This window comes from Elephas maximus, chromosome 3 (genome assembly GCF_024166365.1).
Source record: "Elephas maximus indicus isolate mEleMax1 chromosome 3, mEleMax1 primary haplotype, whole genome shotgun sequence".
In the NCBI taxonomy this organism is placed as follows: domain Eukaryota; kingdom Metazoa; phylum Chordata; class Mammalia; order Proboscidea; family Elephantidae; genus Elephas; species Elephas maximus.
The window spans coordinates 200,453,823-200,575,718 of NC_064821.1; the positions used below are offsets into that span (position 1 = coordinate 200,453,823).

General features: G+C 52.3%; 3 protein-coding genes and 40 non-coding genes across 46 annotated transcripts; 26 read left to right on the top strand and 17 right to left on the bottom strand.

Annotated features, from left to right (window-relative positions):
* Window positions 1-1,290: 1,290 nt before the first annotated feature.
* Window positions 1,291-1,373, bottom strand: TRNAL-CAG (transfer RNA leucine (anticodon CAG)). The gene has a single exon. It is a non-coding gene; the product is annotated as a tRNA-Leu (tRNA).
* A 580-nt stretch (window positions 1,374-1,953) lies between these two features.
* On the top strand, window positions 1,954-2,025 carry TRNAD-GUC (transfer RNA aspartic acid (anticodon GUC)). Its single transcript has one exon. It is a non-coding gene; the product is annotated as a tRNA-Asp (tRNA).
* A 795-nt stretch (window positions 2,026-2,820) lies between these two features.
* On the top strand, window positions 2,821-2,892 carry TRNAG-UCC (transfer RNA glycine (anticodon UCC)). The gene has a single exon. It is a non-coding gene; the product is annotated as a tRNA-Gly (tRNA).
* A 266-nt stretch (window positions 2,893-3,158) lies between these two features.
* On the top strand, window positions 3,159-3,230 carry TRNAE-CUC (transfer RNA glutamic acid (anticodon CUC)). Its single transcript has one exon. It is a non-coding gene; the product is annotated as a tRNA-Glu (tRNA).
* Window positions 3,231-6,330: 3,100 nt separating this feature from the next.
* Window positions 6,331-6,401, bottom strand: TRNAG-GCC (transfer RNA glycine (anticodon GCC)). Its single transcript has one exon. It is a non-coding gene; the product is annotated as a tRNA-Gly (tRNA).
* A 1,805-nt stretch (window positions 6,402-8,206) lies between these two features.
* On the bottom strand, window positions 8,207-8,289 carry TRNAL-CAG (transfer RNA leucine (anticodon CAG)). Its single transcript has one exon. It is a non-coding gene; the product is annotated as a tRNA-Leu (tRNA).
* A 584-nt stretch (window positions 8,290-8,873) lies between these two features.
* Window positions 8,874-8,945, top strand: TRNAD-GUC (transfer RNA aspartic acid (anticodon GUC)). Its single transcript has one exon. It is a non-coding gene; the product is annotated as a tRNA-Asp (tRNA).
* Window positions 8,946-9,741: 796 nt separating this feature from the next.
* On the top strand, window positions 9,742-9,813 carry TRNAG-UCC (transfer RNA glycine (anticodon UCC)). Its single transcript has one exon. It is a non-coding gene; the product is annotated as a tRNA-Gly (tRNA).
* A 266-nt stretch (window positions 9,814-10,079) lies between these two features.
* TRNAE-CUC (transfer RNA glutamic acid (anticodon CUC)) lies at window positions 10,080-10,151 on the top strand. Its single transcript has one exon. It is a non-coding gene; the product is annotated as a tRNA-Glu (tRNA).
* A 3,127-nt stretch (window positions 10,152-13,278) lies between these two features.
* TRNAG-GCC (transfer RNA glycine (anticodon GCC)) lies at window positions 13,279-13,349 on the bottom strand. Its single transcript has one exon. It is a non-coding gene; the product is annotated as a tRNA-Gly (tRNA).
* Window positions 13,350-15,173: 1,824 nt separating this feature from the next.
* TRNAL-CAG (transfer RNA leucine (anticodon CAG)) lies at window positions 15,174-15,256 on the bottom strand. Its single transcript has one exon. It is a non-coding gene; the product is annotated as a tRNA-Leu (tRNA).
* Window positions 15,257-15,828: 572 nt separating this feature from the next.
* On the top strand, window positions 15,829-15,900 carry TRNAD-GUC (transfer RNA aspartic acid (anticodon GUC)). The gene has a single exon. It is a non-coding gene; the product is annotated as a tRNA-Asp (tRNA).
* An 802-nt stretch (window positions 15,901-16,702) lies between these two features.
* On the top strand, window positions 16,703-16,774 carry TRNAG-UCC (transfer RNA glycine (anticodon UCC)). The gene has a single exon. It is a non-coding gene; the product is annotated as a tRNA-Gly (tRNA).
* Window positions 16,775-17,040: 266 nt separating this feature from the next.
* Window positions 17,041-17,112, top strand: TRNAE-CUC (transfer RNA glutamic acid (anticodon CUC)). The gene has a single exon. It is a non-coding gene; the product is annotated as a tRNA-Glu (tRNA).
* A 3,134-nt stretch (window positions 17,113-20,246) lies between these two features.
* TRNAG-GCC (transfer RNA glycine (anticodon GCC)) lies at window positions 20,247-20,317 on the bottom strand. The gene has a single exon. It is a non-coding gene; the product is annotated as a tRNA-Gly (tRNA).
* A 1,872-nt stretch (window positions 20,318-22,189) lies between these two features.
* On the bottom strand, window positions 22,190-22,272 carry TRNAL-CAG (transfer RNA leucine (anticodon CAG)). Its single transcript has one exon. It is a non-coding gene; the product is annotated as a tRNA-Leu (tRNA).
* Window positions 22,273-22,852: 580 nt separating this feature from the next.
* TRNAD-GUC (transfer RNA aspartic acid (anticodon GUC)) lies at window positions 22,853-22,924 on the top strand. Its single transcript has one exon. It is a non-coding gene; the product is annotated as a tRNA-Asp (tRNA).
* Window positions 22,925-23,726: 802 nt separating this feature from the next.
* On the top strand, window positions 23,727-23,798 carry TRNAG-UCC (transfer RNA glycine (anticodon UCC)). The gene has a single exon. It is a non-coding gene; the product is annotated as a tRNA-Gly (tRNA).
* A 266-nt stretch (window positions 23,799-24,064) lies between these two features.
* On the top strand, window positions 24,065-24,136 carry TRNAE-CUC (transfer RNA glutamic acid (anticodon CUC)). Its single transcript has one exon. It is a non-coding gene; the product is annotated as a tRNA-Glu (tRNA).
* A 3,134-nt stretch (window positions 24,137-27,270) lies between these two features.
* TRNAG-GCC (transfer RNA glycine (anticodon GCC)) lies at window positions 27,271-27,341 on the bottom strand. Its single transcript has one exon. It is a non-coding gene; the product is annotated as a tRNA-Gly (tRNA).
* A 1,884-nt stretch (window positions 27,342-29,225) lies between these two features.
* On the bottom strand, window positions 29,226-29,308 carry TRNAL-CAG (transfer RNA leucine (anticodon CAG)). The gene has a single exon. It is a non-coding gene; the product is annotated as a tRNA-Leu (tRNA).
* Window positions 29,309-29,888: 580 nt separating this feature from the next.
* Window positions 29,889-29,960, top strand: TRNAD-GUC (transfer RNA aspartic acid (anticodon GUC)). The gene has a single exon. It is a non-coding gene; the product is annotated as a tRNA-Asp (tRNA).
* An 802-nt stretch (window positions 29,961-30,762) lies between these two features.
* Window positions 30,763-30,834, top strand: TRNAG-UCC (transfer RNA glycine (anticodon UCC)). The gene has a single exon. It is a non-coding gene; the product is annotated as a tRNA-Gly (tRNA).
* Window positions 30,835-31,100: 266 nt separating this feature from the next.
* TRNAE-CUC (transfer RNA glutamic acid (anticodon CUC)) lies at window positions 31,101-31,172 on the top strand. Its single transcript has one exon. It is a non-coding gene; the product is annotated as a tRNA-Glu (tRNA).
* Window positions 31,173-34,307: 3,135 nt separating this feature from the next.
* TRNAG-GCC (transfer RNA glycine (anticodon GCC)) lies at window positions 34,308-34,378 on the bottom strand. Its single transcript has one exon. It is a non-coding gene; the product is annotated as a tRNA-Gly (tRNA).
* Window positions 34,379-36,208: 1,830 nt separating this feature from the next.
* On the bottom strand, window positions 36,209-36,291 carry TRNAL-CAG (transfer RNA leucine (anticodon CAG)). The gene has a single exon. It is a non-coding gene; the product is annotated as a tRNA-Leu (tRNA).
* Window positions 36,292-36,871: 580 nt separating this feature from the next.
* Window positions 36,872-36,943, top strand: TRNAD-GUC (transfer RNA aspartic acid (anticodon GUC)). Its single transcript has one exon. It is a non-coding gene; the product is annotated as a tRNA-Asp (tRNA).
* An 802-nt stretch (window positions 36,944-37,745) lies between these two features.
* TRNAG-UCC (transfer RNA glycine (anticodon UCC)) lies at window positions 37,746-37,817 on the top strand. The gene has a single exon. It is a non-coding gene; the product is annotated as a tRNA-Gly (tRNA).
* A 266-nt stretch (window positions 37,818-38,083) lies between these two features.
* On the top strand, window positions 38,084-38,155 carry TRNAE-CUC (transfer RNA glutamic acid (anticodon CUC)). The gene has a single exon. It is a non-coding gene; the product is annotated as a tRNA-Glu (tRNA).
* A 3,122-nt stretch (window positions 38,156-41,277) lies between these two features.
* On the bottom strand, window positions 41,278-41,348 carry TRNAG-GCC (transfer RNA glycine (anticodon GCC)). Its single transcript has one exon. It is a non-coding gene; the product is annotated as a tRNA-Gly (tRNA).
* A 1,794-nt stretch (window positions 41,349-43,142) lies between these two features.
* TRNAL-CAG (transfer RNA leucine (anticodon CAG)) lies at window positions 43,143-43,225 on the bottom strand. The gene has a single exon. It is a non-coding gene; the product is annotated as a tRNA-Leu (tRNA).
* Window positions 43,226-43,813: 588 nt separating this feature from the next.
* Window positions 43,814-43,885, top strand: TRNAD-GUC (transfer RNA aspartic acid (anticodon GUC)). The gene has a single exon. It is a non-coding gene; the product is annotated as a tRNA-Asp (tRNA).
* Window positions 43,886-44,686: 801 nt separating this feature from the next.
* Window positions 44,687-44,758, top strand: TRNAG-UCC (transfer RNA glycine (anticodon UCC)). Its single transcript has one exon. It is a non-coding gene; the product is annotated as a tRNA-Gly (tRNA).
* Window positions 44,759-45,024: 266 nt separating this feature from the next.
* TRNAE-CUC (transfer RNA glutamic acid (anticodon CUC)) lies at window positions 45,025-45,096 on the top strand. Its single transcript has one exon. It is a non-coding gene; the product is annotated as a tRNA-Glu (tRNA).
* A 3,133-nt stretch (window positions 45,097-48,229) lies between these two features.
* On the bottom strand, window positions 48,230-48,300 carry TRNAG-GCC (transfer RNA glycine (anticodon GCC)). The gene has a single exon. It is a non-coding gene; the product is annotated as a tRNA-Gly (tRNA).
* Window positions 48,301-56,153: 7,853 nt separating this feature from the next.
* On the top strand, window positions 56,154-88,158 carry LOC126073884 (low affinity immunoglobulin gamma Fc region receptor II-a-like). Of its 4 annotated transcripts, XM_049881070.1 has the most exons (6): window positions 56,154-56,289; window positions 56,721-56,741; window positions 57,064-57,321; window positions 60,657-60,911; window positions 61,827-61,940; window positions 62,111-62,197. In XM_049881070.1, the coding sequence occupies exons 1-5, from the start codon at window positions 56,205-56,207 to the stop codon at window positions 61,910-61,912; spliced, it is 705 nt and encodes a 234-aa protein (XP_049737027.1). In that variant the 5' UTR covers window positions 56,154-56,204; the 3' UTR covers window positions 61,913-61,940; window positions 62,111-62,197. The 4 variants fall into 4 exon arrangements, with proteins under 4 accessions (XP_049737027.1, XP_049737028.1, XP_049737024.1 ...); XM_049881071.1 differs by lacking the exons at window positions 61,827-61,940; window positions 62,111-62,197 and adding an exon at window positions 88,077-88,158; XM_049881067.1 differs by lacking the exon at window positions 61,827-61,940 and having other exon boundaries at window positions 62,111-63,786.
* TRNAG-GCC (transfer RNA glycine (anticodon GCC)) lies at window positions 65,497-65,567 on the bottom strand. The gene has a single exon. It is a non-coding gene; the product is annotated as a tRNA-Gly (tRNA).
* On the top strand, window positions 66,511-68,861 carry HSPA6 (heat shock protein family A (Hsp70) member 6). Its single transcript, XM_049881062.1, has one exon. It carries the CDS (start codon window positions 66,661-66,663, stop codon window positions 68,590-68,592), a length of 1,932 nt encoding a protein of 643 aa, XP_049737019.1. The 5' UTR covers window positions 66,511-66,660; the 3' UTR covers window positions 68,593-68,861.
* Window positions 78,506-78,588, bottom strand: TRNAL-CAG (transfer RNA leucine (anticodon CAG)). The gene has a single exon. It is a non-coding gene; the product is annotated as a tRNA-Leu (tRNA).
* TRNAG-UCC (transfer RNA glycine (anticodon UCC)) lies at window positions 79,269-79,340 on the top strand. Its single transcript has one exon. It is a non-coding gene; the product is annotated as a tRNA-Gly (tRNA).
* On the top strand, window positions 80,203-80,274 carry TRNAD-GUC (transfer RNA aspartic acid (anticodon GUC)). Its single transcript has one exon. It is a non-coding gene; the product is annotated as a tRNA-Asp (tRNA).
* A 5,870-nt stretch (window positions 88,159-94,028) lies between the features above and the next one.
* TRNAN-GUU (transfer RNA asparagine (anticodon GUU)) lies at window positions 94,029-94,102 on the top strand. The gene has a single exon. It is a non-coding gene; the product is annotated as a tRNA-Asn (tRNA).
* A 3,588-nt stretch (window positions 94,103-97,690) lies between these two features.
* LOC126073885 (low affinity immunoglobulin gamma Fc region receptor III-A-like) lies at window positions 97,691-106,423 on the bottom strand. The gene is made up of 5 exons (XM_049881072.1): window positions 106,337-106,423; window positions 105,264-105,284; window positions 104,448-104,702; window positions 100,931-101,185; window positions 97,691-98,409 (listed from the first exon to the last, which is right to left on the bottom strand). The coding sequence occupies exons 1-5, from the start codon at window positions 106,374-106,376 to the stop codon at window positions 98,231-98,233; spliced, it is 750 nt and encodes a 249-aa protein (XP_049737029.1). The 5' UTR covers window positions 106,377-106,423; the 3' UTR covers window positions 97,691-98,230.
* Between the last annotated feature and the right edge of the window lie 15,473 nt (window positions 106,424-121,896).

Here is a 121,896-nt window from a genome sequence, read left to right on the forward strand (position 1 = left end):
TGGCGGCTGCCTGCCAGCGGCGGGACGTCGGACAAAGTGGCCACAGCGGTCTGAGCCTGCCTTCCGCCCTCCGTCCTCCGGCCAGCCGCACTCCTTAGGATGCTGTGCTGGAGGGGGTGGGTTGTGGAGCGGGAGCCGGCCGACCCATCGAAAGAGCTCTTCGGCAGCAGAGAGGTCGTTGGCGCAGTGGGTCTGCTCCCAGGCAGCGGCTACCCGCGTGGAACTGGGATGTGGCACGCCCGAGGTGGACCGGGCCCTGTGCCCGGCTCTGGCTTCTCCTCGCCAGCCGGTGGTGGGGCTGAAAATGCAGCGGCATGGCCGGTGTGGGGAGGCAAGGTCCCCAAACTCAACAAGCGCGGAGACCACGGGCTGAAGAGAGGGCGCAGCGGGTGTTAGCGGGAAGGGGATTCGGGGCGGGAGAGAGGAATGGGCAGGAGGCTGGTGTGGAAAGGCCGGGATGATGGCCAAGGTTTTGGGTGGTGTGGTGCTGCTTGCAGCAGCGCAGGGCAAAAGCGAGTTGCTGCTGTTCAGCGGGCAGAAGGTGGAGGACCACCGGGGAGGGCTTTCCGCACGGGCCAGATGGAGCCCACAGACACACGCAGGCAAACGGGGCTAAAGACCAGGGGCGGATTAACCAGGAAGGCCGGTGAGCAGCGGCTTGCGTTGAGCCAGGGTCGCGCGCACGGGCGGGCTCCACTGTATTCGCTCCCTACTCTGTGGTGAGCGGTTTCACGTGGGCTTCACCACATCCTTGCTGCGGTGGGAGAGCGGTGAGATCGTGAGCTGCAGATTGGTGGGAAGCCTAACAATTGGACCCGTGTGCCTACCTTGCTTGTTGGGTAATCGGGGCCTGACAAAGACAGAGAGAGAGGGAGAGGGAGAGGGAGAGGGAGAGGGAGAGGGAGAGGGAGAGGTGAAAGACAGAGGGAAGAGGGAAAGGGCGAGGGCAGAGAGAGGACGGGGTAAGAGAGAGGAGGTAGCTGTGATGGGAAGTCGAGAAACCGCGCGGATGCGGGGGCAGGCAGGTAGGAGGGGTGAGTTTCATGGTGGGCAGTTGGGCTGGGGCTGGCCGGAAAGGCAGTTACCAGAGGGGTTCAAGGCGCTGGAGCATCCTAGCTGTCAGGGATGTGCCTGACAAGTTAGGGTGTCGGAGCGGGGTGGGGCCACGGGCTGGAGGCTGGAGAGGCAGAAGGATTGCACGGCCCGAGCGTGGACAGTCGCCCAGTAAAGGGCAGAGACGCGTGTGGTGAAGGCTGGGGACAGTAGGTGGCTGTTGCCAAAAGGTTGTCTTGTCAGGAGTGGGATTCGAACCCACGCCTCCAGGGGAGACTGCGACCTGAACGCAGCGCCTTAGACCGCTCGGCCATCCTGACGGCGGCTGTGGGCGCGTCGCCGCTGGCCCGGCTGCGACGCCGCGCCAACGCCGGTGCCCTGGGCCGGTCGGCGCGCCTCCTGGACGGCCTTGCGGCTGCGCGACCGACGGACGGACGGACGGACGGACGGACGGACGGACGGCGCGCGCGAAGGCTCGGAGCCGAGCGCCACCAAGGCCGGCCGACCCGGCGAGGTGCCCGGCCAACTCCCCCACGCACCGTCCCCCGGGCCCCGCCAGCCGCTGCCCCGGCCTCCGTCCTCACGTCAGCTCTCGCGCCCACCAATGCCTCCTCCTCCTCGCAGACGTTTTCTGCCCGCTCGATCCCCTTTCTTTCTCCCGGCGCTTTCGCCGCCGTGGAGGGAAGCGGCCGCCGCGCACGCGGAGCTTCGGTATCCCCCGGGCCCGGCCCGGGTGCCAGGCTGCGTGGACGGCGAGGATGGAGGTGGGCGGGGCGCGCTCTGTCGCCGAGCATGCAGCGAGCAGGGGGCAGGAAGAGGCGTCGGCGTCGGCGTCGGAGTCGGCGTGGTGTGCAGCGGCGGCGGCGGGAGAGCGTTCTGCACCCCGGACGGCCACCGCCGTCCTCGTTAGTATAGTGGTGAGTATCCCCGCCTGTCACGCGGGAGACCGGGGTTCGATTCCCCGACGGGGAGGCAGACGCCCTTTTTGGCCTCTGCCGCCACGCACCCGGCGCCCGCTCTCAGACCCAGTGGCCGGCGCAATGCCCTGCCCTGCCCTGCCCCGCCCTGCCCTGCCCTCCGCGCTCCACCTGGGCCCTTGGCGTCATCCTCTGCGGGGCACAGCCCACCCTCCGCCCACCTTCCCTTCCAATCCTCCTGGCCAAGGCGCCTGGTCGCCCGCCAGCCACAGCAGCCTTCTCGGGTCCCGGCAGCGCTTGAGGAGCGGCCCGTCCCCAGCGGATGGGTGTCTTCCGCCCCCCGGCTCAGGGTCGCCGACCGCCGCCCAGCGACTCCGGCTCCCAGGTGCCAGGTGGAGAGCGGCCTGTCGGAGATGTGCACCGTCTCGGTGCCGGCTGTGGCCTAGCCGAGCGTCGCCGAGCGGCCGCGACGTGGCGGAGAATGGAAGGGGCTTGGCGAGCCGGAGGTGTGGAGCAGGCGTGCCCCGGGGGCAGGCCGCAGCCGGGAGCTCAGGGCCGGGGGTGGGGGGCCGCGCGCCCTGGAGCGCCCCGCTGCGGGCGGGAGGCCGGAGGAAGCGAGCGGGAGAGCGCCCCCCAGCGGCGGGGCGGAGGAGGGCGGGGCGGGGGCGTGTGGAGAGCGGCGGGGCTCGGCTGGCGCCGGGCGGCGGCTGGTGGTGCTGTGAGGGCCCGGAGCCGCGGACGGGTGAGCCAGGCGTCGAGAAGGGTCTGCGCCCGGCGGCGGGCGGCGGCGGCGGCGGCAGCACGCTGGTGCGAGTTCCGCGCGGCATCTTGGGCTCGTCTGGGCCGTGCGGCGTTGGTGGTATAGTGGTGAGCATAGCTGCCTTCCAAGCAGTTGACCCGGGTTCGATTCCCGGCCAACGCAGTGGGCTGACTTTTTGCCAGAGGCCCAGCCCAGGGCCGTCTTGCCAGGTATGGCTGACGGAGTCGGCACTTGGCTCGGTGTGTATGTGTGGGAGAAGGAAGGAGGCGCCCAGCGTTTTGGGGGTGCTGCGAGCAAGAGAAAAGGGCGCGGAGTGCGAGGGGAGGCCGGGCCGGGCGACTGGAGGCCGGAGCAAGGTCCACGGCTGGGGCCGAGGGGTGCGGAGGCGCTGAGTGCAGGTGGCGCAGGCAGGACGGGTGGCCCGACGCTCCCTGGTGGTCTAGTGGTTAGGATTCGGCGCTCTCACCGCCGCGGCCCGGGTTCGATTCCCGGTCAGGGAAGCCGTTCTTCTTCCTCTCTGCCCACAAACAACTTGCCGCGCACCTCCCTCCACACCTGCCTTTTAGCCAACGCTTGCAGGCCCAGCACACCGCCTGGCCCGCTGCCGCCACCAATGCCATCCGATCCTTTTCGACCCGCTCGCCCACCACAGGCCTACTTGCTCGTCCGCCCTGGCGCTGGCGCTGGCGCAGGCGCTCGCGTTCTCTGGCATCTGTCAGCCCCAAAGCCCACAGGCCAGGACAGCCTCTGGCCGGCGGTGGCCAGGAGCGGAGCCCGCGTCCTCGCTGCTGCCAGCGCGCGCCCTGGCGCGTGCTTGCATTTGGCTCAGCTACCAGGCCAGACCTGGGCTGGGGGAGCCAAGCTTGTGAAGGCCCAGACCCTGAGCAGGGCGACGGCGGCCGGGAGACAGAAGAACGTGAAAGGGGAATCTGGGAATGCCCGGCCAGCTGGGGGGTCCGGGTGGGGTCGGAGGGGGGGATGAGAGTAAGGGGGAGAGAGGAATGTGAGACCGGGGGCCGTCGGGGAAATGGACATGCCCAACGGCTGAGGGGCGGTGGCAGCAGGTAGCCTTCCCCGACTCTCTAACACGACGGTATTAGCAAGGCGCCAACAGATCTCAGCGTGGACAGAAATTGACGGAGAACACCCCTACTCCCGCCCCCCGGATTGTACGACCCATGCATTTTATCCCACTCCTGCCTTACCACATATCTATCCCGGTGTCCATCCCTCCTTCCACCCCGAGCGTCCCTCTTGTTAACTCATCGATGATGCCGCGCCTGGTAGATGGCAGACGGCAGTCATCCGCGTCTTGCAAGGCCTGCGGACAGAGAGGGTCTAATATTTGCTTCAAGACTCTTTTTCTTAGAAATCAAGTTTGCACGCAAGGAAACGCACAAGCCTCACGCCAGACAGTCGTTCCTTGGGTATCTTCGTGGTTCTCTTCCCACTCACCTCCCCTTCCCTCTCTCTCTGTCTTTAATTGTGGTGAAAGTATACTTAAGACAGAATATACCATTTTCACCATTTCTGAGTGCAGAATTCAGTGGCTTTAAGGACGTTCGCCGTCTTTTCTAACCGCCACGAATATCCATTTCCACTTTTTTTTTTTTTTTTAGTCATTCCCAAACCAACCCTGTCCCCACATAATGAGGGCCTCCTGTTTCCCCTTCCCGGCTACCCCGGGAAACGTCTATTCTCCTTTGTTGGTCTGGGAAGTTACCTGTTATACAGACGCGACGAAAGTAAAATCATACAACGTTTGTTGTTTTGGGTCTGGTTTACTTGACTCGGCGAATGTCTTCAAGGTTCATGCCTGTTGCGGCATGAGCATAACTTCATCCCTTGGGGTGGCCGTTCACGGGATTTGAAGAAAGAGATGGCTTTTGAAAAGGGCGATGGGGTGGATTCTGACTCCTGGCGACCCCATGTGTCTGAGAGTAGAACTGCACTCCGCGGGCTTCTCAGCGGCTTGGAATGTCAGGGCAGTAGAAGGCCAGGCATGGAAAGGCATAGCCTTGTGAGCAGGAACCCGTGTGATCATAGAGAAGCTTACTGTCACCCCAGGCACTTCCTTCCTGTCCCTGTTTTGTGAGTTGTGGATAGATGACCGCAGTGGAGGAAGCTGGCTGGTTGTTCGGGTGGCACGACACAAAGGACAGGGAAAGGTGAGGGAAACCCAAAAGAGGGGACAGACGTGTCCTGAGTGCTGGCAGGTGGAAGAAGGAGTCCAGATGTCAGAGTGTCCAAGCCGCCCTAGGGCAGGAGGGCGCGTAGCGAGTGCGGCCGCCCAGTCAGGTGCCGGCGCTGCAGAGGCTTGGGGGCTTCGGAGCATTATGCCAGGCCAGTGTGGAGATGAGGGTGGGGACAAGGGAGGGGCGGGAGCGACCCTGGGGATGCCGGGGGTGGCCAGCCCGGTGGATGTGCGTCATCAGGGCAAGGCAAGGTGTTCGTGTGATAGAGGTCTGTGGTGGCGGGTCAGGCGGAGGCTGGAAGGACCACTAGATGGCTAGCTGGGGGGCGGGGGGGGGGGGAGTGTTGGGAGGGTGGGCTTAGGTCCCACCCAGATCCAAGGGCACGTCATGAGACTGGACCCGGCCAGACAAGGTTGCCCGCGGTGCTGTGCCTGAAGTCAGTCAACCTAAAGAGTGGGAGGTTGATTGGGGGCAAGGGTGCTGTCGAGAGAGAGCCAGCGTGAGACAGGGACCGGGAGACAGAGAGGGAGACAGAGATAGAGACAGAGACGGACAGACAGAAGAGGGCGCGAGAAACAGACAGACACACAGAGAGACACGCAGAGAGAGATTAGAAGAGAAGGGAAGAGAGAAAAACGTCTGGAAAAGGCCGTGAGGTCTTAGGGCGCGCGACTGGCCCAGAGGCTTAAACGTCCCTTTGTCAGGACACGGGAGTGCGTTAGGTGCGCGTTTGGGGCACCGTGGGGTGCGGTGGGGTGGGACGGGGGACTCAGTGGAGATTGAAAGAGGCCCGAGCAACAGAGGCCTCCAGTGACCTTTGGCCAAAAGTTTGGATCGTGGTAAGGGGGAGGCGGGCAAGGAAGGGGCGTGTTTACCACTGTGTTGTGGAGGAGTGGGCTAAAGTGACTGCACTGACAGGACTTTCATTTTCTCGTGCGCGATGATGACCAGGACACGGTAGGGGAGCGTAATGCGTTGCTTTTCCGAGTATGGATCCGGCCGTGCGACTTCCTTGGTAATGGTCCAGCAAGGATGGTGTCATTTTGGGAGCGTGGCCAGGAAGGGTGGTGAGATGGGAAGAGGCATGTTGCACGGTGGTCCTCTGTGAAGTGAAACGTGTGGCTAAGGTTTCGTCAGGGTGATGAAGAGAAAAGGGTGGCTGCCCGGGAGAAGTGTTGGGGTAGAGGCCACTGGAGGTCGGCGCCGGAGCGCGGTGTGCTTTCGGCCCCAGGGTGTGGGAGAGGCGCAGGGCACTGGCACACTGCTGGGCCGCAGGTGGGAGCGGAGCCCCAGGGCTCTGGGAGAGTTGCCCCGAGTGTAGTAGGAGAGCCAGAGCAGAGCAGAGCAAGCACTGAGCAGTCGGCGGCGTGAATTGGGGCAGAGCGACCAAAAGGGGACAGGGGACTGCATGGGCCGGGAATCGAACCCGGGCCTCCCGCGTGGCAGGCGAGAATTCTACCACTGAACCACCCATGCGCTGCCGGCGTCCGGGCGGCTGGCTCCAGCCTGTGCCCCTGCCCTGTCTTCGCTGGCCCGCCGCTGGGCTCAGGACGCTGCTCACTACCTGGCCGGGGCGTCTGTCTCTCTGCTCCCCTAGAGCTAGGCAGGCGGCGGCGGCCAGCCTGGGGCCGGCGGCCTGGTGCGGGTGGGCGGGACGGGCGGGCAAGGGAAGGGGTCTGGGCGACCGACGTGGAAGAGAGGCAGGTGCCAGGCGTGTCGAGGGTCCTGGACGGAGGCGGAGGGAGAGAGGTAGTCCCTGCCCATCCCGTGGCTGGGAGGAAGCCTAGAGCCCGAAGGAGCCTGGTCGGCCAGCACCAATCCCAGCCAGGCCAGGTGGCCTGTGGCGCGCAGAGGTGCTCACAGCTGTCCCGGCGGCGACCCCCGGCATGCACCCCCAGGACCCCCTTGGGCGGCCAGTTTTCTCGCCCGTGCTTGGGGGTGTGGGCACAGGAAGTCCGGGAGCAAGGGAGCGGGACGCCTGCATCCTCCTGTGGCGGCTGCCTGCCAGCGGCGGGACGTCGGACAAAGTGGCCACAGCGGTCTGAGCCTGCCTTCCGCCCTCCGTCCTCCGGCCAGCCGCACTCCTTAGGATGCTGTGCTGGAGGGGGTGGGTTGTGGAGCGGGAGCCGGCCGACCCATCGAAAGAGCTCTTCGGCAGCAGAGAGGTCGTTGGCGCAGTGGGTCTGCTCCCAGGCAGCGGCTACCCGCGTGGAACTGGGATGTGGCACGCCCGAGGTGGACCGGGCCCTGTGCCCGGCTCTGGCTTCTCCTCGCCAGCCGGTGGTGGGGCTGAAAATGCAGCGGCATGGCCGGTGTGGGGAGGCAAGGTCCCCAAACTCAACAAGCGCGGAGACCACGGGCTGAAGAGAGGGCGCAGCGGGTGTTAGCGGGAAGGGGATTCGGGGCGGGAGAGAGGAATGGGCAGGAGGCTGGTGTGGAAAGGCCGGGATGATGGCCAAGGTTTTGGGTGGTGTGGTGCTGCTTGCAGCAGCGCAGGGCAAAAGCGAGTTGCTGCTGTTCAGCGGGCAGAAGGTGGAGGACCACCGGGGAGGGCTTTCCGCACGGGCCAGATGGAGCCCACAGACACACGCAGGCAAACGGGGCTAAAGACCAGGGGCGGATTAACCAGGAAGGCCGGTGAGCAGCGGCTTGCGTTGAGCCAGGGTCGCGCGCACGGGCGGGCTCCACTGTATTCGCTCCCTACTCTGTGGTGAGCGGTTTCACGTGGGCTTCACCACATCCTTGCTGCGGTGGGAGAGCGGTGAGATCGTGAGCTGCAGATTGGTGGGAAGCCTAACAATTGGACCCGTGTGCCTACCTTGCTTGTTGGGTAATCGGGGCCTGACAAAGACAGAGAGAGAGGGAGAGGGAGAGGGAGAGGGAGAGGGAGAGGGAGAGGGAGAGGTGAAAGACAGAGGGAAGAGGGAAAGGGCGAGGGCAGAGAGAGGACGGGGTAAGAGAGAGGAGGTAGCTGTGATGGGAAGTCGAGAAACCGCGCGGATGCGGGGGCAGGCAGGTAGGAGGGGTGAGTTTCATGGTGGGCAGTTGGGCTGGGGCTGGCCGGAAAGGCAGTTACCAGAGGGGTTCAAGGCGCTGGAGCATCCTAGCTGTCAGGGATGTGCCTGACAAGTTAGGGTGTCGGAGCGGGGTGGGGCCACGGGCTGGAGGCTGGAGAGGCAGAAGGATTGCACGGCCCGAGCGTGGACAGTCGCCCAGTAAAGGGCAGAGACGCGTGTGGTGAAGGCTGGGGACAGTAGGTGGCTGTTGCCAAAAGGTTGTCTTGTCAGGAGTGGGATTCGAACCCACGCCTCCAGGGGAGACTGCGACCTGAACGCAGCGCCTTAGACCGCTCGGCCATCCTGACGGCGGCTGTGGGCGCGTCGCCGCTGGCCCGGCTGCGACGCCGCGCCAACGCCGGTGCCCTGGGCCGGTCGGCGCGCCTCCTGGACGGCCTTGCGGCTGCGCGACCGACGGACGGACGGACGGACGGACGGACGGACGGACGGACGGCGCGCGCGAAGGCTCGGAGCCGAGCGCCACCAAGGCCGGCCGACCCGGCGAGGTGCCCGGCCAACTCCCCCACGCACCGTCCCCCGGGCCCCGCCAGCCGCTGCCCCGGCCTCCGTCCTCACGTCAGCTCTCGCGCCCACCAATGCCTCCTCCTCCTCGCAGACGTTTTCTGCCCGCTCGATCCCCTTTCTTTCTCCCGGCGCTTTCGCCGCCGTGGAGGGAAGCGGCCGCCGCGCACGCGGAGCTTCGGTATCCCCCGGGCCCGGCCCGGGTGCCAGGCTGCGTGGACGGCGAGGATGGAGGTGGGCGGGGCGCGCTCTGTCGCCGAGCATGCAGCGAGCAGGGGGCAGGAAGAGGCGTCGGCGTCGGCGTCGGAGTCGGCGTGGTGTGCAGCGGCGGCGGCGGGAGAGCGTTCTGCACCCCGGACGGCCACCGCCGTCCTCGTTAGTATAGTGGTGAGTATCCCCGCCTGTCACGCGGGAGACCGGGGTTCGATTCCCCGACGGGGAGGCAGACGCCCTTTTTGGCCTCTGCCGCCACGCACCCGGCGCCCGCTCTCAGACCCAGTGGCCGGCGCAATGCCCTGCCCTGCCCTGCCCCGCCCTGCCCTGCCCTCCGCGCTCCACCTGGGCCCTTGGCGTCATCCTCTGCGGGGCACAGCCCACCCTCCGCCCACCTTCCCTTCCAATCCTCCTGGCCAAGGCGCCTGGTCGCCCGCCAGCCACAGCAGCCTTCTCGGGTCCCGGCAGCGCTTGATGAGCGGCCCGTCCCCAGCGGATGGGTGTCTTCCGCCCCCCGGCTCAGGGTCGCCGACCGCCGCCCAGCGACTCCGGCTCCCAGGTGCCAGGTGGAGAGCGGCCTGTCGGAGATGTGCACCGTCTCGGTGCCGGCTGTGGCCTAGCCGAGCGTCGCCGAGCGGCCGCGACGTGGCGGAGAATGGAAGGGGCTTGGCGAGCCGGAGGTGTGGAGCAGGCGTGCCCCGGGGGGCAGGCCGCAGCCGGGAGCTCAGGGCCGGGGGTGGGGGGCCGCGCGCCCTGGAGCGCCCCGCTGCGGGCGGGAGGCCGGAGGAAGCGAGCGGGAGAGCGCCCCCCAGCGGCGGGGCGGAGGAGGGCGGGGCGGGGGCGTGTGGAGAGCGGCGGGGCTCGGCTGGCGCCGGGCGGCGGCTGGTGGTGCTGTGAGGGCCCGGAGCCGCGGACGGGTGAGCCAGGCGTCGAGAAGGGTCTGCGCCCGGCGGCGGGCGGCGGCGGCGGCGGCAGCACGCTGGTGCGAGTTCCGCGCGGCATCTTGGGCTCGTCCGGGCCGTGCGGCGTTGGTGGTATAGTGGTGAGCATAGCTGCCTTCCAAGCAGTTGACCCGGGTTCGATTCCCGGCCAACGCAGTGGGCTGACTTTTTGCCAGAGGCCCAGCCCAGGGCCGTCTTGCCAGGTATGGCTGACGGAGTCGGCACTTGGCTCGGTGTGTATGTGTGGGAGAAGGAAGGAGGCGCCCAGCGTTTTGGGGGTGCTGCGAGCAAGAGAAAAGGGCGCGGAGTGCGAGGGGAGGCCGGGCCGGGCGACTGGAGGCCGGAGCAAGGTCCACGGCTGGGGCCGAGGGGTGCGGAGGCGCTGAGTGCAGGTGGCGCAGGCAGGACGGGTGGCCCGACGCTCCCTGGTGGTCTAGTGGTTAGGATTCGGCGCTCTCACCGCCGCGGCCCGGGTTCGATTCCCGGTCAGGGAAGCCGTTCTTCTTCCTCTCTGCCCACAAACAACTTGCCGCGCACCTCCCTCCACACCTGCCTTTTAGCCAACGCTTGCAGGCCCAGCACACCGCCTGGCCCGCTGCCGCCACCAATGCCATCCGATCCTTTTCGACCCGCTCGCCCACCACAGGCCTACTTGCTCGTCCGCCCTGGCGCTGGCGCTGGCGCTGGCGCTGGCGCTGGCGCCGGCGCTGGCGCTCGCGTTCTCTGGCATCTGTCAGCCCCAAAGCCCACAGGCCAGGACAGCCTCTGGCCGGCGGTGGCCAGGAGCGGAGCCCGCGTCCTCGCTGCTGCCAGCGCGCGCCCTGGCGCGTGCTTGCATTTGGCTCAGCTACCAGGCCAGACCTGGGCTGGGGGAGCCAAGCTTGTGAAGGCCCAGACCCTGAGCAGGGCGACGGCGGCCGGGAGACAGAAGAACGTGAAAGGGGAATCTGGGAATGCCCGGCCAGCTGGGGGGTCCGGGTGGGGTCGGAGGGGGGGGATGAGAGTAAGGGGGAGAGAGGAATGTGAGACCGGGGGCCGTCGGGGAAATGGACATGCCCAACGGCTGAGGGGCGGTGGCAGCAGGTAGCCTTCCCCGACTCTCTAACACGACGGTATTAGCAAGGCGCCAACAGATCTCAGCGTGGACAGAAATTGACGGAGAACACCCCTACTCCCGCCCCCCGGATTGTACGACCCATGCATTTTATCCCACTCCTGCCTTACCACATATCTATCCCGGTGTCCATCCCTCCTTCCACCCCGAGCGTCCCTCTTGTTAACTCATCGATGATGCCGCGCCTGGTAGATGGCAGACGGCAGTCATCCGCGTCTTGCAAGGCCTGCGGACAGAGAGGGTCTAATATTTGCTTCAAGACTCTTTTTCTTAGAAATCAAGTTTGCACGCAAGGAAACGCACAAGCCTCACGCCAGACAGTCGTTCCTTGGGTATCTTCGTGGTTCTCTTCCCACTCACCTCCCCTTCCCTCTCTCTCTGTCTTTAATTGTGGTGAAAGTATACTTAAGACAGAATATACCATTTTCACCATTTCTGAGTGCAGAATTCAGTGGCTTTAAGGACGTTCGCCGTCTTTTCTAACCGCCACGAATATCCATTTCCACTTTTTTTTTTTTTTTTTTTAGTCATTCCCAAACCAACCCTGTCCCCACATAATGAGGGCCTCCTGTTTCCCCTTCCCGGCTACCCCGGGAAACGTCTATTCTCCTTTGTTGGTCTGGGAAGTTACCTGTTATACAGACGCGACGAAAGTAAAATCATACAACGTTTGTTGTTTTGGGTCTGGTTTACCTGACTCGGCGAATGTCTTCAAGGTTCATGCCTGTTGCGGCATGAGCATAACTTCATCCCTTGGGGTGGCCGTTGACGGGATTTGAAGAAAGAGATGGCTTTTGAAAAGGGCGATGGGGTGGATTCTGACTCCTGGCGACCCCATGTGTCTGAGAGTAGAACTGCACTCCGCGGGCTTCTCAGCGGCTTGGAATGTCAGGGCAGTAGAAGGCCAGGCATGGAAAGGCATAGCCTTGTGAGCAGGAACCCGTGTGATCATAGAGAAGCTTACTGTCACCCCAGGCACTTCCTTCCTGCCCCTGTTTTGTGAGTTGTGGATAGATGACCGCAGTGGAGGAAGCTGGCTGGTTGTTCGGGTGGCACGACACCAAGGACAGGGAAAGGTGAGGGAAACCCAAAAGAGGGGACAGACGTGTCCTGAGTGCTGGCAGGTGGGAGAAGGAGTCCAGATGTCAGAGTGTCCAAGCCGCCCTAGGGCAGGAGGGGGCGTAGCGAGTGCGGCCGCCCAGTCAGGTGCCGGCGCTGCAGAGGCTTGGGGGCTTCGGAGCATTATGCCAGGCCAGTGTGGAGATGAGGGTGGGGACATGGGAGGGGCGGGAGCGACCCTGGGGATGCCGGGGGTGGCCAGCCCGGTGGATGTGCGTCATCAGGGCAAGGCAAGGTGTTCGTGTGATAGAGGTCTGTGGTGGCGGGTCAGGCGGAGGCTGGAAGGACCACTAGATGGCTAGCTGGGGGGCGGGGGTGGGGGGAGTGTTGGGAGGGTGGGCTTAGGTCCCACCCAGATCCAAGGGCACGTCATGAGACTGGACCCGGCCAGACAAGGTTGCCCGCGGTGCTGTGCCTGAAGTCACTCAACCTAAAGAGTGGGAGGTTGATTGGGGGCAAGGGTGCTGTCGAGAGAGAGCCAGCGTGAGACAGGGACCGGGAGACAGAGAGGGAGACAGAGATAGAGACAGAGACGGACAGACAGAAGAGGGAGCGAGAAACAGACAGACACACAGAGAGACACGCAGAGAGAGATTAGAAGAGAAGGGAAGAGAGAAAAACGTCTGGAAAAGGCGTGAGGTCTTAGGGCGCGCGACTGGCCCAGAGGCTTAAACGTCCCTTTGTCAGGACACGGGAGTGCGTTAGGTGCGCGTTTGGGGCACCGTGGGGTGCGGTGGGGTGGGACGGGGGACTCAGTGGAGATTGAAAGAGGCCCGAGCAACAGAGGCCTCCAGTGACCTTTGGCCAAAAGTTTGGATCGTGGTAAGGGGGAGGCGGGCAAGGAAGGGGCGTGTTTACCACTGTGTTGTGGAGGAGTGGGCTAAAGTGACTGTACTGACATGACTTTCATTTTCTCGTGCGCGATGATGACCAGGACATGGTAGGGGAGCGTAATGCGTTGCTTTTCCGAGTATGGATCCGGCCGTGCGACTTCCTTGGTAATGGTCCAGCAAGGATGGTGTCATTTTGGGAGCGTGGCCAGGAAGGGTGGTGAGATGGGAAGAGGCATGTTGCACGGTGGTCCTCTGTGAAGTGAAACGTGTGGCTAAGGTTTCGTCAGGGTGATGAAGAGAAAAGGGTGGCTGCCCGGGAGAAGTGTTGGGGTAGAGGCCACTGGAGGTCGGCGCCGGAGCGCGGTGTGCTTTCGGCCCCAGGGTGTGGGAGAGGCGCAGGGCACTGGCACACTGCTGGGCCGCAGGTGGGAGCGGAGCCCCAGGGCTCTGGGAGAGTTGCCCCGAGTGTAGTAGGAGAGCCAGAGCAGAGCAGAGCAAGCACTGAGCAGTCGGCGGTGTGAATTGGGGCAGAGCGACCAAAAGGGGACAGGGGACTGCATGGGCCGGGAATCGAACCCGGGCCTCCCGCGTGGCAGGCGAGAATTCTACCACTGAACCACCCATGCGCTGCCGGCGTCCGGGCGGCTGGCTCCAGCCTGTGCCCCTGCCCTGTCTTCGCTGGCCCGCCGCTGGGCTCAGGACGCTGCTCACTACCTGGCCGGGGCGTCTGTCTCTCTGCTCCCCTAGAGCTAGGCAGGCGGCGGCGGCCAGCCTGGGGCCGGCGGCCTGGTGCGGGTGGGCGGGACGGGCGGGCAAGGGAGGGGGTCTGGGCGACCGACGTGGAAGAGAGGCAGGTGCCAGGCGTGTGGAGGGTCCTGGACGGAGGCGGAGGGAGAGAGGTAGTCCCTGCCCATCCCGTGGCTGGGAGGAAGCCTAGAGCCCGAAGGAGCCTGGTCGGCCAGCGCCAATCCCAGCCAGGCCAGGTGGCCTGTGGCGCGCAGAGGTGCTCACAGCTGTCCCGGCGGCGACCCCCGGCATGCACCCCCAGGACCCCCTTGGGCGGCCAGTTTTCTCACCCGTGCTTGGGGGTGTGGGCACAGGAAGTCCGGGAGCAAGGGAGCGGGACGCCTGCATCCTCCTGTGGCGGCTGCCTGCCAGCGGCGGGACGTCGGACAAAGTGGCCACAGCGGTCTGAGCCTGCCTTCCGCCCTCCGTCCTCCGGCCAGCCGCACTCCTTAGGATGCTGTGCTGGAGGGGGTGGGTTGTGGAGCGGGAGCCGGCCGACCCATCGAAAGAGCTCTTCGGCAGCAGAGAGGTCGTTGGCGCGGTGGGTCTGCTCCCAGGCAGCGGCTACCCGCGTGGAACTGGGATGTGGCACGCCCGAGGTGGACCGGGCCCTGTGCCCGGCTCTGGCTTCTCCTCGCCAGCCGGTGGTGGGGCTGAAAATGCAGCGGCATGGCCGGTGTGGGGAGGCAAGGTCCCCAAACTCAACAAGCGCGGAGACCACGGGCTGAAGAGAGGGCGCAGCGGGTGTTAGCGGGAAGGGGATTCGGGGCGGGAGAGAGGAATGGGCAGGAGGCTGGTGTGGAAAGGCCGGGATGATGGCCAAGGTTTTGGGTGGTGTGGTGCTGCTTGCAGCAGCGCAGGGCAAAAGCGAGTTGCTGCTGTTCAGCGGGCAGAAGGTGGAGGACCACCGGGGAGGGCTTTCCGCACGGGCCAGATGGAGCCCACAGACACACGCAGGCAAACGGGGCTAAAGACCAGGGGCGGATTAACCAGGAAGGCCGGTGAGCAGCGGCTTGCGTTGAGCCAGGGTCGCGCGCACGGGCGGGCTCCACTGTATTCGCTCCCTACTCTGTGGTGAGCGGTTTCACGTGGGCTTCACCACATCCTTGCTGCGGTGGGAGAGCGGTGAGATCGTGAGCTGCAGATTGGTGGGAAGCCTAACAATTGGACCCGTGTGCCTACCTTGCTTGTCGGGTAATCGGGGCCTGACAAAGACAGAGAGAGAGGGAGAGGGAGAGGGAGAGGGAGAGGGAGAGGGAGAGGGAGAGGGAGAGGGAGAGGGAGAGGTGAAAGACAGAGGGAAGAGGGAAAGGGCGAGGGCAGAGAGAGGACAGGGGTAAGAGAGAGGAGGTAGCTGTGATGGGAAGTCGAGAAACCGCGCGGATGCGGGGGCAGGCAGGTAGGAGGGGTGCGTTTCATGGTGGGCAGTTGGGCTGGGGCTGGCCGGAAAGGCAGTTACTAGAGGGGTTCAAGGCGCTGGAGCATCCTAGCTGTCAGGGATGTGCCTGACAAGTTAGGGTGTCGGAGCGGGGTGGGGCCACGGGCTGGAGGCTGGAGAGGCAGAAGGATTGCACGGCCCGAGCGTGGACAGTCGCCCAGTAAAGGGCAGAGACGCGTGTGGTGAAGGCTGGGGACAGTAGGTGGCTGTTGCCAAAAGGTTGTCTTGTCAGGAGTGGGATTCGAACCCACGCCTCCAGGGGAGACTGCGACCTGAACGCAGCGCCTTAGACCGCTCGGCCATCCTGACGGCGGCTGTGGGCGCGTCGCCGCTGGCCCGGCTGCGACGCCGCGCCAACGCCGGTGCCCTGGGCCGGTCGGCGCGCCTCCTGGACGGCCTTGCGGCTGCGCGACCGACGGACGGACGGACGGACGGACGGACGGCGCGCGCGAAGGCTCGGAGCCGAGCGCCACCAAGGCCGGCCGACCCGGCGAGGTGCCCGGCCAACTCCCCCACGCACCGTCCCCCGCGCCCCGCCAGCCGCTGCCCCGGCCTCCGTCCTCACGTCAGCTCTCGCGCCCACCAATGCCTCCTCCTCCTCGCAGACGTTTTCTGCCCGCTCGATCCCCTTTCTTTCTCCCGGCGCTTTCGCCGCCGTGGAGGGAAGCGGCCGCCGCGCACGCGGAGCTTCGGTATCCCCCGGGCCCGGCCCGGGTGCCAGGCTGCGTGGACGGCGAGGATGGAGGTGGGCGGGGCGCGCTCTGTCGCCGAGCATGCAGCGAGCAGGGGGCAGGAAGAGGCGTCGGCGTCGGCGTCGGAGTCGGCGTGGTGTGCAGCGGCGGCGGCGGGAGAACGTTCTGCACCCCGGACGGCCACCGCCGTCCTCGTTAGTATAGTGGTGAGTATCCCCGCCTGTCACGCGGGAGACCGGGGTTCGATTCCCCGACGGGGAGGCAGACGCCCTTTTTGGCCTCTGCCGCCACGCACCCGGCGCCCGCTCTCAGACCCAGTGGCCGGCGCAATGCCCTGCCCTGCCCTGCCCCGCCCTGCCCTGCCCTCCGCGCTCCACCTGGGCCCTTGGCGTCATCCTCTGCGGGGCACAGCCCACCCTCCGCCCACCTTCCCTTCCAATCCTCCTGGCCAAGGCGCCTGGTCGCCCGCCAGCCACAGCAGCCTTCTCGGGTCCCGGCAGCGCTTGATGAGCGGCCCGTCCCCAGCGGATGGGTGTCTTCCGCCCCCCGGCTCAGGGTCGCCGACCGCCGCCCAGCGACTCCGGCTCCCAGGTGCCAGGTGGAGAGCGGCCTGTCGGAGATGTGCACCGTCTCGGTGCCGGCTGTGGCCTAGCCGAGCGTCGCCGAGCGGCCGCGACGTGGCGGAGAATGGAAGGGGCTTGGCGAGCCGGAGGTGTGGAGCAGGCGTGCCCCGGGGGGCAGGCCGCAGCCGGGAGCTCAGGGCCGGGGGTGGGGGGCCGCGCGCCCTGGAGCGCCCCGCTGCGGGCGGGAGGCCGGAGGAAGCGAGCGGGAGAGCGCCCCCCAGCGGCGGGGCGGAGGAGGGCGGGGCGGGGGCGTGTGGAGAGCGGCGGGGCTCGGCTGGCGCCGGGCGGCGGCTGGTGGTGCTGTGAGGGCCCGGAGCCGCGGACGGGTGAGCCAGGCGTCGAGAAGGGTCTGCGCCCGGCGGCGGGCGGGGGCGGCGGCGGCGGCGGCAGCACGCTGGTGCGAGTTCCGCGCGGCATCTTGGGCTCGTCCGGGCCGTGCGGCGTTGGTGGTATAGTGGTGAGCATAGCTGCCTTCCAAGCAGTTGACCCGGGTTCGATTCCCGGCCAACGCAGTGGGCTGACTTTTTGCCAGAGGCCCAGCCCAGGGCCGTCTTGCCAGGTATGGCTGACGGAGTCGGCACTTGGCTCGGTGTGTATGTGTGGGAGAAGGAAGGAGGCGCCCAGCGTTTTGGGGGTGCTGCGAGCAAGAGAAAAGGGCGCGGAGTGCGAGGGGAGGCCGGGCCGGGCGACTGGAGGCCGGAGCAAGGTCCACGGCTGGGGCCGAGGGGTGCGGAGGCGCTGAGTGCAGGTGGCGCAGGCAGGACGGGTGGCCCGACGCTCCCTGGTGGTCTAGTGGTTAGGATTCGGCGCTCTCACCGCCGCGGCCCGGGTTCGATTCCCGGTCAGGGAAGCCGTTCTTCTTCCTCTCTGCCCACAAACAACTTGCCGCGCACCACCCTCCACACCTGCCTTTTAGCCAACGCTTGCAGGCCCAGCACACCGCCTGGCCCGCTGCCGCCACCAATGCCATCCGATCCTTTTCGACCCGCTCGCCCACCACAGGCCTACTTGCTCGTCCGCCCTGGCGCTGGCGCTGGCGCTGGCGCTGGCGCTGGCGCTGGCGCCGGCGCTGGCGCTCGCGTTCTCTGGCATCTGTCAGCCCCAAAGCCCACAGGCCAGGACAGCCTCTGGCCGGCGGTGGCCAGGAGCGGAGCCCGCGTCCTCGCTGCTGCCAGCGCGCGCCCTGGCGCGTGCTTGCATTTGGCTCAGCTACCAGGCCAGACCTGGGCTGGGGGAGCCAAGCTTGTGAAGGCCCAGACCCTGAGCAGGGCGACGGCGGCCGGGAGACAGAAGAACGTGAAAGGGGAATCTGGGAATGCCCGGCCAGCTGGGGGGTCCGGGTGGGGTCGGAGGGGGGGGATGAGAGTAAGGGGGAGAGAGGAATGTGAGACCGGGGGCCGTCGGGGAAATGGACATGCCCAACGGCTGAGGGGCGGTGGCAGCAGGTAGCCTTCCCCGACTCTCTAACACGACGGTATTAGCAAGGCGCCAACAGATCTCAGCGTGGACAGAAATTGACGGAGAACACCCCTACTCCCGCCCCCCGGATTGTACGACCCATGCATTTTATCCCACTCCTGCCTTACCACATATCTATCCCGGTGTCCATCCCTCCTTCCACCCCGAGCGTCCCTCTTGTTAACTCATCGATGATGCCGCGCCTGGTAGATGGCAGACGGCAGTCATCCGCGTCTTGCAAGGCCTGCGGACAGAGAGGGTCTAATATTTGCTTCAAGACTCTTTTTCTTAGAAATCAAGTTTGCACGCAAGGAAACGCACAAGCCTCACGCCAGACAGTCGTTCCTTGGGTATCTTCGTGGTTCTCTTCCCACTCACCTCCCCTTCCCTCTCTCTCTGTCTTTAATTGTGGTGAAAGTATACTTAAGACAGAATATACCATTTTCACCATTTCTGAGTGCAGAATTCAGTGGCTTTAAGGACGTTCGCCGTCTTTTCTAACCGCCACGAATATCCATTTCCACTTTTTTTTTTTTTTTTTTTAGTCATTCCCAAACCAACCCTGTCCCCACATAATGAGGGCCTCCTGTTTCCCCTTCCCGGCTACCCCGGGAAACGTCTATTCTCCTTTGTTGGTCTGGGAAGTTACCTGTTATACAGACGCGACGAAAGTAAAATCATACAACGTTTGTTGTTTTGGGTCTGGTTTACCTGACTCGGCGAATGTCTTCAAGGTTCATGCCTGTTGCGGCATGAGCATAACTTCATCCCTTGGGGTGGCCGTTGACGGGATTTGAAGAAAGAGATGGCTTTTGAAAAGGGCGATGGGGTGGATTCTGACTCCTGGCGACCCCATGTGTCTGAGAGTAGAACTGCACTCCGCGGGCTTCTCAGCGGCTTGGAATGTCAGGGCAGTAGAAGGCCAGGCATGGAAAGGCATAGCCTTGTGAGCAGGAACCCGTGTGATCATAGAGAAGCTTACTGTCACCCCAGGCACTTCCTTCCTGCCCCTGTTTTGTGAGTTGTGGATAGATGACCGCAGTGGAGGAAGCTGGCTGGTTGTTCGGGTGGCACGACACAAAGGACAGGGAAAGGTGAGGGAAACCCAAAAGAGGGGACAGACGTGTCCTGAGTGCTGGCAGGTGGGAGAAGGAGTCCAGATGTCAGAGTGTCCAAGCCGCCCTAGGGCAGGAGGGGGCGTAGCGAGTGCGGCCGCCCAGTCAGGTGCCGGCGCTGCAGAGGCTTGGGGGCTTCGGAGCATTATGCCAGGCCAGTGTGGAGATGAGGGTGGGGACATGGGAGGGGCGGGAGCGACCCTGGGGATGCCGGGGGTGGCCAGCCCGGTGGATGTGCGTCATCAGGGCAAGGCAAGGTGTTCGTGTGATAGAGGTCTGTGGTGGCGGGTCAGGCGGAGGCTGGAAGGACCACTAGATGGCTAGCTGGGGGGCGGGGGTGGGGGGAGTGTTGGGAGGGTGGGCTTAGGTCCCACCCAGATCCAAGGGCACGTCATGAGACTGGACCCGGCCAGACAAGGTTGCCCGCGGTGCTGTGCCTGAAGTCACTCAACCTAAAGAGTGGGAGGTTGATTGGGGGCAAGGGTGCTGTCGAGAGAGAGCCAGCGTGAGACAGGGACCGGGAGACAGAGAGGGAGACAGAGATAGAGACAGAGACGGACAGACAGAAGAGGGAGCGAGAAACAGACAGACACACAGAGAGACACGCAGAGAGAGATTAGAAGAGAAGGGAAGAGAGAAAAACGTCTGGAAAAGGCCGTGAGGTCTTAGGGCGCGCGACTGGCCCAGAGGCTTAAACGTCCCTTTGTCAGGACACGGGAGTGCGTTAGGTGCGCGTTTGGGGCACCGTGGGGTGCGGTGGGGTGGGACGGGGGACTCAGTGGAGATTGAAAGAGGCCCGAGCAACAGAGGCCTCCAGTGACCTTTGGCCAAAAGTTTGGATCGTGGTAAGGGGGAGGCGGGCAAGGAAGGGGCGTGTTTACCACTGTGTTGTGGAGGAGTGGGCTAAAGTGACTGTACTGACATGACTTTCATTTTCTCGTGCGCGATGATGACCAGGACATGGTAGGGGAGCGTAATGCGTTGCTTTTCCGAGTATGGATCCGGCCGTGCGACTTCCTTGGTAATGGTCCAGCAAGGATGGTGTCATTTTGGGAGCGTGGCCAGGAAGGGTGGTGAGATGGGAAGAGGCATGTTGCACGGTGGTCCTCTGTGAAGTGAAACGTGTGGCTAAGGTTTCGTCAGGGTGATGAAGAGAAAAGGGTGGCTGCCCGGGAGAAGTGTTGGGGTAGAGGCCACTGGAGGTCGGCGCCGGAGCGCGGTGTGCTTTCGGCCCCAGGGTGTGGGAGAGGCGCAGGGCACTGGCACACTGCTGGGCCGCAGGTGGGAGCGGAGCCCCAGGGCTCTGGGAGAGTTGCCCCGAGTGTAGTAGGAGAGCCAGAGCAGAGCAGAGCAAGCACTGAGCAGTCGGCGGTGTGAATTGGGGCAGAGCGACCAAAAGGGGACAGGGGACTGCATGGGCCGGGAATCGAACCCGGGCCTCCCGCGTGGCAGGCGAGAATTCTACCACTGAACCACCCATGCGCTGCCGGCGTCCGGGCGGCTGGCTCCAGCCTGTGCCCCTGCCCTGTCTTCGCTGGCCCGCCGCTGGGCTCAGGACGCTGCTCACTACCTGGCCGGGGCGTCTGTCTCTCTGCTCCCCTAGAGCTAGGCAGGCGGCGGCGGCCAGCCTGGGGCCGGCGGCCTGGTGCGGGTGCGCGGGACGGGCGGGCAAGGGAGGGGGTCTGGGCGACCGACGTGGAAGAGAGGCAGGTGCCAGGCGTGTGGAGGGTCCTGGACGGAGGCGGAGGGAGAGAGGTAGTCCCTGCCCATCCCGTGGCTGGGAGGAAGCCTAGAGCCCGAAGGAGCCTGGTCGGCCAGCGCCAATCCCAGCCAGGCCAGGTGGCCTGTGGCGCGCAGAGGTGCTCACAGCTGTCCCGGCGGCGACCCCCGGCATGCACCCCCAGGACCCCCTTGGGCGGCCAGTTTTCTCACCCGTGCTTGGGGGTGTGGGCACAGGAAGTCCGGGAGCAAGGGAGCGGGACGCCTGCATCCTCCTGTGGCGGCTGCCTGCCAGCGGCGGGACGTCGGACAAAGTGGCCACAGCGGTCTGAGCCTGCCTTCCGCCCTCCGTCCTCCGGCCAGCCGCACTCCTTAGGATGCTGTGCTGGAGGGGGTGGGTTGTGGAGCGGGAGCCGGCCCACCCATCGAAAGAGCTCTTCGGCAGCAGAGAGGTCGTTGGCGCGGTGGGTCTGCTCCCAGGCAGCGGCTACCCGCGTGGAACTGGGATGTGGCACGCCCGAGGTGGACCGGGCCCTGTGCCCGGCTCTGGCTTCTCCTCGCCAGCCGGTGGTGGGGCTGAAAATGCAGCGGCATGGCCGGTGTGGGGAGGCAAGGTCCCCAAACTCAACAAGCGCGGAGACCACGGGCTGAAGAGAGGGCGCAGCGGGTGTTAGTGGGAAGGGGATTCGGGGCGGGAGAGAGGAATGGGCAGGAGGCTGGTGTGGAAAGGGCGGGATGATGGCCAAGGTTTTGGGTGGTGTGGTGCTGCTTGCAGCAGCGCAGGGCAAAAGCGAGTTGCTGCTGTTCAGCGGGCAGAAGGTGGAGGACCACCGGGGAGGGCTTTCCGCACGGGCCAGATGGAGCCCACAGACACACGGAGGCAAACGGGGCTAAAGACCAGGGGCGGATTAACCAGGAAGGCCGGTGAGCAGCGGCTTGCGTTGAGCCAGGGTCGCGCGCACGGGCGGGCTCCACTGTATTCGCTCCCTACTCTGTGGTGAGCGGTTTCACGTGGGCTTCACCACATCCTTGCTGCGGTGGGAGAGCGGTGAGATCGTGAGCTGCAGATTGGTGGGAAGCCTAACAATTGGACCCGTGTGCCTACCTTGCTTGTCGGGTAATCGGGGCCTGACAAAGACAGAGAGAGAGGGAGAGGGAGAGGGAGAGGGAGAGGGAGAGGGAGAGGGAGAGGGAGAGGGAGAGGGAGAGGGAGAGGGAGAGGGAGAGGGAGAGGGAGAGGGAGAGGGAGAGGGAGAGGTGAAAGACAGAGGGAAGAGGGAAAGGGCGAGGGCAGAGAGAGGACAGGGGTAAGAGAGAGGAGGTAGCTGTGATGGGAAGTCGAGAAACCGCGCGGATGCGGGGGCAGGCAGGTAGGAGGGGTGCGTTTCATGGTGGGCAGTTGGGCTGGGGCTGGCCGGAAAGGCAGTTACTAGAGGGGTTCAAGGCGCTGGAGCATCCTAGCTGTCAGGGATGTGCCTGACAAGTTAGGGTGTCGGAGCGGGGTGGGGCCACGGGCTGGAGGCTGGAGAGGCAGAAGGATTGCACGGCCCGAGCGTGGACAGTCGCCCAGTAAAGGGCAGAGACGCGTGTGGTGAAGGCTGGGGACAGTAGGTGGCTGTTGCCAAAAGGTTGTCTTGTCAGGAGTGGGATTCGAACCCACGCCTCCAGGGGAGACTGCGACCTGAACGCAGCGCCTTAGACCGCTCGGCCATCCTGACGGCGGCTGTGGGCGCGTCGCCGCTGGCCCGGCTGCGACGCCGCGCCAACGCCGGTGCCCTGGGCCGGTCGGCGCGCCTCCTGGACGGCCTTGCGGCTGCGCGACCGACGGACGGACGGACGGACGGACGGACGGACGGACGGCGCGCGCGAAGGCTCGGAGCCGAGCGCCACCAAGGCCGGCCGACCCGGCGAGGTGCCCGGCCAACTCCCCCACGCACCGTCCCCCGGGCCCCGCCAGCCGCTGCCCCGGCCTCCGTCCTCACGTCAGCTCTCGCGCCCACCAATGCCTCCTCCTCCTCGCAGACGTTTTCTGCCCGCTCGATCCCCTTTCTTTCTCCCGGCGCTTTCGCCGCCGTGGAGGGAAGCGGCCGCCGCGCACGCGGAGCTTCGGTATCCCCCGGGCCCGGCCCGGGTGCCAGGCTGCGTGGACGGCGAGGATGGAGGTGGGCGGGGCGCGCTCTGTCGCCGAGCATGCAGCGAGCAGGGGGCAGGAAGAGGCGTCGGCGTCGGCGTCGGAGTCGGCGTGGTGTGCAGCGGCGGCGGCGGGAGAGCGTTCTGCACCCCGGACGGCCACCGCCGTCCTCGTTAGTATAGTGGTGAGTATCCCCGCCTGTCACGCGGGAGACCGGGGTTCGATTCCCCGACGGGGAGGCAGACGCCCTTTTTGGCCTCTGCCGCCACGCACCCGGCGCCCGCTCTCAGACCCAGTGGCCGGCGCAATGCCCTGCCCTGCCCTGCCCCGCCCTGCCCTGCCCTCCGCGCTCCACCTGGGCCCTTGGCGTCATCCTCTGCGGGGCACAGCCCACCCTCCGCCCACCTTCCCTTCCAATCCTCCTGGCCAAGGCGCCTGGTCGCCCGCCAGCCACAGCAGCCTTCTCGGGTCCCGGCAGCGCTTGATGAGCGGCCCGTCCCCAGCGGATGGGTGTCTTCCGCCCCCCGGCTCAGGGTCGCCGACCGCCGCCCAGCGACTCCGGCTCCCAGGTGCCAGGTGGAGAGCGGCCTGTCGGAGATGTGCACCGTCTCGGTGCCGGCTGTGGCCTAGCCGAGCGTCGCCGAGCGGCCGCGACGTGGCGGAGAATGGAAGGGGCTTGGCGAGCCGGAGGTGTGGAGCAGGCGTGCCCCGGGGGGCAGGCCGCAGCCGGGAGCTCAGGGCCGGGGGTGGGGGGCCGCGCGCCCTGGAGCGCCCCGCTGCGGGCGGGAGGCCGGAGGAAGCGAGCGGGAGAGCGCCCCCCAGCGGCGGGGCGGAGGAGGGCGGGGCGGGGGCGTGTGGAGAGCGGCGGGGCTCGGCTGGCGCCGGGCGGCGGCTGGTGGTGCTGTGAGGGCCCGGAGCCGCGGACGGGTGAGCCAGGCGTCGAGAAGGGTCTGCGCCCGGCGGCGGGCGGGGGCGGCGGCGGCGGCGGCAGCACGCTGGTGCGAGTTCCGCGCGGCATCTTGGGCTCGTCCGGGCCGTGCGGCGTTGGTGGTATAGTGGTGAGCATAGCTGCCTTCCAAGCAGTTGACCCGGGTTCGATTCCCGGCCAACGCAGTGGGCTGACTTTTTGCCAGAGGCCCAGCCCAGGGCCGTCTTGCCAGGTATGGCTGACGGAGTCGGCACTTGGCTCGGTGTGTATGTGTGGGAGAAGGAAGGAGGCGCCCAGCGTTTTGGGGGTGCTGCGAGCAAGAGAAAAGGGCGCGGAGTGCGAGGGGAGGCCGGGCCGGGCGACTGGAGGCCGGAGCAAGGTCCACGGCTGGGGCCGAGGGGTGCGGAGGCGCTGAGTGCAGGTGGCGCAGGCAGGACGGGTGGCCCGACGCTCCCTGGTGGTCTAGTGGTTAGGATTCGGCGCTCTCACCGCCGCGGCCCGGGTTCGATTCCCGGTCAGGGAAGCCGTTCTTCTTCCTCTCTGCCCACAAACAACTTGCCGCGCACCACCCTCCACACCTGCCTTTTAGCCAACGCTTGCAGGCCCAGCACACCGCCTGGCCCGCTGCCGCCACCAATGCCATCCGATCCTTTTCGACCCGCTCGCCCACCACAGGCCTACTTGCTCGTCCGCCCTGGCGCTGGCGCTGGCGCTGGCGCTGGCGCTGGCGCTGGCGCCGGCGCTGGCGCTCGCGTTCTCTGGCATCTGTCAGCCCCAAAGCCCACAGGCCAGGACAGCCTCTGGCCGGCGGTGGCCAGGAGCGGAGCCCGCGTCCTCGCTGCTGCCAGCGCGCGCCCTGGCGCGTGCTTGCATTTGGCTCAGCTACCAGGCCAGACCTGGGCTGGGGGAGCCAAGCTTGTGAAGGCCCAGACCCTGAGCAGGGCGACGGCGGCCGGGAGACAGAAGAACGTGAAAGGGGAATCTGGGAATGCCCGGCCAGCTGGGGGGTCCGGGTGGGGTCGGAGGGGGGGGATGAGAGTAAGGGGGAGAGAGGAATGTGAGACCGGGGGCCGTCGGGGAAATGGACATGCCCAACGGCTGAGGGGCGGTGGCAGCAGGTAGCCTTCCCCGACTCTCTAACACGACGGTATTAGCAAGGCGCCAACAGATCTCAGCGTGGACAGAAATTGACGGAGAACACCCCTACTCCCGCCCCCCGGATTGTACGACCCATGCATTTTATCCCACTCCTGCCTTACCACATATCTATCCCGGTGTCCATCCCTCCTTCCACCCCGAGCGTCCCTCTTGTTAACTCATCGATGATGCCGCGCCTGGTAGATGGCAGACGGCAGTCATCCGCGTCTTGCAAGGCCTGCGGACAGAGAGGGTCTAATATTTGCTTCAAGACTCTTTTTCTTAGAAATCAAGTTTGCACGCAAGGAAACGCACAAGCCTCACGCCAGACAGTCGTTCCTTGGGTATCTTCGTGGTTCTCTTCCCACTCACCTCCCCTTCCCTCTCTCTCTGTCTTTAATTGTGGTGAAAGTATACTTAAGACAGAATATACCATTTTCACCATTTCTGAGTGCAGAATTCAGTGGCTTTAAGGACGTTCGCCGTCTTTTCTAACCGCCACGAATATCCATTTCCACTTTTTTTTTTTTTTTTTTTAGTCATTCCCAAACCAACCCTGTCCCCACATAATGAGGGCCTCCTGTTTCCCCTTCCCGGCTACCCCGGGAAACGTCTATTCTCCTTTGTTGGTCTGGGAAGTTACCTGTTATACAGACGCGACGAAAGTAAAATCATACAACGTTTGTTGTTTTGGGTCTGGTTTACCTGACTCGGCGAATGTCTTCAAGGTTCATGCCTGTTGCGGCATGAGCATAACTTCATCCCTTGGGGTGGCCGTTGACGGGATTTGAAGAAAGAGATGGCTTTTGAAAAGGGCGATGGGGTGGATTCTGACTCCTGGCGACCCCATGTGTCTGAGAGTAGAACTGCACTCCGCGGGCTTCTCAGCGGCTTGGAATGTCAGGGCAGTAGAAGGCCAGGCATGGAAAGGCATAGCCTTGTGAGCAGGAACCCGTGTGATCATAGAGAAGCTTACTGTCACCCCAGGCACTTCCTTCCTGCCCCTGTTTTGTGAGTTGTGGATAGATGACCGCAGTGGAGGAAGCTGGCTGGTTGTTCGGGTGGCACGACACAAAGGACAGGGAAAGGTGAGGGAAACCCAAAAGAGGGGACAGACGTGTCCTGAGTGCTGGCAGGTGGGAGAAGGAGTCCAGATGTCAGAGTGTCCAAGCCGCCCTAGGGCAGGAGGGGGCGTAGCGAGTGCGGCCGCCCAGTCAGGTGCCGGCGCTGCAGAGGCTTGGGGGCTTCGGAGCATTATGCCAGGCCAGTGTGGAGATGAGGGTGGGGACATGGGAGGGGCGGGAGCGACCCTGGGGATGCCGGGGGTGGCCAGCCCGGTGGATGTGCGTCATCAGGGCAAGGCAAGGTGTTCGTGTGATAGAGGTCTGTGGTGGCGGGTCAGGCGGAGGCTGGAAGGACCACTAGATGGCTAGCTGGGGGGCGGGGGTGGGGGGAGTGTTGGGAGGGTGGGCTTAGGTCCCACCCAGATCCAAGGGCACGTCATGAGACTGGACCCGGCCAGACAAGGTTGCCCGCGGTGCTGTGCCTGAAGTCACTCAACCTAAAGAGTGGGAGGTTGATTGGGGGCAAGGGTGCTGTCGAGAGAGAGCCAGCGTGAGACAGGGACCGGGAGACAGAGAGGGAGACAGAGATAGAGACAGAGACGGACAGACAGAAGAGGGAGCGAGAAACAGACAGACACACAGAGAGACACGCAGAGAGAGATTAGAAGAGAAGGGAAGAGAGAAAAACGTCTGGAAAAGGCCGTGAGGTCTTAGGGCGCGCGACTGGCCCAGAGGCTTAAACGTCCCTTTGTCAGGACACGGGAGTGCGTTAGGTGCGCGTTTGGGGCACCGTGGGGTGCGGTGGGGTGGGACGGGGGACTCAGTGGAGATTGAAAGAGGCCCGAGCAACAGAGGCCTCCAGTGACCTTTGGCCAAAAGTTTGGATCGTGGTAAGGGGGAGGCGGGCAAGGAAGGGGCGTGTTTACCACTGTGTTGTGGAGGAGTGGGCTAAAGTGACTGTACTGACATGACTTTCATTTTCTCGTGCGCGATGATGACCAGGACATGGTAGGGGAGCGTAATGCGTTGCTTTTCCGAGTATGGATCCGGCCGTGCGACTTCCTTGGTAATGGTCCAGCAAGGATGGTGTCATTTTGGGAGCGTGGCCAGGAAGGGTGGTGAGATGGGAAGAGGCATGTTGCACGGTGGTCCTCTGTGAAGTGAAACGTGTGGCTAAGGTTTCGTCAGGGTGATGAAGAGAAAAGGGTGGCTGCCCGGGAGAAGTGTTGGGGTAGAGGCCACTGGAGGTCGGCGCCGGAGCGCGGTGTGCTTTCGGCCCCAGGGTGTGGGAGAGGCGCAGGGCACTGGCACACTGCTGGGCCGCAGGTGGGAGCGGAGCCCCAGGGCTCTGGGAGAGTTGCCCCGAGTGTAGTAGGAGAGCCAGAGCAGAGCAGAGCAAGCACTGAGCAGTCGGCGGTGTGAATTGGGGCAGAGCGACCAAAAGGGGACAGGGGACTGCATGGGCCGGGAATCGAACCCGGGCCTCCCGCGTGGCAGGCGAGAATTCTACCACTGAACCACCCATGCGCTGCCGGCGTCCGGGCGGCTGGCTCCAGCCTGTGCCCCTGCCCTGTCTTCGCTGGCCCGCCGCTGGGCTCAGGACGCTGCTCACTACCTGGCCGGGGCGTCTGTCTCTCTGCTCCCCTAGAGCTAGGCAGGCGGCGGCGGCCAGCCTGGGGCCGGCGGCCTGGTGCGGGTGCGCGGGACGGGCGGGCAAGGGAGGGGGTCTGGGCGACCGACGTGGAAGAGAGGCAGGTGCCAGGCGTGTGGAGGGTCCTGGACGGAGGCGGAGGGAGAGAGGTAGTCCCTGCCCATCCCGTGGCTGGGAGGAAGCCTAGAGCCCGAAGGAGCCTGGTCGGCCAGCGCCAATCCCAGCCAGGCCAGGTGGCCTGTGGCGCGCAGAGGTGCTCACAGCTGTCCCGGCGGCGACCCCCGGCATGCACCCCCAGGACCCCCTTGGGCGGCCAGTTTTCTCGCCCGTGCTTGGGGGTGTGGGCACAGGAAGTCCGGGAGCAAGGGAGCGGGACGCCTGCATCCTCCTGTGGCGGCTGCCTGCCAGCGGCGGGACGTCGGACAAAGTGGCCACAGCGGTCTGAGCCTGCCTTCCGCCCTCCGTCCTCCGGCCAGCCGCACTCCTTAGGATGCTGTGCTGGAGGGGGTGGGTTGTGGAGCGGGAGCCGGCCCACCCATCGAAAGAGCTCTTCGGCAGCAGAGAGGTCGTTGGCGCGGTGGGTCTGCTCCCAGGCAGCGGCTACCCGCGTGGAACTGGGATGTGGCACGCCCGAGGTGGACCGGGCCCTGTGCCCGGCTCTGGCTTCTCCTCGCCAGCCGGTGGTGGGGCTGAAAATGCAGCGGCATGGCCGGTGTGGGGAGGCAAGGTCCCCAAACTCAACAAGCGCGGAGACCACGGGCTGAAGAGAGGGCGCAGCGGGTGTTAGTGGGAAGGGGATTCGGGGCGGGAGAGAGGAATGGGCAGGAGGCTGGTGTGGAAAGGGCGGGATGATGGCCAAGGTTTTGGGTGGTGTGGTGCTGCTTGCAGCAGCGCAGGGCAAAAGCGAGTTGCTGCTGTTCAGCGGGCAGAAGGTGGAGGACCACCGGGGAGGGCTTTCCGCACGGGCCAGATGGAGCCCACAGACACACGGAGGCAAACGGGGCTAAAGACCAGGGGCGGATTAACCAGGAAGGCCGGTGAGCAGCGGCTTGCGTTGAGCCAGGGTCGCGCGCACGGGCGGGCTCCACTGTATTCGCTCCCTACTCTGTGGTGAGCGGTTTCACGTGGGCTTCACCACATCCTTGCTGCGGTGGGAGAGCGGTGAGATCGTGAGCTGCAGATTGGTGGGAAGCCTAACAATTGGACCCGTGTGCCTACCTTGCTTGTCGGGTAATCGGGGCCTGACAAAGACAGAGAGAGAGGGAGAGGGAGAGGGAGAGGGAGAGGGAGAGGGAGAGGGAGAGGGAGAGGGAGAGGGAGAGGGAGAGGGAGAGGGAGAGGGAGAGGGAGAGGGAGAGGGAGAGGGAGAGGGAGAGGGAGAGGTGAAAGACAGAGGGAAGAGGGAAAGGGCGAGGGCAGAGAGAGGACAGGGGTAAGAGAGAGGAGGTAGCTGTGATGGGAAGTCGAGAAACCGCGCGGATGCGGGGGCAGGCAGGTAGGAGGGGTGCGTTTCATGGTGGGCAGTTGGGCTGGGGCTGGCCGGAAAGGCAGTTACTAGAGGGGTTCAAGGCGCTGGAGCATCCTAGCTGTCAGGGATGTGCCTGACAAGTTAGGGTGTCGGAGCGGGGTGGGGCCACGGGCTGGAGGCTGGAGAGGCAGAAGGATTGCACGGCCCGAGCGTGGACAGTCGCCCAGTAAAGGGCAGAGACGCGTGTGGTGAAGGCTGGGGACAGTAGGTGGCTGTTGCCAAAAGGTTGTCTTGTCAGGAGTGGGATTCGAACCCACGCCTCCAGGGGAGACTGCGACCTGAACGCAGCGCCTTAGACCGCTCGGCCATCCTGACGGCGGCTGTGGGCGCGTCGCCGCTGGCCCGGCTGCGACGCCGCGCCAACGCCGGTGCCCTGGGCCGGTCGGCGCGCCTCCTGGACGGCCTTGCGGCTGCGCGACCGACGGACGGACGGACGGACGGACGGACGGACGGACGGCGCGCGCGAAGGCTCGGAGCCGAGCGCCACCAAGGCCGGCCGACCCGGCGAGGTGCCCGGCCAACTCCCCCACGCACCGTCCCCCGGGCCCCGCCAGCCGCTGCCCCGGCCTCCGTCCTCACGTCAGCTCTCGCGCCCACCAATGCCTCCTCCTCCTCGCAGACGTTTTCTGCCCGCTCGATCCCCTTTCTTTCTCCCGGCGCTTTCGCCGCCGTGGAGGGAAGCGGCCGCCGCGCACGCGGAGCTTCGGTATCCCCCGGGCCCGGCCCGGGTGCCAGGCTGCGTGGACGGCGAGGATGGAGGTGGGCGGGGCGCGCTCTGTCGCCGAGCATGCAGCGAGCAGGGGGCAGGAAGAGGCGTCGGCGTCGGCGTCGGAGTCGGCGTGGTGTGCAGCGGCGGCGGCGGGAGAGCGTTCTGCACCCCGGACGGCCACCGCCGTCCTCGTTAGTATAGTGGTGAGTATCCCCGCCTGTCACGCGGGAGACCGGGGTTCGATTCCCCGACGGGGAGGCAGACGCCCTTTTTGGCCTCTGCCGCCACGCACCCGGCGCCCGCTCTCAGACCCAGTGGCCGGCGCAATGCCCTGCCCTGCCCTGCCCCGCCCTGCCCTGCCCTCCGCGCTCCACCTGGGCCCTTGGCGTCATCCTCTGCGGGGCACAGCCCACCCTCCGCCCACCTTCCCTTCCAATCCTCCTGGCCAAGGCGCCTGGTCGCCCGCCAGCCACAGCAGCCTTCTCGGGTCCCGGCAGCGCTTGATGAGCGGCCCGTCCCCAGCGGATGGGTGTCTTCCGCCCCCCGGCTCAGGGTCGCCGACCGCCGCCCAGCGACTCCGGCTCCCAGGTGCCAGGTGGAGAGCGGCCTGTCGGAGATGTGCACCGTCTCGGTGCCGGCTGTGGCCTAGCCGAGCGTCGCCGAGCGGCCGCGACGTGGCGGAGAATGGAAGGGGCTTGGCGAGCCGGAGGTGTGGAGCAGGCGTGCCCCGGGGGGCAGGCCGCAGCCGGGAGCTCAGGGCCGGGGGTGGGGGGCCGCGCGCCCTGGAGCGCCCCGCTGCGGGCGGGAGGCCGGAGGAAGCGAGCGGGAGAGCGCCCCCCAGCGGCGGGGCGGAGGAGGGCGGGGCGGGGGCGTGTGGAGAGCGGCGGGGCTCGGCTGGCGCCGGGCGGCGGCTGGTGGTGCTGTGAGGGCCCGGAGCCGCGGACGGGTGAGCCAGGCGTCGAGAAGGGTCTGCGCCCGGCGGCGGGCGGGGGCGGCGGCGGCGGCGGCAGCACGCTGGTGCGAGTTCCGCGCGGCATCTTGGGCTCGTCCGGGCCGTGCGGCGTTGGTGGTATAGTGGTGAGCATAGCTGCCTTCCAAGCAGTTGACCCGGGTTCGATTCCCGGCCAACGCAGTGGGCTGACTTTTTGCCAGAGGCCCAGCCCAGGGCCGTCTTGCCAGGTATGGCTGACGGAGTCGGCACTTGGCTCGGTGTGTATGTGTGGGAGAAGGAAGGAGGCGCCCAGCGTTTTGGGGGTGCTGCGAGCAAGAGAAAAGGGCGCGGAGTGCGAGGGGAGGCCGGGCCGGGCGACTGGAGGCCGGAGCAAGGTCCACGGCTGGGGCCGAGGGGTGCGGAGGCGCTGAGTGCAGGTGGCGCAGGCAGGACGGGTGGCCCGACGCTCCCTGGTGGTCTAGTGGTTAGGATTCGGCGCTCTCACCGCCGCGGCCCGGGTTCGATTCCCGGTCAGGGAAGCCGTTCTTCTTCCTCTCTGCCCACAAACAACTTGCCGCGCACCACCCTCCACACCTGCCTTTTAGCCAACGCTTGCAGGCCCAGCACACCGCCTGGCCCGCTGCCGCCACCAATGCCATCCGATCCTTTTCGACCCGCTCGCCCACCACAGGCCTACTTGCTCGTCCGCCCTGGCGCTGGCGCTGGCGCTGGCGCTGGCGCTGGCGCTGGCGCCGGCGCTGGCGCTCGCGTTCTCTGGCATCTGTCAGCCCCAAAGCCCACAGGCCAGGACAGCCTCTGGCCGGCGGTGGCCAGGAGCGGAGCCCGCGTCCTCGCTGCTGCCAGCGCGCGCCCTGGCGCGTGCTTGCATTTGGCTCAGCTACCAGGCCAGACCTGGGCTGGGGGAGCCAAGCTTGTGAAGGCCCAGACCCTGAGCAGGGCGACGGCGGCCGGGAGACAGAAGAACGTGAAAGGGGAATCTGGGAATGCCCGGCCAGCTGGGGGGTCCGGGTGGGGTCGGAGGGGGGGGATGAGAGTAAGGGGGAGAGAGGAATGTGAGACCGGGGGCCGTCGGGGAAATGGACATGCCCAACGGCTGAGGGGCGGTGGCAGCAGGTAGCCTTCCCCGACTCTCTAACACGACGGTATTAGCAAGGCGCCAACAGATCTCAGCGTGGACAGAAATTGACGGAGAACACCCCTACTCCCGCCCCCCGGATTGTACGACCCATGCATTTTATCCCACTCCTGCCTTACCACATATCTATCCCGGTGTCCATCCCTCCTTCCACCCCGAGCGTCCCTCTTGTTAACTCATCGATGATGCCGCGCCTGGTAGATGGCAGACGGCAGTCATCCGCGTCTTGCAAGGCCTGCGGACAGAGAGGGTCTAATATTTGCTTCAAGACTCTTTTTCTTAGAAATCAAGTTTGCACGCAAGGAAACGCACAAGCCTCACGCCAGACAGTCGTTCCTTGGGTATCTTCGTGGTTCTCTTCCCACTCACCTCCCCTTCCCTCTCTCTCTGTCTTTAATTGTGGTGAAAGTATACTTAAGACAGAATATACCATTTTCACCATTTCTGAGTGCAGAATTCAGTGGCTTTAAGGACGTTCGCCGTCTTTTCTAACCGCCACGAATATCCATTTCCACTTTTTTTTTTTTTTTTTTTTTAGTCATTCCCAAACCAACCCTGTCCCCACATAATGAGGGCCTCCTGTTTCCCCTTCCCGGCTACCCCGGGAAACGTCTATTCTCCTTTGTTGGTCTGGGAAGTTACCTGTTATACAGACGCGACGAAAGTAAAATCATACAACGTTTGTTGTTTTGGGTCTGGTTTACTTGACTCGGCGAATGTCTTCAAGGTTCATGCCTGTTGCGGCATGAGCATAACTTCATCCCTTGGGGTGGCCGTTGACGGGATTTGAAGAAAGAGATGGCTTTTGAAAAGGGCGATGGGGTGGATTCTGACTCCTGGCGACCCCATGTGTCTGAGAGTAGAACTGCACTCCGCGGGCTTCTCAGCGGCTTGGAATGTCAGGGCAGTAGAAGGCCAGGCATGGAAAGGCATAGCCTTGTGAGCAGGAACCCGTGTGATCATAGAGAAGCTTACTGTCACCCCAGGCACTTCCTTCCTGCCCCTGTTTTGTGAGTTGTGGATAGATGACCGCAGTGGAGGAAGCTGGCTGGTTGTTCGGGTGGCACGACACAAAGGACAGGGAAAGGTGAGGGAAACCCAAAAGAGGGGACAGACGTGTCCTGAGTGCTGGCAGGTGGGAGAAGGAGTCCAGATGTCAGAGTGTCCAAGCCGCCCTAGGGCAGGAGGGGGCGTAGCGAGTGCGGCCGCCCAGTCAGGTGCCGGCGCTGCAGAGGCTTGGGGGCTTCGGAGCATTATGCCAGGCCAGTGTGGAGATGAGGGTGGGGACATGGGAGGGGCGGGAGCGACCCTGGGGATGCCGGGGGTGGCCAGCCCGGTGGATGTGCGTCATCAGGGCAAGGCAAGGTGTTCGTGTGATAGAGGTCTGTGGTGGCGGGTCAGGCGGAGGCTGGAAGGACCACTAGATGGCTAGCTGGGGGGCGGGGGTGGGGGGAGTGTTGGGAGGGTGGGCTTAGGTCCCACCCAGATCCAAGGGCACGTCATGAGACTGGACCCGGCCAGACAAGGTTGCCCGCGGTGCTGTGCCTGAAGTCACTCAACCTAAAGAGTGGGAGGTTGATTGGGGGCAAGGGTGCTGTCGAGAGAGAGCCAGCGTGAGACAGGGACCGGGAGACAGAGAGGGAGACAGAGATAGAGACAGAGACGGACAGACAGAAGAGGGAGCGAGAAACAGACAGACACACAGAGAGACACTCAGAGAGAGATTAGAAGAGAAGGGAAGAGAGAAAAACGTCTGGAAAAGGCGTGAGGTCTTAGGGCGCGCGACTGGCCCAGAGGCTTAAACGTCCCTTTGTCAGGACACGGGAGTGCGTTAGGTGCGCGTTTGGGGCACCGTGGGGTGCGGTGGGGTGGGACGGGGGACTCAGTGGAGATTGAAAGAGGCCCGAGCAACAGAGGCCTCCAGTGACCTTTGGCCAAAAGTTTGGATCGTGGTAAGGGGGAGGCGGGCAAGGAAGGGGCGTGTTTACCACTGTGTTGTGGAGGAGTGGGCTAAAGTGACTGTACTGACATGACTTTCATTTTCTCGTGCGCGATGATGACCAGGACATGGTAGGGGAGCGTAATGCGTTGCTTTTCCGAGTATGGATCCGGCCGTGCGACTTCCTTGGTAATGGTCCAGCAAGGATGGTGTCATTTTGGGAGCGTGGCCAGGAAGGGTGGTGAGATGGGAAGAGGCATGTTGCACGGTGGTCCTCTGTGAAGTGAAACGTGTGGCTAAGGTTTCGTCAGGGTGATGAAGAGAAAAGGGTGGCTGCCCGGGAGAAGTGTTGGGGTAGAGGCCACTGGAGGTCGGCGCCGGAGCGCGGTGTGCTTTCGGCCCCAGGGTGTGGGAGAGGCGCAGGGCACTGGCACACTGCTGGGCCGCAGGTGGGAGCGGAGCCCCAGGGCTCTGGGAGAGTTGCCCCGAGTGTAGTAGGAGAGCCAGAGCAGAGCAGAGCAAGCACTGAGCAGTCGGCGGTGTGAATTGGGGCAGAGCGACCAAAAGGGGACAGGGGACTGCATGGGCCGGGAATCGAACCCGGGCCTCCCGCGTGGCAGGCGAGAATTCTACCACTGAACCACCCATGCGCTGCCGGCGTCCGGGCGGCTGGCTCCAGCCTGTGCCCCTGCCCTGTCTTCGCTGGCCCGCCGCTGGGCTCAGGACGCTGCTCACTACCTGGCCGGGGCGTCTGTCTCTCTGCTCCCCTAGAGCTAGGCAGGCGGCGGCGGCCAGCCTGGGGCCGGCGGCCTGGTGCGGGTGGGCGGGACGGGCGGGCAAGGGAGGGGGTCTGGGCGACCGACGTGGAAGAGAGGCAGGTGCCAGGCGTGTGGAGGGTCCTGGACGGAGGCGGAGGGAGAGAGGTAGTCCCTGCCCATCCCGTGGCTGGGAGGAAGCCTAGAGCCCGAAGGAGCCTGGTCGGCCAGCGCCAATCCCAGCCAGGCCAGGTGGCCTGTGGCGCGCAGAGGTGCTCACAGCTGTCCCGGCGGCGACCCCCGGCATGCACCCCCAGGACCCCCTTGGGCGGCCAGTTTTCTCACCCGTGCTTGGGGGTGTGGGCACAGGAAGTCCGGGAGCAAGGGAGCGGGACGCCTGCATCCTCCTGTGGCGGCTGCCTGCCAGCGGCGGGACGTCGGACAAAGTGGCCACAGCGGTCTGAGCCTGCCTTCCGCCCTCCGTCCTCCGGCCAGCCGCACTCCTTAGGATGCTGTGCTGGAGGGGGTGGGTTGTGGAGCGGGAGCCGGCCGACCCATCGAAAGAGCTCTTCGGCAGCAGAGAGGTCGTTGGCGCGGTGGGTCTGCTCCCAGGCAGCGGCTACCCGCGTGGAACTGGGATGTGGCACGCCCGAGGTGGACCGGGCCCTGTGCCCGGCTCTGGCTTCTCCTCGCCAGCCGGTGGTGGGGCTGAAAATGCAGCGGCATGGCCGGTGTGGGGAGGCAAGGTCCCCAAACTCAACAAGCGCGGAGACCACGGGCTGAAGAGAGGGCGCAGCGGGTGTTAGCGGGAAGGGGATTCGGGGCGGGAGAGAGGAATGGGCAGGAGGCTGGTGTGGAAAGGGCGGGATGATGGCCAAGGTTTTGGGTGGTGTGGTGCTGCTTGCAGCAGCGCAGGGCAAAAGCGAGTTGCTGCTGTTCAGCGGGCAGAAGGTGGAGGACCACCGGGGAGGGCTTTCCGCACGGGCCAGATGGAGCCCACAGACACACGCAGGCAAACGGGGCTAAAGACCAGGGGCGGATTAACCAGGAAGGCCGGTGAGCAGCGGCTTGCGTTGAGCCAGGGTCGCGCGCACGGGCGGGCTCCACTGTATTCGCTCCCTACTCTGTGGTGAGCGGTTTCACGTGGGCTTCACCACATCCTTGCTGCGGTGGGAGAGCGGTGAGATCGTGAGCTGCAGATTGGTGGGAAGCCTAACAATTGGACCCGTGTGCCTACCTTGCTTGTCGGGTAATCGGGGCCTGACAAAGACAGAGAGAGAGGGAGAGGGAGAGGGAGAGGGAGAGGGAGAGGGAGAGGGAGAGGGAGAGGGAGAGGGAGAGGGAGAGGTGAAAGACAGAGGGAAGAGGGAAAGGGCGAGGGCAGAGAGAGGACAGGGGTAAGAGAGAGGAGGTAGCTGTGATGGGAAGTCGAGAAACCGCGCGGATGCGGGGGCAGGCAGGTAGGAGGGGTGCGTTTCATGGTGGGCAGTTGGGCTGGGGCTGGCCGGAAAGGCAGTTACTAGAGGGGTTCAAGGCGCTGGAGCATCCTAGCTGTCAGGGATGTGCCTGACAAGTTAGGGTGTCGGAGCGGGGTGGGGCCACGGGCTGGAGGCTGGAGAGGCAGAAGGATTGCACGGCCCGAGCGTGGACAGTCGCCCAGTAAAGGGCAGAGACGCGTGTGGTGAAGGCTGGGGACAGTAGGTGGCTGTTGCCAAAAGGTTGTCTTGTCAGGAGTGGGATTCGAACCCACGCCTCCAGGGGAGACTGCGACCTGAACGCAGCGCCTTAGACCGCTCGGCCATCCTGACGGCGGCTGTGGGCGCGTCGCCGCTGGCCCGGCTGCGACGCCGCGCCAACGCCGGTGCCCTGGGCCGGTCGGCGCGCCTCCTGGACGGCCTTGCGGCTGCGCGACCGACGGACGGACGGACGGACGGACGGACGGACGGACGGCGCGCGCGAAGGCTCGGAGCCGAGCGCCACCAAGGCCGGCCGACCCGGCGAGGTGCCCGGCCAACTCCCCCACGCACCGTCCCCCGGGCCCCGCCAGCCGCTGCCCCGGCCTCCGTCCTCACGTCAGCTCTCGCGCCCACCAATGCCTCCTCCTCCTCGCAGACGTTTTCTGCCCGCTCGATCCCCTTTCTTTCTCCCGGCGCTTTCGCCGCCGTGGAGGGAAGCGGCCGCCGCGCACGCGGAGCTTCGGTATCCCCCGGGCCCGGCCCGGGTGCCAGGCTGCGTGGACGGCGAGGATGGAGGTGGGCGGGGCGCGCTCTGTCGCCGAGCATGCAGCGAGCAGGGGGCAGGAAGAGGCGTCGGCGTCGGCGTCGGAGTCGGCGTGGTGTGCAGCGGCGGCGGCGGGAGAACGTTCTGCACCCCGGACGGCCACCGCCGTCCTCGTTAGTATAGTGGTGAGTATCCCCGCCTGTCACGCGGGAGACCGGGGTTCGATTCCCCGACGGGGAGGCAGACGCCCTTTTTGGCCTCTGCCGCCACGCACCCGGCGCCCGCTCTCAGACCCAGTGGCCGGCGCAATGCCCTGCCCTGCCCTGCCCCGCCCTGCCCTGCCCTCCGCGCTCCACCTGGGCCCTTGGCGTCATCCTCTGCGGGGCACAGCCCACCCTCCGCCCACCTTCCCTTCCAATCCTCCTGGCCAAGGCGCCTGGTCGCCCGCCAGCCACAGCAGCCTTCTCGGGTCCCGGCAGCGCTTGATGAGCGGCCCGTCCCCAGCGGATGGGTGTCTTCCGCCCCCCGGCTCAGGGTCGCCGACCGCCGCCCAGCGACTCCGGCTCCCAGGTGCCAGGTGGAGAGCGGCCTGTCGGAGATGTGCACCGTCTCGGTGCCGGCTGTGGCCTAGCCGAGCGTCGCCGAGCGGCCGCGACGTGGCGGAGAATGGAAGGGGCTTGGCGAGCCGGAGGTGTGGAGCAGGCGTGCCCCGGGGGGCAGGCCGCAGCCGGGAGCTCAGGGCCGGGGGTGGGGGGCCGCGCGCCCTGGAGCGCCCCGCTGCGGGCGGGAGGCCGGAGGAAGCGAGCGGGAGAGCGCCCCCCAGCGGCGGGGCGGAGGAGGGCGGGGCGGGGGCGTGTGGAGAGCGGCGGGGCTCGGCTGGCGCCGGGCGGCGGCTGGTGGTGCTGTGAGGGCCCGGAGCCGCGGACGGGTGAGCCAGGCGTCGAGAAGGGTCTGCGCCCGGCGGCGGGCGGGGGCGGCGGCGGCGGCGGCAGCACGCTGGTGCGAGTTCCGCGCGGCATCTTGGGCTCGTCCGGGCCGTGCGGCGTTGGTGGTATAGTGGTGAGCATAGCTGCCTTCCAAGCAGTTGACCCGGGTTCGATTCCCGGCCAACGCAGTGGGCTGACTTTTTGCCAGAGGCCCAGCCCAGGGCCGTCTTGCCAGGTATGGCTGACGGAGTCGGCACTTGGCTCGGTGTGTATGTGTGGGAGAAGGAAGGAGGCGCCCAGCGTTTTGGGGGTGCTGCGAGCAAGAGAAAAGGGCGCGGAGTGCGAGGGGAGGCCGGGCCGGGCGACTGGAGGCCGGAGCAAGGTCCACGGCTGGGGCCGAGGGGTGCGGAGGCGCTGAGTGCAGGTGGCGCAGGCAGGACGGGTGGCCCGACGCTCCCTGGTGGTCTAGTGGTTAGGATTCGGCGCTCTCACCGCCGCGGCCCGGGTTCGATTCCCGGTCAGGGAAGCCGTTCTTCTTCCTCTCTGCCCACAAACAACTTGCCGCGCACCACCCTCCACACCTGCCTTTTAGCCAACGCTTGCAGGCCCAGCACACCGCCTGGCCCGCTGCCGCCACCAATGCCATCCGATCCTTTTCGACCCGCTCGCCCACCACAGGCCTACTTGCTCGTCCGCCCTGGCGCTGGCGCTGGCGCTGGCGCTGGCGCCGGCGCTGGCGCTCGCGTTCTCTGGCATCTGTCAGCCCCAAAGCCCACAGGCCAGGACAGCCTCTGGCCGGCGGTGGCCAGGAGCGGAGCCCGCGTCCTCGCTGCTGCCAGCGCGCGCCCTGGCGCGTGCTTGCATTTGGCTCAGCTACCAGGCCAGACCTGGGCTGGGGGAGCCAAGCTTGTGAAGGCCCAGACCCTGAGCAGGGCGACGGCGGCCGGGAGACAGAAGAACGTGAAAGGGGAATCTGGGAATGCCCGGCCAGCTGGGGGGTCCGGGTGGGGTCGGAGGGGGGGGATGAGAGTAAGGGGGAGAGAGGAATGTGAGACCGGGGGCCGTCGGGGAAATGGACATGCCCAACGGCTGAGGGGCGGTGGCAGCAGGTAGCCTTCCCCGACTCTCTAACACGACGGTATTAGCAAGGCGCCAACAGATCTCAGCGTGGACAGAAATTGACGGAGAACACCCCTACTCCCGCCCCCCGGATTGTACGACCCATGCATTTTATCCCACTCCTGCCTTACCACATATCTATCCCGGTGTCCATCCCTCCTTCCACCCCGAGCGTCCCTCTTGTTAACTCATCGATGATGCCGCGCCTGGTAGATGGCAGACGGCAGTCATCCGCGTCTTGCAAGGCCTGCGGACAGAGAGGGTCTAATATTTGCTTCAAGACTCTTTTTCTTAGAAATCAAGTTTGCACGCAAGGAAACGCACAAGCCTCACGCCAGACAGTCGTTCCTTGGGTATCTTCGTGGTTCTCTTCCCACTCACCTCCCCTTCCCTCTCTCTCTGTCTTTAATTGTGGTGAAAGTATACTTAAGACAGAATATACCATTTTCACCATTTCTGAGTGCAGAATTCAGTGGCTTTAAGGACGTTCGCCGTCTTTTCTAACCGCCACGAATATCCATTTCCACTTTTTTTTTTTTTTTTTTTAGTCATTCCCAAACCAACCCTGTCCCCACATAATGAGGGCCTCCTGTTTCCCCTTCCCGGCTACCCCGGGAAACGTCTATTCTCCTTTGTTGGTCTGGGAAGTTACCTGTTATACAGACGCGACGAAAGTAAAATCATACAACGTTTGTTGTTTTGGGTCTGGTTTACCTGACTCGGCGAATGTCTTCAAGGTTCATGCCTGTTGCGGCATGAGCATAACTTCATCCCTTGGGGTGGCCGTTCACGGGATTTGAAGAAAGAGATGGCTTTTGAAAAGGGCGATGGGGTGGATTCTGACTCCTGGCGACCCCATGTGTCTGAGAGTAGAACTGCACTCCGCGGGCTTCTCAGCGGCTTGGAATGTCAGGGCAGTAGAAGGCCAGGCATGGAAAGGCATAGCCTTGTGAGCAGGAACCCGTGTGATCATAGAGAAGCTTACTGTCACCCCAGGCACTTCCTTCCTGCCCCTGTTTTGTGAGTTGTGGATAGATGACCGCAGTGGAGGAAGCTGGCTGGTTGTTCGGGTGGCACGACACAAAGGACAGGGAAAGGTGAGGGAAACCCAAAAGAGGGGACAGACGTGTCCTGAGTGCTGGCAGGTGGGAGAAGGAGTCCAGATGTCAGAGTGTCCAAGCCGCCCTAGGGCAGGAGGGGGCGTAGCGAGTGCGGCCGCCCAGTCAGGTGCCGGCGCTGCAGAGGCTTGGGGGCTTCGGAGCATTATGCCAGGCCAGTGTGGAGATGAGGGTGGGGACATGGGAGGGGCGGGAGCGACCCTGGGGATGCCGGGGGTGGCCAGCCCGGTGGATGTGCGTCATCAGGGCAAGGCAAGGTGTTCGTGTGATAGAGGTCTGTGGTGGCGGGTCAGGCGGAGGCTGGAAGGACCACTAGATGGCTAGCTGGGGGGCGGGGGTGGGGGGAGTGTTGGGAGGGTGGGCTTAGGTCCCACCCAGATCCAAGGGCACGTCATGAGACTGGACCCGGCCAGACAAGGTTGCCCGCGGTGCTGTGCCTGAAGTCACTCAACCTAAAGAGTGGGAGGTTGATTGGGGGCAAGGGTGCTGTCGAGAGAGAGCCAGCGTGAGACAGGGACCGGGAGACAGAGAGGGAGACAGAGATAGAGACAGAGACGGACAGAAAGAAGAGGGAGCGAGAAACAGACAGACACACAGAGAGACACGCAGAGAGAGATTAGAAGAGAAGGGAAGAGAGAAAAACGTCTGGAAAAGGCCGTGAGGTCTTAGGGCGCGCGACTGGCCCAGAGGCTTAAACGTCCCTTTGTCAGGACACGGGAGTGCGTTAGGTGCGCGTTTGGGGCACCGTGGGGTGCGGTGGGGTGGGACGGGGGACTCAGTGGAGATTGAAAGAGGCCCGAGCAACAGAGGCCTCCAGTGACCTTTGGCCAAAAGTTTGGATCGTGGTAAGGGGGAGGCGGGCAAGGAAGGGGCGTGTTTACCACTGTGTTGTGGAGGAGTGGGCTAAAGTGACTGTACTGACATGACTTTCATTTTCTCGTGCGCGATGATGACCAGGACACGGTAGGGGAGCGTAATGCGTTGCTTTTCCGAGTATGGATCCGGCCGTGCGACTTCCTTGGTAATGGTCCAGCAAGGATGGTGTCATTTTGGGAGCGTGGCCAGGAAGGGTGGTGAGATGGGAAGAGGCATGTTGCACGGTGGTCCTCTGTGAAGTGAAACGTGTGGCTAAGGTTTCGTCAGGGTGATGAAGAGAAAAGGGTGGCTGCCCGGGAGAAGTGTTGGGGTAGAGGCCACTGGAGGTCGGCGCCGGAGCGCGGTGTGCTTTCGGCCCCAGGGTGTGGGAGAGGCGCAGGGCACTGGCACACTGCTGGGCCGCAGGTGGGAGCGGAGCCCCAGGGCTCTGGGAGAGTTGCCCCGAGTGTAGTAGGAGAGCCAGAGCAGAGCAGAGCAAGCACTGAGCAGTCGGCGGTGTGAATTGGGGCAGAGCGACCAAAAGGGGACAGGGGACTGCATGGGCCGGGAATCGAACCCGGGCCTCCCGCGTGGCAGGCGAGAATTCTACCACTGAACCACCCATGCGCTGCCGGCGTCCGGGCGGCTGGCTCCAGCCTGTGCCCCTGCCCTGTCTTCGCTGGCCCGCCGCTGGGCTCAGGACGCTGCTCACTACCTGGCCGGGGCGTCTGTCTCTCTGCTCCCCTAGAGCTAGGCAGGCGGCGGCGGCCAGCCTGGGGCCGGCGGCCTGGTGCGGGTGGGCGGGACGGGCGGGCAAGGGAGGGGGTCTGGGCGACCGACGTGGAAGAGAGGCAGGTGCCAGGCGTGTCGAGGGTCCTGGACGGAGGCGGAGGGAGAGAGGTAGTCCCTGCCCATCCCGTGGCTGGGAGGAAGCCTAGAGCCCGAAGGAGCCTGGTCGGCCAGCGCCAATCCCAGCCAGGCCAGGTGGCCTGTGGCGCGCAGAGGTGCTCACAGCTGTCCCGGCGGCGACCCCCGGCATGCACCCCCAGGACCCCCTTGGGCGGCCAGTTTTCTCGCCCGTGCTTGGGGGTGTGGGCACAGGAAGTCCGGGAGCAAGGGAGCGGGACGCCTGCATCCTCCTGTGGCGGCTGCCTGCCAGCGGCGGGACGTCGGACAAAGTGGCCACAGCGGTCTGAGCCTGCCTTCCGCCCTCCGTCCTCCGGCCAGCCGCACTCCTTAGGATGCTGTGCTGGAGGGGGTGGGTTGTGGAGCGGGAGCCGGCCCACCCATCGAAAGAGCTCTTCGGCAGCAGAGAGGTCGTTGGCGCGGTGGGTCTGCTCCCAGGCAGCGGCTACCCGCGTGGAACTGGGATGTGGCACGCCCGAGGTGGACCGGGCCCTGTGCCCGGCTCTGGCTTCTCCTCGCCAGCCGGTGGTGGGGCTGAAAATGCAGCGGCATGGCCGGTGTGGGGAGGCAAGGTCCCCAAACTCAACAAGCGCGGAGACCACGGGCTGAAGAGAGGGCGCAGCGGGTGTTAGTGGGAAGGGGATTCGGGGCGGGAGAGAGGAATGGGCAGGAGGCTGGTGTGGAAAGGGCGGGATGATGGCCAAGGTTTTGGGTGGTGTGGTGCTGCTTGCAGCAGCGCAGGGCAAAAGCGAGTTGCTGCTGTTCAGCGGGCAGAAGGTGGAGGACCACCGGGGAGGGCTTTCCACACGGGCCAGATGGAGCCCACAGACACACGGAGGCAAACGGGGCTAAAGACCAGGGGCGGATTAACCAGGAAGGCCGGTGAGCAGCGGCTTGCGTTGAGCCAGGGTCGCGCGCACGGGCGGGCTCCACTGTATTCGCTCCCTACTCTGTGGTGAGCGGTTTCACGTGGGCTTCACCACATCCTTGCTGCGGTGGGAGAGCGGTGAGATCGTGAGCTGCAGATTGGTGGGAAGCCTAACAATTGGACCCGTGTGCCTACCTTGCTTGTCGGGTAATCGGGGCCTGACAAAGACAGAGAGAGAGGGAGAGGGAGAGGGAGAGGGAGAGGGAGAGGTGAAAGACAGAGGGAAGAGGGAAAGGGCGAGGGCAGAGAGAGGACAGGGGTAAGAGAGAGGAGGTAGCTGTGATGGGAAGTCGAGAAACCGCGCGGATGCGGGGGCAGGCAGGTAGGAGGGGTGCGTTTCATGGTGGGCAGTTGGGCTGGGGCTGGCCGGAAAGGCAGTTACTAGAGGGGTTCAAGGCGCTGGAGCATCCTAGCTGTCAGGGATGTGCCTGACAAGTTAGGGTGTCGGAGCGGGGTGGGGCCACGGGCTGGAGGCTGGAGAGGCAGAAGGATTGCACGGCCCGAGCGTGGACAGTCGCCCAGTAAAGGGCAGAGACGCGTGTGGTGAAGGCTGGGGACAGTAGGTGGCTGTTGCCAAAAGGTTGTCTTGTCAGGAGTGGGATTCGAACCCACGCCTCCAGGGGACTCTGCGACCTGAACGCAGCGCCTTAGACCGCTCGGCCATCCTGACGGCGGCTGTGGGCGCGTCGCCGCTGGCCCGGCTGCGACGCCGCGCCAACGCCGGTGCCCTGGGCCGGTCGGCGCGCCTCCTGGACGGCCTTGCGGCTGCGCGACCGACGGACGGACGGACGGACGGACGGACGGACGGACGGACGGACGGCGCGCGCGAAGGCTCGGAGCCGAGCGCCACCAAGGCCGGCCGACCCGGCGAGGTGCCCGGCCAACTCCCCCACGCACCGTCCCCCGGGCCCCGCCAGCCGCTGCCCCGGCCTCCGTCCTCACGTCAGCTCTCGCGCCCACCAATGCCTCCTCCTCCTCGCAGACGTTTTCTGCCCGCTCGATCCCCTTTCTTTCTCCCGGCGCTTTCGCCGCCGTGGAGGGAAGCGGCCGCCGCGCACGCGGAGCTTCGGTATCCCCCGGGCCCGGCCCGGGTGCCAGGCTGCGTGGACGGCGAGGATGGAGGTGGGCGGGGCGCGCTCTGTCGCCGAGCATGCAGCGAGCAGGGGGCAGGAAGAGGCGTCGGCGTCGGCGTCGGAGTCGGCGTGGTGTGCAGCGGCGGCGGCGGGAGAACGTTCTGCACCCCGGACGGCCACCGCCGTCCTCGTTAGTATAGTGGTGAGTATCCCCGCCTGTCACGCGGGAGACCGGGGTTTGATTCCCCGACGGGGAGGCAGACGCCCTTTTTGGCCTCTGCCGCCACGCACCCGGCGCCCGCTCTCAGACCCAGTGGCCGGCGCAATGCCCTGCCCTGCCCTGCCCCGCCCTGCCCTGCCCTCCGCGCTCCACCTGGGCCCTTGGCGTCATCCTCTGCGGGGCACAGCCCACCCTCCGCCCACCTTCCCTTCCAATCCTCCTGGCCAAGGCGCCTGGTCGCCCGCCAGCCACAGCAGCCTTCTCGGGTCCCGGCAGCGCTTGAGGAGCGGCCCGTCCCCAGCGGATGGGTGTCTTCCGCCCCCCGGCTCAGGGTCGCCGACCGCCGCCCAGCGACTCCGGCTCCCAGGTGCCAGGTGGAGAGCGGCCTGTCGGAGATGTGCACCGTCTCGGTGCCGGCTGTGGCCTAGCCGAGCGTCGCCGAGCGGCCGCGACGTGGCGGAGAATGGAAGGGGCTTGGCGAGCCGGAGGTGTGGAGCAGGCGTGCCCCGGGGGCAGGCCGCAGCCGGGAGCTCAGGGCCGGGGGTGGGGGGCCGCGCGCCCTGGAGCGCCCCGCTGCGGGCGGGAGGCCGGAGGAAGCGAGCGGGAGAGCGCCCCCCAGCGGCGGGGCGGAGGAGGGCGGGGCGGGGGCGTGTGGAGAGCGGCGGGGCTCGGCTGGCGCCGGGCGGCGGCTGGTGGTGCTGTGAGGGCCCGGAGCCGCGGACGGGTGAGCCAGGCGTCGAGAAGGGTCTGCGCCCGGCGGCGGGCGGGGGCGGCGGCGGCGGCGGCAGCACGCTGGTGCGAGTTCCGCGCGGCATCTTGGGCTCGTCCGGGCCGTGCGGCGTTGGTGGTATAGTGGTGAGCATAGCTGCCTTCCAAGCAGTTGACCCGGGTTCGATTCCCGGCCAACGCAGTGGGCTGACTTTTTGCCAGAGGCCCAGCCCAGGGCCGTCTTGCCAGGTATGGCTGACGGAGTCGGCACTTGGCTCGGTGTGTATGTGTGGGAGAAGGAAGGAGGCGCCCAGCGTTTTGGGGGTGCTGCGAGCAAGAGAAAAGGGCGCGGAGTGCGAGGGGAGGCCGGGCCGGGCGACTGGAGGCCGGAGCAAGGTCCACGGCTGGGGCCGAGGGGTGCGGAGGCGCTGAGTGCAGGTGGCGCAGGCAGGACGGGTGGCCCGACGCTCCCTGGTGGTCTAGTGGTTAGGATTCGGCGCTCTCACCGCCGCGGCCCGGGTTCGATTCCCGGTCAGGGAAGCCGTTCTTCTTCCTCTCTGCCCACAAACAACTTGCCGCGCACCACCCTCCACACCTGCCTTTTAGCCAACGCTTGCAGGCCCAGCACACCGCCTGGCCCGCTGCCGCCACCAATGCCATCCGATCCTTTTCGACCCGCTCGCCCACCACAGGCCTACTTGCTCGTCCGCCCTGGCGCTGGCGCTGGCGTAGCCGCTCGCGTTCTCTGGCATCTGTCAGCCCCAAAGCCCACAGGCCAGGACAGCCTCTGGCCGGCGGTGGCCAGGAGCGGAGCCCGCGTCCTCGCTGCTGCCAGCGCGCGCCCTGGCGCGTGCTTGCATTTGGCTCAGCTACCAGGCCAGACCTGGGCTGGGGGAGCCAAGCTTGTGAAGGCCCAGACCCTGAGCAGGGCGACGGCGGCCGGGAGACAGAAGAACGTGAAAGGGGAATCTGGGAATGCCCGGCCAGCTGGGGGGTCCGGGTGGGGTCGGAGGGGGGGGATGAGAGTAAGGGGGAGAGAGGAATGTGAGACCGGGGGCCGTCGGGGAAATGGACATGCCCAACGGCTGAGGGGCGGTGGCAGCAGGTAGCCTTCCCCGACTCTCTAACACGACGGTATTAGCAAGGCGCCAACAGATCTCAGCGTGGACAGAAATTGACGGAGAACACCCCTACTCCCGCCCCCCGGATTGTACGACCCATGCATTTTATCCCACTCCTGCCTTACCACATATCTATCCCGGTGTCCATCCCTCCTTCCACCCCGAGCGTCCCTCTTGTTAACTCATCGATGATGCCGCGCCTGGTAGATGGCAGACGGCAGTCATCCGCGTCTTGCAAGGCCTGCGGACAGAGAGGGTCTAATATTTGCTTCAAGACTCTTTTTCTTAGAAATCAAGTTTGCACGCAAGGAAACGCACAAGCCTCACGCCAGACAGTCGTTCCTTGGGTATCTTCGTGGTTCTCTTCCCACTCACCTCCCCTTCCCTCTCTCTCTGTCTTTAATTGTGGTGAAAGTATACTTAAGACAGAATATACCATTTTCACCATTTCTGAGTGCAGAATTCAGTGGCTTTAAGGACGTTCGCCGTCTTTTCTAACCGCCACGAATATCCATTTCCACTTTTTTTTTTTTTTTTTTTTTTAGTCATTCCCAAACCAACCCTGTCCCCACATAATGAGGGCCTCCTGTTTCCCCTTCCCGGCTACCCCGGGAAACGTCTATTCTCCTTTGTTGGTCTGGGAAGTTACCTGTTATACAGACGCGACGAAAGTAAAATCATACAACGTTTGTTGTTTTGGGTCTGGTTTACTTGACTCGGCGAATGTCTTCAAGGTTCATGCCTGTTGCGGCATGAGCATAACTTCATCCCTTGGGGTGGCCGTTCACGGGATTTGAAGAAAGAGATGGCTTTTGAAAAGGGCGATGGGGTGGATTCTGACTCCTGGCGACCCCATGTGTCTGAGAGTAGAACTGCACTCCGCGGGCTTCTCAGCGGCTTGGAATGTCAGGGCAGTAGAAGGCCAGGCATGGAAAGGCATAGCCTTGTGAGCAGGAACCCGTGTGATCATAGAGAAGCTTACTGTCACCCCAGGCACTTCCTTCCTGCCCCTGTTTTGTGAGTTGTGGATAGATGACCGCAGTGGAGGAAGCTGGCTGGTTGTTCGGGTGGCACGACACCAAGGACAGGGAAAGGTGAGGGAAACCCAAAAGAGGGGACAGACGTGTCCTGAGTGCTGGCAGGTGGGAGAAGGAGTCCAGATGTCAGAGTGTCCAAGCCGCCCTAGGGCAGGAGGGGGCGTAGCGAGTGCGGCCGCCCAGTCAGGTGCCGGCGCTGCAGAGGCTTGGGGGCTTCGGAGCATTATGCCAGGCCAGTGTGGAGATGAGGGTGGGGACATGGGAGGGGCGGGAGCGACCCTGGGGATGCCGGGGGTGGCCAGCCCGGTGGATGTGCGTCATCAGGGCAAGGCAAGGCGTTCGTGTGATAGAGGTCTGTGGTGGCGGGTCAGGCGGAGGCTGGAAGGACCACTAGATGGCTAGCTGGGGGGCGGGGGTGGGGGGAGTGTTGGGAGGGTGGGCTTAGGTCCCACCCAGATCCAAGGGCACGTCATGAGACTGGACCCGGCCAGACAAGGTTGCCCGCGGTGCTGTGCCTGAAGTCACTCAACCTAAAGAGTGGGAGGTTGATTGGGGGCAAGGGTGCTGTCGAGAGAGAGCCAGCGTGAGACAGGGACCGGGAGACAGAGAGGGAGACAGAGATAGAGACAGAGACGGACAGACAGAAGAGGGAGCGAGAAACAGACAGACACACAGAGAGACACGCAGAGAGAGATTAGAAGAGAAGGGAAGAGAGAAAAACGTCTGGAAAAGGCCGTGAGGTCTTAGGGCGCGCGACTGGCCCAGAGGCTTAAACGTCCCTTTGTCAGGACACGGGAGTGCGTTAGGTGCGCGTTTGGGGCACCGTGGGGTGCGGTGGGGTGGGACGGGGGACTCAGTGGAGATTGAAAGAGGCCCGAGCAACAGAGGCCTCCAGTGACCTTTGGCCAAAAGTTTGGATCGTGGTAAGGGGGAGGCGGGCAAGGAAGGGGCGTGTTTACCACTGTGTTGTGGAGGAGTGGGCTAAAGTGACTGTACTGACATGACTTTCATTTTCTCGTGCGCGATGATGACCAGGACACGGTAGGGGAGCGTAATGCGTTGCTTTTCCGAGTATGGATCCGGCCGTGCGACTTCCTTGGTAATGGTCCAGCAAGGATGGTGTCATTTTGGGAGCGTGGCCAGGAAGGGTGGTGAGATGGGAAGAGGCATGGAGTCCCCGCAGCCAAAGCCCGCGTGTTGCACGGTGGTCCTCTGTGAAGTGAAACGTGTGGCTAAGGTTTCGTCAGGGTGATGAAGAGAAAAGGGTGGCTGCCCGGGAGAAGTGTTGGGGTAGAGGCCACTGGAGGTCGGCGCCGGAGCGCGGTGTGCTTTCGGCCCCAGGGTGTGGGAGAGGCGCAGGGCACTGGCACACTGCTGGGCCGCAGGTGGGAGCGGAGCCCCAGGGCTCTGGGAGAGTTGCCCCGAGTGTAGTAGGAGAGCCAGAGCAGAGCAGAGCAAGCACTGAGCAGTCGGCGGTGTGAATTGGGGCAGAGCGACCAAAAGGGGACAGGGGACTGCATGGGCCGGGAATCGAACCCGGGTCTCCCGCGTGGCAGGCGAGAATTCTACCACTGAACCACCCATGCGCTGCCGGCGTCCGGGCGGCTGGCTCCAGCCTGTGCCCCTGCCCTGTCTTCGCTGGCCCGCCGCTGGGCTCAGGACGCTGCTCACTACCTGGCCGGGGCGTCTGTCTCTCTGCTCCCCTAGAGCTAGGCAGGCGGCGGCGGCCAGCCTGGGGCCGGCGGCCTGGTGCGGGTGGGCGGGACGGGCGGGCAAGGAAAGGGGTCTGGGCGACCGACGTGGAAGAGAGGCAGGTGCCAGGCGTGTCGAGGGTCCTGGACGGAGGCGGAGGGAGAGAGGTAGTCCCTGCCCATCCCGTGGCTGGGAGGAAGCCTAGAGCCGGAAGGAGCCTGGTCGGCCAGCGCCAATCCCAGCCAGGCCAGGTGGCCTGTGGCGCGCAGAGGTGCTCACAGCTGTCCCGGCGGCGACCCCCGGCATGCACCCCCAGGACCCCCTTGGGCGGCCAGTTTTCTCGCCCGTGCTTGGGGGTGTGGGCACAGGAAGTCCGGGAGCAAGGGAGCGGGACGCCTGCATCCTCCTGTGGCGGCTGCCTGCCAGCGGCGGGACGTCGGACAAAGTGGCCACAGCGGTCTGAGCCTGCCTTCCGCCCTCCGTCCTCCGGCCAGCCGCACTCCTTAGGATGCTGTGCTGGAGGGGGTGGGTTGTGGAGCGGGAGCCGGCCGACCCATCGAAAGAGCTCTTCGGCAGCAGAGAGGTCGTTGGCGCGGTGGGTCTGCTCCCAGGCAGCGGCTACCCGCGTGGAACTGGGATGTGGCACGCCCGAGGTGGACCGGGCCCTGTGCCCGGCTCTGGCTTCTCCTCGCCAGCCGGTGGTGGGGCTGAAAATGCAGCGGCATGGCCGGTGTGGGGAGGCAAGGTCCCCAAACTCAACAAGCGCGGAGACCACGGGCTGAAGAGAGGGCGCAGCGGGTGTTAGTGGGAAGGGGATTCGGGGCGGGAGAGAGGAATGGGCAGGAGGCTGGTGTGGAAAGGGCGGGATGATGGCCAAGGTTTTGGGTGGTGTGGTGCTGCTTGCAGCAGCGCAGGGCAAAAGCGAGTTGCTGTTCAGCGGGCAGAAGGTGGAGGACCACCGGGGAGGGCTTTCCACACGGGCCAGATGGAGCCCATAGACACACGCAGGCAAACGGGGCTAAAGACCAGGGGCGGATTAACCAGGAAGGCCGGTGAGCAGCGGCTTGCGTTGAGCCAGGGTCGCGCGCACGGGCGGGCTTCACTGTATTCGCTTCCTACTCTGTGGTGAGCAATTTCACGCGAGCTTCACCACATCCTTGCTGCGGTGGGGGAGCGGTGAGATCGTGCGCTGCAGATTGGTGGGAAGGATAGCAATTGGGCCCCTGCATCCCTTGCTTGTTGGGTAATCGCGGCCTGACAAAGCCGGAGGAAGAAGGAGAGGGGTAGGGAGAGGAAGAGGGAAAGGGCAGGGGTGGAGGGAGGACAGGGGTGAGAGAAAGGAGATATCTGTGATGTGAAGTCTAGAAATCATGGGAATGCGGGGGCAGGCAGGTAGGAGGGGTGCGTTTCATGGTGGGCAGTTGGGCTGGGGTGGGGCTGGCTAAGAAGGCAGTTACCAGAGTCTTGTCAGCAGTGGGATTCGAACCCACGGCTCCAGGGGAGACTGAGACCTGAACAGAGCGAGTTAGACCACTGGACCATTCCGATGGCGGGTGTGGGCGTGTCTCCGCTCCCCGGCTTGTGACGCCACGCGGCTGTGACGCCACGTGAACACCGGTGCCCTCGGCCGCTTCGCGAGCCTCAGGAAGGGCCGTGCTGAGCGAAGGCACGGAGCCGAGCGCGAGCAAGGCCAGAGGACCCGGCGGGGTGCCCGGCCAACTCCCCCACGCACTGTCCCCCAGCCCCCACCAGCCGCTGCTCCGGTCTCAGTCCTCTGGTGATCTCTCGCGCCCACCAATGCCTCCTCCTCGTCGTAGAGGTTTTTGCCCGCTGACTCCTACTTGCTCCTCTGCCCTCTGGTATTTCCTACGAGGTCCCGCTGGGCGCTCGTGTTCTCTGTCTGCCGGAAGCCCCGGGAGCCAGGACAGCCTCTGGTGTGCGATGGCCAGGAGCGGACCTGAGGTCCTCGTTGCGGCCACGCCTGCGCTTGCGTGTCCTGGCATTTTGGCCAGCTGCAAGGGCAAAGCTCGGCTGGGGGAGTCAAGCTGGTGATCGCCGAGACCCTTACCAGGGCTGCAGCTTTGAGACTGAGCAATGTTAGAAAGGAATTTTGGAATGCCCAACTGGCTGGGAGGCGGGGGAGGTCAAGGTGGGCTGATGGTTGTCAATGCGGAGGGGGAGGCACAGAAGGTGGGAGGAGAAATGTGAGACAGCAGCCGGCTGGGAAAGTGCACATGCCCAACGGGTATGCTGTGGTTGCTAAATCGCACTCCTGCCCTCACCACAGAAGCAGGCTATATGGAGGCTTCAGGTCAAAACTGTGTGACTATTGTAAACCACTTCCCTATCCTTTATATTGTTTTAACTTCGGGGTAATTCCGCAGGTAAAAGTCATAAACAGGTTCTAAGAAAAACCAGCACCAGACCACCAGACATGCGCTGATAAATCAGGAAACTCTTGTCAAGGAATCAAAAGACTCAAGTCAAGAAAGGAAAAAATCACCGGACTTAACGTCATCTCTGGCAAGCCGGACCTATCTTAGAAGTGAAGGGTCCGTCAGCCGCTTCCGTGCAGATTCCTAGCCCGTTCCATAGTGAATAATCAGCTAAAATCCTGAATACGTATAACTTCTTGCTTGTGCTTACTATGACGACCTCCTAAAACCTGACTTCCGCCTAGTTTCGGGGAGCTGCCTTGGCGACTCAAGTCCGGAAAAGCTCCTTTACCTGGCCAGCTAAATAAACGCTTACACTTTGCCTTAACAGCCGTGTCCGTTTCTCTGTTCAGACAGGCTGTGCAGAGCGGAGACCTGCACCTGATCCGGTCTTAGTCGTGTTGGCCTGTTACAGCGGAGTCCCAGCGGCGGAGGGCAGTGGCAGCACATACCCTTCCTCGACTGCCTAACACGACGGTATTACCAAGGCGCCAGCTGATCTCGGCGTGGACAGAAATTGACCGAGAACACCCCTACTCCCGCCCCCCGGATTGTACGACTCATGTATTGTATCCCACTCCTGCCTTACCGCATACCTATCCAGGTGTCCGTCCCTCCTTCCACCCGAGCGTCCCTCTTGTTAACTCATCGGTGATGCCGCGCCTGGTAGATGGCAGAGGGCAGTCATCCGCCTCTTGCAAGGCCTGCGGGCAGAGAGAGTCTAATATTTGCTTCAAGACTCTTTTTCTTAGAAATCAAGTTTGCACGCAAGGAAACGCACAAGCCTCACGCCAGACAGTCGTTCCTTGGGTATCTTACTGGTTCTCTTCCCACTCATCTCCCTCTTCTCTCTGTCTCTGTCTTTAATTGTGGTGAAAATGTATCTCAGACAGAATATATCATTTTCACCATTTCTGAGTGCAAAATTCAGCGTTATGTACTTTCACAATGTTTTCTAACCATCACCAATGTAGGTTTCCACTTTTTTTTTTTTTTCAGTCATTCCCAAACAAATTCTGTTCCTGCTTAATAATGGCCTCCTGTTTCTCCTTCCCTGCTACCCTGGGAAACCTCTACTCTCCTTCGTTGGTCTAGGAAATTGCCTATTGTATAGATGTGATGAAAGTAAAATCATGCAACGTTTGTTGTTTTGGGTCTGGTTTATTTCCCTTGGCAAATATCTTCAGGGTTCATCCATGTTGTAGCATGTATCAGAACTTCATCTGTTTGTATGGCCATTCACTGGATTTGGAGAAAGAGATTTTTTTTAAAGGTGATGGAGTGGATTCTGACTCTTGGGGACCCCATGTATTTAAGCTCCTGCTGAGGAAACAACTCCAATACCTTCTTGATGAGATTTTGACCAGGAATTCTCTTAAACTTAAATATATTTGAATAGAATCAACACTTCTGTAAAAATCTAAAGGTAAAGAACTTTTGGTAACAGTCATAAAAACTACCTTTTATTGAACACGTATTATATATCAGACATTGTCCATAAGGTACTGCATTATCTTGTCTAGTTCTTATTATCTCCACCTTACAGATGAGGAAACTGAGGCTTACAGAGTTTGAGTACATTGTCCACGATCCCATAGTCTGACTTCTAACTGCTGTGACCGTTATGCTGTACTGCTTAACCCAGTCATACCATCTGGTGACCTGCGCTGTCACATAACATTGGAAATTACATTATGGCTTTCTTACCAAATTTATTTTTAACTCTGGACATTGTGTGTGTGTGTGTGTGCATTTGGGGGGTGGGGTGTGGAGGACATGGAGGAAAGCCCTGGCTATGGCTTATTTAGAGACTTTCTTGAGTTGAGTGTCTCCCGCTAACTATGCTACTTTTGTTGTTTTTTAAATATTGTTTCTTACAGATTGCAGATTTAGAGGGGTTCTTTCTTTCTTTTTTTTTAATTGTGATTGAGGTGAAAATTTGCACAGCCAATTAGTTTCTCATCGAACAACTCATACACATATATTTTCATGACATTGGTTGCCAACGCTTTGACATGTCAGCACTCTCCCCTTCTTGACTTCGGGTTCCCCATTTCCATGAGTCCAACTTTCCTGTTCCCTCCTGCCCTCTAGTCCCTGCCTCTGGGCTGGTATGCCCATTTAGTCTTGTATATATGGTTGAACTGTGTGGGTTATTGTTTGTTTTATAGGCCTGTCCAATCTTTGGCTGAAGGGTGAACCTCAGGAGTGACTTTAGTACTGAGTTAAAAGGTAGTGCAGTGGCCATACTCTCGGGGTTTCTCCAGTCTCTGTCAGACCAGTAAGTCTGGTCTTTTTCTGTGAATTTGAATTTTGTTCTACATTTTTCTCCTGCTCTGTCTGGGATCCCTGTCAGAGCAGTCGGTGGTGGTAGCCGGGTACCATCTAGCTGTGCGGGTTCAGTCTTGTAGATGCTGTGGTAGTCGTGGTGCGTTAGTTGGCCTAACCTTTCCCTTGTGTCTTTTTTTTAAGATTGTACTTTAGATGAAAGTTTAGAGCTCAAGTTAAGCTCTCATACACAATTTTATTCACATATTGTCATGTGACACTAACTGCAATCTCTACAATGTGACAGCACACTCCCCCTTTCCACCCTGTCCCTTCCTGCCTTCTTATTCTGCCTCCTTGATAGGAGCCACCTATTTGAGCTCTTGTTTCTGCTTGAACTAAGAAGCACACTCTTCAGAAGTTTATTTTATGTTTTGTACTCCAGTCTAATCTTTGTCTGAAGAGTGGTCTTTGGGAATGGATTTAGTTCTGGGTTGCCAGAGCATCTGAGGGCCACAGTTTCAGGGTCTCCTCCAGTCTCAGTCAGACCGTTAAGTCTGGTGTTTTTATGTAAATTTGAGTTCTGTTCCACACTTTTATCCCACTCTGTCAGGGACTTTCTGTTATGTTCCCTGTCAGGGCGGTCATTAGTGGTAGCCAGGCACCATGTAGTTCTTCTGGTCTCAGGCTGATGGCATCTCTGGTTTATGCAGCCCTTTTGTCTCTTGGGCTAATATTTTCCTTGTGTCTTTGGTGTTCCTCATTCTGCTTTGCTCCAAGTGGGTTAGGACCAATAGATGTATCTTAGATGGCCGCTCGTCAGCTTTTAAGACCCCAGACATCACTCACCAAAGTGGGATGCAGAACATTTTCTTAATAAACTTTGTTATGCCAGTTGACCTAGATGTCCCCTGAAACCATGGTCGGGGAGTTATTTCTTTATCTTGTCTGGTTGAAACTCATTTGGCAGTTTCTGTATGCAAGAATACTGGCCAGAGAGACAGCTCGCCGAGTGTCAACGGAAGAGCACTGAACTGAGAACTCAAGACATGGGCTTCCTGCCTAGCTCTGCTTCGTGGTGTTTTTTCCCACGAGTTTTTTCACCAGTACCACCAGGGGCAGATTACCCAATAGGTAAGGTAAGCATGGTGCTTACCTTGCTGACCAGATCATCTGTAGTGAACAATTTCACATTTTTTCTCCACATGAAAGATTCTGCTTCTAGGTGTGGCTGGCATCTATCTTTCTCCCAACCCCACAGCACCTTCCTACAGAATCAAAGCCTCTTTTCAAATTTACAATCCCTGACAGGGATGGATTACGCAGTAAGCAAGGTAAACACAGGCTTACTTGTGTTTATTTACTAATCTGTAGCCACCGATTTCACATAAGTTTCACCACATCTGAAGCACACGTGAAATCGGTCACTACAGATTAGTAAGTAAGCACAAATAAGTTTGTGCTTACCTTACTTTTTTTTTTTTTTTACCTTACTGGGTAATCTACCCCTGAATACAACAATAATCCCTGCCTCTCTCCTAGGGTTTTCACAAGGGCAAAATGAAATGGTACACGATCGACAGGTTTCTCTATAAAGCAGACTGTAAAAATGGTGATGTGGCAGCATCAGACCTCCTCTAACTTCACAACAGGAAAGGAGAATCAAGATCAGTAGTCTAAGGCTGATTTCTCTGAGGTGGAGGTCAGACATCACTCCTCTCTCCAACCTTATTAGCAATTCTGACACCAGCTGTCCCTCCCATGGCACTCTCTACATCTTTGCTGGGCTTGATAATTCATTGCAATGGCCACACACACACACACAAAACACAGAACTCACAGACAATACTCACAATTATGGTGTTTATTAGGGAAGTAACAGTACAGTACAATTCAGAATCAGAAATGACTCAGCAAGACTAAAGGGGTGGGCCAGCCCTGGGGCAGGGACTGCAAGGCAGGAGGAAACAGGAAAGGTGGTAATAGGAAACCCAGGGTTGAGAAAGGAGGGTGTTGACACGTCCTGGTGTGGTTGACCAGTCATACAGCAATGTGTGTACCAACTGTTTCATGAGAAACTAGTTTGTTCTGTAAACCTTCATCTAAAGTACAATAAAAAGAAAGAAAGAGGACAAAAAAAGAAAAAAAGAAATGACCCAGGATACAGTTCTTCCATCAGGACAGCCTCTTCTCAGCCGTATCTGCAGGCAGGCCCCTCTCTGGCCCTCACCCCTCATTCCTCATCCTGGCTTAGGCAAGTGTTACAGAACTCTTTAGCTCTGCCACTAAGTGCCCCAAGGCACCGCACTCCTCCAGTAAGCCTTGGCCCGAAGACACTCCACCCTCTAGCTCTATGGGTCAGCGAGCCCAGCTCCGCCACGTGCTCAGAGGCACCTTACTCTGCCGGCAACCCTCCTGCCCAAAGGCACTCAGCTTTATCTCTCCATGGGCCGGGAAGCCCACTGCACCATCTCCTGGCTGTCTCCTGGTTCTGCTGCCTCTGCTGCCACAGTTACTCTGCTGCTGCTTCTCGCCATCTCTGGTGTTACAGTTCTCTTTCTGTCTTCTGGGTTAGGAGGTTCTCAGCGCAGGGTACCCAGGTCCAAAGGACACGCTCCATTTGTACCTCTTTTTCTTGGTGGCAGCGAGCCCTTCCCCCACTTTCACCTCTGAGATGGCTCATTTTAAGCCGAGTGGGGTGGCAAAACTGACCAATCCCCTCATTAGGTTCCATACACCTTGTTTGCGTGGTCCCATCTCCACAAATGTACCGTGTACCTTATTTGCATTATTAGCAAGCTATCTAATCCCCTCGGTGGCCACAAGTACCTCATCTGCATAGTCCCACTCAGTAATTTGGTGGTAGGTAGAGGAGCATGGAGAGATAGGCCATACAAAAAGAATCCATTGCACCACACAGATTCAACTTCCAGTTTCACTTATGACTGAGAGGTTAGCAGAAATAGAATGTGGTGACTGCGAAAACTTACGTAAGAATCTGGTGACTGAGAAAACCTACATAAGAGGATGTACAGTTCCCTCCTCATTTCTCCGTTCATCTTCTAAACCCCAGTGGACTCTGGCCCAGCTCTGGGATGACTTTTGAGACCCAGGTGTTTCAGGATTTGCATCCTGGCAACTTGTGCCTGCTTCAGCCACTGACAGCTTTGCTGCTGCTGGGTGAGTGAGGTCATTCTTTAACAGGCAATTTCAACCACTCCTACAGCCCTGACTCCAGGGACCAGTGTGGTGAGGAGCAGGCACTGGAAGCTGGGAACAGATTGAGAGAGGAGAGAGGACCCTGAGTTCTTACTGCTCCACTGGTTCCTAAAGTCAGAATTCAGAGATACTTCCTGAGTCCCTAGGAAGCCATTCTGCACAAAATATTCATGGTAATTTGTAGCCATGTGAAGAGACTGGGAGAAGTTAACGAGGATGTGAGAAATGAGTGCTGGTATAAGAGATCAGCTGGGAACAGGGTCTTGAGATGGGTCCTGTGGAAAGAAGGAAGCTAAGATCACATCTCCCTGGTCCTCCTCCACACACACAACTAAGTGTGCTCTCATTGTCTTCTTCTGTTCTACATTAACCCTCTCTCTTCTCTTTTACAGCTTCTGCAGATACACGAGCCGGTAAATTTACTCTTTGCTTTCTTGGATTGATGGTGTTATTCCCTCACAATGTGATGCTGTATTTACTATGTAGGAAAATGTCTGTTCTACCAAGAATCAGGTTCAGGTTCAGCATGGGCTGTTCCCTCATTTCAGTGTGCCCTGAGATTTGAATCTTGATGAGATTGCCACTGGATTCACCAAAGACCTGATGATCCAAGGGAATAATCTTTACTTGGGTCTATAGCAGTTCACTCTGGCCCTTGATCTCCTCTAGGAGCTACTTGGGAATCCACGGTGCCCCTAAACTTATTCACACTGTTTTCTGCCCTCTGCTCCTCAGAAGATCTCCCGAAGGCAGTGGTAAACCTTGAGCCCCCATGGATCAATGTGCTCCAAGACGACTATGTGACTCTGAAGTGCCATGGGGCCCACACCCCTGCAATAAGTGCCACCCAGTGGTTCCACAGAGGAAGCCCCATCCCAGCTCAGGTCCAGCCCAGCTACGGCTTTAAGGCCACTATCAACGACAGCGGGGAGTACAGATGCCAGACAGGCCAGACCAGCCTCAGCGACCCTGTGCAGCTGGACGTGGTTCCCGGTCAGTAGAGGGGAACCTGGGGAGGGTCTGGGAGGATAAGGAGAGATGCAATCTGCTTACATTGCAGAGGTTTCCAGAAAAGGGGGTGGAGGAGCCTGTTTACTGGGAACCAGTGCTGTGAGTTGTTGGAAGCAGTGTTGGGAAGTTGGAGTTGTTGGAAGCATGTGTGGTGGGGTGGAAATATCTATGAAGTTCCTCAGAATATGTTAGTTATTTTTGCTTCAGTGCTCATTGACCATGAAGGTTACAAGGCCACAGATAGGCAGCTGAGTGTGAGAGACACAATAAATCCTCACTCCATAAAAAAATACTGCAGTATGATAAAGCGGAGGGGTTGGAGGCAAACAGACCTGCAAAGGCCCTGTGCTGGCAGTGTGATTGACATATGTGAGAAGCAAATAGGAGGCCATCTGACCGGAGTACAGGAGGCTGCAGGGAGGAAGCCCATCTGGCAACAGGAGCTCAGAGGTGGGAGGAGGGGGAGAAGATTATGTAGAGGCTTGTAGGCTGTTGCCACGATTTTGACTTTTCTTCCTGAATGGGATGAAAATTCATTAGACGGTTTTAATTAAAGAAATTACATGATCTGACTTAGGTTTCTATAAATATCTCACAGTGTACAGCTTAATAGACTCTGCAGAGAAAACCAGCTGCCTTCCAGGTGATTCTGACTCATGTTGGCCCCATGCATGTCAGAGTAGAACTGTGCCCTGTAGGGTTTCCAGTGGCTGATTTTTTGAATGTAGCTCACCAGGACTTTCCTCTCAGATGTCTCTGGGTGGACTCAAACCTTCAACCTTTCATTTAGCAGCTGAGCCCGTTAACCGTTTGTGCCACCCAGGAGTCCAAGTGAAAAATCAGCCATTGGGAACCCTACAGAGCATACTCCTACTCCAACAGACATGGTCACCATGAGTCAACTCAATAGCAACTGTTTAACTGGTAGAGAAAATACACTAGACACTATATCTCTCTCCCCACTCCTGTCAGTGTTTGAAAATATGAGTGCATTTATACTGTACTTTATTCCAACTCTACCTTGGTGAATAAACCCTGAAGATGGTCACATGTGAGCACCCAGTGTCTTTAATTCCCCTGTTTAATACCCGGCAAAAATGGCATGGTGGAGGCATCTGCCCTCCTCTAACTTCACAAGGGGGAAGGAGAGTCCAAGGCTGATTCCTATGAGACAGAGGCCAGACCCTCCAACCTTTTTACCAATTCTGACACCAACAGTCCCTCCCTCAGCACTCTCTACTTCTCTGCTGGGTTCCATAATTTGTTGTAATGGCTACACTGAACTCACAGACCATGCTCACAGCTATGGGGTTCGTTAGAGAAGTAACAGATTATAATTCAGGTTCAGGAAAGCTCAGGACACAGTTCTTTGATCAAGACAGCCTCTCCTCAGCCACACCCCCAGGCAAGTCTCTCTCTGACCCTGGCCCCTCTGCCCAGCCTCTGCCCTGCTCAGGCAAGTGTTATAAAGCTCTTTTAGCTCTGCCAATAAGTGCCCAGACACACCGCACTCCTCCAGTAAACGCTGGCCTGAAGGTGCTCAGCCCTAGCCTTGTGGGTTGGCAAACCTAGCTCCACCAAGCGCTTGGAGGCACCCTACTCTGACAGCCAGCCTCCTGACTGAAGGTGCTCGACTTCCTTGCTCCATGGACTGGAAGTTTACAGCACCATCTCCTGCTGGTCTCTTACCGGTCTCCTGTCAGTCTCCTGGTTCTGCTACCTCTGCTTCTTGCCATCTCTGGTATTATAGCTCTCTCTGTTTCCTGGGTTGAGGAGGTTCTCAGTGCAGGGATCCTGGATCCAAAGGATGCACTCTGCTCCTGCCTCTTCTTCTTGGTGGTCACAGGGTCCCCTCTGTCCACCTCTGGGATGGCTCGTTTTAAGCCTAGCAGGGTGGTGAAACTGACCAATCCACTTGTTAGGGTTCCATATACCTTCTTTGCATTGTCCCATCCCCAAAAGGGTACCATGCACCTTATTTACATTATTAGTAGGCTATCCAATTCCCTTGGTAGGCCATAAGCACCTCATTTGCATAGTCCCACCCAGTCATTTGGTGAGAGTTACAAAGACCATGGCTAGAAGGGCCATATTAAGTCATTCACTGCACTGCATGCCAGGAGCATGATTTTTGTGGTCTTTAAAGACTCCTGTACCAGAGAGATGCTGGCAGTGGAATCACTTTCTGTTGATGGTACTCTGTTGAAAAGGGAATAAATGTTGCCTCAACCTCAGAGACCTGCCCAATATACATCATCTCTTCTCTGCTCACATTGCCTCCCCCAAAACAGCTGATGCTACTTCTAGGTTTTCCTGAGAAAGCGTAAAAATATAGATAATAAAAATTTAGATCTGAAGATTTCTTAGAAAGAAACCACCTAGTTCCATCCCTCCATTGTATAAGAAATTAAGCCTATGAGACCCAAAACCCCCAAGTTAATGGCAGAGCCAAAATTAGAATTCTGATTCCTGTTTTATGCTCTCTCAACAATACCTTGCCTTTCATATACAGAATACTGTTTCCTTAAGTAAGTGAGTTTTCATTTAAGATATAATAAATTCTATTTCTTTTTTGTGGTAAATAGAGCAATTTAATTTTTTTCTCTGCTAAGTTTACAGACTTGATCTCCGAGGTGGCTGAGTTTTGCAATCTAATTACTCTGCCACCGTTGAGATTAGGGGTGGATGGGCAGCAAGGAGGGGAGAGCGATTTCAAATTTAAAAGCTTTATTTAATGCTCCTGTTGTCCAGAGTCACAATTGAACACTGAATTCAAAAGGTCATATATTTTCATTCCTTATATGGATGTAGAAAAATTCCATTCAGGGTGAGGTCTTCTTAAGGCTCTACTTCACAGCTAACAAAATTAATGGCTGCCCATCCTCACTTCCCAAATGTCCTTCGAAAGTTACCATTACTTTAGTAATCACCAGACCACAAATGCTGTCTCTGCAATAAACTGAAGGTTTCACGTCCTGTTCTGTAACCTCTAAGTTACGGAAATGTGGTTATTTCCCTACGACAGCATAACATTTTTAATTCCTCAAAATTGCTACACACACAGCTCCCCCCCCCCACCCCCCAGTCCCTGCTGTTCGTCTTTGGAACTTCTGAAAATGTTTAGGCTTCAGAGGTCTCAGAGACATAAGACCGTATTTTGCCTGTAAGACAATGCTCACATCTGCCATGAAGCATCTTCAGTTACCTCTGCCTGACAGCCTTTCAAGTTCTGTGAGTAACGTAGTCCTGAACATGAGGCAGTGAGGGCCTTGGAATCCAGTCTTGGAATTTTTTCTTCCCATGTCTGTGTCTTTCAGACTGGCTCCTGCTCCAGACCCGTCAGCTGGTGTTTCAGGAAGGGGAGCCCATCATGCTGAGGTGCCACAGCTGGAAGAACAGGCCCCAGTCTGATATCACGTTCTTCCAGAATGGAAAATCCAAGATATTTTTCAATAAAAATACCACCTTCTCCATTCCACGAGCAAACCACAGTCACAGTGGAGATTATCACTGCACAGCAATGATAGGGGACAAGCCGAAGACATCAAGGCCTGTGACCATCACTGTCCAAGGTGAGACCCAGGGACTGTATGCATGGGGGATGGACATCTCTGTTTAAGGAGCTTCAGGCCTTGGAATGATGGGTAGGAAGGAGATTTCAGATCTTTTTCAAACTTCGGTACCTGTGTTCTCCTGAGTGGGCCTCTTTGACATCAGTGGGAACCCTGAAAGTCCTAGCTTGACCTGATTGCTATGTGGATACACAGCTCTGTTCCAGCTCATTCCCCAGAAACTATAGAAATGGGTGTCATTCACTTGGAATTTTAACTCTCACAGGATAGAAGCCACCTTTTCCTCCTCACAAACACATATACCAGATATGGTCACCCTCCCCCCTTTTCACCTCATTCAAACCATTCCACTTTGTCACATGTCCCTCTATCTTCTAGGATTCTGAGGCTCGTACCTTTCTATTGACCCTCTCAGCCTAGACACAGACTTTAGCTCAGGGAAGCCGTGTTGGCATGAGAATCTCTTCCCACCTACAAAGAACCAGGTCTGTGCCTGTCCTTGAGAAAATGTGCATTGTGGAATCCTCATCATGTCTTTTCAGGGGGCATCACAAGCTTGTGCCAGACTAGTGTTGGTCAGTGACCACCACCTTGTCCTAGGTTCCGAGGAGATTAGGTGAAGATGTGTTGATGTGGTCAGTGGATTGCCTAGTTCAATGTCTTCCAAAGGCTGTTCCCCAGGCACATTGCTCCCTGAGAGGGTTTTCAGGATAAAAGGTCCTCTGGTCAAATTAACGGGAAACATGCCGCATACTCTGTTCCTTTCCCTATAGATTCACAATGTACGTGAAAGGCTTCAAGAAACCCTGTTGTGAAAAAAGAAAACTTAAAAAAATTTTTTTTATTGTGCTTTAGGTGAAAGTTTATCAAAAGAAAACTTTTAAACTATATTCACACATAATTTTCCAAACTTAGGTGGCCACAGAACCTTTTTCCTCTGTAACTTCTATCAATGTCTCTCAGAAGAGATGTGTCCAAGGTCAGCCTTTGGAATATGCTGATCCAGTGCTTTATCTGGGAAGGCAGAAGGTGAGGGAATCCTCTGAAGACTTCCTGGCCTACCTGTCTGCTTTGGGCATTGACCTCAGCCCCTGGTTTAGGTGATTTTACCAAGATTCCCTACTGGGGACCTCACTGTTTATTCCAAATTTCCACCTTAATGCCTCTCATTTTTCTTATCCCTCTGCCTCTCCTACTAGGTTCTGGAATTCCACTCCTCTCACCATTCTTTCTACACTGGTACCAAATCATTTTCTTCCTGGCGATAGGACTGCTGTTTACAGTGGACATGGGTCTGTATCTCTTTTTGCATAGAAACCTTCAAAAGTTATTGGATGACGGGACTAACAGCAATGTCAGATGGAGCAAGGGCCCTCAGTACAAATGATCCTTCATCCTATGGAGTGATAGTAGTGGCAGCAACTCTTCAGGCCATACCTTTCCTTCTTTCATAGCCCCTCCAGACAACAACCTTGGCTAAGGAGCCTCCACCCATCCCTTAGCCTTCAGGAAAAGGAAGGGCCTGTGATCTCCAGAGCTAAGTCCCAGCAGGCCCCACTCTTAGCCCCGAGTGCTGAAGGTCACAGTCTGCCCAGCTCTATAAGGACTCACATCAAGTGTATTTTCACTGACTCTGGACAGAGGCTCCTCCAATACACAAAACCTCAGTAAATTCTGCTTCAAAATATATCCAGCAATCTGACCACTTCTCAATTCTCTACCACTACTACCTTGGTCCAAGACACCATCATCTCTCACCTGCATTACTGTAATATCCTCCTAACCAATCTCCCTGCACTCACCCTTGCCACCCTATTCTCATTCTCATCACAACAGCCAGAGTGTTCTTTTTAAAATGTGTGCTATGTCTGTCATGTCTTTGCTCAAAACAATGTAATAGCTTCCCATTTCACTTAACGCTAAAGCCTTTGTAATATTTACAAAGCGCAGCAACATCTTGTTCCTCACTGCCTCCCTGAGCTCATCTCCTACTGCTCTTCTTTGCTCACTCTTGCTCTTCCTTGAACGCACCAAGGATACTTCTGCCCAGGGCCTATGTCCTTTCCTGTTTCTGGGATGTTCCTTCTCACAGATATCCATGAGGCTTGCGGCATCACGTCCATTAGGTCTTCACTCAGATGTCACCTTATTAGTGAGGCCTCCTTGACCATCAATATAATTCCATTTCCCCCATGCTCCTAATTCTCTTTTGCTCTATTTTTCTCCAGTGTACTTATCACCAACGGATGTAGTCTATGTTTACTTGTTTAGTTGTTTGTTCTCTGACTCATCCCCTGCCATTAGAATATGAGCTCCATGAGAGCTAGGCCTTTGTTTTATTCACCATGATATACTCAGAGCCTAAGTCAGTGTCTGGCAAATGAAAAAGTGCTCGATAAATACTTGTGGAATGGGTAGATTCTTAGCATTTGAAATCAGACACTTTTAAAGCTGGAAATTCCTTAGAAACCATGTAGTTCAATCTTTTCATTTTAAAACTGAGGAAGCTGTGGCCCAAATAGGTGAAATGACTTTCTCAAGGACATACAGGTAATTGGTGTCACAAATCTCTAAATATACAGTTTGGGATCGTATTATACATTTTGTTCTACAACTTGTTTTTTCTTTTTTTTTTTTTAACTCAATATTGGATCATGAGCATCCCTCCACTTCACAATGTCTAAGTGATTAATGTCTGCTCTATTTTTTAAAGGTTCTCAAACCCAGTTATTAAACATAAACAGATATGTTTAAGTGTATGTATAAAATTTACCCTGTGTATGTATAAAATTTACCCTCTATATGTAAGCTCCTCTATGCTTAAACCTCTCTGAGTAGATAGAAATAAAGTCATGAACGGCTCATTGGAAGCATACCTGTATGACGTGGTTAACATCCATGCACAGAGGTGCCTGCTTTAGGGCTACACTTGAGACTCTTGGGAGAGACTGAATGGGGTTTGGAGGCAGCTGAGAGCTGGGAGAGAGGGTTAGGAGAGCCAGGATGGGTACATACCCCTCCAGGTCTCCAGGACCGCAGGTCTGACTACCTTTATCCTTCTGAGGTGAAGGCCTTTCTCTGGCAGGCCCCTGGCTAAAATCTCCCTGACACCATGTTCTCCTAAAACAAAAATAAATCTAAATCCATTGCTATCAACTCCAACTCAGCAGAACTGCCCTACAGGGTTTCCAAGGAACAGCTGCTGGCAGATTCAAACTGCCAGTCTTCTAGTTAACAGCCAAGCTCTTAACCACTGTGCCACCAGGACTCCCTGTTCTCCCAGGCATGTGGCTTCAGCCCTAACCGCCTCCGAACGGCCTTAGAACAAGCTGGGGGAAGCTGGAACTTTCTCCCCATTTCTCAAGTTTCTGCGACTCCGAGTCAGAGGCGGGTGAGGCCTGCGTACCTCTCGGCTGGGGGAGAAGGCGCGGGAAGGCTCGCGGCGGCCCGGGCCACAGGAGGCGGGTCTCCAGCAACAACACAGCAGAAAGGAGTTTGAAGTTGACAGCTTCTCTCTCTCGGAGTTATAAAATATGTCCCTTCTCTTTTGAGGATGGTTTTATTTTTCACACTTCCTTTTTTTCCTAGACCAATCACCTTCACAGCAGAGTTGATCTCTCTAGCAGCAAACTCGGCCAACTGATTCTCACCAATACACTGGGAGAGGGTTGACCAGGATACCTTGTCCAGAGGCCCAATTGATCCCTGCATTTTGACTCCCTCCGCCTGTCCTAAAGCACCTCCCGCCCCAAGCTTCCCAATGGGTTCGAACCAGAGAAAGGGATTTTCATTTCTCTTTTTTAAAATTAGCACTTTCCTTTGAACCAGGCAAGTAACATATTAAGTAAAAATCAACTTTAAGTCCTCTAAAGTAAAATATTAGAATATACTACGTCCTTCAGTGCGGCTATCCCCCTTAGTACAGTGGGATCCCCGCCTGACACGCGGGAGACACCCTACCGGGAGGCTAAAAAAGTTCTTGTTTTTTCTTCCTCAATTTCCACTTTCACCTTTCCGAAATGTCTCCTCCTTTTGGTTTCCAGGAGAAACCCAAACACCAGAAAGTTCAAATCAAATGTTCTGGTCTAAAGAAGGCGGGCCAGGGCAAAGACTGAGCTAGCAAGGCCGTAGGACTGATGTTGAATAGTGCAGTTTTACTGACCAGTGAACGCACGTGGCCGTCTGGCCTTTCGGGCATAGGGGAACTGCGGTCTGCAGGAGGTCACTCTGCACCCGAGTCCTGGGCGCCGGCTCGGAGCTCGCTTAGGGCGTAGGGGAAAAACCCCACCGTGCCTGCCTTTCAAAACGGCCTCTAGGGAGGAAGCTCCCCTAGGATACGAATGTGGGGAAGGGTCTCGGTAACAGGAGGGACATTCCCACATGCCTGCATTCTCCTCCCTCCCTGCCGCGCTCTCTCTAGGAAGGAGCAGCGGCTACTAAGGAAAGTGAATGGGTAAATTAGGGGGAAATAAAATCAAAAGAATCCAAATGCTCAGCCGAACGGATTTCGTTTATTTTAGGAAGATAAATTTATAAAATAGAAAATGGCTTAGAGTAATTCTGGAATCAAAACAAAACACTCCACTGCATTGGCCGGGAATCGAACCCGGGCCTCCCGCGTGGCAGGCGAGAATTCTACCACTGAACCACCAATGCCGGCGCTGTGATAGTCTCCGCAGCGCTATGTCTTATTTCTGTCCCTAGCTGCACCCCCACCATGCAACCAGATTTAAGAGTACCGCTTATGTACGACTTTAAAAAATAACTGTTTACCGCAGACCATGACCCCCAGGCACCCTTATAACTCGGAACAAAAGCCACTTCCGAAATTCACCTTTCAGCCAAAGATTAGACAGGTCTATAAAGCAAACTGTAACACGTGAGAAGCGTGCATCTTAGTTCAATCAAATATAGGAAACCAGATGGGCAATACCTGGCCGAAAGCAAAGAGAGAAGGCGCGAAGGGACAGAAAAACTGAACAAATGCATCCGGGGAACCGTGGCGTAAAAGGAAAAGGGCAGAGAGCTGACATATTAGGGGGATCGCAATAATGTCATGAAACAATTTGCGTATAAATTTTTGAATGAGAAACCAATTTCTTCTGTAAACTTTCACCTAAAGCACAATATAATAATAATAATGTAACTAGTTAAACTCTTGGCTTTAAGGCCATAGCTCTTTTCGCATGGTAACTTGCTTTTGGCTCACCAGAGCAGCTCCTCTCAGCCGGCCCTCTCAGGCGGTCCGGCCTCCAACCAGGAAGTGGGAGAATTTGTTCTTTTGGGGAGGCACTGCGTTAACTGGCTTCTGCCCTAACCGCTGCCGAGCGGCTTTAGAACAAGCTGGGGGAAGCTGGAACTTTCTCCCCATTTCTCAAGTTTCTGCGGCTCCGAGTCAGAGGCGGGTGGGGCTTGCGTACCGTCCCGGCGCCAACCTCTCAAGGCCAGATCCTCCCCCGGCCCGCGGGCGCCCCCGGCTGAGTCAGGCCGGCCGGGCCCGGTGGCTCTCGGCTGGTGGAGAAGGCGCTGGAAGGTTCGCGGCGGCCCGGGCCACAGGAGGCGGGTCTCCAGCAACAACAATATAAAGCGGGTGGAAGCGAAGACGAGACGAGCTGAGCTGAGCGGGCTGGAAAGGAACCGCGAGCAGGGCAGCACTGCTGAGACGCACCAACTGCCGCAGCCCTGCGCATCCGACTCGGCATTCGCCTCGGCATCCGACTGGTCCCCAGGAGCGCGAAAAGCCACAGCCATGCCTGCCCCTAGGGAAGTGGCTATCGGCATCGACCTGGGCACCACTTACTCGTGCGTGGGCGTCTTCCAGCACGGCCGGGTGGAGATCCTTGCCAACGACCAGGGCAACCGCACCACGCCTAGCTACGTGGCCTTCACCGACACCGAGCGGCTGGTGGGCGACGCGGCCAAGAGCCAGGCGGCGCTGAACCCGCACAACACCGTGTTCGACGCAAAGCGGCTGATCGGGCGCAAGTTCGCGGACGCGACTGTGCAGGCGGACATGAAGCACTGGCCCTTCCAGGTGGTGAGAGAGGGCGGCAAGCCCAAGGTGCGCGTCTCCCACCGTGGGGAGGACAAGGCCTTCTACCCCGAGGAGATCTCGGCCATGGTGCTGAGCAAGATGAAGGAGACGGCCGAGGAGTACCTGGGCCAGCCGGTAAGGCACGCCGTCATCACGGTGCCGGCCTACTTCAACGACTCGCAGCGCCAGGCTACCAAGGACGCGGGCGCCATCGCGGGCCTCAACGTGTTGAGGATCATCAACGAGCCCACGGCGGCCGCCATCGCCTACGGGCTGGACCGGCTTGGCGCCGGAGAGCGCAACGTGCTCATTTTTGACCTGGGTGGGGGCACCTTCGACGTGTCGGTCCTCACTATCGACGCTGGTGTCTTTGAAGTGAAGGCTACGGCTGGAGACACCCACCTGGGTGGAGAGGACTTCGACAACCGGCTGGTGAACCACTTCGTGGAGGAATTCCGGCGGAAGCACGGGAAGGACTTGATGGGGAACAAGCGGGCCCTGCGCAGGCTACGCACGGCCTGTGAGCGCGCCAAGCGCACCCTATCCTCCACCACCCAGGCCACCCTGGAGATTGACTCCCTGTTTGATGGCTTGGACTTCTACACGTCCATCACGCGAGCCCGCTTTGAGGAACTGTGCTCAGACCTCTTCCGAAGCACCCTGGAGCCCGTGGAGAAGGCCCTGCGGGATGCAAAGCTGGACAAGGCCCAGATCCAGGACATCGTCCTGGTGGGCGGCTCCACTCGCATCCCCAGGGTGCAGAAGCTGCTGCAGGACTTCTTCAGCGGCAGGGAGCTGAACAAGAGCATCAACCCTGATGAGGCCGTGGCCTATGGGGCTGCTGTGCAGGCAGCAGTGCTGATGGGGGACAAGTGTGAGAAAGTGCAGGATCTCCTGCTGCTGGATGTAGCACCCTTGTCCCTGGGTCTGGAGACAGCAGGCGGGGTGATGACCACACTGATCCAGAGGAATGCCACCATTCCCACGAGGCAGACTCAGACCTTCACCACCTACTCAGACAACCAGCCTGGGGTCCTGATCCAAGTGTTCGAGGGTGAGAGGGCCATGACCAGGGACAACAACCTGCTGGGGCGCTTTGAGCTCAGTGGCATCCCTCCCGCCCCACGGGGAGTCCCTCAGATCGAGGTGACCTTTGATATTGATGCCAATGGCATTCTGAGTGTGACAGCCACTGATAGGAGCACAGGCAAGGCTAACAAGATCACCATCACCAATGATAAGGGCCGACTGAGCAAGGAGGAGGTGGAGAGGATGGTGCATGAGGCTGAGCAGTACAAGGCTGAGGATGAGGCCCAGAGGGACAGGGTGGCTGCCAAAAACTCTCTAGAGGCCTATGTTTTCCATGTGAAGGGATCCTTGCAAGAGGAAGGCCTTAGGGACAAGATTTCTGAAGAGGACAGGTGCAGAGTACAAGACAAGTGTCAGGAAGTCCTCGCCTGGCTGGAGCGCAACCAGTTGGCAGAGAAGGAGGAGTATGAGCATCAGAAGAGGGAGCTGGACCAAATCTGTCGCCCCATCTTCTCCAGGCTCTATGGGGGACCTGGCATCCCTGGAGGCAGCAGCTGTGGGGCTCAAGCCCGCCAGAGAGCATCCAGTACTGGCCCTGTCATTGAGGAAGTGGATTGAATGGCTCCTGGTGACAAGTCAGCTGTGACTGTCAGGACTGGCTTGTGGGCCCTCTGAACTGTATTCTGTAATACTGCCCTGTAACTTCAGGGGCGGGAGTGGGGAAGAACTCCCCAAACAGGGAGCTTTCTTCTCAGTATATTTTATAACTGAAGTCTTTCGCCTTTGACCTATTTTTTCCCTTTAATTCTCTTCTTCCATTTCAAACAAGCAGGAATCATTAATGTATCATTAATAGTGTGGCATTTTAACGTGTGAAAATTGTTTTCACCTACGCTTTGTGTATTTTGTTACTCGCATGTATGGATTATGTCATTTGAAATAAAGATCTAAATAAATTTTTAAAATGCTTTCTTAGTTTTCATTTCTGCCAATTAAGTACACAAAGGGGTTGATCTTTCAGGAGCAGAAAATGATAGGGTCAATGCTGAGGAGGAATGTGAAGAAAATAACACAAGGTTGTGTGCATGATTTCTAAATCAGAAACAGGATAAGGGAAAGAGTTTGAGATAGACACATTGAGACAGTATTGAAGTGTGAGGGTTAGTAGAGAAGAGAGGACTGTGGCTTATAGTCCAGAAAGACTGGAGTGGAATTGGAGTTGGAAAAGCAGAGAATGGAGAGAAACTTGAGTCCTGGCAAGCTAATTACTTCTATGGGTGACCCTAAGATAAAAAGTCTATCAGGAGCCTAGTTTAGTTCATAAGTGTATTTGTTCTAATAACATTGACAGATAGTTTACATGCTGGTTAAAACCAGAAACCAAACCCGTTGCTGTTGAGTTGATTCCAACTCATAGCGACCCTATAGGACAGGGTAGAACTACCCTGTAGAATTTCCAAGCAGTACCTGGTAGACTTGAACTGCCCACGTTTTGGTTAGCAGACGTAGCACTTAACCACTATGCAACCAGGCTTTCCACATGCTGGTTGGCTGTCTCAAATCACGTCACTTTGCACATTGTTCTTTTAGAGAACAGAGTCCAACTTCAGGACTCTGGGGAATAGTATATTAGAGAGAGTAGGTCTAGTGGTGTGATTAAGTTTACTATTGACTTTATCTATGGAAGGGAAATACCATGGCCCCTCTGGTTTCTGCTGATGGGGCCTAGGATGGTAATAACAACAACAGTAGTAATAATACCTACATGAAAGGCCGTATAATGTAATGGCTATATTAGAACCAGAGTACATGGATTTTCAGCTCTGCCACTTTATATGCTGTGCAAATTAACTTCCCTGACCTTCAGTTTCCACTTCTATGTACTTGGGATGATGACGCTAATAGTGCCTACTTCAGGATTGTTGAGAAGGTTAAGTTGATATATGTAAGAGGCAAAGAAGACTGGTAGACATGAGTAAACTATCAACAAATATTTGCTATTATTAAATATTATGAGTTGAGGTACTTAACATACAGGATCTAATTTCATCTTCATAGCAACATCGTGGGGTATTACTGCTTTTTGAAGAAGATGATTCTGAAGGTCAAAGCGGTTAAACAATTTACTCAAAACCACACAGCTGTTAAATAGCTGGGGGGTGGAGGTGGACAGGGCTGGCATTAAGAACTCTGACTGCCTGATTCTAGAGCCTATGCACTGTCACCCCACAAATAGGCCATAACTCCAGTAATTTTCAGACCTTCCCCTGCTGCTGTAAAATTGGACATATTCCTTTAAAACAGTTGCTGAGCACTGAGAGGAAAAGTGTACATTTTATTGTACATTTACATTGTTAAGAGAATATTTGTGTGTTTTTGTAGCAAGTGACTAACCCTAGGAAATATCCTTAGGCTCAGCTTTACTGCCAGTCAGGTGAATGACAGTATAACAGCAAGGATCAATCTGCATGAGTTAGTTCCCAGTCATCTCAGAAAGGAAGGTCAGCTTGGGTAGAGCAATACTGCATAATATTTAGCTAAGGAGGATCCTTTGCAGGTGGAGAGAAGGTTGCACTCTCAACCCGCTTGCCTCTGATTGTCACTTCACATTTTTAACTGCCCTCTTTTTATGAACCTGGCCCAAGTCCTATGCTACCTGGCTTCCCATTGAAGGAACCTGCAACAAAGAGATAGGGTCACATGCACACTTTGTATTACATTTTTTGTTTTTCCTGAATTTCCTCCTAACTTCCAACATTCACCATCCCAACCTATCTGCACCTTCCAAGAGGAATGATGACACTTACTGGATTTAAAGAAGGCTTCTTAGCTTTTCAGTAGTATGCCACATTCTCTCTCCCTCCCTCCTTTCTTAAAAACAAACAAACAAGAAAAACAAATACTGTGCCTAAGAAGGAAAATTTATAGTGCTCGCTTTTGAAAACACCTCAGATCCTCCCATCTGGCTAGTATCTGTTTTTCTATAGAGAGTGCCATGGAATTGTGTTCCCCAAAATGTGTTTCAGCTTGACTAGGCCATGATTCCCAGGATGGTGTGGATGTCTTCCATTTTGTGATCTAATAATATTTATCCTATGTGTTGTAAATCCTAACCTCTATGTTGTTAATGAGGCAGGATTAGATGATCTTAAAGGCAGGACGAAATCTACAGGATTAGGTTGTATATTGAGTCAATCTCTTTTGAGATGTAAAAGGCAGAAAGGAGCAGATAGGGGAGGGACCTCCTACCACCAAGAGAGAAGAACCAGAGTGGAGCATGTCCTTTGGCCCCTGGGTCCCTGCATTGAGAAACTCCTAGACCCAGGGGAAGACTGATGACAAGGACCTTCCCCCAGAGCCCACAGAGGGAGAAAGCCTTCCCCTGGAGCTGGTGCCCTGAATTTGGATTTCTAGCCTCCTAAAATGTGAGAGAACCAATTTCTATTTGTTAAAGTGTGACCCCAATGTTCCCCAGCATGTTTTCTCCTTTTTCAAAATGGGCAACTGAGAGCTTAACATAACTAAAAAAAAAAAAAAAAATAAACCTGTAAGTTGTTCTTCCTTTGCCTGCCTCCTTCAAATACCTCTGTTAAAGATTTTGTCTTGACCAAATGTTAATGACTTTGTTCTTTGTTTTAAACTGATGCAAATAACTTTTTGTTCTGTCCTGACTACCTGTGGCATACAACCCCCACATGGAAGTTGGAGCCCAGGTATCAGATATGCATGTCTTTAGCCTAATAAAGAAATGTCTGAAGGGGGACTACAAAGACACTTGTAACCCTTGCAAGATTCTATATAAGCTCTAATGTAAAACTGCTCTTTGGGACTCCATAGAGACAGCCTGTGTTGCTGCTGGGTCCCCGAGTATGTTTGATTGGCTGGACTGCTCCAGGGCACGGACCCTAATCAGGTAACAAAAACCATCAACTTGTGGTATTTCTGTTATAGCAGCACTAAATAACTAAGACAGATTTAAGCCAATTAACCATTCATCTACTTTTTTAAAAAATAATATTTTATCATGTTTTTGGTGAAGATTTACACAGCAGTTTAGGTTACCATTCAACAATTTCTACACAATTTGTTCAGTGATATTTTATCTACTTTTAAATGACTATTGCTGATGATTTTGCTAACCTTTTGGGGGGACTGTTTACTGTATAATAGGCATTTAAAAATCCCATCTTGTGTGCTCTTAGTCGAGATTATATGTATTCCTCACTTATCAACTACCTCGTTTTCCAACATTTTGCGTTTATGACAATAGCAAAAAATCTGCTATCCAGCTATTTTGGGCATTAATGATGGATGTCTGGCAGTGAGGAACAATGAGGTGCGAGGTGAAAGTAATGTTGGCTGTGCTGGTTAAGGTTATGTGTCAACTTGGCAGGGCCATGATTCTCAGTGGTTTGGCAGTCTTCAATGATGTAATTTGGCAGTTATGTAATGATGTAATTTGGCAGTTATGTAATGAAGTAATTTGGCAGTTATGTGATGATGTTATTTGGCAGTTATGTAATATAATTTGGCAGTTATGTAATGATGTAATTTGGCAGTTATGTAATGATGTAATTTGGCAGTTATGTAATGATGTAGCCATTCTCCTCTTTGTGATCTGATGTGGTCATAATGCCGATTTTCACATAACGACCTGGTCTTTGGAACCTAACTGTGTCCATGAGTGAGTAGGTAGGTATATTGTAATCACAACTACTTCATCCAATTCCTCCCTCCAACATCAAAACAAATTAAATAAAAAATGCATACTTATTATTAAAAAACCAAATCTTGTTGCAAATTTTCTAGTGAAAAAAAACCCAGGAGTTTCTGGCCATACCTCCAATCGCTACTTCTTAAATGCAATCACTTTCAATTTTTAAAAATACTTTATTTTGCAATAATTTTATATTGACAAGAGTTGCAAAGATAGAGTGTTCCCATATATCCTTCACCCACCTTCTCCCAATATTAAGATTTTACATAACTATGAAAAAAAAAATTTTTTTTTTTATGGTATATTATCAAAACTAAGAAATTAACACTGATACGATACTATAGGCTTTATTCAGATTTCTTCAGTTTTTTTCCACAAAAGTCCCTTTTTTGTTCCAGGAGCCAATCCAGGATACCATGTCACATTTAGTTATTGTATCTCCTTAGTTTCCTACAAACTGTGAGTTTCTCAGCCTTTCCTTGTTTTTCATGACCTTGACACTTTTAAAGAGTACTGGTCTGTTATTTTGTAAACTGTCTCTCAACTTGGGTTTGTCTGATGTTTTCTCATGATTAGACTGGGATTATAAATTTGGGGGAAGAACAACACAGAGGTGAAGTGCCTGTTTATCTAACATATTAGGGAATACATGATATTAATATGACTTTTCATTGGTGATGTTAAGCTTGGTTACTTCGTTAAGGTTCAACTTAAAAAAAAAAAGTTTTTTTTTTTTTTTCCATGACCCTCTTATGAATACACTATGATCATCTGTAGTTTAGGCACAAAATTCAATTTACTTTTGTATTGTCAGTTCTAATTACAGTGTCTGAAATATTGTAAGTGTTCGCATCATACTGGTGGGGAGCAAGGAAAAGGGTATTCCAGGTTAAGGATCAACTTGTGCAAAGGCACTGAGATTATATAGACCAGCGCTTCTCAAACTTTAATGTGCATATGAATGACTTGGAGATCTTGTTAAAACACAGATTTGATTCAGTAGGTCTATGGCTAAGCCTTGGGCTGTTAACCACAGTGGAAAGGTAGAGGTTCAAACCCTAGCTGCTCCTCAGAAGGAAAGACCTGGCCATCTGCACCTGTAAAGATTACAGCCTAGGAAAACCTATGGGGCAGTTCTACTCTGTCATGTAGGGCCACTATGACTTGGAATTGAACGGATGGCACACAGCAACAAGGTGGCCTGAGATCTGCATTTCTAGGGAGCTTCTCCACCACCAGTTGGCTGTTGAGTATATTCTAACTCTTGACAATTCCATGTGTGTCAGAGTAGAAATGTGCTCCACAGGGTTTTCAGTGGGTGATTCTTTTAGAAGTAGATCTCCAGGCCTTTCTGAGGTGGACTCAAACCTCCAACCTTTCAGTTAGCAGTGGAGTACGTTAACTGTGTCACCCAGGAGCTCCTAAGAAGTTCCTAAGTCCTTGTTACTCAAAATGTGGTCTGAGGACTGGTAGCATAGGCACTTAAGTTTGCAAAGCATGATAAAAAGGATGATGTATTGGGGGAACAGCAGGAAGTCTAGTATGGCTGAGCATAGCACATAGGGTGCGAAGTGGGGAGAGACAGGCCAAACAGGGATGTTTGAACCAGGGCCTGGGGATTCCAGTGTCTACCTGAAGCAGAGTGACATACAGTGAAAAGCTAATGCAGTCAAGAGTCGAACATACCTGGATTCTAATATTAGTTTGGACAATTACTAGTTGTGTATATTTGATGTCTCTAAGCCTTGCTTTCTTTGTCTATAACATGGGAACAGGGAGACACAAGGTCTACTTCATGGGGTTACTTTTGAAGAATAACTATATGTAAGTCTCTTAGTGTAATGCCCAGCACATAGTAGGTACTCAATAAATGGTAGTATTATTACTATTACATGTGATGGTGCAAAAATGTCATGGCAGAGGGATCTGACATCCTCCAGCTTCACAAGGGGGAAGGAGAATCAAGATCAACAGCCCAAGGCTGACTCCTACAAGGTGGAGGTCAGATATACCTCCTCTCGCCAGCCCTTTTTACCAATTCTGACACCATCTGTCCCACCTATGGTATACTCTACTTCTTTACTGAGTTCGGTACTTCATTTCAATGGCCACACAGAACTCACAGACAGTACCATGATTATGGAGTTTATTAGAAAAACAACAAGTTATTCAGGTTTATTAACGGTCAGGATACAGTTCTTCTGATCAGGACAGGCTCTTCTCAGCCGTGCCCGAAGGCAGGTCTCTTCCTGGCATTTGGCCTGTTCGCCTCGCCTCTGTCCTTCTCAAGCAAGTGTTACAAAACTCTTTTAGCTATGCCTATAAGTGCCCAGAAGCACCCACTCTGCCACTAATCCTCCTGCCTGAAGGCACTCAGCTTTCTTGCTCCGTGGGCCAGAATACCCACCGTGCTGTTTGCCACTGGTCACCTGCCCCTGCTGCTGCTTCTTGCCTTCTTCGGCATTACAACTCTCTCTGTCTGTCTCCTGGTTCCCGGAGCTTCTCAGCACAAGGATCCTGGGTCCAAAGAATGTGCTCCACTCCTGGCTTTTCTTTCTTGGTGGTGGTGCGATCCTCTCCTCCTACTTCTGGGATGGCTCATTTTAAGCCTGGCGGGATGGCAAAACTGATCAATCCCTTCATTATGGTTCCATATACCTTATTTACATAGCCCCACTCAATCATTGTGTGTGTGAGTAACCAAGACTATAACTAGAAGGGCCATGGTAAGTCATTCACTGTGTCGCAGATGGGCATGTAAAGTCGAGACAGATGAATCAGACACAATCCCTGCCTGTAGGGGGATGGGTGATCGTGAGTTTGGATGAGCCTCCTGCCTACAGCCTCTCCACTTTCGCTCTGTTTCAGTTTCATAACTGGAGGGAATAATGAACTGTAAATTGGTTGTACGGCTTGAGGTATCAGGCAGGGATTACTACTTGCAGGTAGACCCAGGTCAGTAGACATCTTCAGCTGAAGGTTTACCTTCTCTGGGTTTGGTTTGGCCTAGATTACATATCTTCCAGATACCTTCACTTCTTTTCCTTCTTGTCTCACTCTTAGCTTATCCTGCCAAACACCAACTAACTTTTGCTGAGCGGTATTTACAAGGCTTTCTTCATGAGGGTCAAATAATGGAACTTAGACAGGGTTTGTCCATCTCTGGAGCAGCAGCTCAATGGGTACCTGCAGGTATTCTTCTCAAGAGCAAGGCTGGCTGCTACTCTGCTCTTGTACTACATGGAAGGCAGAGTCACCACTTGAGAGCAATAGAATTTCCATCGGGAGCTGTCTTCAAATATGTTGCTCCTCTCCATCTTTTACCACTGCCAGGATTTAATTCTCATCATCACTCAGCGCTTGTCTCCAATATTTCTGTGGCTTCAGCGAGAATGGCTTAGTGGCGTAGTTGTGACTCAGAGTCTGTCATGAGGTTGTAGTCAAGATATTGTCCAGGGATGTATTCATCTGAAGGTTTGTCTAGGGATGATGGGTCCATTTCCAAGATGGCTCACTCACATGGCTAGCACGTTGCTGCTGGCTGTTGACAGAGGCCCTTAGTTCTTTGCCACAGGGCAACATGAATATCTTCATGACTTGGCAGGTGCCTTCTACAGGAGAAGAATCTTTCAACTTTTTAAGCTTTTTTTTTTTTTCCATTCGTGTTTACATTTTCAAATACCATGCTTACATTGCTATTATTTTAAAGCAATTTTTAGTCATTTATTGACTTTTTTATACTGTGTAATAAAGTATTTTCCTTCTCTTAAATTCTCCCCTCCCCTACTCACGAACTTCTATTCCTTCAATTGTCCTAATATAAATCTATCATTTTAAAAAGGGAAATAAATATACATTGTTTACATTATTATGATCATGTAAAAGTTACCGCAAATCCCGGGTTCGAGCCGCCTGCCGCAAAGCCAATACTGAGACAGGAGGAAGTAAGCAGCAAGAGGGCAAGAGACAGAGGGGTTAAATTTCTCCCAAAGTCTGTCTAATTCTAAAGAGCTAGCGGGAGAGTTTCATAGGGGGAAGGTGAGGGTTACTTAATGTTTTGATCACGCAGTCCACAGATGGTCTTATACAGCACAAAACAACTACAAGAAACTCTTTATTATACTAAAGATATGCCTGTCAGACATCTGAACTCTAATCAGTATGTTTGTAACAGGCTGAAAAAACTCACATAAGAATCTCTCGGCTAGTGGGACTGTTCTGTCAAGTCCACTTCGGCTGGGATAGGCAGCAAGAAAGAAAGCTATAGATTAAAAATGTCAGGAGGCTTTTCTAGCTGCCATCTTATAGGCTGAAGCCCATTTCTCAGGAGAACAAAGAACAGAAGAGAGACCAAGGCCACAGGAGCTGAGAGAGCTCCGCACCCCTCTGGAAGAGACCGGTGCAGATGGTGTAATAAAAAAATGTTTTTAGAAATTACTTAAAGCATTATTATGGTGCTAGTTATATCAAGTTCTCAGTCACTCATTGTGAATAGGAGAAAACATGTTATAAGGTATTAGGGTGTTTACTAAGAGTGGAACAGGCTGCTCAGCCATATCTTGAACAGAACCCGTGCCACTTTCTAAAGGCTAGAGAGGAATCACAGCTTATGCACCCATACTAAAACAAACGAGAATATATATTCTCTTAATATTAAAACACTGGAGAAAATGTATTTTCTCCACTTCATAAATATTGTTCACAGCTGAGCCATGGGTTGTACTATGATTGTACTGCCTTTTCTTGTACAACTCCTTAGACCCCCTCTTAATAATTGCCTCTATTATGTGTAACTGTCACTCATCTAGCAGGATCACAGATTTTTAAAATTTTTCATATATAATGCAGTGCAGCATTTATGGTAGAACAGAACAGCCTAACAACCATTGTAGGTTGCTCATATGTCAATTACAACAAACTAAGTTTCACAGGACATGTTTCTATTACAATTTTCACAGGACAATTTTTAAAATTTTAGATGTTTTATAGGTCTCAGAATGCCTAAATTATACTTCCAAGGAATGACTTATACATTCAGATAAGAGAACGATTTGTAACAATCACAAATATTTACACAATTTTCCACAGCACCCAGAAAAACAAGATCGGTGCTCTTGTAAATGTTCTCAATTTAAAATTGTATAAAATCATATTTGTAGTGTATTAGATTCCTAGGGATTAGTTCACAGTTTGAGGCACTGGGCAGGAATGACTACTTGCAGGTAGACACAGGTCAGGAGTACCACAAAGTGGGCGTCTTGTAAGAACGGAAATGTATTGTCTCACAGTTCTAGAGGTTAGTAGCCCAAATTCAGGGATGGCAGGGCTGTGTTCTCTTTGAAGGCTCTAGGGAAAGATCCTTTCTTGTCTCAGGCTAATTACAGCAAATTAAGAGAGCCTGTTTTGAGGGCTTTTCCTTGTCTAGCCAGAGGTGTCTTTGGTATCTGTCCTCCCTAGTGTTCTTGGCACACAGTAAGGACTCAATACATTGTTGTCAAATGAAGGAATAAATAAATAGGCACAGAAAAAATAGAGTCTGAAGGAAACAAAAATTATTGTTTTCCTGATTTCGCAGCCCAGCGTCCTGCCAATAAAAAAAAAAAAAAAAGGTTTTTTTTTTTTTTTTTACAGAAAAAACAAATCGCTTCAGGTCTATAGTCACAGTGAAGCATATACTATCTTCGTATAAAAAAAATGTAGATACGCAGGATAAAACACAGTGCTGATCAATCAGTACTTCTTCCTCCACGAATTTAATCGTATTTGCTGGTTGGTTCAGAGTCATAAGGAGGAGAAAAAAGAAAAGGGGAACTCTGTCAGAAGTGGGATTCGAACCCACGCCTCCAGGGGAGACTGCGACCTGAACGCAGCGCCTTAGACCGCTCGGCCATCCTGACACCCACACGGACCTCTTTTCTTAGTTCTTTTAAGGGAATCATACACTGCTGTATTATGTCTAGTTATACATAGGGTCACTATAAATTGAAATCTACTCCACCAAAACGGTTTTTTCTTTTGGTATGAATTGGAATCGACTCGATGGCAATGGGTTTATATTAATGTTGTAGTTAATTTACTTATTGTTCCAAATAAAATTCGAAATTTCTCTGGTCCCTTTCGCAAAGCACTACCTCCGACAGCTCTTTCCTATTTCCTACTTCCTCACCATCCTAAACCGTAAAGCTTCTCTTACTCCTTCTCTAAAGGAGCCAAGCCACACAAAGGTTGCCCCTTCCCGAATCGATCTCCCTTGGACCCCATATCCGGCTGACCCAGTGCCGGGGCGCTCCGTGCGGCTGAGCAGTTAGCGGACAGCAGGGATAAGAAAAGGCGGCTGAGGAAAAGATGGGCTTTGTCCTCTCCCAGCGAAGGCCCCGTTTGTTTCGGGATCATAGAAACCTGATGGGTGATCTGCTGGTATTTGAAATACCAGTGTCATAGCTTGCAGCATCGTAGCAACACCCAAGCCACTACAGCAAGACAAACGGACAGACCAGTGTTGTAAGAAAGAAAGCAGCCGGTAAAGCCAGGATTTCTGTTCCTTCATATACACAATCCCGAAGCTCTGACTCCCGAGGCGTTGGTGGTATAGTGGTGAGCATAGCTGCCTTCCAAGCAGTTGACCCGGGTTCGATTCCCGGCCAACGCAAGGTTTGCTTTTTTTATCTTAAATTGAGCCTGAAGACAAGAGTTGTATGACCGTAACGTCCAAGTCTCTTTCATACTTTTTCCATTTTCTCCCCTGGGCGTAGTTCTCTGCAGAGCCACGTTTTGGCCTGATTAAATTCTGAAAGTTTATTCTTCCTTCTTTCCTTCCTTAAACTTCCCACTCTTGAGAAATCCTTGGGATCGCTTGGACTCTGGTATCGCTTGTTTCAAACTCTACCGCCAAAGGGCCCTAGTGTCTGTCTGTGCGAGGTTAATACCGTAGCCACGAGCCACCGGTGGCGATCGAGCGCTTGAAATACGGCCTCTGCGACTGAGGAACCCAAGTGAGGAGGAACTGCATTTTCAAAGTTATCTAATTTTCATTAATTTAAATTAAAATTTTAAAACGGATACTCAGTTCAACTATTGTACGTTTGGAACAAGTTGGCTACGTGAATCTACATTCTCAACAGTAACTTCTATGAAATCTACCGATAAAGCATTTTCGAAGAAAATTGAATTGAAGAGTGCTCTAAGTGTAAAAGAGATATCAAATTTTGAAGAGTAAGTACGAAAAAATAAAATACTTAATATTTTTACATTGATTACATGCTGTAGTAATATGGATATATTGGGTTAATAAAATTTACAATTAAAATTAATTTTTACCGGTTATTTCTTTAATGTGACTATTAGAAAATTAAAAATTACATATGGGGTCGGCATTATGTTTCTACTGGAATGCAGTGGTCTGGATTAAAAAAGCACAACTTTGCCAGCAATCCACAATTTTTCGAGTAATTTGCGCTGGCAGTTTAGAAATACCTTCTTAAGGATCAGTTTTAAGGTCTCGCTTGCCGCCGTCCTCGTTAGTATAGTGGTGAGTATCCCCGCCTGTCACGCGGGAGACCGGGGTTCGATTCCCCGACGGGGAGGTAGTGGTCGCGTTTTCGTCCCTTTTCTCTTGATACAGAAAAAATTCTTTTTCCTCACATAACTCTAAGTTCACTCCAGTAGTATGTATGTCTCTCTCATTCCATGCTCATGAACAATAGGCAAGGGGACACGTGCGTGCAGTTAGTACTTTGATCTTGGTTCTGGGTTGATTAGTTTCGAAAGCAAGTTTACACCTGATCCGCTCTTGGGTGGTCCTGCCTCTGGGTTTCTCTTTTAACTTTCCCATAACTTCCTGCTATCCACTGGAAGAGAATTCCAGGGTCCAAGCTCTGCTTAAGTAGGAACTCCGGATTCCCACTTTTCCTTCGTGCTATCTGCCGCATTGGTTGTGTACCTGCCGCATACTGGATTCACTAGGCGTTTCTGCTTTGTTTTTTCCCTTGCATGTTGCTAGGCAGCAGTGTTCGGCTTGAATTCTCAAGTCCGCACTCTTTCCACTTCCATTCTGAGTGTGCAAACTTGCGAAACAACATCCTCTACAATGATGGGGAATAAACAAAGATTTTATTTAGATGCCAAATGCAGAGAAATGAGCACGGCTCTGACAATCAGGAGACCTGTTTTCGTTCTATTACGGCTTGAATCCCTTTTACTTTTCAGTGCCTTCAATCAGATTTAAAAAACATATTTTGTCCAGAGTTTACAATTGTTATTGTGGAATGGTTAGTCCCATACAAGGGACTCCACCATTATGGAAACAGGAATTTCTTTGTAATTTTTTGATAGTGTTTTTTTTTTTAATTAACTTTTATTAAGCTTCAAGTAAACATTTACAATTCCAATCAGTCTGTCACATGTAAGTTTACATACAGCCTACTCCCTTCTCCCACCTGCTCTCCTCCTGTTGAGTCAGCCCTTTCAGTCTCTCGTTTCGTGCCAATTTTGCCATCTTCCCTCTCTCTCTCTATCTTCCCATCCCCCCTCCAGTCAAGAGTTGCCAACACACTCTCCAGTGTCCACCTGATATAATTAGCTCACTCTTCATCAGCATCTCTCTCCCCCCCGCTGACCAGTCCCTTTCATGTCTGATGAGTTGTCTTCGCGGATGGTTCCTGTCCTGTGCCATCAGAAGGTCTGGGGAGCATTGCCTCCGGGATTCCTCTAGTCGCAGTCAGACCATTAAGTTTGGTCTTTTTATGAGAATTTGGGGTCTGTATCCCACTGATCTCCTGCTCCCTCAGGAGTTCTCTGTTGTGCTCCCTGACAGGGCAGTCATCGATTGTGGCCAGGCACCAACTAGTTCTTCTGGTCTCAGGATGATGTAGGTCTCTGGTTCATGTGGCCCTTTCTGTCTCTTGGGCTCTTAGTTGTCGTGTGACCTTGGTGTTCTTCATTTTCCTTTGCTCCAGGTGGGTTGAGACCAATTGCTGCATCTTAGATGGCCGCTTGTTAGCATTTAAGACCCCAGACGCCACATTTCAAAGTGGGATGCAGAATGTTTTCATAATAGAATTATTTTGCCAATTGACTTAGAAGTCCCCTCAAACCATGTTCCCCAGACCCCAGCCCCTGCTCCGCTGACCTTTGAAGCATTCATTTTATCCCGGAAACCTCTTTGCTTTTAGTCCAGTCCAATTGGGCTGACCTTCCTTGTATTGAGTGTTGTCTTTCCCTTCACCCAAAGCAGTTCTTATCTACTGATTGATCAATAAAAAACCCTCTCCCTCCCTCCCCGCCTCGTAACCACAGAAGTATGTGTTCTTCTCAGTTTTTTCTATTTCTCAAGATCTTATAATAGTGGTCTTATACAATATTTATCCTTTTGCCTCTGACTCATTTCGCTCAGCATAATGCCTTCCAGATTCCTCCATGTTATGAAATGTTTCAGAGATTCGTCACTGTTCTTTATCCATGGTAGTATTCCATTGTGTAAATATACCACAATGTATTTACCCATTCATCCGTTGACGGACACCTTGGTTGCTTCCAGCTTTTTGCTATTGTAAACAGAGCTGCAAGAAACATGGGTGTGCATATATCTGTTTGTGTGAAGGCTCTTGTATCTCTAGGGTATATTCTGAGGAGTGGGATTTCTGGGTTGTATGGTAGTTCTATTTCTAACTGTTTAAGATAACGCCAGATGGATTTCCAAAGTGGTTGTACCATTTTACATTCCCACCAGCAGTGTATGAGAGTTCCAATCTCTCCGCAGCCTCTCCAACATTTATTATTTTGTGTTTTTTGGATTAATGCCAGTCTAGTTGGTGTGAGATGGAATCTCATTGTAGTTTTAATTTGCATTTCTCTAATGGCTAATGATCGGGAGCATTTTCTCATGTATCTGTTGGCTGCCTGAATATCTTCTTTAGTGAAATGTGTGTTCATATCCTTTGCCCACTTCTTGATTGGGTTGTTTGTCTTTTTGTGGTTGAGTTTTGACAGAATCATGTAGATTTTAGAGATCAGGCGCTGGTCTGAGATGTCATAGCTGAATATTCTTTCCCAGTCTGTAGGTGGTCTTTTTACTCGTTTGGTGAAGTCTTTAGATGAGCATAGGTGTTTGATTTTTAGGAGCTCCCAGTTATCTGGTTTCTCTTCATCATTTTTGGTAATGTTTTGTATTCTGTTTATGCCCTGTATTAGGGCTCCTAGGGTTGTCCCTATTTTTTCTTCCATGATCTTTATCGTTTTAGTCTTTATGTTTAGGTCTTTGATCCACTTGGAGTTAGTTTTTGTGCATGGTGTGAGGTATGGGTCCTGTTTCATTCTTTTGCAAATGGATATCCAGTTATGCCAGCACCATTTGTTAAAAAGACTATCTTTTCCCCAATTAACTGACACTGGTCCTTTGTCAAATATCAGCTGCTCATATGTGGATGGATTTATATCTGGGTTCTCAATTCTGTTCCATTGGTCTACGTGCCTGTTGTTGTACCAGTACCAGGCTGTTTTGACTACTGTGGCTGTATAATAGCTTCCGAAATTAGGTAGAGTGAGGCCTCCCACTTTCTTCTTCTTTTTCAGTAATGCTTTGCTTATCCGAGGCTTCTTTCCCTTCCATATGAAATTGGTGATTTGTTTCTCTATCCCCTTAAAATATGACATTGGAATTTGGATGGGAAGTGCATTGTATGTATAGATGGCTTTTGGTAGAATAGACATTTTTACTATGTTAAGTCTTCCTATCCATGAGCAAGGTATGTTTTTCCACTTAAGTATGTCCTTTTGAATTTCTTGTAGTAGAGCTTTGTAGTTTTCTTTGTATAGGTCTTTTACATCCTTGGTAAGATTTATTCCTAAGTATTTTATCTTCTTGGGGGCTACTGTGAATGGTATTGATTTGGTGATTTCCTCTTCGGTGTTCTTTTTGTTGATGTAGAGGAATCCAAGTGATTTTTGTATGTTTATTTTATAACCTGAGACTCTGCCAAACTCTTCTATTAGTTTCAGTAGTTTTCTGGAGGATTCCTTAGGGTTTTCCGTGTATACGATCATGTCATCTGCAAATGGTGATAGCTTTACTTCTTCCTTGCCAATCCGGATACCCGTTATTTCTTTGTCTAGCCTAATTGCCCTGGCTAGGACTTCAAGTACGATGTTGTATAAGAGCGGTGATAAAGGGCATCCTTGTCTGGTTCCCGTTCTCAAGGGAAATGCTTTCAGGTTCTCTCCATTTAGAGTGATATTGGCTGTTGGCTTTGCATAGATGCCCTTTATTATGTTGAGGAATTTTCCTTCAATTCCTATTTTGGTAAGAGTTTTTATCATAAATGGGTGTTGAACTTTGTCAAATGCCTTTTCTGCATCTATTGATAAGATCATGTGGTTTTTATCTTTTGTTTTATTTATGTGATGGATTACATTAATGGTTTTTCTGATATTAAACCAGCCTTGCATACCTGGTATAAATCCCACTTGATCAGGGTGAATTATTTTTTTGATGTGTTGTTGGATTCTATTGGCTAGAATTTTCTTGAGGATTTTTGCATCTGTGTTCATGAGGGATATAGGTCTATGATTTTCTTTTTTTGTGGTGTCTTTACCTGGTTTTGGTATCAGGGAGATGGTAGCTTCATAGAATGAGTTGGGTAGTATTCCGTCTTTTTCTATGCTTTGAAATACCTTCAGTAGTAGTGGTGTTAAGTCTTGTCTGAAGGTTTGGTAGAACTCTGCAGTGAAGCCGTCCGGGCCAGGGCTTTTTGTTTGTTGGGAGTTTTTTGATTACCGTTTCAATCTCTTTTTTTGTTATGGGTCTATTAAGTTGTTCTACTTCTGAATGTGTTAGTTTAGGTAGGTAGTGTTTTTCCAAGAATTTATCCATTTCTTCTAGGTTTTCAAATTTGTTAGAGTACAGTTTTTCATAGTAATCTGAAATGATTCTTTTAATTTCATTTGGCTCTGTTGTGATGTGGTCCTTCTCGTTTCTTATTCGGGTTATTTGTTTCCTTTCCTGTTTTTCTGTAGTCAGTCTAGCCAATGGTTTATCAATTTTGTTAATTTTTTCAAAGAACCAGCTTTTGGCTTGGTTAATTCTTTCAATTGTTTTTCTGTTCTCTAATTCATTTAGTTCAGCTCTAATTTTTATTATTTGTTTTCTTCTGGTGCCTGATGGGTTCTTTTGTTGCTCACTTTCTATTTGTTCAAGTTGTCGGGACAGTTCTCTGATTTTGGCTCTTTCTTCTTTTTGTATGTGTGCATTTATCGATATAACCTCTGAGCACTGCTTTTGCTGTGTTCCAGAGGTTTTGATAGGAAGTATTTTCATTCTCGTTGCTTTCTAAGAATTTCCTTATTCCCTCCTTGATGTCTTCTATAACCCAGTCTTTTTTTCAGGAGGGTATTGTTCATTTTCCAAGTATTTGATTTCTTTTCCGTAGTTTTTCTGTTATTGATTTCTAGTTTCATTGCCTTGTGGTCTGAGAAGATGCTTTGTAATATTTCGATGTTTTGGACTCTGCAAAGATTTGTTTTATGACCTAACATGTGGTCTATTCTAGAGAATGTTCCATGTGCACTAGAAAAAAAAGTATACTTTGCAGCAGTTTGGTAGAGTGTTCTGTATAAGTCTATGAGGTCAAGTTGGTTGATTGTAGCAATTAGGTCTTCTGTGTCTGTATTGATCTTCTTACTGGAAGTCCTGTCCTTCTCCGAAAGTGGTGTGTTGAAGTCTCCTACTATAATTGTGGAGGTGTCTATCTCACTTTTCAGTTCTGTTAAAGTTTGTTTTATGTATCTTGTAGCCCTGTCATTGGGTGCATAAATATTTAATATGGTTATGTCTTCCTGATCAATTGTCCCTTTTATCATTATATAGTGTCCTTCTTTATCTTTTGTGGTGGATTTAAGTCTAAAGTCTATTTTGTCAGAAATTAATATTGCTACTCCTCTTCTTTTTTGCTTATTGTTTGCTTGATATATTTTTTTCCATCCTTTGAGTTTTAGTTTGTTTGTGTCTCTAAGTCTAAGGTGTGTCTCTTGTAGGCAGCATATAGATGGATCGTGTTTCTTTATGCAGTCCGTGACTCTCTGTCTCTTTATTGGTGCATTTAGTCCATTTACATTCAGCGTAATTATAGATAAATAAGTTTTTAGTGCTGTCATTTTGATGCCTTTTCATATGTGTTGTTGGCCATTTCATTTTTCCACATACTTTTTTGTGCTGAGACGTTTTTCTTAGTAGATTGTGAGATCCTCATTTTCATAATGTTTAACTTTATGTTAGTTGAGTCGTTACGTTTTTCTTGGCTTTTTTCTTGAGTTATGGAGTTGATATTCCTTTTTGTGGTTACCTTATTATTTACCCCTATTTTTCTAAGTAAAAACCTAACTTGTATCGTTCTATATCGCCTTGTATCACTCTCCATCTGGCAGTTCAATGCCTCCTATATTTAGTCCCTCTTTTTGATTATTGTGATCTTTTATCTATTGATTTCCATGATTTCCTGTTATATGTATTATTTTTTTTATTTTTTAGAATTAATCTTAATTTGTTTGTTTTTGTGCTTTCCCTATTTGAGTTGATATCAGGATGTTCTGTTTTGTGACCTTGCATTGTGCTGGTACCTGATATTATTGGTCATCTGACCAAACAATCTCCTTTAGCATTTCTTGTAGCCTTGGTTTGGTTTTTGCAAATTCTCTAAACTTGTGTTTATCTGTAAATATCTTAATTTCTCCTTCATATTTCAGAGAGAGTTTTGCTGGATATATGATCCCTGGTTGGCAGTTTTTCTCCTTCAGCGCTCTGTATACGTCGTCCCATTCTCTTCTTGCCTGCATGGTTTCTGCTGAGTAGTCTGAACTTATTCTTATTGATTCTCCCTTGAAGGAAACCTTTCTTTTCTCCCTGGCTGCTTTTAAAATTTTCTGTTTATCTTTGGTTTTGGCAAGTTTGATGATAATATGTCTTGGTGTTTTTCTTTTTGGATCAATCTTAAATGGGGTTCGATGAGCATCTCGGATAGATATCCTTTTGTCTTTCATGATGTCAGGGAAGTTTTGTGTCAGGAGTTCAACTATTTTCTCTGTGTTTTCTGTCCCCCCTCCCTGTTCTGGGACTCCAATCACTCGCAGGTTATCCTTCTTGATAGAGTCCCACATGATTCTTAGGGTTTCTTCATTTTTTTTTAATTCTTTTCTCTGATTTTTTTTCAGCTATGTTGGTGTTGATTCCCTGGTCCTCCAGATGTCCCAGTCTACATTCTAATTGCTCGAGTCTGCTCCTCTGACTTCCTATTGCGTTGTCTAATTCTGTAATTTTATTGTTAATCTTTTGGATTTCTACATGCTGTCTCTGTATGGATTCTTGCAACTTATTAATTTTTCCACTATGTTCTTGAATAATCTTTTTGAGTTCTTCAACAGTTTTATCAGTGTGTTCCTTGGCTTTTTCTGCAGTTAGCCTAATTTCATTTGTGATGTCTTTAAGCATTCTGTAAATTAGTTTTTTATTCTGTATCTGATAATTCCAGGATTGTATCTTCATTTGGGAAAGATTTTGATTCTTTTGTTTGGGGTGTTGGAGAAGCTGTTATGGTCTGCTTCTTTATGTGGTTTGATATGGACTGCTGTCTCCGAGCCATCACTGGGAAAGTAGTTTTTCCAGAAAATCTGGTACGCTGGCTCCTGGCTCTGAAAACAATCGCTGTCTCCCCGTATTTGTTTGTTCTCCGTCTCTAAATCTGTGTTTGTTGTTCAGAGTTCGTAGATTGTTATGTATGTGATCGATTCACTTGTTTTTCCGAGTCTTTGTTGCAAGAGGGATCCGCGGTAGCATCCACCTAGTCCGCCATCTTGGCCTTGATAGTGTTTTTGAAATTCCTAATTTTTACCTAGTCAAATATTTTCTTGATAGTTTCTTTAGAAAAGTCTTTCCTACCCCAAGATCAGATCAGTTTTTACCTTTATTTTCTTATGGTAATTTTCATGTTTGCCTTTGTGTTTTGGCATTATATTTGATTCTTTTTGGAATTACTTGGTGATATGACATGAGGGCAAGGTATAACTCTATTCCTCCCCATTTCCCATGGTTCCCAGTTCAATTTATTAAATAATCCATCCTTCAGCTGCTGATTTGAGGAGACATAATTGCTGGATACTCACCCATCCACCTCTCTCAAAGCAAAGCAACAACTCTGGGATATCTCTGACTCTAGTACCAGCCTGGATCCATGAGAGGTTGATGGTTAAACCAGAAGGTAACAAGCTTCCTCTTGGACATTGTGGATGATTATAAGCTTGCTCTGTTTTACTCTTCTGCCCCGTGTGTCATTTACTGCTCATGGTTTTTTTGTTTTTTTTTAATTCATCTATGTAAGTGATACCCCATTTTGATTTCCAGGACATCTTTGACTGCAGACCCAGATTGAATCAGGAGATGTTAATCATGAACTCAGGAGACTTCAAGACTTCTCTCGGATATTGTGAGTGATTGGGATGGTATACAGTTTTCTCTATTATACTGACAGGCTCTTTTCCACATGGATTTAGGAAGGGGAGTTCAACACATGAGCTTGGAGTCCTCCCATCTCACTCTCCACAGGTTATCTTTTAAGGAAAACACAGACTCGTGCACATAACTTTGCCACAGTGTATCACAACATACTCACATCTGTAGTTTTCCACTATCTAACTCTTCCTACTTTTTCATGCCCTCACACCCTAACAGTGCCATAATGGAACAGAAGTCGGAAGGTTGTTTGTTTTAGTTTTATTTTATGTTTTTCTGTTTGCTCACTGTGGTGAATTTGTGGATTGGTTTATTCAACACTCATTCCAACCCCTTTCTTGTCCACTGCCCTGTACTGTAGAGGCTAGAAAGCTAAACACTACATTTTCTAGACTGTCCTGCAACTGGGGTCTGGTTGTTATGATTTAGATTCTACCAACCAGATATACTTGAGGGAGATTTTGATTTGGAAATGAGTTATTTGGGAAAGAAGCAGCAATCCAATTTTACTAGTATAAATAGTGGCAAATGCAGCTTTGCTCTAAAGCTGAAAATTATAGCAGCTTCCTGATTTGTTTCGTGGCATCTTACTATATAGGGTAGTTTTGGGAGTCATTCTTGGAAGTTCATCCTGGTGTCTGTTTCAGTTTTCCCAGTGATTCTGTGAATTATCTGTACAACTTAATAAATCTCTTTGTATTTAAACTTGCTTGCAATTAAGAACCGATTATGCTCATCTTTGGATAAGAAGTAATCTATGTAATCTCTCCAGATCTCATGCTTATACTGAAATATAGGATGGATTCTTTTTGCTCCCCCCTCATTGTAGATTTGAATGCTATGATAACCGCCCCCCCCATCTTAAGAAGGAGGGCTAGGTAGCAATAAAAAATAATAAGTTTTAATGAAACAATTCACACAAATAAGTATATCATAAACATTAGATTTAGCAAGTAATAAAATGAGCATCCTTGTATTTCAAGACCTTTCTTAGGAAACATAACATTACTTTTACTGTTGAAGTCTCCTTTGATCCTCTCCCTGATGTATCTATCCCTCTCCCTGGATTAACACGTGTTTGAACTCTATATAACTGCTATCACAAAGCGTGCATTCTTTTGCAACTATTGCAATTAGAGTTTTTTCACTGAATACCGTGTTTATGAGATCCACCCAATTTAAAGCACATAGCCAGGAATGGTATTCAGAATATTTGAAACCATTATGGGACCAGAGCCCTGGTGGTGAGGTGAAGAGCTTGATTGCTAACCAAAAGGCTGGCAGTTCGAATCTACCAGCTGCTCCTTGGAAACCCTATGGGGCAGTTCTACTCTGTCCTACAGGCTTGGTATGGGTTGGAATTGACTTGGCTGCAATGGGCTTTGGTTTTTTCTATATATAATTAAAAAATACTTTATTACTCATTAACTACATATGTAAATCTCTGTGTGTGTGTGTGTGTGTGTGTGTGCTTCAACACGTACATATTATTAAGCTGATTTCCAGGTAATATAAGTTATAGTGTACATAGTACGTGTGGTGAAATTAGTTGCTTTGTGTGGCCTTTTGCCTTGGTTCTTTGGAAAAACAATTTGAGAGATATTCCCCTTAAGCCCTGAGGAGTTACTTTTGCCCTAGTTTTTCACCCCGGAGGTTTGGTTACTTTTGTCCAGGCTGATTGACATTTCCTGAGTAAGCTGTAAACAAGGATGCTCTGATACTTTTTGTCTGGCTCTGGGCTGCAGTCTGGCCTGTGATTGGTATGCACGTTGCAGAGACTGGTCAGTAAACTACGCAAGTGATTTGACTATGGGCTCTGCAAATGAGGTGACTATAGCCTACTATGAAAACGAAATATCTGTGGCCTACTCAGAGGGAATTGGTCAATTTGCGTCCCCACTAGAAGGGGCCGTGCCTTGAAACTGACAAGGAGTTGTGTATATATGCAGCCAACCACAGTGAGATTTTTCAGACAGAAAGAGGCAGGAAGAGAAGCAGTAGGAAGATGTAGAAGAAAGAAAGAAAGAAGAGAAGAAGCACAGAGAGGAAACAAGGAATCTCATAAAACAGCTTTAACACAGGTCAAGGATTGTAACACTGAAGACAGCCAGAGGCCCAGAAGGAGCTCAGTGACAGAGCTAGTGGAGACAGACAGCAGGGTCAAGAGGAGTCTGTCTTGATGGGGCTGAGAGGAGGCCTGCATGGCCGAGAGGAGCTGAGAGAGCTGTCCTGCACTGAAGAAGGGAGACTTTGCTTGCATGCTCCCTGATCCTGAGGTGTACCCTGTTCTTTAATAAACCCTTTAACTGTAAATATGGTTTGTGAGTTCTGTGTGGCAATTGCAATGGATTACGGAACTCAGAGGAGAAGAGGGATGGCTGGTGTCAGAACTGGTAGAAAGTTTGGAGAGTGGAGGTATGTCTGACCACACCTCATAGGGAAGTTGGATATTTCACATTATCTCTCCTGAAGTTAGACATGTTCTGATGCTACTACTGTCTTCCTTCCATTTTACAGTATGTCAAATCTTTTAAATTATCTCCAAGTTATTGATTTTAAAAAATTGTTGATGCAATCTTTTGTTTGATACAGCTGTTATTAGCTAAATGATGCCTCTGCCTGAGTCCTGTTCTGGGACAGGGGTGCATCAAGTTCCTCTAATCGCTTCCCCAGTAAGTTGAGAGTCATGAGGTAACTTGCAGTCTCAATAAGTAGAACATTTTTCCTAACATGGTGTTTATGATGTTGAATCCTTTGTCATTTTTGGTTGAACTAATGGCATTGTATTAAGATTTTTTCTAACCTTTTAAAGTATTGTCTGAAGGTTTTAGATATGCACTAAGGCACCAAAATCATTTAGTGGAATGACATACATAACTAGGCTTAACTCACCCATTCAGGCTGGATGGCAGCAACACAGTGTGGTGGTTGAGAGTACGGGCTCTGTTGTTATGCTTTCTGTTTGATTCTTGGCTATCTGTCTCAATTTCCTCGTCTGTAAAAGGGGGTAATGGTGATAATTACAGTTCTCCAATTAGTTAATGTATGTTTAGAATGATGCCTGGCAATGAGCAAGCATTAATTATACTTTTTATTGCTAAAAGAAGGTGGCTAATCCTCATGGTGGGAAAATGTTTGGGGTTTAAGAAATCTTGTCCCATAATATGGACGTGGAATTCAACAGGCATGAGAAAAAGGGCCACCTGTACCTCAACCATTCCTTAGCCCCAGACTTCTCTATGGTCCCATCCACCCCACAGCCTCCATCCTGTCATAGGAGGGCCAACAGGGCCAGTAGAGGCCGCACTACTAGGCCAGTGCCTTCAATGTGACCTATTATTGCCTGCCTGCTCTCTCCATTATTCCCTGACTCTCTTGCTACCACAGGTCCGTGGAGGCTGCAGTTCCCACAAGTGGCTACAAGCAAGGGTGATTCCAGGGGACTACTGGCTGGTAGTGGGTAGCATAGTCTTGGGGAGCCAGATTGACACTGGCCACTTGCCAACTAGAATGTCCAGGCCACACTGTCCTGGGAAACATGCCTGTATAGACAGGGGCTTATATTTAGGAACTGCAGTAGTCTGGTTTAAATTAGGCCTGCATGTTGGGAGGCCTTGAGGGTCTTGCCCGGAAGTGGCCCCCTGGAGTTGCCTGTTGCCAGCAAAGGAGTGGGTGGTGGTCTTCTGGGGTCTCTAGAAGAGCCAAAAAGAGAGCCCAGATGATTCTTCTCACTAGGAGTTAACTGGGGTGGCACTGACTAATCGGAATAGTTACCAGCTATACTTGTTTCTCAGTGTAACAGGATTAGTTGTACACCACAAGTTTTTTTTTTTTTCTTTTAACAGATTTATGTAATAGAAAATACTGTTTCATATGTCTGCTAAACATTGATGGCTGGTGCATTATTCTTTTTCCCAAGTGCACACGTGAAGCCTTGAGCATTCCACAATTCTGGTATGTTGTATTTTTATTGCTACTCAATTCTAAGTATCTTTTCATTTCCATTTGATTTCTCTATGATCCATTAATTATTTAAAATTAAATACTTAAAAGTTTCCAAATATATGAGATATTTAAAAAGTTATTGTATGTAATGGATTCTGAGTTAAATTGCTAGCTTTTTATTTTGCCAAGTTAGGAAATAATAAAACAACCACAATCACAACTACTATCAGCTACCCTCACCATAATTTTGTTTTATAAAGGACATTTAAAAACAAAATTTAAAGTTGTAAGGAACGTAATTTCAGTTGAAAAGTCAGTTGGTAAACATGCTGAATATACAGACTTTTTTTTGGTACTTTATTGTACTTTAGATGAAGATTTATGGAACAAACTAGTTTTTCATCAGTTAGTACACACATTGTTCTATGACACTGGTTAACAACCCCACAGGATTTCAACACTCTCCCTTCTCAACCTGGATTCACTATTACCAGCTTTCCTGTTCCCTCCTGCCTTCCAGTCCCTGCCCCAGGGCTGGTGCGCCCCTTTTGTCTTGTTTTTTTCCATGAGCCTGTTCAATCTTTGACTGATGGGTGAACCTCAGGAGTGACGTCATCACTGAGCCGAAGGAGTGTCTGGGAGCCATACTCTCTGGGTTTCTCCAGTCTCTGTCAGGCCAGCAAGTCCGGTTCTTATCTTTGAGTTAGAATTTTGTTCTGCATTTTTCTCCAGCTCTGTGCAGGACCCTCTGTAGTGATCCTTGTCAGAGCAGTCAGTGGTGGTAGCCGGGGACCATCTAGTTGTACTGGACTCAGTCTGGTGGAGGCAGTGGTCGATGTGGTCCATTAGAATAGACATTTTTAATATATAACACATATATAATTTGTGCAATGCATGTTTATGTTTGTGCGTATTTGTTTTCTCATTTCACTGAAAGTCAGTGAAAACTGAACCACACCTGAACTGGAGTCCACTGATTAGAAGATGGGGTACAGAAAGAAGAATGAGGTCCTGGGTGGAGGCTACAAGGAGTCCAGAGACTTGAGCGATGTGGAAAATAGCTGCATGTGTGTGCCTGGGTGTCGGCAAAGAACTGGGTGTGGTAGATAGGTTGGGTTTGGCTGGGGTGGAGGTGATGTGACTCAGGAAGCGCGTGGCTGTTAAACAGCTCATGAACAGAGAGAAGAGCTAAACTGGACCGTCTGGGGGCCCTGGAGCCCAGGGAACAGAGAGGTGCCAAACCTTAGGGCCAGGACCGAAGAGGATCCCTGGGTCAGTGACGGTGGAATAAAGGATCTCTGTCCTGCAGATGTTTTTATCAGGATATGTCAGTGCGAAAGTTCTTAAGTAACAGGCATTTATAAATTCTGTCTGGGTACCTAATGTGTTAGCAGAAACCTTTCAAAACCGCTGGTGTCGAAGACTAATTTTGTTATGTGAGACTCCCTTACGTACACAACTGCATTTTGGTGCACTTGATTGGACACGTGATACACTATTTTTAATTTGCATAATAATAAACTTATTATGAGTACCCACACAAGTATACATATGTATATATATATTTAAAACTTATTTTTCCAAAAGAATTTACTGACACACATCTCTGAGCAAAACCAGCTGAACTCCCAAACCCACGGAGAGCATCCGTTTTGGAGTCCCCAGAGACTCTTCGTTCATTCATCCTTTTCTGCTTCCCCTTTCTCAGCCTGCTCTGGGTGGAAGCTAAGTACTATCTGAGACGGGAAAAAGACCCGCCTTTCTCGGGGCTACCGACCGCGGCGTGCTGAGTGGAAAGGTGACAGTTCCTACGCAAGCCTCCCAAAAGCCAAACTCGGCTAAGAGAAAGCTACGAGCTGCTTCAATGAATGAACCTGGGAGGAAAGGCTTTCCGAGCCAGTCTCTGTGGCGCAATCGGTTAGCGCGTTCGGCTGTTAACCGAAAGGTTGGTGGTTCGAGCCCACCCAGGGACGGGAGTGGTCGCTTTTGACCCGGCTACTGGTAAACATGTTCTGCGAGCTATGCACTGCCTTCTTTATTAGCCTCCGGAAGCTCTGGCCACTGGCCTCAGTTCTTGGCGGTTTTCACTTCTCTTCACAGCATGCGGTCATTCTAGGTATTTTTCTAGGCGTTTTGAAGCATTTGGTCAGCGCGATTAGGGTTGCAATTAGTAGTAAAAGTTTCAGCTACTCAATTTTTGGTTCCATTAGAATTGCATCATAAAACTGAGGTGTTCAGAAAATTTACTGACTAAAGGAAGTAAGTGCTAATAATCTGAAGATGAATTTTAAAATCTTTCCTACAAAACCTGCACCTGACTTGTCTTTGTACGAAATGGCACCTTGTCCGGAAGCTGGGACTACACCTGGTCCTTAGTCACAGTACGCTCACTGAAAGTCTGCCTTCCAGTGGCGTCACTAGAAGGGTACGCGGGGTGTGGACTGCACCGTGTGACACTGTTAGAGGGGGGTGACACCATAATGACTATACATAAATTTTTTGTGCAGCGTTTCAGCAGAAATTTATTATTTTTATAAAAATATCCTTGTTAGCTATAACAACAAAAACATTTTTTGTAAGCCAAAACAAAACAAAACATTGCCGTCGAGTCAATTCTGACTCATAGCGACCCTTTTTCTAAGCCAAGCTTATGTGTATCAATCTACCTAGTCCTAAAACTATGCTAATATGCTAAATTACTTTTTGAACCTTCCAATGGGCTCCAGCCAGAGCTCACATTATTACCCAATTACAATGATGCTTCAAATCATGCGGTTTTGTCCGCGCATGACGTTGTTTTCATAGTCGCTGATTTTTGTCAAATTTTCCTGGTGTTTTAGCTATAATAGTATGGTAATTGGTATTTGTGACCCTATATCAATAACTTTTTTGAGAACGAAGTAATTAAAGGAGTAATATATGGGAGTTACGGTTTATAAGTAACATTAGTGAAAGAAATTATTAAGGATTCTGTATGGGCTGGTAAAAAAAATTTTTTTTTTTTTTTTTTTTTTATGGGCTGGTAGGGGAGGAGGTCCATAGGGGAAGTGAGAGCATGAGTTACCACCCTGGGTGACAGCAACGCTAGTGAAACCACTCCTGCCTCCTATATAGCTTTCTCTGTAGCCTCACTGCTGCGGTCTTTCTTCCTCATTACTTCTCCTGGGGTTGCTGTTATAATTACCTAACCAACCTAGCTGGTTTCCTGTATTCAGTTATCCCCTTTCATCCATCCTCCAAGTACCTTCCAAAGAGTCCTAAAATGCAAACCAGAAGGATCCGTTCCCCTGCTTAAATTTCTCAATAGCTGGCAGAGTCTGGTACAGTTTCTTCAACTTGGAAGGCAATGGCCTTCATGATCTGGCTCCTGAACTCTCTCCCTCACTAATGTTTTAGATTCCAAGAGAACCAAAGTGCTTTCTTGGACATTGAATCTTTGTCCCTGGACCTTTGGTGGCCACACCAAGAATTAGGCCTCTTCTCTGCAGCCCTTTCTTTCTTCCACTCTCTCCCCATGGACCTGTTTTCTCACAAAAAAGAAAGCTCCTTGACGGAGTGACACTGCGTTGTTCATTTTGATATCCTCACCATCTAAACTCAAGCTTGGCGCATTGTAGGTACTAAATAAATGTGAGTTGGATGTCCAGTGTATCTAAATGTACTTATCTAGCATCTGAATCTCATCCAATATTCATACACCAAGCTGTCCGTATACCTCTGCCTAGGACCCTACAACCAGCATTCTGTCTAGCTGTGCCTTCTCTAAAACCAAACCAAACTAAACCTGTTGCCATTGAGTCCCAACTCATAGCGATCCTACAGGACAGAATAGAACTATCCCACAGGGTTTCCAAGGCTGTAATCTTTAAGGAATCAGGCTGCCACATATTTCTCCTGCAGACTGGCTGGTGGATTCGGTTAGCAGCTGAGTGCTTAACCATTGCACCACCAGGGATCTTTTACCATGCTCTAAACCTTACCTCTAATTTTTACTCACCCTCTCACCCATAAAAATTCCCCTTCACTCAGTTGTTTCAGCGAGCTTTGAAAAGCAAGCTGGCTAAATCATACCAGTTGTAAAATGGTTGCTAAGAAAAAGAAGGCTTTCCCATTGTCGTGGATTGAATCGTGTCCCCCAAAAATATGTGTATTGATTTGGCTAGGCCATAATTCCCAGTATGGTGTGATTGTCCACCATTTTGTCATCTGATATGCCTTTCCTATGTGTTGTAAATCCCAGTCTCTGGCTGTGGTTAACGAGGACAGATTAGATTACATTAAAGAGGATTAGGGTGGGATTGTAACATCCTTACTAAAGTGACATCCCTGATCCACTGTAAAGGGAGTTTCCCTGGGGTGTGATCTGCACCGCCTTTTGTCTTACAAGAAATGAAAGGAAAGTGAAGCGAGCAGAGAGTACGGGTCCTCATACCACCAAGAAAGAAAAGCAGGAGTGTGAGTCCTTTGGACCCAGGATCCCTGTGCTGAGAAGCTCCTCAGCCAGGGGAAGATTGATGACAAGGACCCTCCTTCAGAGCCGACAGAGAGAAAAAGCCTTCCCCTGGAGCTAATGCCCTGAATTTGGACTTGTTAGTCTGCTATACTGTGAGAGAATAAATTTCTCTTTGTTAAAGCCATCTACTTGTGGTATTTCTGTTACAGCAGCACTAAATGACTAGGATACCCATCAGCCCAAACAAATCTCTGATAGAGTTTTGGGCAATGAGAAGAAAAAAAGGACCTTTTCAGTCATGTTTCATCACCATGGTTTTTCCATGTTCTGTCTGAGAGTGACACGCAAGATCTTCTAAAATGCTTTATTAAAATCAACAAGTGTTCTGCTTAAAGCTTCTAAAACAGAAAGAGATAGCTATAATTTTCTTCCATCAACAACGATTGCCTTCTCCATACCCACCCGACTGTTGCTGACATGCTGAGGGATTTCAGAATTTCATAATGTAACTCAGTGGACTTCAGTATATATTCAGTCATGATGATCCAACATTTGTTGCATAGATGACCAGAGCAAAGCTATACTCAAGTTAGATACTGTAGCAGTAAAGCTGGTTTTATAATGCCTGTAATTGATAATTACAGATTATATATAATTTATGATTTATAATTCTTACTACTCTAACCAAAGGAAAAAAAAAATCTTCACTCCCTGTCCATTCATTCCTGTACAGTTGTGATGCTTTCTCGTCATACTTTCTCAGCTCAAAACCTGAGCTCTCCTCTGTTCACATAGCTTAACTTGAGAAAGCAATGCTGTGCTCCTTCCTTTGGACACCATTTTTTCTGTGCTTGCTTTTCCAAACGTCCCCCATACCCCCACATTCCCAATCCCAGTCCCTTTTCTACTCACAACACTTTTAATATAATGAAGAACATTAAAGGGTTCCTTATTCTATACGCAAAGAACATTACAGTTCTGATAGGGACTCCCCTGCAAACTTAATTCTACGTCACCCCTGTGATTTCCTGTTACTTCAACCATGGTTGGTGTTCTAGGAAGACAGCCTTATCTCTGGGCCTGGGGGACCTCCCTGGTTTATCCTGGACTGCCCTACCCTTTCTCGGTCAGCTTCTTTGTTGGTTCTGGTGTTTCTCCTAGACTCCAGCAGTCCCTACACTCTGACTGGAGGGAGATTTGGGATAGCCTGAAAGCAACCAACCCTGGAGCAGTAGATCCAGACCAACTGACCAGGTGGCCCTGCCTCAACCATGAATTCACTTATCTACTTATCCATTTATTTTTTTGAACAATGTTTATACCCCATCTGGAGCCCATGTTGTTGCTTTGCTGTGAAGGAATGCTAGGGACAGAGAAAATGTCTGTTTAGCTCTGAGACCTCAATTCCTGGGAACACAGCTACTTACTGGGGCTCCGCTGTTTGTTCCTGAAGATCACAGGCCCTTTCTTTCGTTGGAAACCAAGAGAAAATAGAAGGTTGGGTTAAGCGCCTTCAGGCTAGACTCTGAGGTGTATTTCTCCAGCTGCTTTCAGATATGACTTTTGGAGCTGATGGGGTTGTGAATATAGAGAGAGGCCCAGAGATGCTGCTGCTGCTACTGCTGCTATTACCCCATGGGATGAGGGGTCATTTGCCCTGAGAGTCCTGGTTCCGTTTGACTTTGTGATTCCTCCAGTCCTCCATTAAGCTTCGAAGGTTTCTCTGCATAAAGAAATACAGGCCCGTATCCACTGCAAACAGCAAACCCGTCAGCAGGTAGAAAAAGACTTGGTGCCAAGATGGAGAGATGGATGGACCTGCTGGACCTAGAAGGAGAGGCAGAGGGATAAGAAAAACGACAGGCATTAAGGTGAAATTTTGGCATAAACAGTGAGGCCCTCAGTGAGGAGCCTTCCTAACACCCACCAAGGGACAGGTTTTAGGGAATGGTGGGGGAGGCCTTTGCATCCTCCCACTTCTCCACTGACTTCTGATCTTAATCTTTACTTGAGCAGAGCACAGCTCATCAAACATTTAGCAAAAGCTTGTTCTCGTTTGGTGGAGGGATGTGACAGGGCAAGTTGGAATAAGCTAGGTTGTAGCTGGGTCATGTGTAAAATTATGAAAGTTGCCAAAGTTTAAGTTTGTGTAAGAACATTATTAATTCAGTAATGTCCTCTTGTGCCTCAAAATTATGGTCATTGTTTTCACCCCATGTTGCTCATTATCACTAAAGAAAATCTTTTAAAAAAGTGAACCATTGAAGTTTGCTACTCACAGGCAGAAAATTGATAGTATTTCTTTACTGAGACTCAGTGACTAATAACATAAAAGGGAAAGAGGCAGAATTTGTTCATTTGCATCCTCAAATTCTTTAATATTGTTATTTTCAAGTCATTCTTTGCTCTTGTCTATAAACTGGTAACGTTACAGTGAGTTTTTACTTTCAATTTCTTTAATGTTTTAATTTGGATATAATTTCAAACTTATAAAAGAAATTACTAGAATAATATAAAGAACTCCCATATATGCTTTACTTAGATTCCCTAATTGTTTACATTTTTGCTCCATTTGCTTTATCATTTGCTCTCTTTCTTGAGCCATCTGACAGTATTTACTTTCAATTTAAATTGTAATGAAATTATTTTAATGCAAATGGTTTCGTTAAAGTCTCAAAAGATGTGTATCGACCACCAACCAACCCACCAACCAACTCTCCCACCCACCCACCCACCAACCCAACCCACCAACCCAACCCAACCACCCCAACCACCCACCCCAACCAATCCAACCAACCAAACCAATCTACCAACCCAACCAACCCAACCAACCAACCAACCTCATTGCCTCCTTGGGTGGATGCCTACTCCAGGTGACCCCATGCATATCAGGGTAGAACTGCTCCATAGTGTTTTCTTGGCTATTTATGGGCATAGTGGCTAAGTGCTACAGTTGCTAACAAACAGGTCGGCAGTTCAAATCCACCAGGTGCTCCATGGAAGTTCTGGGGCAGTTCTACTCTGTCCTATAGGGTCGCTGTGAGTTGGAATTGACTCAATGGCACTGGGTTTGCTTTTGGTTTTTTATTTGTTATGGAAGCAGTTCACCAGGCCTTTCTTCCGCAGAGCAGCTTGGTGGGTTTGTACTACCAACCTTTAGGTTGCAGGCCAACCACAAACTGCTTGTGCCACCCAGGCCTTAAAACAAAAAGAAACCCTTTGCCTCAAGTCAATTCCGACTCATAGCGACCCGATAAGCCCCATGACACATAGATTAGGTCTTGGCACCAGTTACAGATAGAAGTCTGTGAAACCGGAGAGTCAGGGGATTTCTAACCCTGGCGGCTGGACCTACAGAAACTAGAGATGTTTCCTAGATGATTTGATGGGATTTACAATTCTATCATAGGGTATTGGTGCTTGTTCAATTCTTTCATGTTACCTAATGGCTAAAAATGTAGAATTGTAGTCACCTCTTTCATGGGATGATCTTAGGGATAAATACTTTTTTTTTTTTTTTCATGCCTCTGTTACTGCGTCTGTAAAATAATCAATATCACCTATCTCACAATGTTGTTGGGAGGGTCCACTGGAATCGTGAAACTAGGTACATGTAAAGAAGCATTTAGCACCATGTCTAGCACATTAAAAGGGGCCAATAAATGTCAGCTTGTCTTTGTTACAGAAGAGGAAATTGAAGTTCAGAGAGACTAAGTGGCTCATCCACAGTCACACAGTTAATTAGCAGCCGACTCAGAACCTGGGTTCTGGGCCCTTTGTGAGGGCGTGATGAGATCCTCCCAGTTTGGCTAAGATTTGACACTTGGAAAGGACAAGAGGGCAGGTAAAGATGGGCCTGCTGATAGGGACACAGAACATTGCGGGTGTGGTTTAAACGGGATGAGGAAGGGCAGCTGCGTTTATGGAGAAGGAGATGTGGCTTCTGCCCCCGCTGTCACAGAGTGGGAAGCCCTGGTGGCACAGTGGTTAAGAGCTCAGCTGCTAACCACATAGTCAGCAGTTTGAATCCTCCAGCTGCTTCTTGGAAACCCTATGGGGCAGATCTACTCTGTCCTTTAGTGTCACTATGAGTTGGAATCGACAGCAACGGGTTTGTTTGTTTTTTGGTCCCAGAGTGAATGACACCTCTCAGGTGCCCCTTAGGAACTGGCTGAAACAGAACTCAAATCTCCCCAGCAATTAGGGACCAGCAGGGTCTCTGCTGGTCACCAGGCAGGAACCTCATGTAAAGAAGTCCATAGGACAGTTAGGATCCCTTCCCCTCTCACCTTCCTGTGTGAGGGCAAGCTTCCACACACAAGGCTTTCTAGGGCTGCACATCTCTCACCTTGAACGATGATGTTTAAAGACGTTGAAGACTCATTTCTCTTGCCAATAAGCCCCCTGCAGAAATAGGAGCCACTGTCGTTGCGTGTTGCATTTGAAATGTAGAAGTTGCGATTCGGATGAGAAAACTGCTTGGCTCTGCCATTCCGGAAATATGAGACCTTATGCAAAGGCTTGTCTTTCCAGCTGTGGCACTGCAGCTGAATCTTCTCCCCCTCCTGGAACACCTGCTGAACAGCCTGGAGCAACACCCAGCCTGAAAGACACAGCCTCCACTCTCAGCGCAGCGCTCTGGTGAGGGGAACGCTCCCCTTCCCACCACCCTCCTCAGATCCTGCGGAAAATGGAAAGCCACACTGGGAATCATCCCCACATAGCTTCCTTTGGGAAAAAGCTGACTGAGCCCTGCAAGAGAACTCAAATCACACTGTGACCTTTTGTTTAATGGGGGAAGAGGGATAGATGCATACGTGGGCCAAACATGGAAGAGATCATGGAAGGTTCCGTGGAACTGGAGAGGTTTACTTTGGGTATTGAAGGCAAAGACAGGCTTGGGCTAGGTAAGATGGGTGGAAGATGGTGTTCTAACTGGGGATGATGACAGACCTGGATTTGTTATGGCGGGTAATAAGAAGCCACGGTAAGTTTTAAGTCAGAGTAAAAATTGCATTTTGAAAATAATCATTTGCCTCATTAGAGGAAAGGCAGATTTCAGAAGGAATATTGAAAGAGAGCTAGCAACCTATCAGGAATAAGGTGACTGGGTGGCCACAGGAGTGGCTGCAGAAATTATGCCATACTAAATGTAAAAATCAGGGAGGGGAAAGAAAGGTGGGACTGGAGGTGCTCAGGGGTAACTGGTGGTTTCTGAATGGTCACAGGGGTCAGTGAGGCTCTCCTCAGTAGTGGACGTGGCCTTCAAGGGAGAAGGTGTTTGTATCACCAGGACACTAGTTCTTAAAACTGTCTCGCCAAGTAATCAGACTCCACTGCAACACAGAGACAGCATGAAGCATTGTCAGGAGGGGACCAGAATAACTAAAAGTGATATTGCAGAGAACTATTATAATGGCATGAAAAATATTTATGAGATAATTGTCATGGACTGAATTATGTTCCCTCCAAAATGTGTGTATCAACTTGGTTAGGCCATCATTCCCAGTATTGTGTGGTTGTCCTCCATTTTGTGGTTGTAATTTTATGCTAAAAGGATTAAGGTGGGATTGTAACACCACCCTTACACAGGTTACCTCCCTGATTCAATGTAAAGGGAGTATCTCTGGGGTGTGGCCTGCACCACCTTTTATCCCTCAAGTGATAAAAGGGAAGAGAAGCAAGCAGAGTTGGGGACCTCATAACACCAAGAAAGCAGCGCCAGGAGCAGAGTGTGTCCTTTGGACCCAGGGTCCCTGTGCAGAGAAGCTCCTAGTCTGGGGGAAGATTGATGAGAAGGCTGAAAGAGAGAGAAAACCTTCCCCTGGAGCTGACACCCTGAATTTGGACTTTTAGTCTGCTTTACTGTGAGAGAATAAACTTCTCTTTGTTAAAGCCATCTGCTTGTGGTACTTCTGTTATAGCAGCACTAGATGACTAAAACAATGATGTTAAGTTAAAAAGGCAGATACCAAAAGTATATATGCACAGAAAAAAAAAATATTCACAGAGTTTCTCTCTGGGAGGTGGGACTACAGGTCATTTTACTTCTCTTCCTTTTACTTTTATGTAGTTTTGAAACTGAACACAAATGACTTTTATAATAAGAACAAAATAAAATTTACTCTAATTTTAAAAAACCTACTGCCTCATGCTAAACAAAATTGGTAGAATGTGTTTTGGTGAAAATGCTCAATTAGGAAAATTTGCCAAATAGAAGGTAAACTTTATTACTTATTAACATATATCATTTATTTAAAAAAAAAAGCTATGTGCCTATATACCCATTTACATTTTTAACAGAGAGATGACTCATTTTACTAGCATAAGATTCTGTTTGATACAGTCTGGGGCCTTTGGCAAACATTCTTGTTCTAATCTGTCCTGACATGGACTCGGTGAATGTCCATGTGTCCATTCGTTCCTAATATGCCAGCCATTGTGCAGACTGGAGATGCCTGTTTGACTAGATACATGGTTCCTAGCCTCAAAGAATCTACGATCTAGACATAGAAACACACATACTTAGAAATAATTACAATACAATATGTTAGAGCTACAAAAAGCTATGAGCAAAGGACTGCAGGCCAAATAGAATGAAACAAAGGAATTTGACTCAAAGAAAGTAAAGAAGACTTCTCGGAGGAGGAGTTTAATGAAATAAGTACCAAAGGATGATCAGGATTTTGCCTGGTGAAGCAACTGCTCATGGTGACTATGTAATTCAGTCATCTTCAACCAGACATCTAAAGCTAGTTTCTAGTGGCAAGTAAAGGTAAACTAATAAACCCCAGGCTTGCTTCTTCTATTGCTTCCTCATGGTAATTCCCTATTTATTAGGTGGCTCACCTAGCTAGATACTAAACATTCCTTCTTGTAGCTCTAGAAGGTGAGAACCGTGACACCTGGGTGGTACAGTCAGAGGCAAAGGAGCCACAAAGATCAGCCTTAGAGGCCAGATTCCATGGAATTCTGCTGCAGGTTCACCTCCGTTAAGATCTCCTTCAGGCTTGATCCACCCATACACATTGTACAAATGGAGTAGCCATGGAAGCAGAGTCAGGCTTGCAAGGTGACAGTGCAGGTACCAGGCTATGTGGTGTGATTTCAGGGATATCAGGAAAGACTCCTGCCTCAAAAATACTACCCCTACCTGTTCCTGATGCCTGGACTCTGTTAACAGTGCACAAAACTTTCATTCCGTAATTAACATGCAGGTTGAACATGTATATACCATTGAGAGAGGTATCATATTACTAAATTTATGCTAAAAACCTGTTTTAGAGTGACAATGATCAGGAGAGAGACATAGATATGACTCTAGGTGACTTGGGATGATTTGGGAAGTAGCTTAGAATATTGTGTCTGAGAGGGAGAAGGAAACTGAAGTCCTAAAAGCAGAATCATTAATTTATTTAATAAATATTTATTGAGCATCTATTTTGTGCCTTGACTTTCAGATGACACCGTTTACACTGTATGCGTTTTATGTGAATGGTGATTCCTGGACTTGTGCAATGCAGCAGTCCCATATCTATTACATACTAAAAATCAAAACACAAAACCCGTTATTAGGATGGCCAAGCGAGCGGTCTAAGGCGCTGTGTTCAGGTCCCAAACTCCCCTGGAGGTGTGGGTTGGAATCCCACTTCTGACAAAGTTAGTTTTATTATGCACTAGGCTTTGAAATTTTGCATAAAGCCTACCATACAGCTAGGACTACAACTCTGATACATTTCAGTGACACCACAGATCATCTCAGTTTTAACCCCAAAGAACATCATCTTATGTCTCTTCCCAAGCTCTTTAGGGCCTCTTGTTCCACCCTTTCTTGATGATTACCCTCTTCCCCTTTGTGGACTCACCAACGTGGACTTCCAGCCGTACTAGGTCACTGGGCTTGGTGAGGTGTGTCTTGCATCTGTACACTCCACTGTCCTTAGCCCTAGCCATTCCGATGAGGTAGCTGGAGGACTGGCTTGAGATGAGGCTCCCATTGTGCCACCACTGTACGGAATTGTCCTCAAGGATGCTGGTCCCCTGGCACTTCAGAGTCACACTGTCCCTCTCCAACACCCTGTACCATGGAGGGTCTAGGGACACCACAGCCTTTGGGGGATCTGCCAAGGAGCCAAGAGAAGGTGGGGTGAGGGTGGGGGGATAAGAGACCCTTTATTGGTGTTCCTAGGGAGACTCTAAGTCAGAATGAGCCAGAATGTGCTAACCCACAGGTAGTGACTCAGCCTGAGTCTGTGACTCAGTCTTAGAGCATTCTGGAAGCTTGGAAGTTTTTGGCCTCCTCTGGACCTTGAGGAGGACTGGCCATTCCTAAATTAGCAGTTTCCTATGCAATGGGCAGTTCCCAATATCCTGTAGCTGCTGCTCCCTAAAAACCAAAACCAAAAAAAAAAAAAAAACCCAAAAACCAAACCCGTTATCATCAAGTCGATTCCAACTCATAGTGACCCTATAAGACAGGGTAGAACTGCCCCATCAGGTTTCCTAGGCTGTCATCTTTACGGAAGCAGACTGCTGCAATTTTCTCCCACGGAGTGACTGGTGAGTTTGAAGTGTCAGCCTTTCAGTTAGCAGCTGAGCGTTTAGTCACTGTGCCACCAGAGCTCCTGTGTTGCACCCTATGTGCCTCAATTTATCGATCTGAGACCAAGAAGCAAACTCACCACTCTGCCAGCCAGCTGAAACTGCAAAAAAAAAAAAAAAAAAAGAGTAAGTGACATATTGAGTAGGAGCAGCTATTAGGGTGACTGGGGTGTGGAGTGAGTTTAAATTCTCTTCCTGCCCCTGTCCTGGGAGCCCAGTGTTCCCAAGAATCAGTGTATTTATAGTGGATACCTCTCCTGCTGTCCTCTGGTCTCCAATGTCTGTGCCTCCTTCCCCACTGTCCCCCCAAGTTCCTCTTTTCAACACCATTCCCTTATTCCTTGCTCCCTGTTCAAACTCGCAAATTAAGAGTACAGGTTGAATTTCTCTGAATCAAGCCACAGGAACAACTCAAGTCTCCTGGAAAGGGTAGGGATTACAAGTTGTAGGAGGGGAAGTCTGGAATGTCAGAATGGAAGAGACAGGCCTTGGGGACATTTAGTCTACTCTCTTCAATTTATAGGAAACCCTGGTGGCGTAGTGGTTAAGTGCTGTGGCTGCCAACCAAAAGATCGGCAGTTTGAATTCACCAGGTGCTCCTTGAAAACTCTGTGCAGCAGCTCTACTCTGTCCTATAGGGTCGCTGTGAGTTGGAATCAACTTGATGCCAATCAGTCTGGCTTTTGGTTTTGGGTGGCACAAGTGGCTTGCAATTGTCTGCTAACCTAAAGGTTGGTGGTTTGAACCCATGCATGGCTCTGTGGAAGAAAGGCCTGGTGAGCTGCCTCTATAAAGAATTATAACCAAGAAAACTCTGTGGAGCTTTTCTGCTCTTTCACACACGGGGCCGCCATGAGCTGGGGGTAACTCAATGGCAGCCAACAACAACTTCATTTTACAGTTCAGGAAACTGATGCCCAGAAAGGCGAAGTAACCAAGTCCTCACAGTCTCCTTTCGCCTCCTGATTATGCCAAATCAGACCCAGAGTTCTCATCTCTCCAGCTCCCAGCTGGCTTTCCCTAGAAGCTTAAGAGCTAAATCCAGGGCTATGGATGTGGTGAGGAGCCCCATCCCTCCTTGGCCTGAAAAGAGGTCTCTGCTGAACCCAGGACACCTTGTGCTTCTCCCTTGGTCAGGGTGACTCTGACTTACCTACAAGTAGCAGAGCCGTTGGTGGCAGCAACTGCCACATGCTGCCGCATTAGAGTGGACAATACCCCACAGCTATCCGGAGCCCTAAAAGGGCCTAATTAACTAGAAAGGAGGAAGTAAACGAAATAAATAGTGTCCCCTCTCTTCCCTCCTCCCCCAGGCCATTAATTACTAGGTTCCTTTTCCGGGAGCATCTTCTGAGTTCTGAACCCGAATTCTGACCTGAGCCCTGTGATAGGGCAGGAAGGGGAGGGAAAGAATCTGGCAGAGAAGCTGAGGTTGGTCTGTTCCCCTTTGCTCCACTTAGGCCTACAGCTGAGCATCTGGGGACTAGAACACAGACAGGCTCTGTCAGAGGTACCCTCAGAAATTCCAGGATGTTTGTCTCTACCTCCAGGGTTTGGACCCACCCAGTGCCAAGAATAGGATAGCATGAGACCAAAGTGGGTGGGTCATTCCCTGAGGGGTCCCTTGTAGTACCTCAGACCCTCACACGCACACACCCAGACTGTTGTCTCCTGCCTCGCCCAGACCCACCTCCTTTCAGCCCAGGATCTGCCTGACAGGAAAGTGGTATTTAAAAATCTTCAGATCACTAGAAGCGTTTCTTGCCCCAGTATTATTTCCATCAAGGGTTTCTTTCAAAATGCAAAATGCATCTGCCCCTGGGAGCTGTACTCCACAGGAGCTACTAACTTCTTAGTGTGAATTTGATCTGTAGATCCCCATTCTCCGTTAGAAGAAACCCAGGCAGTGGAAGAGAAATGAGCCCCTGAGGGGAGGAAACCCCATGGAAAGGCTGAAAGGAATTTTTAAAAAGGCATGCAGGAGGGAGACAGGCAAACTTTACCTCATCACAGTGTTATCAGGGCTGTGCTAAGCCACAGTAGCTCAGGTTAGTTCAGCAGCCTCAGGAGTCAAGGCCTGGGCTGGTCTGTGAGTCAATTAACTAGGGTTCTAAGGTTCCTTACCAGAAAAGGGAGTAGCCAGAAAGTGGTAAGCTTGTTAACCTCCTCTCCTTTCTCTGCACCATCAGCAACATGCACACACATCTTCCCCTGCCCTGCTTCATTTACTCCCACATCAATCCAGGGTCCAGAGAGAAAATCCAATGACTCCCCTCGGTAGTGCCACCCAAAGAATGAGCTCCCCAAGGGTTCCTGGGCAACTGGGGCAAATGACACCCAACTTAGAAAATGTCCAGAGGTGAACAGCAAACAGCTGGCAGCAAGTGATGTTTGGCAGGGTAGAGTAGAGGCCAGGGCTGTCCACTGCTTTGGACAGGTGCCCCTCCTACCTCCAGGGTCATAAAAATCCACTTCTCAGGTTTTGTGTGCTCGTTTTGTTGTGCTATGGCCCTGGGTGGAGTTAATCAATCCTCCCCCATTCCCACCCATTTTTGCAGTAGCCCCTCTCAACGGCAGGCCTTGGATTAGACGTCTGATAAAGTGGCCAATGGAAATGAGCCAGGCAGCCATTTCTGTGCTCCTCAAGCGACTCATTTACATCCTGAAAATTCCAGACTAGAATCTGGAAACCTAAAACTCCCTTCTACAGCACTTCAGATGCTTATCAGCTAGCAGAAAGGGCACCTTCAGCCCTGGTCTCTGAGGTGAAAGACAGGTGCCCTCAGCTCTCTCTATTCCACATGGTTAGCAGAGTGGCTTTCTACCATGACTTGAGGTACAAGGTATTCACTTCAATTTTCCTTCTTTGAGGTTTTATTTTCTTCTCTGACTCATCATCTGTTTTTGGCGTTCAAAAACAACAACAACAAAAAAACAAAAACAAACAAAAAAACTCACCGCAGTCAAGTCAACTGCAACTCATGGTGACCCTATTAAAAAAAAAAAAAAAAATAGGACAGGGTAAAATTGTCCTGTAGGGCTTCCAAGGAGCAGCCAGTGGAATCAAACTGCCGACCTTTTGGTTAGCAGCCAAGCTCTTAACCACTACACCAGGGCTCCAAATGGAAAGAGGAGTTATTAGCTGCTGAGAGGATGAATTAGATAGGAATCAGAGGAGAGAGCGCACAGGAGAAGAGAAAGGGCCCGCAGTAACTGGGTGGGAAGCATTCAAGTGGGTTTTCATTACACGTTTGTTGAACAGCCCTCAAATGAGTGCTGCTGTGGTTGTAAGGGTTGAATTTTACAGTAATGGAAAATTTTTTACAGAGGGACAGGTGGTCTTGGGATATCTTAAAGTGTTTGTCTTCATGCTTGCGTTCCCCCTCCACCTTCTACCTCTTTACTCCTTTTCTCTCTCCCTTTAACCCTCCTTTTCTTTCCTTCTTTTTCTCCTCTCCTTTCCTTTCCTGTCCTGTCCTTTCTTGTCCTTCAATGTTGGAATGTTAGGCACAGTGCAAGGTGCTGAAATTATAGTGGTAGATCAGTTATCAACCCCCGGGACTTACAGGTTTGTAGTGAGTTACCACCAGATAAGCATCTGAAATACTGTGACAGATACTTATGAAATGTTATAGATGCACAAAGAAGGCAGTGGCTAATTCTACCTTGGAGAGGAGCCTTCATTGAAGAGAGGACATTTGAGTTGGATCACAAAAAATAACTGTCTGTTCAGAGGGAAGAACTTTGGGAGAAATAGCCATTTCAGGCAAAAGGAGCATCATGAGCAAGGACTTGGAGTGAAGCAGACTGGTGTGTTTGCAGAGCTAGAAGTTCCCCACGTGTAATGAGTACTACCAAAGAGAAGCACAAGCTCCTACAGGGTTAAGAGATATGGGCATTAGATGAGTCTGAGATGGAATCCCAACTCCACCACTCACTTAACCTTTCTATGCCCTGGTTTCCTTATCTGTAAAATGGGGCTAACAATAATGGTACTTACCCCATAGAGTTGTGAGGCTTTAAGTGAAATAACACATATGAAATATTCGGTTCCATATCTGAAATCATACCTGTTGGTTACTATTAGAAGTACAAGACAGAAGGTTGAGGTCTTCTCTGGTTTTCCAAATTAAGTTTGATCCCCCTGCTCCTTCCATATACTCCTTTAGGAGCTTGTGCTTCTCCTTTGTAATACTCATCACGCTTGTGGACTATAATGTTCTCGAGAGCAGGGAAGCTGTTCATCTTGTTTACCACGGTATTCCCAGTAGTTGTCACAGTGCCTGGCACATCCTAGACACTCAATAAATACTCACCAGGTGATCATGATGGGCTTTGTATGTCACGGTGAACAGTCTGTAGTTTAGTCTGAAAACCATTATAAAAGGTTTTAAATTGGAGAGTGACATGATCAGCTTTACATGTTATAAAAATGACTCCAATAGCAGTGTAGATAATGGGTTGGAGAGAAACAGAAGGTAGAGAGAAAAAATGGAAGGTTATTTCAACAGTCTAGGTGACAGACAAGACGATCCTCTGTTAAAGAAATGGAAATGGAATGAAGTGTCTAAGAGTGATGTTAAGAAGGTAGAATGGACAGAACTTAGGTGAGTGATTGTATATGAGGGGTGATGGAGAAAGAGGAGTTGAGGGTCATGCTCAACTTTCTGACTGGGTGATTAAGAGGATGGTGGTACCATTCACCAACATACAATATATAGGAAGAGGAGCAGGATTTGGGAGGAGGAGATAATGGTCTTGGCTTTTGATGTTATTGAGTTTGAGGTAGTTGTGGTGACTTCAGGTGGAGATGCCAAGTAGGAAGTTGGACATATGGCCCTGGGACTCAGTAGGTGGGTATGGCAAAAGCAGTGGGCAGGGCAAAAGACACAATTTAAGACACACCAACATAGTTAATATTTTAAACTTCTGATAAAAACTATTGGCCCTCTCCAAAGAAAAAATGCAAATATACACATCATTTTCCTTGTAATTTAAGAAGCTCTGTGTGAAGCTCATCCAAAGATTCTAAATTAAGATAGTTCAAATATGGATAAGATCTGTCTGACTTCAAGAGTGTTAAGAAAAAGAAAAAAAAAAAAAAGGAGAGGTGAGGGAAAGGAAGGAGAAGAGAGGAGAAGGGAGGGAAAGAGAAGAGAAAAGGGCCAATGACAGAAACTTGGCACATAGCAACTTTCGCAGAGTTTGTAAAGCTGACAAAGAAGATTGGGTGGGAGGGGCTAAAGAAGTGAAAGGAGAAGAGGGACTCTCAGGGAGAACAAATCTTCAAAAAGGAAGAAGTCAACAGTACTAAATGCTATAGAAAAGAGGTCAACAGAGTTCTTTCAGTGGGAAATTTTAGAGTTGGGATTGGGGGACAGAAGCTTGACAGCATTTGGGTGAAAACTGAGTAGAAACAACAAGTGTTCTAGTCAATTACTGGTTTTTTTTTTTTTTTTTTTTAATCTCGGTCATGAAGAAAGAGTGGACATTCGTCCTAACTGTCCAGAATCCACTCTCCCTTCCCTTCCTATTAGTATTTCATTCTCCCTTGGGGATGCCCCCACTTAGTATTAATAGAAGATAGTGATTACTTTCTACCACCTAAACCAAAAGCACCAAAACCAAAAGCACCAGATCCTCCTTTTTCCCACCTTGGGATAGCCAGAGAGCCAGCACATGATCTAGGTTTGGCCAATTAGAATCTGGAAGACCTCAAATCTTGAACAAGTGACCCAAGGAGCAGGAGATGGTTGGATCCCAGTCATCACAGTAGTGGGATGTGCTGACTAGTCTACATTCTTCTTTCAATAAATTTCTTTTCTTTTCTTAATATGTATAGATTCTGATCTATCTATATTAGTTTATATTATCTATATATATGGAACCCTGGTAGCACAGTGGTTAAGAGTTCGGCTGTTAATTAAGGATTCAGCAGTTTGGATCCACCAGCCGTTCCTTGGAAACCCTATGGGGCAGTTCTACTCTGTACTATAGGGTCGCTATGAGTCAGAATTGACTCTATGGCAACTGTTTTTTTTTTTTTTTTTGGATATATATTAGTTTATATTAGCAATTACATAATGGTTGCTTACAGTGGACAGCCCTGAGTGATATAATTGACTCGGTAGTGGATGTAGAGCACCTCTCCCTCAGAGCTGAAGGCAGGAGGTAAGGGGGCTGCATATGCTGATCGATTTCCAGAAATTGAGTAGGAAAGCTGAAGTGGTTTATCTCTGATGACCCTGAATTTCTTGATGAAGGAGGAGTCAGCATCAACTACTGAGAAAGAGAGAGGGAGGTGATAGACACCAGACAAGGTGTGGCTTAAGGACACCAGACAAGGTTTGGAATGGCCATTATGGTGAATGGGAAAAATAACTACTGTTTACATGTAAAAGGATTACCAAGGATTCCAAGAAATTGTAAAAGGATTGCCAAGCAATGCCAAAGGCCTACTGAGATTAGTGGTCATGGATTTGTAGTTGGGCCAGTCCTCAGTGTTGGTAACTTTTCTCCAGCAGTACTCAATGCCAACTGCTCTCTGACTAGCCTGCTGAGAGTGGTCCTGCACAAGGGTGGAGTTAGGTTCTGCAACCTGTATAACCTTCAAAGCATCTCAGTTAAACTGAGGACATACCGAGAATGAAAGTTTGTGGGACTTCAGAAATAGACAAGCCTATAGAGACACATAAAGCAATCAAGGTGGTGACAGAGAGAGACCTGTTGCCATAGAGTTGATTCCAACTCATAGCGACCCTATAGGAGAGAACAGAAATGCCCCATAGGGTTTTCAAGGAGTGGTTGGTGGATTTGAACTGCTGACCTTTTGGTTAGCAGCTGAACTCTTAATCACTGGGCCAACAGGGCTCTGACAGAGAGAGAACAACTCCAAAAAACAGGAAGAGGTAGATAGACATAAGGACAAAAAGTACTAAAAACTAAAATATATTTTGTGGAATGACCTATGCCACAACCTGTTTACTTTAATTGTGGTTATTAAAGTAATGTAGCTCATTGACATATAAGAACTTTACAGAAATCTGATGCTATCCCTTACAGTGATTTATAAACACCCTACCTTATGTTATCCCACAACAAAACACACTTAGACTTTCCCCGAACTCCCAAAATTTAAAGTTTCGAAAGAACAGTGTTGGTGATGTGTCTGGAGGTTACTGATCAAGGAGGAAGGAAATGCAGATTTTGGTTTCAGTTCTGACAGTGACTAGCTGTCAAGCCACTTCTCTTCCCTCAACCTCAGTTTCCTCATTTATAAAGTGAGGTAATCAGGCTAGATTATATCTAGCTCTTTCTTTCTTAAATATTCTATAGTTCTGAATGCTGGCTTCCAATGGTAACTTCTAGACATTGCAGAATATGGTAGCCTTTTTCTTTCAAAAATTTCAATGAAGGACATTGGGCAGCTTTTGGAAGGCAAAGGAGTTTTCTACCTGAGGTAGCCAGTTAACTAATACCCCTAAGATTTCAAAGTTAATTATGAAAATTAAACTCATGCAAAATATTGAGAACCTGCTAGGAAAATAAAATGTAACATGAAAAGGAAATCTTAGTATTTGAAAAGAAAACGGAAATACTGTTGTTGTTGTCATTGTTACTGATGTCAGTGCCATCTTTCTGGAGAAGAGGGGAAGGTTGAAAGGAGTCAGTGGGAATATAAACAGGGCCTAGAACCACCCCTAGAGATTCAGTCCTTATCTCTTTTCTCAATATTTTGTTGTTGTTGCTTTAAACACTTTTTTTAAAAACAATTCAGAGGTAAAAGTGAAAGTGATAGTTAATGATCACCCTCCTCCCTAGTTTTACTCCCCTCCTCGGGGGTAACCATGGAGAAGTTTGTTGTGTATCCTTCCAGAACTTTCTTTATACATTCCAATTCATATAAACACACATATACCTATATATATTAACCTTTTGTTTATTTTTTGTTATTGTTTACATATTACATTATATGATACATACTATTCAGCAACTTGCTTTTTTACAATAATTCCACACATACATAAAAAACATACATAGACACACAAAAGCATACACCATTCAATATTCTTCACTTTTTAAAATTGAAGTAAAAAAAACTTAAAAAAAAAATCATTTTTGAGGACTGTTTTGAAAGGAAATAGAAGTGTTACTCCCTTGACTTTCTTGTATTCTGTTAAATGAAATAAAAATGTAGTCATGTGGTTGACAAAATGGAGTCAGGAGTCTAGTGGACAACACCCCTAAGACTTGTCTTTACTGAAATTTAAGCCTATTTTTTCTGTAAACCAGGCAACCCTCATAGACCAATGAGATTCTGATAGTGCTTCCACTCTCCTTGACCAATAGTAAATTGTATAAATTGTATAAGCCAATCAGAAATAAGCTTCTTTTGCTTCTGTGTTTTGTCAATATAAGCCCACCCCTGCTATGCAGGGGAGTACATTTCCACATGTGGTTTGGTGCTACCTGGTTCTGGAAGGCAAGATGCTGAGGATAGTAGAGCAAAAAAAGGAAAAGTCTGGGTCACTGTAGATGAACTTACCCTGGAACTATGCTTTTCGTCAGACAACTTGACATGCGAGACAGTAAAACATCTTTTTTGTTGTTGTTGTTTAGCCATCTGAGGGAAATTTTCTGGTATTTGCTGTAGGAAGTTGCCCAACTGACTGATATACCTCTCTGCAGTTGCTGCGGGTACAAACCAATTTAAGTGAAGCAAGAATTTGGAAATTTAGGTTGTTTCCAATTTTCATTATTGTTCAATAGTGCTGTAAAGGGCAATTGTATTTTTTATATTTTGGTATATTTCCAAGGGCCAGTTTCCCAGTAGTGAAATTACAATATAAAAGGTATGCCCGTTTCTAAGTTTTTGATAGTACTTCCAAATTGCTTTCCAAAACAATTGTTTGAATTTACACTTCATTCAGAAATTTATGAAAATGCACTTATTCACATTCCTTTTCTTAATCTTAGGTAATTTATAAATGCAATATAGGGACTCATCATTGTTTTATTTTGCATTCTTTTGATTACTAGTTCGTCTGAACATTTTCCGTGTGTTGTTTGTTAGCTGCATTTCCTTTTTCATACTTCTATTGGGTGGAAGGCATTTACCACAGTGTCTGGCCCGCTTAGATATTCAGTGTTTGTTTAACTGCATGCTTTTGGATTTCTTTATCTATATCCCTGCCGTTGCCTAGTCATCAGGACTCTATGTCTGTCACATTTATTTGTATAATAAAAATACTTCTTTTGGGGGCATAAATTTTACAAGTACTTTTGTCCCCAATCTGCGTTAATAGTTTATTTTGGGTTGCTTTTAGTTTTGCATCATTCAGATATTTAAGTTTTATGAGGATCTTTTCTTTTATATTTTTTCCTAAGCTTAGAAATCTTTCTTCCTTCAGAGAATGTAATCAATATTTTCTATTACCTTTTGGTTTTCCTATAGCTTGATTCTCGTGCTTTGCCCTCTGATTAGTCTGAAATATATTCTGAGAGGAGTCGTATACCTCATAACTTACATTGTTAAAAGACGTTTATTGGTACTTCTGAAGTAGCAAAAATGCGTTTTCTTTAGTGTTTTAATATTAGAGAGAATACTTTTTCTCATTTGTTTTAGTATAGCTGTATAAGCTGTGATTAATCTCTAGTCCTTGGAAAATGGTGCAGGCCCTGTTCAAAATATAGCTGAGCAGTCTGTTCCACTCTTAAACGTAACAAACACCCTAATACCTTACAACATGTTTTCCCCTATTCAAAACAGGCGACTGAGAGCTTGACATGACTAACGCCATAATGATGTTCTAAGTAATCTGTAAACATTTTTTTATTATACCATCTGCACCGGTCTCTTCCAAAGGGGTGCGGAGCTCTCTCGGCTCCTTGGCCTTGGTCTCTCTTCTTTTTTTGTTCTCTTGAGAAATGGCCTTCAGCCTGCAAACTGACGGGAAGGCTGTCTGGCATTTTTTAATCTGCAACTTTCTTTCTTGCTCCCTATCTCAGCCACAGTGGACTTGGCAAAACAGTTACACTAGCTGAGAGATTCTTATGTGAGTTTGTCAGCCTGTTACAAATATACTGATGAGAGTCCAGGGTGCCTGACATGTTTATCTTTAGTTCAATAAAGAGTTTTTTTTATAGTTGTTTTGTGATGTGTAAGACCATCTGTCGACTACGTGCTCAAAACGTTAGGCAACCCTGATCTTCCCCATATAAAACCCTCCCATCAACCCTTTAGGGTAGACAGAATTTGGGAGAAATATAACCCCTTCTGCCTCTTGAATACCAGTATTCAATAAAGCCCTCTCACTGCTTACCTCTTCCTGTCTCAGTATTGGCTTTGTGGCAGGCGGCCTGAACCTGCGACTTGTGGTAACACTTCCATGTCCCCACTTCTTAGCCCATCGTTTTTTATACTTTTCTCAGACTCCAACAAAAAGAGGTATAAAAAGTGGTCACATAAAAATGGAAAAAGTGCTTGTCTCTCTCTTTTTTTTTCATATTACTGATTTTCCCATCTTTCTGATTAGTACTTTAAGGCAGAAGCACCTTCAGATGAAGTGACTAACATTCTCGAAGCCTTCAACCTTGGAAAACCAGCACAGGCTTCCCCGAGGAAGGCAATGCCTGCGCTGAGACCAAGAGGGCTCACCCTGTGGTGAGTTCCATGTATCCTGAGCATAAGGAGGGTGGTGCAGTGGGATGAAGCTGCTGAGGAGCAAACAGATCTTTGTACCATCGTGGCTTATGGGCCACGTCAGGGAACTTTGGCCTTTATCCTAAAGGCATGGGGAACCATTAAACTACTTTAAGCAGGAAACTGACTGTTATGGATTGAATTGTGTCCTCCCAAATCAACTCCACGGCAACGAATTTGGTTTGTTTTTTTTCATATCTGTAGTGGAGCGCTGGTGGCACAGCGGTTAAGAGCTCAGGCCAAAAGGTCAGGAGTTTGAATCCGTTATTCCCTCACTGGAAACCCTATGGGGTAGTTCTACGCTGTTCTAGAGGGTTGCCATGGGTTGGAAACAACTTGATGCCAACAGGTTTTTTTAAACACTTGTGGTAAGGAGCCCTGGTGATTAAATGCTTGGCTGCTAACCAAAACGCTGGCAGTTCGAACCCAAATGGTGGTAAGATTGAGATATTTAGCAAGGAGAATTGGCAAGATTGGATTTGGGGTATGAAAGAGAGGACATAAATTACGATGCTACCTGGATTTCGGACTCAGAGGGTATTGTTCCCTGAAGTGGAGAATATGAGAAGGAGGCTTATCGGGGATGGGGGAGATGATAAGTTCAGTTTTGTGTATGTTGAGTTTGAGGTGCCTGTGTGACATGCGGAAAACCTGGTGGCATAGTGGTTAAGAGTTCGGCTGCTAACTAAAAGGGTGGCAGTTCAAATCCACCAGGCACTCCTTGGAAACTCTCTGGGGCAGCTCTACTTTGTCCTATAGGGCCACTATGAGTCGGAATCTACTTGACAGCAAATGGGTTTGGCTTTGGTGTTTTTGGTGTAACATACAGAGCCCTGGTGGTGCAGTGGTTAAGTACTCAGCTGCTAACTGAAAATGTCAGCTGTTTGAACCCAGCAGCTGCTCTGCAGGAGAAAGATGTGGCAGTCTGCTTCCATAAAGATTACAACGTCGGAAACCTAGGGGCAGTTCTATTCTGTCCTGTAGGATTGCTATGAGTCAGAATCCACCAGACGATGGCAGTGGGATTTGGTTTTGGTTTGAGCAGGAGAGAGAGCCTCAACCTTCCCCAGAAGTGATCTGCAGCAAGCCTCAGGCTGTTTTGCTTAGGACACAGTTCCTACCCTTTTGGCTGTTTACCCTTGCTGGAGTTATGCATAGTTGATACAGTTAAAGAACAAAGCAGGCCATGGGGAGGTTGCAAGCCATTTGAGTTGCAGACCCCAGATGCTGGCATCCAACTTCTAGTTTTCTGTTACAACTTCAAATTCGACCTTCACCACTAAAGCCAGAGTGCAGAGTGCAGATGAGGCTTTATTTCTGAATGCTAGTATCTGAGGTCATGCGGAGGTCAGGAGTCACTTAAGCAGAAAAGCAGGGCGGGTGGTTAAAAGCAAGAGCATTCCAGAGGTTCTTCGTGCTTCTGAACCCAATTCGCCCTCCACTAGCTCATCAGATCTTTCTTCAGTTTGCTTGAAAATTGGGCTCCTTTATCCTGCAGAAGAGACTCACACTACCCACTTCGCTTCAACAGAGGGCAGCAAACAGTCTACGTTTGTCAGCTCAGACAACCCAAACTGCTGCATGTGTTTATGAATGGGAGAGATCTGTATGGTGACAGGGCAGCCCCCAGAAGAGTTAGCAACTCTCAGACTACTTCTCTTCTTGCCAACAAGAGTTAGGTGCAACTTGTGGAGGTTGGTAGTAGTTGGCAAGATAGCTTTGTTCATAGAAGATAGCATGGGCAAAAACATGGCAACACGTATGGCGAGTTCATGAAACGGCAAGAAGCCTGGTATCCGTGGCACATAGGACTGGGGAAGGGAAGGCCGTGATAGAGTAATGAGATCGGCCGGACTCTCTCAGATGTTGTGTGCATCTTGAAGTACTTGAATGTCATCCTGAAGGCAATGGAGGATCACTGAAGGATTTTGAGCAAGACAGTGACCTGATCCACTGCAATTTTTGTTTTTTTTAATCAAGATACTGTTAACTTTTTTAATTTTAGCGTATCAGGTGGGTGTGTAGTGATACCTCATTGTAGTCTTAATTTACATTTCCCTGATAAGCGATAACGTTAAACATCATTTCATGTGCTTTTTGGTCATTTGAGTATCCTCTTTTATGAAGTGTCTGTTCAAGTCTTTTGCCTACTCTTTAATTGGGTTGTCTGTCTTCTTCTTAGCTCCTGGAAACCCTGGTGGTGTAGTGGTTAAGTGCTACGGCTGCTAACCAAAGGGTCTGCAGTTTGAATCTGCCAGGCGCTCCTTGGCAACTCTATGGGGCAGTTCTACTCTGTCCTATAGGGTTGCTATCAGTCGGAATCGACTCCATGGCAGTGGGGTTTGGTTTTTGGGTCTTCTTATCGATTAGTAAGAGTTCTTTATGCAGTCTAGGTATGAGTCCTCTGTCAAATATAAATGTTGCGAATATCTTCTCCCAGTCTGTGGTTCGTCTGTGCTTTCTTAATGATGTCTTTTGGTAACAAAAGTTCGATAGGTTTTTTTGAAAGCAGTGTGGGAAGATGGATTGGAATGGAGTAAGACTGAGGCGGAAAGAGTAGTTAGGAGACTGTTTCAATAATTTAGGCAAGGAATAATTAAGATATGGAATAATATAATAATAACAAGCACTTATGTAGCACTTCCTGTTTGCAGGCACTATTCTAAACATTTTAATTTATTTAATCTTCACACCATCCTTGTGAGGTAGTTGTACTATTATTATCCCTATTTTACAGATGAGAAAATCAAGGCATGGAGAGGGTAAGTGAGGTGCTCAAAGCTTTATACTGCTAGTAAGTGGCAGTGGCAGGAGGGAAAGAAATTTGAGATAACTTAATTATTGACTGGGTAGGAATGATGAGGGAGAGTAAGAGATCTAGGATAACTTGAAGCGTTCTGACTTAGATAACAAAGTGAGCAATAAAGAAGTGCAAGTTTGGGAGGAATAAGTGAATTTCATTCCAGGTTTTTTTTTTTTTTTGAGGTGGAAATGCCTAATAGGTAGCTGAAGGTACATTGCTAGAATTTAGGGAAAAAGATCTGGCTGGAGATAAAAATTTGCAGGTCATCAGCATATAGATAATAGAGCAGGATTTCTCAATCTCAGCACTACTGACATTTGGGGCTGGATAATTCTACGTGGTGGGGAGCTTCCCCTTGCATTGTTGGATATTGAGCAGCATCCCTGGCCTCTCTACTCAGTAGATGACAGCAGTACTCCTCCCCAGTTGTGACAGCCAAAGATGTTTCCAGCCATTGACAAATGTCCCCTCAGGAAGCAAAATCACCCTGGTTGATGGAGAGCCACTGGTACAGAGGAAGCTATGGGTGTGGACGAAATCATTTAGAAAGACTGAGATATGTGCAAGATCGTGTTTCTCAAAACTTCAAAAGACATTTTCAATCCTTTTCAACATAAACATAAAAATCCTCATCTTCCTTTAATTTCAAATATTTCAAATTTGATTTCTCAGTTTTACAAGTATAAAATTATATTACAATACAGAAGAAGCATTCCAAACTGTACCTCCACATTCTACTCCAATACACCCCCTGGGAGAGTCTCTCTCTTCTAGAAAATCATTGCTAAAGGGAGAAGAAGAAAGGGACAAAAACACTGGAGAGTCGCTGGTATTAATGGATGGGCATGAATAGAGGAATGTTCAGGGAGAGTAACAAGAGTTGTCAGAGTAGAAGCAGAAGAAAAACCCTGATAAGTCTGGAAGAAAAAATGCTGTGCTGAGCAACATCAGGGTATGCTGGCTCTGTTAACTGCAACAATAGCATTTTAAAAAAAAATAACCTTTTGTTGTGTTTTCAGTGAAGGTTAACACAGCAGTTTAGGTTCCCACTCAACAATTTCTACACAGCTTGTTCACTGACATTGGTTACATTCTTCACAATGTGTGAACATTCTCATTATTTCTGTTCTGGTTTTTCCATTTCCATTAATCTAGTTTCCCTGCCCCCTTACAGTCTCATCTTTGTTTTAAAGTAATTGTTGACTGTTTGGTCTTATGTAGGTGATGTTTTTAAAGGAGCTCAGTACTAGATGAATAATTTCTTTTATAAGGATCAGCACAAAGCTGGTGCCTATGAGGTGGAGGTTAAAGATGTTCCAAATGTACAACTTTTTCAAACTGCTGTATCACTCCGTCATCTCTAACATCAACTAATCCCTCTTCCTCAGTACTCTCCCTCCCGTCTTGTTGTTATTAGGTGCCGTCGAGTTGGTTCCAACTCATAGCGACCCTATGTACCACAGAACGAAACTCTGTCGGGTCCTGCGCCATCCTTACAATCGTTTATGCTTGAGCCCATGGTTGCGGCCACTGTGTCAATCCCTTTCGCTGAAGGTCTTTCTCTTTTCCACTGACCCTGCACTTTACCAAGCATGATGTCCTTCTCCGGAGACTGATCCCTCCTAATAACATGTCCAAAGTATGTAAGACGCCGTCTCGCCATCCTTGCTTCTAACGAGCATTCTGTTTGTACTTCTTCCAAGACAGATTTGTTCATTCTTTTGGCAGTCCACGGTATATTCAATATTCTTCACTAAGGCCACAATTCAAAGGCATCAATTCTTCTTCCGTCTTCCTTATTCATTGTCCAGCTTTCACATGCATATGATGCGATTGAAAATACCATGGCTTGGGTCAGGCACGCCTTAGTCTTCAAGGTGACATCTTTGCTTTTCAACACTTTAAAGAGATTTTTTGCAGCAGATTTGCCCGACGCAGTGCATCTTTTGATTTCTTGACTGCTGCTTCCACGGGTGTTGATTGTAGATTGAAGTAAAATAAAATCCTTGACTACCACCATCTTTTCTTGACTTATCATGATGTTGCTTATTGGTCCAGTTATGAGGATTTTTGTTTTCTTTATGTTGAGGTGTAATCCATACTGAAGGCTATGGTCTTTGATCTTCATCAGTAAGTGCTTCAAGGCCTCTTCACTTTCAGCAAGCAAAGTTGTGTCATCTGTATAACGCAGGTTGTTAATGAGTCTTCCTCCAATCCTGATGCCCTGTTCTTCTTCATATAGTCCCGCTTCTCAGATTATTTGCTCAGCATACAGACTGAATAGGTATGGTGAAAGGATACAACCATGACGCACACCTTTCCTGACTGTAAACTACTCAGCATCCTCTTGTTCTGTCCAAACAACTGTCTTTCCGATCTATGGACAGGTTCCTCGCGAGCACAGTTAAGAGTTCTGGAATCCCCATTCTTCGCAACGTTATCCATAATTTGTTATGATCTACACAGTCAAATGCCTTTGCATAGAGTCAATAAAACACAGGCAAACATCTTTCTGGTATTCTCTGCTTTCAAACAGGATCCATCTGACATCAGTAATGATATCCCTTGTTCCGTGTCCTCTTCCAAATCTGGCGTGAATTTCTGGCAGTTCCCCGTCGATGTACTGCTGCAGCCACTTTTGAATGATCTTCAGCACAATTTTGCTTGTGTGTGATATTAGTGATATTGTTTGATAATTTCTGCATTTGATTGGGTCACCTTTCTTGGGAATAGGCATAAATACGGATCTCTTCCAGTCAGTTGGCCAGGTAGCTGTCTTCCAAATTTCTTGGCATAGACGTGTGAGTACTTTCAGTGCTGCATCCATTTGTTGAAACATCTCAATTGATATTCCACCAATTCCTGGAGCCTTATTCTTCGCCAATGCCTTCAGTGCAGCTTAGACTTTCTGCCTCAGCACTGTGGGTTCCTGATCATATGCTACCTCTTGAAATGGTTGAATGTTGACTAATTCTCATCTTTGGGTTCTCTAATTCACTGAACGTCTCAGAGAACTCATGAACGTATAAAGAAAATGGCTCATGCCATTGTGGAGGCTGCCAAGTCCCATATCTGTGGGTCGGGTGTAGGCTTCTCCCAACTCGTGGTTGCAGGGGCTGATGAACTGAAACCAGCATTTCAGACCACAGGTTGCTGACTCACAAGGCTGCCAAAGCTGGAAAATCAGGTCAGAGATAGGCTGCCAGTC

Bases quoted from the DNA above. Each gene is read 5' to 3' on its own strand.
- LOC126073884 (XM_049881067.1), top strand. From the start codon at position 56,205: ATGACTTTTGAGACCCAGGTGTTTCAGGATTTGCATCCTGGCAACTTG. The intron at 56,742-57,063 runs GTAAATTTACTC...TCTGCTCCTCAG, and splicing joins TTCTGCAGATACACGAGCCG to AAGATCTCCCGAAGGCAGTG. The intron at 57,322-60,656 runs GTCAGTAGAGGG...TGTGTCTTTCAG, and splicing joins GCAGCTGGACGTGGTTCCCG to ACTGGCTCCTGCTCCAGACC.
- HSPA6 (XM_049881062.1), top strand. From the start codon at position 66,661: ATGCCTGCCCCTAGGGAAGTGGCTATCGGCATCGACCTGGGCACCACT.
- LOC126073885 (XM_049881072.1), bottom strand. From the start codon at position 106,376: ATGTGGCAGTTGCTGCCACCAACGGCTCTGCTACTTGTAG. The intron at 104,703-105,263 runs GTGAGTTTGCTT...GCTCCTTGGCAG, and splicing joins TTCAGCTGGCTGGCAGAGTG to ATCCCCCAAAGGCTGTGGTG. The intron at 101,186-104,447 runs GTGAGTCCACAA...TGTGTCTTTCAG, and splicing joins ACGGCTGGAAGTCCACGTTG to GCTGGGTGTTGCTCCAGGCT.